Here is a 104,105-nt window from a genome sequence, read left to right as displayed (position 1 = left end):
TTAGAAAACAGCTGTGACGATTCAAAAATCTCCTCGAAACAACTAGAATGCAAATTCTAATACAAAGAAATACAAAAATATTTCAAAAATCTGAAATGTAATTTCCTTCAGAAACAGCAGGTCAAAAAGCTCATCGTCTAAACCCGTTTTGTCCCTTTCTGGGTCACGAGGCTGCCAGAACCTGTTCTTGCCGCAAATTTAACTTTAACTTTGTGGAGAGCTACCGTAGTCATTTACAGATCCTAATCATGAACTCTCAATCATACATTTTAACAGCAGAATATTCTATGCAAATCACCAAGCTATTATATTATATTATATGTTATTATTATATTATACGAAAACTTGCACCAATTCAACAAACCTTCCAAGATAATTGCAATATCAGAAAACTGGCTAAAGCAGATAAGGGCTTAAACTTCCAGCTTAATAGCTATGAGTTTCCGTTTTTTGGACAGGAGAAATAAGCAAAGGGGGGGGTGGGGGCTCCTTACATACACAACAGTCTTAAACACAAAGTAGTGGACACAATAACTGCAGTTACATGGACAAAAGTAACCGGAATAAACACCTGATCAGAATAAAAATGTGTCTTGTTAAGACACCGTTCGGAATACTCTGCCCCGATCAAACTCATTCAGATCAAAATTTCCTTTTAAGATTGTTGATCCGATTGTTGTGCATATAAACAATTTATTCCTATTGTGGGTCACTACTACGCTGGTTCATGCGTCATGCATAGACAATGTGGCGCTCCAAGAAAGGCTTTGGAGCGTGAACAGGCGGACTCGTAGCTTCGTGTTTGCGGGTAGGGGGGTTTCTTTGTTATGGTGTGCACTCCGGAGGAGGTTTCAGACCGCAGTCCTTCCGGCTGCTCTGTATGAGCGAGCTGGAGGACTCTAGAGAACCGGGTCTCCCGGGAGAACTGTGTCTCCGAGCAGAGGAGCGGCTCTGGGACGGTGTGTGAGCTAACGGAGGCGGCTGTTGAATGGAAAAATTCGGATCTGCACAGTCCTGAGAAACTATTTAGGGGTGTAACGATACACGTAGTTGTACCGAACCATTTCGGTACGGCAGTTTCGGTTCAGGTCACTTCTGTACGGTTTCGGTACTTTTTTTTTTTTTTTTCCCCCCCATATGCATTGTAACGATCCGGCTGCTTTGTCATTCGTAGCGGGGAAATGAGAGCTGAGCTACTAATGAACTAGCTGTGTTGACTGTCCTTGTGCCATACTCCACACGCCCTCTGTAGGTTTCCAATAAACCTATCAGGGCGGGAGCGTGTGGCTGACGCATGTTCTCCACAAAAAAAAGCAAAACAAACAAAATGGTGGAAGTGTGCGAAAGAAATGGGGGGAAAAAAGGATGTCATCCACTTGCAGTCGTTTCCTTGCTTTATTAACATCCACAAAAATAAAAATAAAACAACAAACATAAAATCCACTTACTTTCTTATTCTTATATGAACTTGAACATTAACATGTACATGGTCAAAAGAGGACCGTCGCGCTCCTCACTCTGTCTCCTGCAACTACCGACACACCAAACTCCCCCGCCTCTCTCATGTCGAGTGCGCTACGTTCTTAAAGGTACAGGATCCTATTTCTCTGCACATAACAAAAATCTTCTAATATATCCACAACCGATATATTATTCAAATAATCTTAAATAAAACGCAGCAAAAAATATAACTGAGATCAAACATTTTCTACTTTCATAACTAAAACTAAGTTCAGGTTTAAACTCCACCAATTGAAATTAACATAAATCTTGTGACCTCACATATGGCACTTACATTCCGGCCCCTAATTGTTTTAACAGTGCAAACGATTTAAAACAATTATAATATTTCTTTGTTAAATCACAAAACAAGAATCATCATCACTGATCTTATAAATTGTTCAGACTTTAACAATCAATCTACAGCCAGCCCGTCTTCAGCAAGTGTGAGGAGAAAAGATCCGAGACTTGGGTCTTAACTAACATTCAGTCTTTATTACTGGCTCATTCAGACTCCAGAAGACAGAGCTTTGTAATGGGTCTGTCCAGGATGCTAGTCTTTGTCTTTATCCTCACTCTGCGAACAAAACCCTTGTTGTCAGGAATCACTTCAATGATTTTTCCCATAATCCAAGAGTTTCTTGGTGCAGAGTCATCTGCAAGAAGAACCACGTCTCCTTCTGCAAAGTTCCTGGAAGCTGTGGCCCACCGCTGACGCTCCTGAAGTTGAGGAAGATATTCCTTGATCCATCTCTTCCAAAATAGGTCAGCGATATACTGCACCTGCCTCCATCTACGCCGTGCATACAGGTCCTCTTTGTTGAAAAGTCCAGGTGGCATGTTTGGTTTCTTTTTCAAAAGCAACAAATGATTAGGAGTAAGCGCCTCCAAGTCATTCGGGTCGCTGGATGCTATTGTTATAGGTCTACTGTTTATAATAGACTCCGCCTCACACAAGACTGTGTGAAGGCCCTCTTCATCCATGATCTGTTCCTTGACAATGGAGTTCAGCACCTTCCTTACTGACCTGATAAGCCGCTCCCATATTCCACCATGATGTGAAGCAGCAGGAGGGTTGAAAATCCATTTAATGCCATGTTGATGGAACAGATGGTGAAACTCAGAAGTATTCCAATCAGCAATGGCCGCCTTCAGCTCACGGTTGGCGCCAGTGAAATTTCTCCCATTATCTGAGCGTATCTCTTTAACCTGTCCTCGTCGTGCTAAAAAGCGTCGTAAGGCATTTATGCAGGAATCTGTGTCCAGAGTTGAGGCAAGTTCAATATGCACTGCACGCACAGCCAGACACGTAAATAAAACTCTGTATCTCTTTACAAGGCATCTTCCACGTCGGACATCAAAAGGTCCGAAATAATCCACACCTATTCTGGTAAAGGTAAAGGTCGGATGGTCTGGTAAGACACGGTCTTGTGGTAAATCAGCCATTAGTTGCTTTCCTACTTTTCCATGTAATCTGCGACAGGTGACACACTTTCTGCAGATTGTTCTGATGGCTGTATTGGCACTTGTGATCCAATACTTCTGACGTAACTCTGAAAGCATGTGGTTGCACCCTCCATGCCCAGTCTCTGCCATGTCAAGTTCTTTCACCGAAATTGGTGCACCTTTGTACTTTCTTTTAAAGTTTTCCAATTGACTTTGGACCCACTGGTGACCACTGTCATGCCCAGCTTCCTCACAGGCCACATGCAGGTCTTTGCGTTTTTGGCAGAGACTTTGAAGCAAAGTTTTAAGCTTCAAGAACCATGCTACAGTTCGTTTCAACTTATACCATGATGAGAAGTAGCCGATCAGTTTTTTGAACGGAACTAAATTTTCTTCAGCACTCATCATGTTCACTGCAACTCTTTTGATCTCTGGATCATCTGCAGCTGTTTCTGCATCACTTGATGGCATCTTTGGCCAACACTCAACAGGCGTGCAAAGGAAATCTGGCCCTGACACCCAATTTTGATTTTTCATGAAATCCCTCACCCTTTGCCCTCTAGAGGCGGTGTCTGCTGGGTTCTTGTCAGTGCCGACGTGTCTCCATTGTCTAACATCCGATACTTGCAGAATGGCTGAAACTCTGTTTGCCACGAACGTCCGGTAACGTGTTGTCTCATTGTGTAGATACTTTAGGACAACTGTACTATCAGTCCAGAACACTGATTGTGTGAGGTCCAGTTGCAGCTCTCTTCTCAGAACGGCATCCATTTTTACCGCCACTGTGGCCGCTGTCAACTCCATCCTTGGAATGGTTGGTGCCCTCAGAGGTGCCACTCGGGACTTGCCCAGCATAAACGCACAGTGTGGCTTGTTAGTCATGCTCCGCATCAGGAGATAGCTGACTGATCCGTACGCATCCTCACTTGCATCTGCGAAGTGGTGTAATTGCGCAAATGCACACTTTCCAAAATCTTTAGGCTTCATGCATCTGGGGAGGTAGAAAGGTAGGAGGAAGGTAAAGCAGGAAGACTGGCTAACCAGCCCAACCATCTGTCCTTGATGTCATCCGGTAATTTATCATCCCACCCAATCTTCAATCTGCACAAATCTTGCAACATAAGCTTGGCTGGCAACACAACTGGTGCCAGTATGCCTAATGGGTCATAAACTGAGCCAATAACTGAGAGCAGACCCCTTCTTGTGAATGGGCGGCCTCTGATGGTGATTTTAAATTTAAATGTGTCAGACTCTACACTCCAATTGAGACCAAGGGCTCTCTCCATTGGAAGCTCATCTCGATCGAGATCCAAGGTTTTCATCTCCTTTGATAACTCAGATTTTGGAATGGAGTCCAGGACTCTGCGGCAGTTACTCACCCACTTGTTGAGACGGAAGCCTCCGTTGGTACAGATTCTTCTAAGATCTTGGCACATTGATATAGCCTCCTCTTCTGTGGGAACAGACTTGAGGCAATCATCCATTGTTTGATTGTTTGGCATGCTGAGCATCTTGTTCTTTTTTGGCAAACAGACAACATACTGGCCCTCTACCAGCTTAGCAGAGTCTGTTACTAGGTCCATAAACTGGTGATCTTCTCTGGACATTTCCACTTCCTCGTGTTTTCCTCCTTCTGGGAAATCCATCCGAAACTGTTGCAGCCACCAATGTTCCAAATTTGCTGCTGAAATCCTGTTTGCTACAGCTTTCATAGGTTTTCTATTGTCGTAGTAGCTGCAGCTTTCTGTCAAAGGCCCATTTATTGTCCAACCAAGTTTGGTTCTCACTGCGTATGGTCCATTACCAACGCTGCTCACAGCCTCCCATGGCTCCATGGCCTTTGGTGCATTTGCTCCAATAAGCAATCCAATGTTAGCTTCAATATGAGGCAGTTTTATGTCTTTAAGGTAGGGCCACCTTTCAAGGTCCTTCTGTAGTGGAATGTTTTCCTTTCCCACAGGTATTGTCTTATGAGTGAAAGCATGTGGGAGATCAATAAACTCATCACTTGACAAACTGCTGACCTGTAAATCGGACACGACGTAAGTAGCCACAGGTTTTTCTTCACTTATGGTTCTCAGTAGCATATCTGTCTTTCGTCCGTTAACCTTTAAGTCGTTCATTAGCGACTCCGTGCAAAATGTAGCCGAGCTTCCTGGATCCAGAAAGGCATAGGTCTGCACCATTGTGTTTCCTGTCTTTGATTTGACTCGAACTGGAATTATTGCAAGCGTACAATCATCCTCTCCGGCCCCAGTGAGATCCGGCTGGTCAGACTGAGCACGCACAAATGCGCTCAATACTGTTTGACCATCATTGTTATCTGTCCTCCTTTCTGCACCAGAAACTGAGTCCTTTTTCTTAATGTGCAGGAGTGTGGGGTGTTTAAAAGAACATACCTCACAGCTCATTTTATTTTTGCAGAATTTACTCAGGTGACCATGCTTGAGGCAGCTGAAACAAAGTCCTTCATTCTTCAAATAGTCCAGTTTTTCTTTGTGTGATTTGCCTTTTAACATGTCACAGGTCGCTACTTCATGCTCACCATTGCAAAAGAGACACGGCGAGGTTGCTGAAGTGGTTGCAGCTGAGTGTTTAACAGTTTCTGCATCTTGTCTTCGTTTATCCAACTGAACAGCACTTGTGATGAATGACTTCCTAGCTATGCCTTTTCTTGGCCCTTTTTGATCACATTGTTTAAATGAAGACGTTTTAGTTGCAATGCTGTCCCTTATTTCACCAAAGACTGGATGAAGAGCAACTTTGGCCTGCTTACTGATAAACTCAGACAAGTCCTTAAATTTTACTCGTCTTTCACATTCTTCTTGTATGCTCCACACAACATTTCTCCATTTTTCCCACAGCTTGAATGGAAGCTTTGCTACAATGGCTTTTAAATTTGCAACATTGTCCAACTTTTCCATGTAGCTCACTTCTGTCATGGTGTTACAGCAGGCTGTCAGGAAGAGTGAAAATGCATTTAAAGCCTCTGCATCCTCTGGCTTGATGGGTGACCAGTCCAATACTTTGTTCATGTAGGCTGCAGCAATTTTGTAGTCATTTCCAAAATGCTCCTTCAATAGCTGTTTAGCCCTTTGGTATCCTCCTTCTGGTTTCATATGAAGGTAGCTTTTAATCAACTCCTTGGGCCGTCCTTCAGTGAACTGTTCCAAGTAGTAGAGACGATCCTTGAAGCTTTCTGCGCGGGATTCAACACCATGCTCAAATGCTCTTATAAATGAGTTGTAGTCTAGTGGATCACCGCTGAAAGTTGGGATGTCTAATGGAGTTAATGAAATCATTCTTTGCTGCTTGACCATTAGCTCTGTAATGTTGTTCTGTCGCGCCATAATGCTGCAGAGCGTTTCAACTGCATGATCGTCAGTGACATGATCTTCACTTGGCTGGTAAAAAGGGACAAACCTTGGTTGTGGTGGTCTGATCTCACATTGTCTTTTTCTCATGTCATTGACTGTGCTTTGCCTCTCATGTAATGGCAAAAATTCAGACTCGTTAGTGGTTCCTCCTTGATCACTTACATGCGACAAGTGTTCATTTTCATAACTTTTCAAAACCTTGAGTTTAGCATCAGCGGCAGCGATGGCAGTTTGTATATCTAAAGCTTCTCTTTTAGCTTTCAATTCAGCTTCTTGACGTTCAATGTCTTGCTTTTGCTTAAGAGCCGCAGCTTTAGCTTGTAATGCAGCTCTTTCCACTTCAGCCTTGAGGCGTGCAGAAGATGCAGTGGAAACTTTGCTCCCAACAGTTGATGCACGTTGCCTGCTCCTATAGCTTTCAGCGACTGATGCCAGTGATATGCTGTCTGTTGGGTGCACGTCTGCATCACATTCTTTAGCTTGATCCTCTGCTGTCTGCACCCATTCCTCCACTCGCTGCATAAACTCACGAACATGCTGTAGTTTAGGCTCAAACCATGAACTTTGATCCTTTTCCAGCTCTTCTTTGCTCAGAAGACGTGTTAAAGCATCATTCATCTTACGAAATTCTCCTAGGGAGTCCTGCAAGTTTATACGCAACTTCTGCTTCACTATGCTCATATTTGCATCTTCTTCCATTAACTGTTCAATCTTGTTGGCTTGGCATGTTAAATGTCCCAATTTAGCTCTACGAGATTGAGTTAACCGGTAAATTTTTTCTTCAACAGCCTTTTCGGTCATCTTCGGTTCTCTCTTTCCACAAGGTGGCTCATTAAAATCTTTTTCCATATTTCCCATAAGCTCAAAGTTTTACCTTTTAGCTTCTACTTTATATGATCCACAGAAGCCAGTTGTCCACACTGACTTTTCTTGAAAAGTTCTTTCGCCTCTAGTAATCTTCAGAAAAAGTTCACAGTTTCAAATGTTCTTTTCCAGTAGAAAAATCATGGAAGCAGGTCTTTTTTTGACTTAAATGTAGGTTTCCAATAAACCTATCAGGGCGGGAGCGTGTGGCTGACGCATGTTCTCCACAAAAGAAAAGCATAACAAACAAAATGGTGGAAGTGTGCGAAAGAAATGGGGGGAAAAAAGGATGTCATCCACTTGCAGTCGTTTCCTTGCTTTATTAACATCCACAAAAATAAAAATAAAACAACAAACATAAAATCCACTTACTTTCTTATTCTTATATGAACTTGAACATTAACATGTACATGGTCAAAAAACCCTCAAACAGTCTCAGAGAGAGAGTAGACAGAGAAATAGATGCTCCACCTCCTTTCCAGCATTAAAACTCATTTATTATGAACACACAAACATGAACCTCACTTCTCCCTTTATAGCTCTCTCAGTGATGGTGAAGGATTCAACACACAAGATTTCACACTTCCCATAAGTCTTTGCGGCTATATCAAACTTTGTTTATAAAATGGCGCTTTTCATTCATTTGCGCAGCTCGAAGCGCTTTGACATTAAAACAGAAAACACACAATATTACAGTAAAAACCCAACCCACCCTTCCCCCTCCCCTCCGTTAAAACATGTGACCCATCGCCCCCACGTACAAAGAATAATGACTATGTAACTGTAAATAAATAAATACACAAACAAACAAATAAGGCTTGGCTCTGCTGTGAGATAACAATATTTGGGAATCTCTTCATACCAGGAGCCAGCCTAGTCATTGGAGCATCGCCAAAGTGCCCCCCCAGACTGGGACAACAACGGGGTCCACTTCACAACCATGAAGCTGCAAAGTTAAACTCCAGCCGCCCCAGAAAGGGCAACAACTGCAGCAACAACCACCAACCAAGCCGGCAAGCCCTGGAGGTAAAGATCCCCACAAGAAACACTGGGGCTAAAATTATGATAAGATCCTAAAATTAAAAACACAAGATGAATATAAAAACATAAAATTGAGAATATAATGCATAAAATGAAATAAATTACATAAATTAGCCTATACTAAAACTAATAGGATAAATTAGCAGTTAAAATCAACTAAAAGCGAAATTAAAAAGGTGGGTCTTGAGCCTCTTCTTAAAAACCTCTACAGTATAGGGGGGGCTAACCCCCAGGTTGCCACTGCATTAACTTTGTGTCGAGGCAGAAGTAATGTTTGCCGTGAGTTTGCTCCGAGATGCTATTAGGTGACGGACAGTTAGCATGTCAACATATGGCTAATGCAGACGTGAGGCCAGAGATGAGGACCCCCCCATCTCCTTATGCTCTCCTGTGTGTGTGTGTGTGTGGGGGGGGGGGGGGGGGCACTGTGGCTTTGTTGTCAGCATCCATGAAGGAAAAAGACAGTTGGATAAGTGGAATGCTGGAGGAAGTGGAATGACTATGAGGTCCTTAATATAGGACGGGGCCAGTCCATGTAAGGCCTTATAGTGTGACGGTGTAGAACCGTCAGCTGCCGCTGCAGGCGCACACGCATGCACACACGCTCGCACACATACACACGTGCGCATAGACGCGCACGCTCGGACCCGGTAACACGTCATTTACATCAGCTTACCCTTTTCATTCCGTCCCTATCCCTCTGCAGGTAGCCCTGGGTGCACACTAGGTTGCCGACTCACCATCCCCATGCATACATTAACACGAGGCACACACGACGCCAACATTAACGTTGGTTTGTTTACCCGGAAGTAACCCGGTAACCCGGAAGTGGTCATGGACACCCTGGGTCATGTGACGCATCGGTCACTGTTTGTATTTATTTTTATTGATGATTATTGTTATTTTTCTGTACACGACACAGAATGTTTAGTTGAATGAAACTGTTTATTTCTGTATGTTTATTTATGTTGTTGAACAATGCAAACACTTCTCCCTGTTTTCTCTTTGGACTGATGGAGAGCAACGCCCAGGAGGAGGGGCTTACCACTTAAAAGAGAACCAGATACAGCTGTCAGTGTGGGAGTCTGAGTGGAGAAGTTGGAGAGTCTGAGAGGAGAATTTGGAGTGTTGGATTGGAGAAGTCTATGTTGGTTAACCTTTGTGGAGCAATTGGTGTGCTCTGTTCTTGCATTAAAGTCAAGAATACTTTCACCTTGGCGCCTCTGCCCAATCATTCCCTGGTGGGACCCACGACAGTTGGTGTCAGAAGTGGGATAAGCAGATGGCTGGCCGCAAAAAGGTGAGACACAGAGGTCTGCGTTCCCAGAAGGAGGAGATGGAACCAACATCGGATGCAGTCCCTCTGTTGTCCAATTCATCCTCTGAGGAGGAGGTGGTGGATCCTGGTGCCTCCGGTGGCTCTCCAGGCCTGACCAAAGGCCCAGAAAGTGACTTGGCGGCCATGATGAGGGACTTCCTCCATGGACAGCAGCAGCGGGAAGACAGATTCATCGCTGCCCTCCAAGGTTTGGAAGCCTCTTTTTCCAGGGCTGAGGACCATTCTGGTCGAAGGCTGAACACCAGCCCCCAAGCCGCTGGACCAAGCTCAGCTGCAGAGGACTCCAGCTGGTCAGATCAACCACAGAGCAGAGTCAGTTTACAGCCACCTGATTGGAGACCTTACATGGAGCCAAAGGTCCCTCCATATCAGACAGGTGAGGACATTGAAAATTACCTGCTACGTTTTGAACGGATTGCCAGGACGTGGAGATGGCCAGAGACTGAGTGGGCATGTCGCCTGGTGCCACTGCTGTCCGGAAAGGCGTTGGAGGCCTACACAGCAATGGACGAGCAGCAAGCCCACATCTACAAGGACCTGAAAGACGCACTCCTGGTAAAATTTGACATCTCGCCAGAGACTTACCGTCAGCAGTTCCGGTCTACTGTGGTGCCATCTGGGGAGAATCCGACTGAGACATACCACCGCCTGAAGGGCCTCTACCGTCGCTGGATCCGCCCAGAGCAACACAGCAAGGAGCAGATCGGGGAGATCGTCATCCTGGAGCAGCTGCTGCGTGTGCTTCCAGCTGACGTGAGGACGTGGGTGAAGGAGCACGACCCGGAGGATGGCCTCACCGCTGCCCGGCTTGCGCTGCAGTATCTCAACGCTCGACGAGGAGCGTCTGCACGGCCGTCTGGTGGGGATCAGCGTCTTCCCATTCAAACCGCTCCACTGAGACCTGCACGGAGAGACTTCCATCAGGCAACGCAAGGTACCAACCCAGCACCTAACCAGCGAGCGGCGGGTAAGGACCTTGTGTGTTTCTATTGCCAGCAGATTGGTCACAAAGCCTCCGTATGTCCAATCCGCAAGACTAAATTCACAGGTGCTTGCTACGCACCCAGGCCAGAGACTGTCACAGGAGCAGGGCCTGTGCACATGGACAAAGACACTTTCCAGCCACTTAAACAGGTGACTGTGAACGGACAGCAGGTTACTGCTATGTTGGACACGGGCAGTTTTTTTTCTCTGGTCAAACAGAGTTTAATCCCTTTTGGTGGACTTGATTATAGCAGGCAAACAAGTGTTGTGTGTGTTCATGGCGACCAACATTTGTACCCAAAAGCGGATGTAACAGTGACCATAAATGAACAATCCTATCTTTTGACTGTCGGGGTGGTAGAGAACCTACCTGTTGATTTAATTTTGGGGTGTGATTTACCTATGTTGGGGGACTTATTAAATGAGGCTACTGAAACAGCTAAAGCTAATGATGAGCTAGCTGTTACTGTCTCAGCACCTGTGCTAACTAGAGCTCAGGCTAAAGCGGGAATGCAAAGTCTTCCACGTTTGGATGACGATTTCTTTGATGGAGGCAAAGAAATGCCCAGGAAATCCCGTCGTCAAAGACGGTTTGAGAAAAAACTTAAGTTGCTGGATCCTGAGATCACAACAACAGCAGAAACATTTGACATACCAGCTGACATTTCGGCTTTGCAGAAAGAAGACCAAACTTTAAAACCATTGTTTGCCAAGGTGACAACAGAGAGTGACAAATGTTTGGGGAATGTGCGGTTTATTGTTGCTGATGTTCTGTATGCAGCTGAAGGTGAACACCTACGGTTAGTTCTTCCAACCACCTGCAGGCCACTCGTCATGCACTTAGCGCACACACTCCCATGGGCGGGTCACCTGGGTCGTCACAAAACCTATCTGCGGGTCAGTTCACGTTTTTTCTGGCCATCAATGTACACTGACATTCAGACGTACTGTGCAACATGTCCTACCTGCCAGAAAACTGCAATAACACACAAGTCTGACAGAGCATTACTACACCCACTTCCTATAATTTCTACTCCATTCAGGAGAATAGCCATGGACATTGTTGGACCTTTACCTAAGAGCAGTAGCGGTCACGAATACATCCTGGTGGTCTGTGATTATGCTACACGGTTCCCAGAAGCTTTTCCCCTGCGCACCATTACAGCTCCTGCAGTCATGAGAGCGTTAATTCAGTTTTTCTCCAGAGTAGGAATACCGGATGAAATTCTGACAGACCAAGGAACCAACTTCACCTCTCGGTTGATGAAACTGTTCCAACAGCAGCTTGGCATCACTGCCATCAAGGCGACACCGTACCACCCACAGACCAATGGCTTGGTGGAACGTTTCAACCAGACCCTGAAGAGGATGCTGCAGAAGTTCGTGAGTGACACAGGGAAGGACTGGGATCGTTGGCTACCATTCCTGTTGTTTGCTTATAGGGAAGTCCCACAAGCTTCAACAGGCTTCTCACCATTCGAACTCCTCTATGGCTGGGATGTCCAAGGCCCACTGGATCTCCTCAAGAAGAGCTGGGAGGCCAAATCCACAAAGACCTCAGAAAGGGGTGTGATCCAGTTTGTCCTGGAGATGAGAGAACGGTTGGCAAAGTACAGGGAAGAGGCAGAAGTCAACCAACGAGAGGCCCAAAGGAGTCGGAAGACGTGGTACGACCAGCAGGCCCGTCACCGTGAACTCCTACCAGGTCAGAAGGTTCTGCTACTTCTTCCCTCTTGTACCAGCAAACTACTGGCAAAGTGGCAAGGGCCATACACCATTCTCCGCAGGATGGGACCTGTCACCTATGAGGTGCACCATCCTGACAAAAAGAAAGAAAAGCAGACATACCACGTGAATCTACTTAAAGAGTGGAAGGAAGGTGCTAACCATCCAACAGAGAAGTCTTTGCTAGTCAGAGCTGTGAAGACCGAGGAAGACTTGGACTCTGATCTGGGAGCACTGACTCACTCAACCCCTCCGTCTCTGTCACATTTACCTCCGGAACAGACTACACAGATAATGGACTTATTTCGTGAAACGCCATCTCTTTTTTCTGCACAGCCAGGAAGAACTACACTCATTAGCCATTCCATACGGCTCAAAGATGGACGACCAATCCGGCAACGGCCTTATCGGGTACCACAGAAGTTGGTGGGAAGGCTGAACGATGAGGTGAGGAAGATGCTGGAGCTAGGTGTCATCGAGCCGTCCAACTCAGAGTGGAGCAGTCCGGTGGTGATCGTTCCCAAAAAAGACGACTCACTGCGGATATGCATCGACTTCAGGAAACTGAACGCCGTTTCGGAGTTCGACGCATATCCAATGCCGAGGATTGACGACCTGCTGGAGAAGATCGGGGCTGCTAATTTCATCACCACTCTTGACCTATGCAAGGGTTACTGGCAAGTACCTCTCAGCAACACCTGTCGACCATACACGGCGTTCAAAACACCTGCTGGACTGTTTCAGTTTACAGTTATGCCTTTTGGTCTGCATGGAGCACCAGCCACGTTCCAACGGCTGATGGACAGGGTGCTGCAGGGATGTAACCACTGTAGTGCAGCCTATTTGGATGACGTGGTGATCTACAGTCACACCTGGGAGCAACACCTAGATCACCTGCGTCTGGTCCTGAGGAAACTACAAAATGCAGGCCTGACCTTAAACGTGAGCAAGTGTGAGTGGGCCCGTTACCTGGGGTACCTGCTGGGAGGTGGTGAGGTGCGTCCGCAGGTGGATAAAGTTGAAGTTATCCGCAATTGCCCTCGACCACGCACCAAGAAAGAGGTACGCTCCTTCCTGGGGTTAGCTGGATGGTACCGGCGGTTTGTCCATCAGTTCGCCACCATGGCAGCTCCTCTCACTGCCCTTACAGAGAAGAGGCAGAAAAACCCCGTGACCTGGACAGATGAGTGTGAACAGGCTTTCCAAGCATTGAAAAATAAATTGTGTTCCTGTCCTGTTCTCAAGAGTCCTAACTTTGATCAAAGGTTCCTCGTCCAAGTGGATGCCTCAGCAGTCGGACTTGGTGCTGTCCTGGCTCAGGGAGACCCAGGTGAAGAGCGACCAGTCCTGTACCTCAGTCGGAAACTGCAGCCGAGAGAGACAAGGTACTCCACTGTGGAGAAGGAAGGACTTGCCATTAAGTGGGCGTTGGATAGCTTGAGGTACTACTTACTTGGCAGAGAATTCGACCTTGAGACAGACCACAGGGCCCTGACATGGATAAATACCATGAAGGACCACCACAACCGGCTTACGCGCTGGTATCTGGCGCTTCAGCCGTACAAATTTAACGTACGTCACCGTCCCGGAAAACAAAACATAGTGGCAGATTTCCTGTCCAGATTGCCGCACATCGCCAATCTCCCAGAGGAGGGGGATGATGTGACGGTGTAGAACCGTCAGCTGCCGCTGCAGGCGCACACGCATGCACACACGCTCGCACACATACACACGTGCGCATAGACGCTCACGCTCGGACCCGGTAACACGTCATTTACATCAGCTTACCCTTTTCATTCCGTCCCTATCCCTCTGCAGGTAGCCCTGGGTGCACACTAGGTTGCCGACTCACCATCCCCATGCATACATTAACACGAGGCACACACGACGCCAACATTAACGTTGGTTTGTTTACCCGGAAGTAACCCGGTAACCCGGAAGTGGTCATGGACACCCTGGGTCATGTGACGCATCGGTCACTGTTTGTATTTATTTTTATTGATGATTATTGTTATTTTTCTGTACACGACACAGAATGTTTAGTTGAATGAAACTGTTTATTTCTGTATGTTTATTTATGTTGTTGAACAATGCAAACACTTCTCCCTGTTTTCTCTTTAGACTGATGGAGAGCAACGCCCAGGAGGAGGGGCTTACCACTTAAAAGAGAACCAGATACAGCTGTCAGTGTGGGAGTCTGAGTGGAGAAGTTGGAGAGTCTGAGAGGAGAATTTGGAGTGTTGGATTGGAGAAGTCTATGTTGGTTAACCTTTGTGGAGCAATTGGTGTGCTCTGTTCTTGCATTAAAGTCAAGAATACTTTCACCTTGGCGCCTCTGCCCAATCATTCCCTGGTGGGACCCACGACATAGGTTAACAGGAGGATCTTGAACTGGATTCTAGAATCAACTGGGATCCAGTGAAGTGAAACCAACACAGGAGTGATGTGATCTCTTCTGCTAGTTCCTACTAACAATCTAGCTGCTGCGTTCTGAACAAGCTGGAGACTTCTTAAGGAACTCTTAGGACACGCTGCTAACAAGGAGTTACAGTAATCCAGCCTCGACGTAACAAATGCATGGATGAGTTTTTCAGCATCACTCTTAGAAAGTATATTTCTGATCTTAGCAATATTCCGCAGGTGAAAAAAGGCAGTTCTACACGCCTGAGATATGTGAGCCTTAAATGATAAATCCTGGTCAAATAAAACCCCAAGGTTTCTAACTGTGAAATTGGAGGCTATACTTATGCCATCCAGGGAGACTATCTGAGCAGACAGAGCATCTCTCAGGTTTTTAGCACCAAGTATAATGACCTCAGTTTTTTCTGGGTTCAAGAGGAGGTAATTAATTGTCATCCAGGTCTTGATGTCACTGATGCAGGCGTTCAGTTTCTCTATCTGGTCATTCTGGTCAGGTTTCATGGATAAATACAACTGCTTATCGTCGGCATAACAATGAAAATTAATGCTGTGTTTCCTGATTATGTTTCCTAGGGGTAGCATAAAAAGTGTAAACAGGATCGGTCCCAAGACTGAGCCCTGTGGGACTCCATAGTTGACTCGAGTGCACTGAGAGGAATGGCCATCTACATTAACGAACTGATACCTATCGGACAGATAGGATTTAAACCACTGGAGAGCAGATCCTCTGATCCCTATGTCCTGCTCTAATCTATGGAGTAAAATACCGTGGTCGATAGTGTCAAAGGCTGCACTGAGGTCCAACAGGACCAGAATAGAAAGTAGTCCCTTTTCTGAGGCCAATAACAAGTCATTAGAGACTCTAACTAGTGCAGTTTCCGTACTGTGGTGAGGTCTAAACCCCGACTGAAAGTCTTCAAAGTGGCTGTTGTCCTGTAGGTGGCAGTAAAGCTGCTTAACTACAACTCTTTCTAGGATTTTAGAAATAAAGGGGAGGTTTGATATCGGTCTATAGTTGGCCAAGATGCTGGGCTTTTTCAGTAGAGGTTTAACAACTGCATATTTAAAAGACTGTGGCACGTAACCCGTTTCCAGAGAGGTATTTATCATTGTTAATATGGGATAATTAATTAGGGGAAAAGTTTCTTTAAAAAGTCTAGTGGGAATTGGGTCTAACAGACACGTTGAGGATTTGGAGGACGTAATAATTGATGCTATTTCCGCTTGATCCACAGCAGTGAAGCAGTCTAATGTTACAGAGGTTTCTATGGATGCCTCCACTTCTACCGCTTCAGCCTGTTCTGGGCTGATAGTAGGAATAACTTGATTTAACTTATGTCTAATATTTGAGATTTTACCATCAAAAAATGTAAGAAAATCATCAGAGCTGAGAGAAACAGGAACATGTGGTTCTACTGAGCTCTGACTGCGAGTTAATCTAGCAATAGTGCTAAAAAGAAATCTTGGGTTGTTTCCATTCTCTGATATTAAGGTTGAATAGTACTGGCTTCTAGCTCTACGCAGAGCTTTTTTATAATTTAATAGGCTATGTTTCCAGATATCCAGAGACTGCTCTGAACCGGAGCGGCGCCATTCTCTTTCCAACTTACGGGTTTCTTGTTTAAGAGAACGAGTTTCAGCGTTAAACCACGGTGCTACTCGGTTTTGTCTGACGAACTTAGGTTTCAAGGGGGCAACAACATGGAGTGTACTCCTGAGGGCTTGTAAGGCATCATCAACAAACTGGTCATTTATATTAGGACTGATACTATGGGAGCTGGACTCAGAGTATTTTCTCAGAATATCACTAAGTACTGGCTGAACTGTGTGTTTAAACTCAGACACAGAACGGTCAGTTAAGGTTCTTCTAAGTTGTTTCTTATTCACTGGGGCAGAAGGATGTTCCAGTGTAAGCTGGAAGGTAATCAGAAAGTGATCAGAAATGATGGGGTTAAGAGGAAGGACACTCAGCTGGCTGATCTCTATACCATGGGTTAGAACAAGATCCAGGGTGTGCTTATGACAGTGAGTGGGTTCATTCACACTTTGGGTGAAACCAACATCATCTAATAAAGCTGCAAAAGCCTTTCCTAGACAGTCACTGGGGTCATCAACATGAATATTAAAATCCCCTAATATTATAATTTGATCAGAATCTAAGACAATAGTCGATAGGAAGTCGGAAAACTCAGTTAAAAATTCTGAATATGGGCCGGGGGGGCGATAAATAATTATGAGTAAAACAGGTTTTTGAGTCTTCCTGTTTGGGTGATTTATAGATAGATAAAAACTTTATTAATCTCCCAAGGGAGAAATTCAGGTGTCCGGCAGCAAAACACACACAAACACACACAATAAATAACAATAAAATTGCAGTTTATATCAGGCAGATTTGTTAAACATCAGTACCAAACTGAAATGTACTGAACCGAGCCCTATGAAACCCTGAACCAAACCAAATTGAGATTTTAGCGTATCATTACACCCCCAGAAACTATATAAAAAATCACGTGAATTCATAGTTCCAATCGTATCCAGACAATATAAAGGCTGATGTTATTGAGGAGGCATGACTGCATGGCCTCTGACTCAAGCTGAGAAAACGGGAACATCCGCAGCTCTATGGTGAGTCCCTCACGAAAAGTCAGGTGAAAGCGGGACAGGAGTCTTCTTCCAGGTCGGATGACGTTGTTTTGGCTGCAATTGAAAGGCTGACTTTGGAAGTCTGCTGCGTGAAAACACTTTACTGGTGGCTTACATTTCCTGGCTGGTTGAGATGAACGATGCTGAGATAAAGATTTGCAAGACAAAGATTCATGGTTTGAAAGAAAAAGATGAGGAGAACATCAGAGAACACGTGGTTGGAATCTTGTCCAAAATCGCACCACAGTGGGCAGACGTGATGGACACGACGGTGGACACGGTTCATCGACTGGGGAGGAGGGAGGAAGGAAGACATCCCCAGGTGATCCTGCAGTTCATCACGAGACGCCATAGAGATGCTTTCTGGAAGATCACCAAGAACTGCAGACCTGCAAAGACCTGAGGATCCACTTCAAGGAGGACTTCAGTAAAGCAGACCAAGATGCTCGAGCGGCCGTCTGATGGAGATTGAGCGGTCCGAGCAGAAGGGAAGAACGTCTACTACAGGGACCATGTGGGATACATCAACGGGACTAGAGTCACTGTAGAGTGAAATATTTACATGGAGGTAAGTTACTTATGTCAATGAGAGTTCATAGGGTTTTATTGAAATAGGTTTTTTATTCTAGTTATTCTAAAGTTTGCTGGTATATTAACATTTGATTTAAGACACTTTGTTTACACATTATAGCAAATCTAAGTAGAGTATTTACCTTTACTTACAAAAAAGATATTTTTTCTAAGATGTGAGAAGTCTTCATTACTATGCTTCTATAATTCATCTCATTACAATTTATATTGTTTTCCAGATAAACATTTCAGTAAAATTTACCATTTAATGTTAGAATTCTCAGTTTTATATTAAGAAAATAGTTAGGAGCCCTGGTTAATCTTTCATTTAAAACACCAACTTCTTTCATCTGAAATTCTCTTTTTTGTTTTATGTCTTCCGGTTCTGTTGAACTTTTGTTTCACTAAAGACTAGAGGTATTAGAGACTGTTAAATGAAAATCACTTTTTTTTGTTTAGCAAAAGCCAAAAAGTTCAATGTTGTTGTTTTGGACTAATTAGTTTTCTTCTTCCGCCTGTTACCCCAAGTTGGGGCATAGGACACATACAACAGGTCTATAGGTAAGGGGGCGGATGCAATGTGGTTTGGATGGAAGTCAAAGTCCAAACCCTGGTCATGGAACTTGGCTTTTGGGACATGGAACGTCACTATAGAATCACTGGATCATTTGTTTTTAATGTATGTATGTTAATAGTTTTTGGAAAGGTTTTTTTATTGGTGCTGCTCAAAGTTCCTTAGTCTCATTAAATTACAGAAACACATTTGTTTCAAGATAATTTAGTTTCTGTTCCATCAGCTACCTTTTATTGGGCTAATTTCACTTCTAACATTGATTGGAAAAAAGTCTGGTCTTTACCACAAAAATACTTCTTAACAAATAAATTCAAAGAAATCTCTTTTAAACTACTACACAGATTTTATCCAGCAAAGCATTATTTAACTAAATTTAGGGCTGACATAAACACCAGTTGTACTTTTTGCCAGAAACAACCTGAAACCTGATCTCATTTATTCTGGTTTTGTGAATTTACATACAGATTTTGGAAAAACATTCACAAATTTATCACCGATTCTATTTTTGCTGACATACAACTTTATTATAAAAACGTACTTTTTGGTTTTCATAGCTTTGATGTCAGAGATCGTGATGCTTTCTTTTGTGTAAACATGGTATTATTTATGGCTAAATTTCATATAGACAAAAGAAAATTTTACAATAAAAAACCTGATTTCTTTGTGTTCAAACTGGAACTGCAGCAATATTTAAACTTAATTTCTGCTTCAAAAAATATAAAAGCTCAAAAAACAATTAGCATCTGTAATTCTTTTGGACTGCTGACATAGATTTACTCTCGCATTTTCTCTTTTCTCTTTTTATTTTTTTTGTTCCATTTTATTTTTTTTCCCTTTTGTGTTTATTATTAATAATTAGTATTTTTTAAAGAATGTAACACATTTGTTCTGTATTCAGAATTCTATTGTACATTAAATGTGCATAAATGTTGCATTTTCTTGTTTTGTATGTTGCAATTGTTCAATAAAAATATATATATATATAAAAATACATCAAAAAAAAAATATATATATATATATATTGCCATCCTAATTTTATTTTTATTTTTTTTCATCTTTATTATCTTTCTATTGTATACATGTGGATATGTATGCAATATTTTCAAATTCTAATTTAAAAAAATGTTTTAAAAAAAACTAAAAAACAACGGAGTTCTTTTTTTTTTTTTTTTTTTTTTTTTTTTTAACTTGTCCTGTCCAACAGCTAGGCAGACAGATGAGAGCTGAGGGCCTCTTGGGTTGGACATATTTTACTTTAACAAGAGGGGTTATTAATCTTCAGACAAACCAAAGGTATGTCTGAATAAACCCCTTTTGTAATTGAGGCCAAACTTTATTAATTTCAAACATGTCTGAAAATCTTTGGTGTTGGACCGGACGGAAAAGGAAAGAGGGGAAGAAGAGAGAGGGACGTTAGAGAGAGGGGGGGTAGGGGGTGATAATAGGAGGGGAAGGGGGATAAGACCATGAAGCAGCATAAAGCAACAAGTTTACTGGTTGTTAATCATTATGGTAAGGTTCAAATGTAAAATAAAAAACAAACAAAAAAAAAAAGGGCGGAGCCTGTCCACACACACACTCAAATGTTATAAACACACCTGTTAGTTGCAAAAATGTCCACCTGTCGACATGTACACAAAACAGATAGTGTTCACACGCATACTTATGCCTTAAAACCAACTAGTGTGAAATATTTCAGTCATTCAGTCTGTTGAGCTAACACCTGTGCTCAGGTGAGTGTTTATGTTCTTCTAAAATGGATGGTGGAACGTGAAAAGAAGGAGGGAGAGTGCCCAGCCATCCCCACCCCAAGACCCCCACCGCACCAGCAGCGGCAGCCGGATTCCCCCCAACGCCACACGGGAACCGGCAGGGAACAACCGCCGCCCGGGCGACCAAGCCCGCCACCCAGGCCAGGGCCAGCAGGGCCGCCGCAAGGCCCCCAGAGCCAGAGAGCAGGGAGGCACGGAGGGAAAGAGGGCGCCGCCCCAGCCCAACCAGGAGAGCAGCCCCCCCGCCGCGCCGGGAGAACCCAACGCAGGGCCCCACCGGAGAAGGACGCCCACAGCCCCAGACGAGCACCCCACCACCACCCAGGAGTTCCGGGCATCCCCCCGCCCCAACCCCAGGTACGGGCCAGGACCCCCCAAGGGAGACCCACTCCGCACTCCAGGCAGCCACCCGCCCGGCCCACGGTTGGTCCAGGGAGGAGCGAGGCAGGGGCCCGCCGCCCCCGCCCAGAAGGGGGGAACCCCGGGGAAAAAAGAGGGCCCACAAGGGGTGTTGTAAATATGGCCCGACCAGGCTCGGCCACAGTTGGAAATTTGGCGGGGCCCAGCACTCAGGAGCAAGGACCAGAACCCACCCCCCAGGGACACGAACACCCCCGGCTCAGATGTAATGTGAACCCCCCCCACCGCGCGGAGAGAGCACCGCCGGGCCCAGGAAGCCAGCACCCCGGGGACACAGCCGCCGTTGCAAAGGGGCCCGTACCCCCCACCAGGGAAGAGGCAGGGGACAGATGGTCCTAGGTCCCACCTTCCTTGCAAAATGTGTGTGCGTGTATGTGTGTTTGAGAGAGTGTGTGTGTGCATGTGTGTGTGTTTATGTTGGGATGTATATATTGAGGGGGGAGGGGTGTGTGTACTAAGGGGGGTGCGGTTAAAATTGGAGGGTAGGGCACTAAGGGGACGTCTCTTGATTACTCACAGTGACGTCCCCTCACCCTCCCCACCAAGGGGCCCTAAATGTCTAAGGTGCGGTTAAAATTGGCGGGTAGGGTGCTAGGAGGACATCCGCTGCTTGCTGGCAGTGATGTCCAAGCACCCCCCCTACCAAGGGCCCTACATGTCTAAGGTGCAAATAAAACCGAAAGAGGGGGGGCCCACTCAATACGGCAACCACAGGAGGGGGGTCACTGCCTAGTAAACCCCCCCCAAGGCTCATCGCAGGCTAAGCCCCCACCCCCTGACCCTATTATGAGGTTATATGAGGAAGGGGGTAAGTTGGGGACAGATGATAGACTGTCCCCCGGTGGTCAAACAGCCGTCCCCCGCCCCCCCCCCCCCCCCCCCCCCCCAGCAAGGGGGCCAGGCCCACCCAGCCCCGGGGCCCCACCCCCGGAGGCGCAGACACCCCAGGCCCAGCACCACCACCCCAACACAGAGAGAGGGGAGCCAGAAAGCGCCGGCCCCCCCCGGAGCAAGCCCAGGCCCCCACCCCCAAACGCCGGCCCTAGAAGAGCTCTGGTCAGGCCTCGACGGGACCGAGGCAGCCAACCGGCCGGGGAAACCGCCGATGGCCTCAGCGGAGACCCCGACCCGTCAACCCCCCCTGCCCCGTACCAATAGTGCCCCCCCCCCTCCCCCAGAATGCCCCCCCACAGGACAGGGCCGACAAGACCCCCACCCCACCCCCAGACCCCGCAGCCGAAGCGGATGACACCCAGAGCGATCGGGGGCCCCAAGAGGGTTGTCCCGTCCCGCCCCAGAGCCAGGGAAGGGCCGATCCCAGCCCCAGGTGTAGACGGGAAGCCCATCCAGCGCCGCTGGGCCCCCCCCCCCGAGCCGCGCCCCCCGCCAACCCCCCCCCAGCACAGGCAAAGGGACCACCCCCCCAAGCCAAGCCAGACCACCACCCCACCCCCCCACCACGCACCCCCACACCCAAGCCCAGAGGACCACGCAGCGCCCCAGGCCGCCCCACCCAGGCGCCGGACCCGACCCCCCGACCAACGGAGCCCCCACCACCCCCGGCCAGGCACCGGAGGCCCCGACCCCCACCCCGGCACACGGCAGAAGGGCAAGGAGCAGCGACGACCATGCCCCCCCACCCCCTAAGTCACGGAGTTAGCTATGGGAGACCAGAGAGACCGAATTCTTTCAAAGTTACTTGAACTTTGGGCTGACATTTTTTCCAAGCTGATATGATCAAGCAGCAGATTTCTGTGTTGACTTATATTTATATTTTTTTTGCTTTTCCAATTTATTAAAATAGTTTTTTTAGCAATGCAAAGAGTTATGAAAATGATAGAGCCTAATCCTCCTTCTACATCGATGGCACTCATGTCACCAAGCACACAAAGTGACGGTGAAGCTGTGATTGAAACCTTAAGCCAGACTGATAGATCGGCACATACCTGCTGCCAGAGAGCCTGGACAGGCGTGCAGAACCATAGTGCGTGCATGTAATTGTCGGGTAGATTACTGTCACAGTGCTGACAAATGTCTGAGTTACTGAGACCCATCTTGAACATCCTCTGTCCAGTGTAGTAAATTCTGTGAAGAGTTTTGAAATGGATTAGCTGCAGATTTGGATTTTTTGTCATTTTAAAGATGTTTAGACAAAGTTCTGACCAAAAACTTTCATCTGTGCTGATGCTCAAATCCGCATCCCAATTTGTTGTCGGAAGTGAAATATTGTTATCTAAATTACATAAAAGTTTGTATATTTTGGAGAGAGTTTTATTCATTGAGAAATTGATCAGAGTGGTAACTACATCTGGTAGCTTTAAATCGTTGTCTCTGTATTTAAACTTTTTAGTAATAATTGATTTAAGTTGCTGATATTCCAAGAAGTTATATATTCCATGTTTGTCTTGAAGTTCCTGGGGAGTTATGAATCTTCTATCAATAATTATGTGCTCTAGTTGTTTTATGCCCCCTGCTTGCCAAGCTGGGAAGTGGATAATTTTTTTGTTTATGAGGATGTCTGGGTTGTTCCAGATGGGTGTCATTTTGCACGGTTGAATTGATGATTTTGATATTTTGAGAAATTCCCACCAGGCTGTTAAAGTGGCATTTATATTAATACTTTTGAAACAATCCTGTTTTTTCAACTATTTGACTAATAAATGGAAGATCTGACAGGTTGATCTTTCCACATAACGCCTGTTCCAAGTCTAACCATGAGTTGGTTTCTGGATTATTTTTTAACCATTTTAAGATGTATTGTAATCTATTTGCAAGAAAGTAATTGTGGAAGTTAGGTAATTCTAATCCTCCACAGCTTTTTGCAGATTTTAAAGTTTTTAGACTAATTCTTGCAGGTTTATTGTTCCATAGAAAGCTTGATATGGATGAGTCTAATGTTTTGAACCATTTTAATGGCGGTTGTGTGGGAATCATTGAGAAGAGATAATTAACTTTGGGTAAGATTTTCATTTTTACCGTGGCTACCTTGCCCATAAGGGACAGAGGCAGGTTGGTCCAGCGTGTTAGATCGTCCTGTATGTTTTTCAGTAATGGGGTATAGTTTAGCAGCACCAGTTCTGATATTTTGGGGGAAAAATAAATACCTAGATATTTTATATTGCCTGATTTAACTGGTATTGTGAGTCCTTGCTCCGCATTACTGTTCAGTGGTAATAAAACAGATTTATTCCAATTAATGGAATAGTCTGATATAGAAGAGAATTCATTAATGATTGTTGCCGTTTCATTTACAGAATGTATATTACTTAAAAACAGTAATATGTCATCTGCATAGAGGCTAATTTTATGATGGCTGTGTTTGGTTTTAATTCCTTTAATACTCTCATTCTGTCTTATTGCTGCAGCTAGAGGCTCGATAAATATTGCAAAAAGAGAGGGGGAGAGTGGGCAACCCTGTCTAGTTCCTCTTCCAAGAAAAAACCTGTTGGAAGTCTGTTTATTAGTTCTAACTGATGCATTGGGGTTGTGATATAATATTTTGATCCAATTGATGAATGATTCTCCAAACCCAAACTTATGGAGGGCAGCAATGAGGAACTTCCAATTTACTCTATCAAAGGCTTTTTCAGCATCCAATGATAGTATGGTCATTTCCTGGTTTTTGATGGTGGCATAGTCTATTATGTTAACGAGTCTGCGGACATTGTCATCCGAGTGTCTGCCTTTGATGAATCCAGTTTGATCAAAGTCAATTATGTGAGGAGTGACTTTTTCTATTCTCTGTGCTAGTGCTTTGCAGATAATTTTTACATCTGCATTAATTAAAGAAATGGGGCGATAGCTTGAAGGACTCGTGGGGTCTTTGTCTGGTTTTAGAAGAAGGATAATGTTGGCAGAGTTCATGTTAGGTGGTAGAGATTGGCTTTCATTGATAAATTTTACCGTTTTATAAAACGTTGGTGCCAGTTGTTCCCAGAATTCCTTATAAAACTCTGCAGGAAAGCCGTCAGGCCCTGGTGCTTTACCATTAGGCATAAGTAACAGAGCTTCATGAAGCTCAGACAACGAGAGCGGAGAGTCTAAATTTGTGATTTGATCTTCGTTTAACTTGGGCAGGTTTATATTGTTGAGAAATGAGTTGATGCTTTGTTCTGATGGATTGATCTGTGGAGTGTATAAGTTTTGATAAAAGTCTTTAAACGCATTATTAATTTTTACCGGGTCATGGGTGACATTCCCTGTTTGGTCCATAATCGAAGTGATTGTTGATTTTTCTTTATTAATTTTAAGCTGATTAGCTAGAAGTTTGCCAGATTTATTTGAGTTTTCATATCTTTCCAGTCGAAGCCTTTGTATCTGGAATTGTGTTTATTGATGATGTCATTTAACTGCAGCTTTAAATTTTTCAGGTCCCCCAGTATGTGTTCCTGTGCAGAAGCAGCATAAGCAGTCTCCAGGGTTTTTATTTTATTTTCTAATTCTAATAAATCTTCTTTCTCTTTGCGTTTTTTATGCGTTGAATAAGAGATGATTTTCCCTCTCATGACTGCTTTTGCTGCTTCCCAAAGAATACTTGGTGATATTTCAGAAGTATCGTTGAATTCTAAAAAACAACGGAGTTCTGTTACCAGAATCCATCGCGATCATCACCTGTCACAAAACCACGCCCCCTCATTAAGCAAAAATAAACACAAATAAATTACAAACTTAAAGGAAGACTGAGCTAAGATGGCGGTCCGTGCGGTCAACTTTTTGTGAGCTAAGACGGTCCGGTCCCAAAATATCCCTTTTGACCTCATTTTCAAACTGCTGAACTAGTTTTGCTTTTTTCTGTATTACTCTCAAGTCTTACCACTGTAAAGAGACAAGAACGAAGTGGGAAAAACAACAACAGCAATATTAAGAGCACCTAGAATGCCACGGGAAAAGCCTGCATCGGAGAAGCCAACTGCCACATCCAAAAAGCCAGAGATGACGACACATGACCACGAATACGCCATGGAAGTATCCTCGCTGTCTGCTAAAAGGAAAACCCCGGTTACACCCACCAAACCCTCCATTCCACCTAACAAGGTGGTCGTCTCTAACAAAAGTGATGCCGAGTTGTCAGCATTAACTGCCGCCATCGAAAAACTGACGGCGAGATTTGACGACTTTGACGGCAGACTTCGGGAAAACTCTGTGATTCTGGCTAATCTGACGAAGATCACTGAGGTAAACGCTGCTGATATAAAGGACTGAAATCCAAAGTGGAAAATCTGGAAAAAGAAGTTTCTGTGCTGAAAAAAGAAAATGATGACTTAAAGAGAGGGTGGTGGAGATGGAGCGATATTAACGGCGCTGGAACCTGAAACTACAAGGTTTGAAAGAAAAAAGCGAGGAAAACACAAGAAGTCCTGGAGATCCGGTCAAAGATGGCGCCACAGCACAGCTCGCTGTTGGAAATGGTTGTGGACACAGAACATCGGCTGGAGGAGAGAAACCGGGAGGCACCGGCAAAACCTCATCCAGTTCTCCATGAGGCACTACCGCCACATCTTCTGGACGGTTTCTAAGGATGCAAAGGTTTGTCAAGAGATGGGAATCTTCTTCAAGCAGGATTTCTGCAAATCCGACCGAGAATCAAGAGCTGCTGTCTGGCCCAAAATGGAGAAAGGAGAGCTGCGGGACAGAACGTCTGCTATCGGGGCCACATCGGGAACGCTAATGGAGTCCGTTTGTCTCCAGACTAGCTGGTTTTATTTATTCTTCTTTATACGTTTGGAGTTAATTATCATAAATGCTTTGTTGTTTAAAGCATAAACCTCATTTGCTCCGTTTTTTCCACACCTTAAGTTCACAGAGGAAAGTGAAACTCTGTTGTTGTTAACTTGAAAGTTATAAGTTTTAAAGTATTTTTTTCTAAAAGTTTGAGGTCTAGTTCTGTGTTACAATGTTGTTTGGGATCTGAATTCCAACCGCTCACTTTCACCTTCAGTAACTAGCTAAGTAAATAACTTTTTGTTCATTTTTGTGTTATTGTTTTTTTTTGTGTTTCATGTCTAATTTTAACTTTGTTTCCTTAAATGTTTACGAGACGATGTCAAAAGAAAATCTATGTTCCTATTCTGTAAAAATGTAAAGCCATCTGCATTCTACTGCAGGAAACTCATTCTGTTAAAGCAGACCAACAGTTCCGGTCTAAATAGAATCCTGTTCTGTCACGATACAAACAAATCTTCTGTTGCTTTGCTCTTTAAAACTGTCCATCAAAGTGGTTCCCCGTATCTCTGATGATGACGGCCACTGGCTCATCTGTGTTCTTAAAACTGATGATGGTTTTCTGATCCTTTGCAATGTCTATGGTTATAATATTCCTAGTCAAAACAAATGATTATGAACAAAAATCACAAAACATATCAAACGTCTCAATCATAAGTACTGTACAAATACTGTAGTAATTGGTGGTGATTATAACATGGTTCTAGATGAATGACTGGATAGAGGACCCTCAAAGTTCAATACCCATCATATTAATCCAACTTTACGGGACTTTTGTCTTGATCTTAATGTTTCTGACCCCTGGAGGATCAAAAATCCTCTCAGACAAACATTCTCTTGGTTCAAGCCTAATGGATCTTCAAAATCTCGTATTGACTTCTGGCTAGTCTCAAATAACCTTCTACAAAACAAAATAAACGTTAACATCTCAGCAGCTCCCCTGACTGATCACTGTTTGATTGAACTTAATGTCAGCTCTCAAATCCAAAAATCCTTTGGAAGAGGCTACTGGAAATTTAATTCTTCACTTCTCACTAATGAAACTTTCTGTAATGCTGTTATGGAATTATTAGAAACAATAAATAGGGATTCAACCCTAAAATCTTACACTGATAAGTGGGAATTCTTTAAATTCAAAGTACGTCAAACTGCCATTAAACATAGCAAATTAATTGCAAAACATTATAAGCAAAAAGAAACTGAAATTTTGACTGAGTTAAATCAAATTTGTTCCAAGCCTGTTTTCAGTGAGGATGATAAACAGCGCAGAAGTATTTTACAGTGTTCTCTTGACGATATTTATATTAAAAAAGCAAAAGGAGCTTTCATCAGATCCTGAGCAAAATGGGTGGAGCTTGGTGAAAAGAGTACTTCCTATTTCTGTAATGTAGAAAAGAAGAGGCAAGAGAAGAATGCTATAAAGAAACTTCATATTAATAATCAATTATGCTCTGATCCTCAAATGATCTCTAAAGAAATAAGCTCATTTTATAGTCATTTGTACTCGTCATCTTATTCTGAATCCCACAATAATACTTTTTTCCAGACAATTAAAGGTTTGATTCCTAAGATTGATGACAATTTTAGAAACTCTTGTGATTCAGAAATAACTTTGCAGGAATTAGAGAAGCTGTAAGCTGTCTGTCCAAGGATAAAGCTCCAGGATGTGACGGACTGACCAGTAACTTTTATAAATTCTTCTGGGAGCAAATCAAAGATTTAATTTTTGAAATGTTTAACGAAATAGTTCAAAATGGATCTCTAACATACAATGAAACAGGGTGTAATCACCCTTATTCCCAAGCCGGGTAAAGACCCAACATGTCTAGATCATTTATAACTCTTTTGAATACTGACTGTAAACTTCTAACGCATATATTTGCAAACAGACTCAAGTCAGACATAATCTCTGAAACGCAGTCTGGTTTTATTAAAGGTCGCTCACTTCATAATAACTTAGGCCTTGTTCTGGATATGATTGACTATGAACATCTCATAGAGACAGACGGTTTTATTCTATTCTTAGATTTTTACAAGGCCTTTGATATGATTGAGCATAATTTCATGTTTCAAACTCTGCAATTCTTTGGTTTTGGTAACAAATGTATTAACCCTTGTTCTATCCTAGGCACTTTAACATTGGGAGTTGGGTCATCTAGACCCACTAGACAGTGCTCTGAACCTTTTTTCTTCAATTATTTGTGATCCTCACTGGTGTCCATGGATTACATGAAATCTTTCCACCTTTATCCACCTTTGTCATGGTAGGGAGAACACGTCAATGGAAGGGTGGGGTCATCTAAGATAGCACAAGGGTTAATACAGTTAAAACCTTTCACTATGAAACCAGTAGTTGTGTTTGTTTACCTCAGGGGACGTCTCACAGATTTAACATCAACAAAGGTAGAAAACAAGGTCGTCCCATTTCACCTCTTCTATTCACTGCAGCAGCAGAAATGCTGTCTTTGCTCATCACAAATACTGACTTTGGTAAGCTGTCAGTTGAAAATGCTGAATTTTCAATAAGCCAACTAGCCGACCATACAACAATTTTCCTGAATAATCTTCATGACATCCCAAGATTCCTAAAACTATTGACATCTTTTCAAAAGCTTCAGGCCTCAAATTGAACCTAAACAAATGTGAGATCTGACCCATTAAACCATGTACATTATTGAATGCTTATAATATTCCTATTAAATCCACAGTTAAATACCTCGGAATGCATATAACTAAAAACAAAACAGATTTGGAAAAACTGAATGTTTGGGACAAACTAGAGAAATGTTCGACTCTGCTGAATAACTGGGCACAGAGAGATCTTTCTATTTTTGGTAGAATTCTCCTCACCAAAATTGAAAGCATATCCAGATTCATATATCCCACCTATTCTATAGGTGTCCCTAAACAAGCCATCAAATCTATTAATCAAGTCAATTTTAACTTCATATGGAAAAGGAAAACACACTATGTTAAACAAGGTACGCTGACTAAAAAATATGAAGATGGAGGTCTACAAGCCATAGACTTTAACAGCCTTAATGGCACCTTAAAAATAAACTGGTTAAAATCATTTATTAGGAATCAAAATAGTATTTGGTTCATTGTTCCTAATAAAATATTTTCCAATTTTTACTCAGTTGTGATTTTGACAATAAGAAACTTCCCATTCAACTCTCGTCTTTTCATCAGCAAGTTTTCATGTATTGGAAACTCATTTCTAAACATCATTCCAGTCCAGACAACACTCCCATATGGAACTGCAGATACATCACTATCAGAAACAAATCCATCTTTGTTCCAACATGGTTTGAAAATGGAATTTGGTCTTTAATGCATCTTCTTAATGACAATGCCACTCTCATGTCTGTTGACGATTTCACAGCTAAATATGGTTCACTAACGAATAGAAAAGATTTTGAAAAAATTATTAAGGCCATTCCTCAGAATGTTGTTGATCAGTTTCTGATCTGTTTCATGATGACATCTACAGACATCCTACTGTCCCCAAGCTTCTGATTAATGGACACAATATAGCAACGTCCAAACTCCCAAACCATCAAATCAGAGAATATTTGAATGAAACGTCATTTCCCTACATCTCAAATCCAAATTATATAACCCAATATTTTAATAATTCAAAAAAGAAACAAATACAAACTCAATACTTAAAACTCCCCATTCCTCCTAAAGCCAAGGAAGTCCACTTTAAAACTTTTTCAGGTATTTACCCGTCCAAGGAATTATTAAGAAAACGGTTTGGAATTCCTGAAAATTGTTGTTCTTTTTGTCATGTGGAGATTGAAACAACTGAGCATCTTTTCTTTGAATGTTTTTATTCTGATGTCTTTTGGAATAGTTTACATTATTGGCTTTTCCCCAAGATTCCACTTTTAGCAGACTTTTCTATTAAGGACATTATTTTTGGGTTTATTTTAGAAAACAAAAGCACAGAACTTATTCTGAATGTTGTAATTATTATGGGTAAATTCTATATACATAAATGTCGTTTCCTTAAAATCAAACCTTTTTTTTCTACGTTTCACAAAGAACTCTGCTCTTTTTTTTCATCTGTAAATTTCATGGAAAACAAACTTGCTATGAAACTTCAAAGTATTGTATGTAAATTGCAGCTTTTTGATAGCCCCCTAAACTAAGAATCATTACAGTGTCTATGTAAGCCCCCCCCTTTTTTTTTTTTTTTTTAATTTACTTTTAATTTATTTTTTATTTTATTTTAATGTCTTGTGTTTATTTTATTTTATTTTTCTGTATCATTAAAAAAAATATTGTTTTATTCTGCATTTGTTGTTTGTACATGTCCAGTGCTCACGCTAAACAGCGCCCCCTCTGGCCAAGGGCGGTACTGCTGCGTTTTCCTACTTCCTGGTTCCCGCCCCGCCTCCCTTCCCCCGCCAGAGTCGCCGCTTGGTTTGGTGTCGCTGCAGCTCAGCGTTCGCCTTTGTCTGTGCCGCCTCGTGACCGTCGTTCGGGAGGCGGAAGCGCGTGTTTGCAGCCATGCAGGGCGGGTGGCGCGCGTGTGGGCCGCGGCTGTGGCTCCGTCACGTGGACAAACGGGTGAAGGTGAAGACCAGACGACAGGAGCACCGCGGATGGCTGCTGAGCGTGGACCCCGTGTCCGCCAGGTGACACGCGCACTGTCCGAACTGGACCTCACGGGTCCTTTCTGACCTTTGTTTCCTCTTTCTGACGGCCGCGTGCACAAATGCGCCGACCGAACAGATTTATGGGAAAGTAGAACCAGAGCTGGATGCTTTTCTTCACACTGTCCGTTAGAGCCTTAGGTTCTACCCACGCAGAACCCATTATGTATTAAGTATTATGATGCTCATTCCTCAGGAAAGGAACCCCAAAGCGGTGAACAGCCTACTCCTCTGGTGTGATAGATCTACACCTTGGGTCTTGTCTGGTGTGATAGATCTACACCTTGGGTCTTGTCTGGTGTGATAGATCTACACCTTGGGTCTTGTCTGAGACATTCACTGAGCACACTGTCAGTTGGGGCCTTGAGCTTGATGTAATGGACTAAATGTGAGAACAAGGTTCTATTAGAACATATGTGTGTGTGTGTGTGTGTGTGTGTGTGTGTGTGTGTGTGTGTGTGTGTGTGTGTGTGTGTGTGGTAACTGGAGCACTCGGGGCAGTAACCCCCAAGCTGGAGGAGTGGCTACGATACCTGGAAAGACCTCAGACCTCATACAAAAGGATGTTCTCACAGCATTTTCTCTTTCTCGACTTTCTCTTCTTGAGTTCTTTTTCCTTTTTTTGTCTTCCTGCACTTTTAGAAATCTGGAAACAAATTTCTTTGCCTTTTCTTTTTTACAGCAGCTCCATTACTGCCTTTTTTGAATTTCCTAGTCTCTGCTGCCGACCAGCTGTTGATGGAAGAGTCCATTGCTGCAGAGGGACGGGGGACGATGACCAGTCTGTCATTTCAGGGATGTGGGCTTCTAAATAATGACGGCCATGGAAATTATTAAAGAAATATTTGAGGTCTTCTGCCCCCCCAGTAGTAGACACTCAGAAACCAGGAGAGGCGGAGCCTATATCCTCGTTGTCCCTGCGTTTGGCTGTAGTACTTCACCAATTGGTTTTCTAATTTAGGATCCGGGCCCAGCCCGCCCTCTGCTGTGGGGCCCGATTATTGATCTGATGGAACACCATCCATTACAGCTGGACTTCAATATGGAAGTCAGAGCTGCAGATGTTGGGTTTTGGGCGGCGGCCAGAGTTTCTGCAGGTTCCCTCTGAGGAACACAGCGGGTCTTAAAGACTGTGGGTTTGCAGAAACCGTCATTCGGTCACATCCAGAATCTGATCTTGTCCTTCCAGCCTGGTCCTGGTGAACCTGGTGGAGAGCAGAGCGTCGGTGTGCGTGGTCATGGGCCACGCCGTGGAGGAGGTGGAGCTTCTGCAGGATGGCGGCGGGGAGACGGGGGAGCACATCTGGTCCTTCCTTAACCCCACCCCCCCCTGCAGCCTGGACGCCAAGCAGACGAGGAGGAAGAGGGTGGCGGTGTGCAGCTGGCTGAGAAAGAACCGCATTCCCGTGGAGGAAGTGGAGGAGGAGGTGAGGGTGGCGGGGGTTCTGACCATCAAGGCGCCGTACCGATCAGAGGACTGCAGCAGCTCCAACCAGGTCATTCTGGACCGCGTCCAAAGGCTGCTCCGGGCCCACCAGGAGCATGCGGAGGCTCAGGACTCAGACTGAGCCGCTGTCAAAAGCCCCGCCCCATTGAGTATTGCTAAGTGATCATTTCAGAATAAAAGCCTTCTGCTACAGTGGATTAAAACATTTGATGCTTTTTATTATTTCACATTTATTTGTTCCTAAAACACCAGTTCCTCAAGCGTCTCCTGCTCCAAGCAGACCCCCCCCCCCCACCACCACTTCAAGCATCTCCTGCTCCAAGCAGACCCCCCCCCCACCACCACTTCAAGCATCTCCTGCTCCAAGCAGACCCCCCCCCCCCCCTTCAGTTCCGGCTGTCCTCCACCCGGGCTGAGGAGGCGTAAACATGTCACCCCCCCCTTCTTGTATTTGCTGGGGGAGAAATTGGATTGACCCCAACTTAAGAGAAAACAATTGGCTGAAGTCTACAGTTTTGTGATTTGGGGGGGTGTCAGTCACCATGGAAACGGAGCGTACCGAGCTGCTCAGGGCAGATGAACAGAGAGGAGGGGGGGCTCGCTGTTGCAGCTTTTTATTCCCTTGTTTGTCAAAGGCAAACATCAAGTTCGTTCATCAACACCACAAAAACAAAGAGGTCCACTAGAACCATCACAGCACCTCTGCGGTTCTGGTCCGTCTCCACAGAAGTCCAATGGTCACATGGGCCCGGCTCACAAACGGAAATGAAAGCGACCAATCGGGCGATGCTTCTCTGAGGTTCTGAAAGGGCCTTCAGAATAAGGGCACATGAATTAAAATCCACATTGTCCAATTCAAGCTCCTCCCCTTAACAAAAACACTCATAATGCAGGGGGGGTGTCCAGCAGGGGGGTGTGGCCCTGAGACTCCCTCTTGTAAGTCTTTGGAGGCAGTTTGGGAACAGTGTGACGGGGTGGAACTGGGGGGCCATCTACAGACGGAGGGAGGGGAGGGGAGGAAAGTACTTTCCTTGAGATGGGGGTGATAGGTGTGGGGGGTGTAGAGGTGGAAATTGTTGAAGGGGGGGGAGTGGCTGGGAAGAAAGCCTGAGAAACCAAGTCAGAACGGGACCGACCCTGGGGAGGAGGGAGGAGGTGCAGAGGGGAGCTGAGTGGCTCCCGAGGTGGCAGCAAGGGGGGGCTGTCAGGAGGAGACGACGAGGAGTAACGGGGGGGGAGGAGCTTGTAGGTGGGTTGGCGTGGAGGAACAGCAGGGGGGCTCTCCAACTTTGAAACCCCCTGAGGGACAGAAAGGGGCGGAGCATTGACCACAACTCTTAAGGATGACATGGCTGATTGTCATGGGGGGGCCTACCTTGGAAGGGGATGACTCCGAAGGCGCCGACTCGGGTCGTCTGCGAGGAGGAACTGGGGGGGGCACCGGAGCATCCTCAGACCCCCGACTGAAACTGACTATGGAGGACACGGAAGAGGACCCTGAGACGAGCCGGAACACAGAACTGCTGTTAGAACGGGGGGGGCTCTGGGGGGGGTGATGCCACATGCACCTCACAATACTGGAAGCAATGCATTCTGGGAGCCAGCTGGTTGAACACCAAGTTTAACCTGCAGAAAATCTTGTTGGTCTGAAGTCCCAGAACTTTTCTGGAAGGTTCTGACCCGTAGAACCTTTCGTGTCCAGGTCTCATTCCAGTTTCCTTCAGTCACAACATCTATTTTAACCCCTAAGGATTAGTGGACCCTACTGTGGTTCTGGTTCTAATGAAGATCCGTTCAAAGCTGTGAAGAGCTGCTAACATTAAGTGTTTATCTTTTACAACCCCAAAACAACCCAGAATGCATTGCAGGGGGGATAAAATGTCAGCAGTGGAAATATGAATGAACGTCTTCAACCACAGCTGGAGAGGCAAGCTGACAGATCAGCTGTTTGTGGTCCGACACACTGACAGGACGATGGTTTCCATGGAGATGGACAGGTACTACAGATGACGCACACCTGAGACATGCACCTGTCTGCTAACATGAGGTGTGCATCAGCGAGCCTCCTAAAAGCTTGCCCAGCTGCTGAGCACACCTGAGGCGCTCTGACAGGTGGAAGGATGACAGTCAAGTGGGTCATACTAACGTGGGCCACGAGGCAGAGAGATGACAGCGAAGATGCTGTCGCAGGCTGAGAAGTGAAAAGGAAAGACAGGTGAGGAGGAGGAGTCAGACTCAAGGCTCATGTCTGTGCCAGTCAAACTGCAGGTGTTACAGGTAAACTCTGATGTCCTCAAGCGCCCAGTGGGCGGGAGCTAACATTAGCAAAGGCTTTAGAGACTTTGTGGGAGGAGTTAGCACGTCAAATTGCTAATTCTATCAAATAAACTCACCAGTGACCTAACCATAAACCCCCCCACCAATGTTAGAATTTTGATTTAAAATGTGGTCATGTGACCTGACCATGTAAGCAGGGATTATGGGTGGAGTTGGGCGCTGTGACGTGGGAAGGTCAGCCTCGCTGATTGAGTGGTTAGTTTATTTTTGGCGAGAAGTCTCAATAGGATGTTGGTGGGCGTGTCTTACTGGAATGGAAGGGGCTGCTGGGCCCTTGCGGCGAGTCAAAGACGCTGCCCACATCTGTGGAGCTGGAAGCAGCTGATGCTGGAGGCGGAGTCAAGGGGGTCCGGGGGGAGTTTGGCGCAGAGACTGCCCCACCCTCCGCTTCACTATCAGGTATGCGGCTATAGCTAATCTTCCTGGGCTCATTCTGCAAAGGTGTTGGGTGTCTCATGGTGCCGGGCCTTGTTGAGGTTGGGCGGATCCCTGGACTCTTCAGAGGACAGGTGTATCTCTTGGCCTAGACCAGGATTGAGATAGGTTCAGATTCAGCCGAATCCTTCTCCAGATCACGTTACCATGGTTACACTTACAAATCGGGGCAGGGATCGAGTGTTTCGAGGTTCAATCTCTAAAGACTTATTGAACAGATAATCAGCAAAGTCCTTCTCTGACAGGTCCCCCATCGGGTTCAGGTTCTCCAAGAATTTCTGCACCACAAACAAAACAGACAATCAGCTTAGAAAAGGTGGTTTCCACAGGTAGGAAGTAACACATGCACACACTGACCCTGATTTCGCTCTCCACCCTCAGGCAGTATGGCTGGTTCTGGTACTGTTGGATCTCTCCTGTGATCTCGGCCACCTTCCGCCTCTTGCTGAAATTGATCAGGTCTTTTCCATGTCTGCGCAGGAAGTCGGGGTTTCCTTCTTCTGTTTTCAGGATGTTTGTTAGGTAGATACCTGTGACACAGACATGTCCCAGCGTAAGCTGCCGTCTGGCTTCAAGAGGTCCACAGACCAGTCAGGCTGTACCAAAGAAGGGGACGCAGGGAGGGTTAATTGAGCGCAGTTTCATCAGGTACTTCTTGTAGTGGTCCTCACTCAGCTCGTGGGCTTCCTCCAGGATCCTCCTCTGACGACTGGGAATTTGCTGTAAACAAAAGCACCATCAGTTCAGAATTTTTTCTACAACACTTGAGCTTCAGCACCGTGGTGTCTCCTGGGGAGAGGAAGTTCTCCCAACTGAGCTGGATGAAAGTACAAGACCAGCCCACCAAAATGAGGAAGGTCCAATGCGCAAGGAGAACAAAAGAACCTTTGGAGCATTCAGTAAGATAGCCTAGTAGGAAAAAAACAGCTACAGGGTTCATGTGAACCAGTAGACTAACTGTTTTTGTCATTTGCCTTTAGGTGACAAATAAAATGTAACCCATCAACCTGTCATCACCTATCAAGACTTTAGGAGAGGTGACAGAAGAGTTTCTGAGGGTTTAGGAAGATCTTTGAGAGTGAGAGGATCAGGAATGGAGGAGAAGAAGGAAGATGTTCAGAGTTAAGGAAACTACAGAGGAACACATGGGATGGATCAGAAATGAATCCATCAGAGGAACACATCATGGATGTTCTGGAGATCAATGCAGGGAAGCAGATGGAGAAACAGTGATGATGGTGGTGAAAGGATGCTGAGGTTGGAGCTACCAGGAAAGCAGAGGTTCGTGGATGAAAGACATGAGGAGAAGGTTCCATGGAAGAAGATGATTCGCTGTGGTAAAACCTAAAAGGAGCAACTGAAAGATGACAAATATATATTTTTAAATCATGTATTTGATGACTACAAATCATTTTGCAGAATTTTTCCTTTTAAAAGAGAGTTTGTCTTCCTTAATCTACACCTGCTTGGTTCTGGTTGCAGGAGTCCACCCGGCTTGCAAAGCGCTAAGTCAGGTGACAGGTGTGTGGTTGTTCAACTGTGACCACAGGTTGGTTCTAAGAGACCGTTTGGAAAGAGCAAAATGTGTAAATGTGTAAATGAGTAATGTTTGGACTGTTGGAGAACCTGCAGAAAGGTGTGAGACGCCCAGAGAGAACAACACCACCCTATTGTGAGCCGATGGTCTAAACACCACCCTAACTATCATAATAGACATCCGTGTTGACAGCGTGACACAGCTTGACCTGCATTTATCTGGTGTTTTAAGTTGTACATGAAAACGAGGGTTGTATTGTACCCCTAACCCATCACAGAGGCTCAGGGACCTTGCCTAAAGGCACTAAAAACTCCTCAACTTTCAACTGCAATAAAAAGCAATGGCTTCTGCTTTATCTAAACTTGTTACTCTTACCAACCAGAACCAAAGACCGGTCCTGATGCAGAGGAGCCTTTTCTACGCTTGCCTACCTCAAAGGTGTGGTCCAGTCTGTACACAGGGGAGGAGTTCATGGCACTGACGACTTCCAGAACACCATTGAAGTTGTTGAGCTCCTGAAAAACCTGCAGGATCTCGATGATCCGAGAGACGACAGCGACCCGCTCCTCCAGATTCTCTGCCTCCACGATACATCTGTGGAGAGCAACGGCCTCAGCGCAACAAAGCAAACAGGTCACAGCTCGTGGCGGCCGCTTGGACATCTTACTTTTCCAGCCACAGGGTGAGGTTTGTGGTGTGACGGATCATCCTCAGCAGGTTGGGAGAGTGAATCTCTTTGTCCTCCTTGGTCCACACACTGCCGACCAGCTCTGAAGGCTGCACAGCCCTGCGCGGGGGATCAGAGTTGTGTCGGACGCCGCCCGATCAGCTGTGGATGTGTGTGGGCCTGGCCTTACCTGTAGAAGTCAGACTCCAACAGTGTAAGTTGGCGAGCGATCTCGATGGGATGCAGAGTCATGAGGTCAAAGTGCTCTGAGTTTCCCGGCTTACAGATGTGCCATTCAATAGGAGGAGGAGAGTTCTGGAAGGTGATGCTATGGCTCGGCAGGCTAACCTGAACCTGCTTCTTCCTCTGAATGATCTTTGTGATGGATTCCACCCACTTTCTCATTGCTTTACCTGTAACACATGACGCGGTTAACCTACCTGAGCCTCCGAGACTTTAGACTCAACTGAGACCTTCAGCCCATCTGCTGTGAGCCACAAACATCAGCCGGACCTCTGCGGTCTGGACTGGACCTCAACCTGACAGCTCAAGCAGGTGATTGAAGCAGGTGCTCACCTCTAACAGAAGCTATAAAGTCCTCCAACTGACCCAGCAGATGAATGTCTCTCTCAAAGTCGTAGAAGTGATGCTCCACCCAGTGTCGACAAACATTCAGCACTCTGCAGGGGGAGGAGTCACACATCAAACACAAGTCTGTAGGATTTCTTTAAAATGTTCTGAAGCAGCAGAAGAAGAGGAGATGTGTGCAGAAGACCCATCCTCCAGGTTCAGCTGGAGGTCGGCTGGTTGGATGAGGGCAGAAGACGGATGTCAAGGTGGCTTTTGCTCCATGGCAGCGACCCAATGAGGCCGCTTTTGACAGACATTTAAAAAGTCCTTCCAAGTCCCGCTCGGGAACCTTTTGACTAAATATGAACTGTTGACCCGGTCTACCTGCTTATTACTGCAGGCTCTGAATAGAAAGTTTCTATTAAATCACTAAACTCCGCCCCCTGCTCGTTGTTGAAGGTCCTGGCCAGCTCCTCCCACAGCAGCAAACACCTAGCTGGTGGGTCATCTGTCCTTCATTGCAGACCACAGTTCACCTTCCTACTTAGACTGCTGGTTTCCATGACCGGTTGTCTGAACAACGTCTGGATCCAGTGAGTCTGGTACGTCTATCCCGTATCCCACAGACGGGTCCTTCGATTCTGTCTCAGTGTACCTGAGTTGGACCGGCTGAACAAACTCTTTCCGGAAGCGTTTGAGTTCGGCGCTGAGCAGCTGATCCCCTCCTTCTGTCGGATCTGCCTCAGCCGGCCTTGGCTCTGGGATCTCAAACCTGAAACAGACCAGAACCTCAGCCAGGTTTCTTGTACAGGTTCTGTTGAGGTTTTAGCTGTGAACAGACTCATTTCAGTTTTCACTCTGAATAATGCAAAAACAAGAGTACAGGTGTGCTGCCCAGTTCCAATGACTTGACAGGTGAGCTCACCTTTCAATGAGCAGGTCTAGAAGCTCTTGAGGCTTACAGAACGATCTGTAAGTGGTCAGAAAGGTCCGTACAAAGTTTGGATCTGAAAAAACAGGAAACCTGTGAGCTGAGCCCTAATAAAGGGTTGGGGTTAGATTCCCCAGGTTTCACCTGCCTGACTTCACAACTCTACCTGAACACTTATATCACCTCACGCCATATCTGCCTGACTCCGGTCTGACCTGTCAGACCTCGTCTCACCTGTGTGATCTGCATGACTTCACAGCTCACCTGCGTACATGTGGAAAGTCAGCCTTTCGATCAATTTCAGGACCGTTCCCGCCTTGATGATGGGAATTCCAGACCTTGACTGGACATTTTCCTCAAACACCACGTTTTCCTCGGAGTCTGGCTCAGCAAAGCGGTACTCCTCGGCTCCCGGCAGCCTCATTTGCTCCTGCTTCTCCTCCTGCATCATGGCCGTGTCCAGCATGCGCTCCAGGGTGCTGCGGTACTGCAGCGAGACCAGCGCTGCCATCCAGCTGTTCTTTTCTTCTGCGGACTTGGCTGCAAACACCACGCTGTTCCCGTCTTTCAGGATAATCTCGAAGGCATGCCTGTACTCTCCCTCCTTGTCGTCCTTGTCGTTGATTTGGATTTTCCGCATGAAGAACTTTTCTTTGAGACGGTACTCTGCGGCCGAGCTGGTGCCAGGCAGCCGCGGTGGGCCGTGGTTGGACTTGCAGCAGACCATGAGGCCATCGAACAAAAAAATGTGGCGCTCGTGTTTTGCGCCCACCCGCGTCAGCGTGCCCTCCATAATGAACTCGTTGCAGCTCTGTCCGATGTCCTTCCCCTCCCAGCCATCGATGTTCTTCTGAATCTCGTTCATCTTCTTGATGGCCAGGTGCTTCCCCTTCATCTGGTGGCTGTAGAGGCGACACGCCGACTCACTGCAAGCAGCAAAGAAGAGGTAGGAGTCAGTCGCACCTGCAGACCTTTGATAGCTCAGAGCTTGAATCTCATCCTTGAACAGCTCCTGTTTGTCCCTGTGTGGCCATCATTTCATTTTAAAGCAGATCTTTGAGCAGCGTAGCAGATAACTGACAGCTCTGAATGTTTTTTTAACGTGTTCAGCAAACAGATCAGAGCTGAAGGCCTCTAGTGATGGACAGATGGTGCTAAAACAATAGGGGGTCAGGAATCTTCTGACACCGGGTGTATATTTTCTGCATCCACTTTGTACAACATAAAAACAGAGATTCTGATCCAAAATCTACTCAGAGCAGTTAAGCTTTCAGATGTTTTCGTAGACATTTGACACTTTTCTGTTCTTTAGAATAACTGACTTTTTATCCAACCTGTTATTTGTGTGCAGACGTTTTTACAGGTGGGACATAAGGCCAATGATCGGTAGGTCGTTGTGTGGTAAATGCAAATGTCCAATCTAGTACTTGTGTTATGACTGTCAGATGACTTATCTAGTACTCCTCTAGTACTTATCTAGTACTTCTCAGAAAAGTCTTCTAACAGTCATTTCAACCACAGAACATGTTCACTACTACATCATCAGTGTACTGTGGGAAAGTATATTTCTTTTCACTTGTAGTTGTATTTTTCTTATTTAGTCTTTAACAACTTAACCATTTGTAAATATCAGGCCATTGGTAAATGTCGGAGCTGTAATAACGTGAGTGACAGAGTAACGTAATACCCTTATACCCCAGAGGGTGGCATCAGGAGGCAGAAATCAAGCAGTATCAGTGATTAGATCAGAATCAGTGCTGCACAGGGCAGAAGGAAAAGAGCCAACACAAAAGCCAGCTGTTCCTGTGACGTCATTTCCGGATGAGCGTTATCTAGTGCTGATCGTGTTTGACTGTTGCTTTCTTGTTTGGCATTAGCCTGACTACTATTGCTTACTTTAATTGTTATTTGGTTTAATATTAAAATCTAGTACCGTTTAGCAGCGAATACACTAATGTTAACCGCTTGCTGTCCACTTTTTCTCAGTTTGCTAATGAAACTGCTTCTCTTTAGCTAAACACCGCTAGCCTGCCTCCTTTAGTGTAGATTGTGGTACATGTGTTGAGTGTATTCTTGTGTTAGACTTGGAGGCCAAGCTGGATCAGTTAGGAGTGCGGCTCCGCACAGTGGAAGCTTAGCCGGCTAGCCAGGGCTAGAGTTAAGAACGGGCCTAAAAAATCCAGCCCGACCCGACACAGGCCCACGGGCATTAAAGCAAACCCCGGCCGAACCCGACCAATTAACTTGATTTGCAGGCCCGAGCCCGAAGCAAACCGAAATTTCAATTTATCCCATAGTATTTTTGGCAGGAAAAAAAAACCCAGATTTCCTAAAGGTAAAAAAATCGACATAAACAAAGTGGTCACTGCAGCCGCGTGCGTAGTCAAGCTCGCTGTTGTGGCATAGAGTTCCGCCGGAAGCGCTGCGCATAGGATCCTCCCTACATGATAAATGCATTTGCACAACGAAATAACGCTGGAAGACAGAATAAGAGGCCAGACAAAGAGAGTGAAAGAGACATCTTGATGCGCACTCGCTTCATTACGCGGAGAAATAAACAAAATAAACAAAATAGATACGGGCTTGCGGAGGGAAGATTACATTCACGACACGTTAGGCCTGCACAATATACCCCAAATGTATCGTTATCGCAATATCCAGCTCTGCAATATGCATATCGCAAAAAGTAGCGAAAATCGCAATAAATCGTACACCTTAAATGTGTTAATACAACCTTATGGCAGCTTGAAGCATTTAACAAATGAAATAAATCCCTTTATGCATTTGACCAATCAGATGGAGCCCTTCACGTTGTTGACCAATCAGATGGAGGCCTATTATGTTAGATGTTTGTCTCCTATGTCGACAAAGGTCATTTAGAGTATAATTTTTAAACTGTTACAATGAAATGGTAATGATGTTTTTGGTTATTTTGTTATTTGTTTATATACCGCAAATTATACCATTATCGCAATATTAATCTCTAATATCGCATATCGCGAGTTTTCCTCATATCGTGCAGTTCTACGACACGTGCGCAGAGCTGCGGGTGGCCAGCTCCCCCTTTTTCTGCCAGTTGCTGGACCACAGTGTATGTCAATCAACGGTGGGCTGGTGACTGGGGGGCGGGGTCTACCTGTGTGTGTGTGTGTGTGTGTGTGTGTGTGTGTGTGCGTGTTCGGTGAACGTTCTCCCTCTGAGTAAGAAGAAGCTGGCTGTGCCTTTCGGTTCGTGCAGTGACCGTTCTGACATACAGGATTAATAAAGAGCTGTTTGACAACCGCCCGCCTAAGGAGCTTCTTTGCAGCCATTACAATATATTTATTAAAAAGTCAGCGTGAGAGAAGCCCGGCCCGAACCGACCCAAACGTAATGATTGTCATTTAGTGCCCGACCCGACCTTTATGACTCGGGCTTAAGATCTTACATCTAGCCAGGGCTAACTTAGTTAGCACCCCAGCGCTTTCCCAGCAGCCGGGAGACACACAGGGGTTTGCACCGGTTGGGAGGAAACATAGTGCTAAACGCTAAAACTTACAACACCCGAGACTCCACATTAGTAATAGGTTCTCCCCCCTCAGTGACACACCCGCTGAACCCCCAACTCTGGTTTTCGGCTCTTCTGAAGTTAGAAACGTGGAGCTCCCAGCGGCTACAGTCAGGTGTTATCCGGGGGCCAGAGTTGGTGACATCGAGGGGAACCGTAGGATGTTAGCTCAGAGTAAGTCCAGGTTCCGTCGAGTCGTGATTCACGCAGGCGGTAATGATGCCCGACGGAGACAATCAGAGGTGGTTAAGTTAAACGTAGCTTCGGTGTGTAAACTGGCTAAGACGATGTCCGACACTGTAATTTTCTCTGGTCCCCTGCCGAACTTAGTCAGTGATGAAATGTACAGCCGCTTTTCATCATTTAACCGCTGGCTTTCTAGATGGTGCCCAGAAAACGGCGTTGGTTTTGTGGATAACTGGAGCGCGTTTTGGGGGAAGCCCGGTCTCATGCGGAGAGACGGCGTCCATCCCACCCGGGACGGTGCCGCTCTTCTTTCTAGAAACATTTCTGCTAGCCTTAGTCTGTTAACCTGACAATCCAGAGACGAGACCCGGGCGCAGAGCAGCAGGGGAAAACGCTCCTCTGAGCCTCCCTTAGGGTTAGTGCCGGTGCAAAACCCATGCAGGGAAAGTCAAGCAGGTCCTAGCTTTAGCTTATGTGCTGAAAGACAAAAGAAAGGAGCGCATCATAGAAACCTCAAAGTGACAGACAGCAGTTCTCACAAGCAGAATTAAGATGTAATTAATTGCGGTTTATTAAACATTCCATCCATTTCCTCCAAGTCCCTCTTAGTCAACGAGTTAATCATTGATAACAACCTCAGTCTTTTAGCCTTAACAGAAACTTGGCTCCATCAGGATGACTATGTTAGATTGAATGAAGCAACCCCCCCCACTTATGCTAACTATCAGAAATCCAGGATTTCAGGTAAAGGAGGGGGTTTGGCAGTAATATCACAGTCTAGCTTACTTCTCAGCCCTAAAGTTAAAAATGCTTATAATTCATTTGAAAGCATCATATTGTCTTTAAGTCACCCAAACAGGAAAACTCCAAAACCTGTTTTACTCATAATTATTTATCGCCCCCCCGTCCCATATTCAGAATTTTTAACTGAGTTTTCCGACTTCCTATCGACTATTGTCTTAGATTCTGATCAAACTATAATATTAGGGGATTTTAATATTCATGTTGATGACCCCAGTGACTGTCTAGGAAAGGCTTTTGCAGCTTTATTAGATGATGTTGGTTTCACCCAAAGTGTGAATGAACCCACTCACTGTCATAAGCACACCCTGGATCTTGTTCTAACCCATGGTATAGAGATCAGCCAGCTGAGTGTCCTTCCTCTTAACCCAGAGGTGGGCACTGAGGGCCGCAGTCCTGCATGTTTTCCAGCATACCCTGCTCTGGCATGTTCTGATTGGCTGGACACACCTGAACCAGGTAGTCAGCCATGAGTAGGGGAAGAGTATCTGGAAATCATGCAGACACACCGGCCCTCGAGGCCTGGAATTGCCCACCCCTGTCTTAACCCCATCATTTCCGATCACTTTATGATTACCTTCCAGTTTACACTGGAACATCCTTCTGTCCCAGTGAATAAGAAACAGCTTAGAAGAACCTTAACTGACCGTTCTGTGTCTGAGTTTAAACACACAGTTCAGCCAGTACTTAGTGATATTCTGAGAAAATACTCTGAGTCCAGCTCCCATAGTATCAGTCCTAGTATAAATGACCACTTTGTTAATGATGCCTTACAAGCCCTCAGGAGTGCACTCCATGTTGTTGCCCCCTTGAAACCTAAGTTCGTCAGACAAAACCGAGTAGCACCGTGGTTTAACGCTGAAACTCGTTCTCTTAAACAAGAAACCCGTAAGTTGGAAAGAGAATGGCGCCGCTCCGGTTCAGAGCAGTCTCTGAATACCTGGAAACATAGCCTATTAAATTATTAAAAAAGCTCTGCGTAGAGCTAGAAGCCAGTACTATTCAACCTTAATATCAGAGAATGGAAACAACCCAAGATTTCTTTTTAGCACTATTGCTAGATTAACTCGCAGTCAGAGCTCAGTAGAACCACATGTTCCTGTTTCTCTCAGCTCTGATGATTTTCTTACATTTTTTGATAGTAAAATCTCAAATATTAGACATAAGTTAAATCAAGTTATTCCTACTATCAGCCCAGAACAGGCTGAAGCGGTAGAAATGGAGGCATCCATAGAAACCTTTGTAACATTAGACTGCTTCACTGCTGTGGATCAAGTGGAAATAACATCAATTATTACGTCCTCCAAATCCTCAACGTGTCTGTTAGACCCAATTCCCACTAGACTTTTTAAAGAAACTTTTCCCCTAATTAATGATCCCATATTAACAATGATAAATACCTCTCTGGAAACGGGTTACGTGCCACAGTCTTTTAAATATGCAGTTGTTAAACCTCTTCTGAAAAAGCCCAGTTTGGATCCTAGCATCTTGGCCAACTATAGACCGATATCAAACCTGCCCTTTATTTCTAAAATCCTAGAAAGAGTTGTAGTTAAGCAGCTTTACTGCCACCTACAGGACAACAGCCACTTTGAACACTTTCAGTCGGGGTTTAGACCTCACCACAGTACGGAAACTGCACTAGTTAGAGTCTCTAATGACTTGTTATTGGCCTCAGAAAAGGGACTACTTTCTATTCTGGTCCTGTTGGACCTCAGTGCAGCCTTTGACACTATCAACCACAGTATTTTACTTCATAGATTAGAGCAGGACATAGGGATCAGAGGATCTGCTCTCCAGTGGTTTGAATCCTATCTGTCCGATAGGTATCAGTTCGTTAATGTAAATGGCCATTCCTCTCAGTGCACTCAAGTCAACTATGGAGTCCCACAGGGCTCAGTCTTGGGACCGATCCTGTTTACGCTTTATATGCTACCCCTAGGAAACATAATCAGGAAACACAGCATTAATTTTCATTGTTATGCCGACGATACGCAGTTGTATTTATCCATGAAACCTGACCAGAATGACCAGATAGAGAAACTGAACGCCTGCATCAGTGAGATCAAGACCTGGATGACAATTAATTACCTCCTCTTGAACCCAGAAAAAACTGAGGTCATTATACTAGATCCTAAAAACCTCAGAGATACTCTGTCTGCTCAGATAGTCTCCCTGGATGGTGTAAGTATAGCCCCCAATTCCACAGTTAGAAACCTTGGGGTTTTATTTGACCAGGATTTATCATTTAAGGCTCACATATCTCAGGCGTGTAGAACTGCCTTTTTTCACCTGCGGAATATTGCTAAGATCAGAAATCTACTTTCTAAGAGTGATGCTGAAAAACTCATCCATGCATTTGTTACGTCTAGACTGGATTACTGTAACTCCTTGTTAGCAGCGTGTCCTAAGAGTTCCTTAAGAAGTCTCCAGCTTGTTCAGAACGCAGCAGCTAGATTGTTAGCAGGAACTAGCAGAAGAGATCACATCACTCCTGTGTTGGTTTCACTTCACTGGATCCCAGTTGATTCCAGAATCAAGTTCAAGATCCTCCTGTTAACCTATAAGGCCTTACATGGAATGGCCCCGTCCTATATTAAGGACCTCATAGTCCCTTACCATCCAATCAGAACACTTCACTCACTAAATGCAGGACTGCTTGTGGTTCCTAGAATTAGTAAAAGTACGGTTGGAGGTAGAGCGTTTAGCCACCAAGCCCCTGTCTTATGGAATAAACTCCCAGCTCATGGAAGAGAGGCCGACTCAGTTTCTACATTCAAAGTTAGACTGAAAACATTCCTCTTTGGACAGGCTTATTGTCAGACTAGTTAGTATTCAGAGATTATTTAACTTAATGTTAATGTGTTGAAATTAAACCTAATAACATAACTATTTGTTGTTAGTAGCTGCTAGAAGTTGAAGCTGGGGTAACTATGGTGCTCTGGGGTTCTGTCCTCTTTTCTCTTCTACTTCTACCCTTCCTCTCCTCTATTCTTGATCATTATTCATCATTTAGTTCTCCATGCCTCTGTTTGGTGCAGTGATTCATGTATTGTCCCTCTTTCCCTCTCCCCTCCTGGGGAGTGGGAGTGCTTCCAGACTCCAGTTGGCTCATCCGTGCTCCTGTACCTGACCGAGTACCTCGTCTCTGCTCCTGCTCCTACACCTGGCTGTGGTTCCTGTCTCCGGTTCGACTCGCGCCTTTGACTGTCCCGATAACCACGGCTGGATGAAGCTCGTCTGCTGGACTTTATACATGTAGTTGTAGATTTAGATAAGTTAATTCTTCTCTAAGAGTTCTGGTAAATCGCCTGTCTGTCCTGGGGGAGGATCCCTCCTTCATGTGGACACCCCTGAGGTTTCTTCATTTTTTCTGGAATCCATTTTTTTTAGGAGTTTTTCCTCACATAGAAGGGGGGGTCTAAGGTCAGGGATGCCAGTATAGCTTAGTCAGTTTGTAAGTTCAATTTAGTATTTTCCTATTGAATTCTATGTATTCATGATCCTTTTGATTTTATGTTTACCTTTTTCAATTACCGATACGAAGCCCATCGAGACGACTGTTGTGATGAATTGATTTCAAAGGAGGCCCCGGGCAAAACCCTAACCCCCAGGAACGTCCCAGTAATAGATGGGGATCTCAATGCAAAACAACTAGAACTGTTTTCATTTTAATTGCCTCAGTGGAGATGAGACCAAACCAAAGCAGCTGTGCTTGGAGTTTGGGGAGAATCTTTTGAACAGAAATCCCATTTCTATGACAAGGAGCTGAGAATTCCATTCAAACCAATGGCTCACTCCCTTTAAACAAATGTTGGAGAGCATTGAACCTCAGTCTTAAAAGAATCCAAACCCCCTTGGCTACAATTTCTGCTGTTTCTGGGTTCAAGAATCTTCTCAAAGTCACAAGTTAACCCATAAGAACCCATGGTGACATCAGTGTGAGAGAAAAACATCAGAAAAGTGTCCTGTGGTCCCCCATCATTTACAATTTAAGGAAAAATGGCTCTGGTTCTTTCGGTTTACAGTCCCACTCCCATTATCTTCTGATCTGTTTTCAAAGTAGTCACTGTGGTCTTTGGATCCTAATGATGCAGTTTTTAGCCAAAATCTAGAAACCTGTGTGGTTTTGTAGGACGTAGTTCCTGCAGAGCGGCAAGAGTTCATTAGAAATTCTCTTAGGTTGTGGGCGGGACCGTTGGCATGGATCAACCCCACACCCCATCCCCTCACCTCTCTCTCTCTCCCACTAGCTCACAGCCACTCACACCCTCAATCTTACATTAGCAGTGCAACAAAAATTGCAGCAATATCAGAGCTGGAGACACGCCGAGCTGCAGGTGTTGGCTGGTTGCTTCAAAATTCTTTCAAAAACATCAAAGGCCAGCCCTCATCCACAGCGCTCCAGGCCTTATGAGTGGTGATGAAAAAAGCTCTCAGACAGACTAGAAAAACTCAATTGAGGTCAAGGCAGCAAAAACAGTCATCCTCTCAGGACACAAGGTCATTTTTCCATCACGTCCACTTCTAGAATGGGTTGGTGCAGAAACTCAGCTCACTGGGAGTTAATACCCCCCCCCCCCCCTGCAACAGGATGTTGTCCCCCCTCCTGGTCTTTCTTGGTGGAATTCAATCTGTTCATTTACATTTGCACATGTGAATAAACAAACCTTAGAAAAAGGAAATGACGTAAAGACCAGGTCAGGTGCTTCCTGTTCATATTTGTCTTATTCTCCGGATTACAAAGGAGTTAGCACCAGAGAGTCATGTGACCTGGCTCTACCCCCACATCAACAATGGCTGCTGGGAGTTATTGTAGATTTTGGAGGGATGAATGATAGAATAATACCTTGGAGGTAAAAAGCACCATTTACTGCAGAGAGGTACACACCAACACACCACTCACTCCAATGATCTGGTGGAAGACAGTTATACTTAGACCAAATAGGTTTTTTCTGGTTCTGTATCGTAAGCTTTATTCAGACCAGACACATTTGGTTCTTAATGTGAACCAGAAATCGTTTCCCTGATAACCAGGAACAAAATTACAGTCTGAAAACAGCCAAGCGGACCCTGGTCCGGGGCCAGAACCGCTCTCTGACCCATCTTTGGAGATGGTCTTGGTTTGTTTCCAATTGGACTGATCTTCGGTTCGCTCTGAGATTCCTCAGTCTGTATACAATCCGTCCATGGAGCGGAACAACTGGACCAAACGACCACCGTCACTGACTTAAACAGAGCAGGAATGAAGGAGCCGCAAATGTAAAGCAACGATTGTCGTGTTATCAAACAGAAAGAACTGTTTATTTGTTAGAACGTTTATTTAACCCAGCTAAAAACGCTTCTTACACGCTTTTCTGTTACGCGGCACGCGCCCAGTAGGCGCTGTGACATCATCCTAACAGCTTCCTTGTAGTTCTTTAACAGAATTCTAATAACACCACAACCATGAGACACAGCAACTCATTAAAACAATTTTAACATGATCCATATCACTTCTCTCTGTTTTCCTGACAATCTATATGTCTTCATCCACGGCTAACCTTCATAGCCGTCGTCTCTTCAGTAACCGCCCTGCAGCCCGACTAAAGTAAAAAAGGACTGGACCTGACATTGATACAGACGTTCAGAATCGGTCCACGACATTTAAAGTTTTAATGAATCAGTGAAAAGAACAAGGACTGCAAAGCACGGGACTTTCATTATTCTTTCTCTCATTGAAAGAGAAAGCCAATGGCTGAAGAGATCTTTAGTCACATGATTTCTACATTTACAAGCTTTGGTTCGAAACAAAAAAGTCAGCATGACAGCAGTCTGAATACAGACCGAACACAAGGTTCAGGTCTGGATCCGGACCAAATGATTTCTCTAGACTGAATAGATCCTAAGTGACATGCTGTTGGCGATCCTTCATAGGCTCAGACTGCTGGGGGGTGGGGGGTGAGGAGGTCTTTTGTGTTTTCTCTGAGCTGTGTCATCCCCAACTATTCACTAACGTGTATTTATTTGACAGATTTCGCCAGTAATTGAAGAACTTTTCTGCGTTTTGATTTTAATAGTGTCAAAATTTGGGATTTGAACAATCACTGAACTGGATGTTTGTGTAGCACCTTAGAAGACCCTGGCAGGAACAGCACTTTATAAAAAAAAATTCTAATTGTTTCTAGACGTTTTTCCCGTCTTTCGCTCTATGTCCAATCTTTTTTACCACAATTTACCCTTCGCTACACAAACAGGAGATCATCTGACCAACCAAAAGCTGGCTGGGCTTTCAGACAGAAGGTGAGCTGCAGAGGGTCCTGTACTCAGACTAGATCTGATCTTTGACCAATGAGTGGCATCATATAAAACATGAAAGATGGCCACAGAACCATCAAATCCACTTGGCCATGGTCTACAGCAGCAAACACTCATGGTAACAGATTAACATAATACTTACAGCAACCTTTAAACCAGTTTCCCTAATAGACTGTGAACCCGAGCCCACGTCCTGTTGATCCTGGAAAACCACAGCCGCCCGTTTATGTACATCCTTTCTTTACGACTCGGTCCGTTGTTGGGTTAAGATCAGTCAGTTCAGATCCAAACGGTCATGTGAGTGACGCAGAAAGACCTTCGAATGGTCAGGTGCCCGGCACTCATTAAGAACATAGCTGTGTGGTTCTGGCTGGGTCTCTTGGATTTTTTTCTTTTTTGGTTCCTTTGGTTTCCACCAGTTCTTCTGGTTCTTCTACTTTTCTTTGGTTTTCCTATTTCTTCTGCATAAATGTAATCCACATCCAGAAGCAGAACTTTCTCCACCAGCCACCCTAATCCTGCTGTGTTCTCAGTTACAACAGCAAAATAAGGGGCGGGGTTACAGCAGCATTTATCACCACCCCACCCCCCAAACCAACGCACACACAAGATCTGAGACACCTACGTCCTCATGTCCTCCTCATCTTCCTCTTCTCAGCCTTCAGCAGCTCTCCTCTCTGAGGTCCTCTACGAGAGAACAATGAGCACCACCAAACTCCGCCCAAACGCAAACACTCCCCCGGTTATTTTGGTCCGAGGGGAAACAGAGGATGGGAGGAGCCCTACTCAGGCTGTGTGTGTCTATGTGTGCGTGTGTGTGAGTCTGTCTGTCAGTGTGTATGTGTGTGTATTATGTGTCTGTGTCTATGTGTGTCTATCTGGCTGGGGAGAAAGAGAATCGATCCGCCAACCCTACGGTTGTTGGACGACCTGCTCTACCGCCTGAGCTAAACTGCTGTCTATGTGTGTGTGTCTATAAGTTTGTCTGTGGGTGTGTCTATGTGTGTGTCTATGTGTGAGTGTGTCCATGTGTTTATATGTGTGTGTCTATGTGTATGTATCTATGTGTGTGTGTGTCTGTGTCAGAATTTTGACTTCCAGTTGGAGTGAACGCTAGCGCGTTTTGGCTGCTGCTGCTCCCTGGACTCTATTTATGCCACTTTAAGGCTCTACATGGGCATGTGGACTATGTCTTTTGCTGTTAATGTGCATTTTCCTCACTTATCACCTTCTCGCAATTTTCTGCAGTTTGGATCAGTGTACGTTAACGTTTGAGCTCTGATCACCATTCACGCAGTGTGTGAGCTAGCTTACCTGCTGCTTACTCCCAAGGCTGCTACAATGTGGATCAACTGTGTTTGGATTCTAGTCGCCTGGATCATCCTGTCATTTCTCAAGCATCCACTGACAGCCCTGCTCCAGTACTCTGTTGCTGACTTTGCCAATCTTCGCTCTTCTCCACTTGATTCACCTCCACCACTAGCGCTGCTCCAGCACCCAGACATCCTATACCAGCCCTTTCAGAGATACATTCACCGCGGCTCGCGTCAGATCATCCATGATGAGAACTCCAACTCCAACTCCATCAAGTCATTTTGGTCCGCCAGTCGCCGTCCGCCGAGAATCTTTGGTCGTCGCGCTAATCACAACTTTCTGGCCCGTCTACCACGGCCACCTAACGATGCGGCTGCCAAACTCTCAGCCAACTTTTGACTTCTGAATATCCGCTCTCTCACGAGAAAGGGTCATCTCATCCAAGATCTCCTCCTCGACCACAAGTTGGATTTTATGTGCCTAACAGAGACATGGCAGCAGCCAAATTACTTCACTTCACTGAATGATGCCACCCCTGCGAGGTGCCCCCCCTCCGGCCGTGGAGGGGGGGCTCGCCATGATCTATCGCGAGAGTTGGAGGACAACGCCTGTGACTGTCCCTGCTGTGTATGTCAACTCTCTGGCCCTGTTCCAACTATTGTTGCTGCATTTTACAGACCCCCAAAATCAGTCAAAAATTTTATTACTGACTTTTCTGATCTTTTAACTCACCTTTCTACTCTTTCACCCAGAATAATAATTTTAGGGGATTTTAATATTCACATGGACAATGACACCAACTCCTCACCAAAGACTGTTTCCTGTCTGGACAGCTTCGGTCTCAATCAATATTTTAACTTTCCCACCCATATTTAAGGTCATGTATTGGACCTTGTTTGCTGCTCGGGTGTTACACCTGTGGACTGTAAACCAGACCCCCTCCCGTATTCTGATCATATGCTGTCATCTTTTCATGTCAACCTCTCTGTTTCTAAATGTCCGCAAAATTACGGACATTAACCTGGAAAATTTCTCCTCACTCATCCATAGCCTGCCCAGTCCTGAAAGTGCTTCCCGTCCTGAGGAACTGATCTCCCACTACAATTATAACCTCCATAATTTTCTAGACATTCTCGCCCCAGTCAAAACAAGGTCCATCTCATTCAACGTCTCTGCACCCTAGTTTACTCCTGACCTCAGACAAGTCGAAGCTAAAGGTCGTCAACTAGAACGACTCTACAAGAAAACTGGGCTCACTATTCACAAGGACATGTATTGTAACCATTTCATCCAAACCTATGTATCCCTTTCTAACTCTACCTATCTAAACTCCGTAACTTCTCCATTTCCTATGAGAACTGCTCCATCCTTCCCTCCCCACAAGTTAAGAGTCTGGGTGTCATCCTTGACAGCAGTCTCTCCTTTACTGCCCACATAAATAGCATCAGCCGTACAGCCTATTTCCACCTCCGAAACATCCGCCGTCTCCGCCCCTCTCTCAGTCCTCACTCCACGGCCATTCTAGTCCACAGTCTCATCACCTTCCGTCTGGACGACTGCAACTCCCTTTTATCTGGACTCCCTCACAAAACTATTCACAAACTACAACTGCTCCAAAACTCTGCTGCCCGGATCAGAACACAAACCCCCTCCACCATGCATATCGCACCCGTCCCACAGAAGCTTCACTGGCTACCAGTGCTTATCCGGATTAATTATAAAATCCTTATTTTGACCTTCAAAGCCCCCCATAATCTCGCCCCCCCCATATCTGTCTGACCTTATCCATGTTGCCATTCCCACCCGCTCCCTTAGGTCCGCCTCCTCACCCACCGCTCGGCTTGTCACCATGGGGGCAGAGCATTCAGCCTCTCTGCCCCCCAGCTCCGGAACTCACTTTCCTCAGGTCTGCGAAACATGAACTCATTCCCGCAGTTCGCTAAAAATCTAAAAACCCACCTCTTCAGACAAGCATAGCCCCCCTAATTCATTTATGATTCTATTGTTTTGTTTGTTTTTAACAAATGTGTCTTTCTTTTAATTGTATTCTATTGTTTTCTATGTGTAAGGCGACCTTGGGTGTCAAGAAATTTACATATACATCATCATCATCCTCTTTCAGAGTTTCCCATCAGGGGTTGCCACAGCGAATCATCCTGTTACATGTGTCTATGTGTGTATATGTGTGTCTGTGTTTCTATGTGTGTGTCTGTGTGTTTGTCTATGCATGTGTCTATTTGTGTCTATGTATATGTGTGTCTATGTGTGTGTGTCTATGCATGTGTGTGTGTGTGTCTGTGTGTATATTTGTGTATGTCTATGTGTGTCTATTTGTGTCTATGTATATGTGTGTCTATGTGTGTGTGTGTGTGTTTGTCTATGCATGTGTCTATTTGTGTCTATGTATATGTGTGTCTATGTGTGTGTGTGTGTGTCTATGCATGTGTGTCTGTGTGTATATTTGTGTATGTCTATGTGTGTCTATTTGTGTCTATGTATATGTGTGTCTATGTGTCTATGCATGTGTCTATGTGTGTGTGTGTGTATATGCGTGTGTATATGTGTGTGTCTTTGTGTGTATATGTGTGTGTCTGTGTGTATATTTGTGTGTGTCTATGTATGTGTGGGGAAAAAAACTGTTTTTAGAGTTGTGTTTCCACATGTTGAATTTCCCTCTGTGGCGGTTTTTCATGCTGCTCGCTTGTGGGCGGTCCCACCAGTGTGACCTTCGTCAGGAGTTCAGGTCACCTTGTAATGTCGGGGTCACATCACCTGTCTACTAGTGGACAGGTGATGTGGAAAAGGCCGTCATCACAGATGTCTGAATAAGAAACTACAATGTCTTTGTGTTACACCTTATAGGTGTCTGTATGACAACAACTATTCTCAAAAGAAAAATATTGGTAAAAGTCACAAGAGGATGATTTTCAAATGGTTCCCTTCAGCTGTGCAGGTAGGTGTTTGGGCGTACCTGAGTCTTCTCTTAGCCAGGTTCCTGGAGCAGATCCTCTCCATGCTGCTTTGCAGGTTAAGTAGAGCTGTGATGGCCTGTTTGAGGCACTCCTTATCCTCCTCATCCTCACTCTTCTCCTCCAGTTGCTATAGAAACACATAGGGGGAGGGGCCATGAGAATAACCTGTGCAGGTATTCTCCAGTCTTCACAACAAGCAGTTTTTGAAGTTCTGATTGACAGAATCAACCACAATAAAACAAAAACAAACAACTAGAACTTGAAGCTAAACAGTTCCAGGCCAACAAAAGAGGCACCTGTGTTTCAGATCAGAACCAAACCCCGGACCTCGGACCTGTTCAAAAATAATCTGCAGAACATGACTGGAGGCATTTCGAGGATTAAACTTGAGCTGGGACAAAAGAGATTACAGCCGTTCAGCAGAGAGCCGTGGCTAAGAACGGCCCTCAAACACCAGCAGCAGAACCCTGGAGCTCCTTTATTCTACTGCTCGTTTTCAGTCTGCAGTAGAACCGGGAAACCCGGAGAGGTTCTCCACAGCAGAATCACACATTTGATGGTAAAGAACTGCACAGACAAGTCATCTCACACACAGTCTGCACACACACACACACACACACACACACAAACACACAGTCATGGACAGTTGGAACTGCTTGTTTTAAAAAGAAGAAAAGCTAAAAGGGTTTCTATATCAGTAGTTAATAAAGCTGGTTTTTGGTTTTTACATACATTTACTTATGCCATGGTCCGGGTGAATCCTCGATTCTGATTGGCTGCTGGGTGTGCATTAAAACCTGATAACCGCACGGTGAAAAAAGAAGTTCCGGTCACCTAGCTTAAATGTTTTGTATCACTGCGCCGGAGTGATACAGGACTATGGTACAAGCGGGTTAATGGCCTTTGAAGTGTGCGTTATTACTTTTTAACGCCTTATGCGGAAGCAACCGTGGTTCAGGCTCAGAACTGGTGTAAAACTGGATCAGAATCGATGTGAAACAAAATTAGAACTGGTGTAAAACAGGAGCAGAACCGATGATAAACAGGAGCAGAACTGGTGTAAAACATAATAATAACCTATGTAAAACTGGATCAGAACCGATGTAAAAACAGGATTATAACTAGTGTAAAACAGGAGCAGAACCAATGTAAAAGGAGTGGAACGGATGTATACAGGATTAGAACTGGTGTAAAACTGAGTGGAACAGGTTCATAGCCATCTTACATGTTTTCCTGCTGTAAATATTGTTTCTCCTGCAGAGCGAGGGACATCTCATCAAAATCCCTTACAGTCTTTTACGCTGGTCTTACATACAACTGGTTTGGTTCTTTCTTTCTCATAAACTCATTGTGGTTTGAAGATCCACAGAACAGACTTCTAAGCGAGTCTCTACATGAGTGACGAGTGTCATGTAAGGAACCGGAGAGGATCCATGTCTCACCTTGAGGATATCGAATAGATGCAGACAATGATAGACTGGAGTGAGGAGCAGCCGGGGAAGAACGTACTGAACCGCCTCCTTAAAACCCTCACAGATGGACTGTAAAACAGACAAAAGCTTCATCAGGAGGTGGAACCCTGGGACTGACTGCCAGGCAACTAGGTTTATTCTTTCAAGTTTTAGATCAACTCGAATCAAAGTATTTCGTACATTGTCATTGAGGTCGGGGGCGGGATTACCTGCAGGTGGAAGGAGGCCCCGGGCTTGGACACCTGACTTAAGAAGTGTTCTTGGAAGCCAGAACGCAGAACATCTTGGGAGTAGGTTTCGTACGGGTCAAAGGCCAGCTCCTGTCAACAACAGTCATGTAATTAACTTCTCTGTCCAGACATTCAACCAATCAACAAACAGGAATCCAAACCTCAGCCAGATCCTCAAAACAGCTCCCCACCAAAGGATGAGGGCTCCCTTCATCTGTCATCTCCACGGCGTCTTCAATCAGGCCCAGCAGCTTCATTGTCACCTCATGGATGTCCAAGATCCGACTAAATATACTATCCACCTCCTGCAGAACCAAACCCACTGCTGTGACTCCACGGTCCTGATGGGCCGGTGCCTTCAGAATATACCTACATGCTGGGAGAAGAGCATGGGGCAGGAGCTCAGAGGTTCCCTGAAGACTTTAATTATCAGGTTAAGCTGTCTCAGGTACTGTCGACCATCCGCCATGAAGCTCCGCACCAGCTCCAGGTAACTCTGATCCTCATTGGCTGAGGGCTCCTCGTCAATCAGAGGGAAGCCAGTGGGGTCTTCGTCATCCTGGTGGAACATGTCCATCAACACCTGTGTGCACACACACACACACACACACATACCCATACATACCAACACACACAACACACATACACACACAACACACATACCCATACATACCAACATACAAACGCACACAACACACACACACACACACATACCAACATACACACGCACACAACACACATACACACACCAACACACACACACAACACACATACCCATACATACCAACATACAAACGCACACAACACACAAACACACACCAACACACACATACCAACATACACACGCACACAACACACATACACACACAACACACATACACACACAACACACATACCCATACATACCAACATACAAACGCACACAACACACAAACACACACACACACACACACATACCAACATACACACGCACACAACACACATACACACACCAACACACACACACAACACACATACCCATACATATCAATATACAAACGCACAAAACACACCAACACACACACACACACACATACCAACATACACACGCACACAACACACATACACACACCAACACACACACACAACACACATACCCATACATACCAACATACAAACGCACACAACACACAAACACACACCAACACACCCATACCAACATACACACGCACACAACACACATACACACACAACACACATACACACACAACACACATACCCATACATACCAACATACAAACGCACACAACACACAAACACACACACACACACATACCAACATACACACGCACACAACACACATACACACACCAACACACACACACAACACACATACCCATACATACCAACATACAAACGCACACAACACACAAACACACACACACATACCAACATACACACGCACACAACACACATACACACACCAACACACACACACAACACACATACCCATACATATCAATATACAAACGCACAAAACACACCAACACACACACACACATACCAACATACACACGCACACAACACACATACACACACCAACACACACACACAACACACATACCCATACATACCAACATACAAACGCACACAACACACAAACACACACCAACACACACATACCAACATACACACGCACACAACACACATACACACACAACACACATACACACACAACACACATACCCATACATACCAACATACAAACGCACACAACACACAAACACACACACACACACACACACATACCAATATACACACGCACACAACACACATACACACACCAACACACACACACAACACACATACCCATACATACCAACATACAAACGCACACAACACACAAACACACACACACACACACACATACCAACATACACACGCACACAACACACATACACACACCAACACACACACACAACACACATACCCATACATACCAACATACAAACGCACACAACACACAAACACACACCAACACACACATACCAACATACACACGCACACAACACACATACACACACAACACACATACACACACAACACACATACCCATACATACCAACATACAAACGCACACAACACACAAACACACACACCAACACACACATACCAACATACACACGCACACAACACACATACATACACACATCAACACATCCATCCATACCAACATACACACGCACAAAACACACATGCACACACCAACACACACACACAACATACATACCAACATACACACGCACACAACACACATACACACATCAACACATCCATCCATACCAACATACACATGCACAAAACACACATGCACACACCAACACACACACACAACATACATACCAACATACACACGCACACAACACACATCAACACATCCATCCATACCAACATACACACGCACAAAACACACATGCACACACCAACACACACACACAACATACATACCCATACATACCAACATACACACGCACAAAACACACAAACACACACACGCATACCAACATACACGCACACAGACACACATAAAACACACATACAATCACACACATACCAACACACACAAACACACATTTTCAGGAGTCTCAAAGTATTCTCAGCGTTCGTCAGGTGTTTCTAGAACGGCGTGGGGGGTTAGAATGTACCTTGTCCGCACACATGGCCACAGTGATGTCCTGCTTGGTGATGTCATAGTGGCGGATATTTCTTACATAGTTTCCTGCAAGTTTTAGGATGTCAGCAGAGATGTACTCCAACACAGCTACCATGTACACGGACACCTGGTGCTCAATCTTATAGCCCAGAACCTCCTGAACACAATGCATGATGGGAGACAGAGAGATGCAAAAGTCCTGAGATCTTTTCAGTGCTCCAAACCGCGGCCCGCTTCCCCAAACTTTCTACTCTGTGGAAGCCAACAGCAAAGCTTCTTCCTGAAGACGATTCTGTCTGAGAGTCAGAGTTACTGATAAACATGGACAAGAGCGGAGGATGGAGAAAACACTGACAGGACGGTTACCTTCAGCAGGGGATGGATCTTATCAACCGGCAGAGACAGAGGGTTCCTTCTCTTCCTTTTCTCGATGGCCGCCTGAGCATCTGCAATCGCCCACTTGTCGATAGGATAAGGAAAACTCTTCTGGACCCTCTCCTAAGACAACCGACAGAAGGTGTGAGGACCAAGTGACCTGACCTGCAGGCTTGACCTCACTTAGGTGACTAAAGGTAAGAGGGTTTGTTTCCAGGTTTCAGCATCCCTAAGCCTGTAGGTCTGAATCATTGGTGGAGATTTCAAGGGCTTGTTGGTGGAACATGCATGTGGCCACGGCAAACGTGTGCACGTGTGGATGGGTGCAGGTGTGCACGTGTGTTTGTGTGCACATGTATTTCTGTGCATGTGTGTATCTGTGTATGTGTGCATGCGTGTATCTGTGCATGTGTGCACGTGTGCGTCACCTCCACGTCCTGCACTGTGCGAGGCTGGGCCTGACACAACATGCTGAGCAGCAGCAGGATCAGCTCTTCGATGTACTGCAGCGCCTCCTGCTGGGACTTCAGGTTGGGGTGTACCTGGTTCAGTACCTGCAGCGTGCAGCCACACACACAACGTTTGATCAATAATTAAACAAAACGAAATGACAGAGCAGGTTTGATCAGAACAAGCAGAAACACAGGCCTCATGGATATGTGCTGCCCCCCAGTGGAGGAGGACAGAAAGACACCTTTCTCTCTGAGTTTCTGTTGGTTTTAGCTTCTTCTGTGTTTCTTTTTTTTAATTTATGTTCACCAACAGGCCGAAACCCACTTATGGGCGACGGTCAGACTCTACACCGGGTTCAGGTCTGCATGCTGGTCCCACAGGAACCAGGTAAAGACCAGACCTGCTGCTCCTTTCATGCAGCTAAGAAGACCTTCTCTGGAAATGTTCCCGTCCAGAACCACAGCTGATGATCACAAACAGTTATTTTAGTCCAGTTTTAAAGTCGTTTAATCATAATTTAACCTTTTGGGTTTTAAATCCCATTAAATTAATACATGCAGGAGTCCAAACATCTGTCCTGACCCAATAGAACATCATCTGAACCCAGGAGACCTCAGTCCATCCAACCTCCCACATTTCCACCTGATGCACCGCTGGCAGTAGAACCAGAACCAACACAGAAACCATGAGCGTTACAAACCAGGTCCACATGGTGGTAGACCGTGTTGTGGGTCAGAAACCTGTCATCATTCTTTGAGTTCCTGTTGTAGTTTCTGCCTACCAGCTGGACTCTGCCATCATTAAATGGATCTCTCAGGACGCGGGCCTGATGACAGCGGTCAGAGGTTCTGATGGTGAGCAGAACTTATGAAACATGGATCCAGAGGGTCAGAGGTCAGCCACCTGGAGCGCTTCTACCCGGTCCAACCCACAACTTTGGAGGTCCAACAAAGAACTCTGGGACAGTGAGGAACAGATTTGCAGAGTGTTGATCTTCTAAATCACAAGAGAACCACATCAGTCCAGGTCGGATCGGGACTGAAGTGGTCCAGGTCGGATCGGGACTGAAGTGGTCCAGGTCGGATCGGGACTGAAGTGGTCCAGGTCGGATCGGGACTGAAGTGGTCCAGGTCGGATCGGGACTGAAGTGGTCCAGGTCCGATCGGGACTGAAGTGGTTCAGGTCGGATCGGGACTGAAGTGGTCCAGGTGAGCTGGAAGAGTCCAGAACCTGTAGCCTCCGGGGAGCAGGCAGACCCCGCTGCCCCCATCTGACGTCAGCCGTCCTGTCACGGAACGGCCCGGCTTACCTGCAGGGCCACACCTGGCTGCAGCAGCCGCCTACGTGCGTGCGTGCGTGCGTGCGCACCTACCTTCTCCAGGGAGGGCACCAGCAGGCCTCTCCACCGCGGAGCGTTGTCCTCGCTGCAGAAATCGAACTGCAGCTGGCCCGTCTGCATGCTCACACGCACGCGGCTCCGTTTGGCGTGAATTCTGTGCGCGGCTTTGCGGGTCCAGCTGCGCGGCTGAAGCCGGGGGCCTCACGACGTCCGGGATCCGCCGGGACCGCCGCCACCATCCTCGGCTAACCGTTAGCTCCGCGGCTAGGAGCTAGCTGGACCGGGCGGAGGGCATGGCTTGCTGCGCGCTCCCGGGCTGCGCGCTCCCAGCACAGGCTCGCCGGCGGCGGGAGGGAGGGGGTCTCTGCGTCGGTTACTGGGCGCGGAGGGGGGGGTCAGCGGAGCAAACGGCGCGCCGCGGCTGTCATGTCACCGTTGCGGCTGGGGGGGGGGGCTCCAGTGCGGCGCCTGCGGGTGGGGGCCGCGTGACACCCGGTCTGTCTCAACCAGGATCCGAACCGGAAGGTCGGACGGTCACCTGCTGACGGCTGCAGCGCTCCGGAGGACCGAACCGAACATGGCGAGATAGTGAGCATGCGCAGTGGGTAGTTGCTGACGTTCAGGGGCGGGGCTGCTGTAGAGCGGAGAATCAAACTGATCTGATGGGAATCGGACCACCGGAACATAGGAGCACGTGCAGGTCAGAACTCAAATAATAAACTCTGTCCTGATGTACGTTTTTGAAGGTTAGAAACAGAACCGGAACCAGGACTGACCTTGATCTGGGTCGGGGGGGTCGTAACAACCCCCCTCCGCCCCCATTAGCTTCAAAGTTCCAGAGTGGAGTCTGATTTGAAGATTCAACACTCAGAACCAGAACCAACTGAGGGACTCCGTACCAATGAGAAGAAACCACTCTGAGATCAGGTGGGCTTCAAGTATTTTATTTACAAATGGGGGGGGGTCAAGTGGTGTGTGGGTGGGGGTCAGGTTAAGTGGTATGGGGGGCCCTGTTCGGACCTTCTTACCTGCACTAAGGAGGTGTCTTGATCACCTTTACAAAAATCTGGTGCTGTTGAGTGAAAAAGGTTTGGACACATCTAAGTTCTGCTGACTTTTCAATGGACCGGACATGGGGATCACGACCCCCCCCCCCCCCCCCATGTGTCTCCCACCTGTCTGTGGCCTGATGGGGGGGCTGAAATGGATCTGGGCTCATCTGGAGCCAAAAACTGCGCCTCCATGCAGTCAGAGAGGAGGCTCCATCATCGGACCTGAACCCGCCCCTCAAGATTCAAACTCACCAGATCTTCACCTGTGATCACACCTGTGTAAAAACCGCAGGGGGGGGGGGTCAGCCAAAATACATAATTTCACAATGAGAAACGGTCACTGGCTAACAGACACTGTAAGACCCGTCCAAGCCGGGTCGGACGGCGGTTCCTCTGACACTACAAACACTGTTCCTATCGAAGACACCCAGAAGGGGGCGCCATGCTCCACAGAAGCTTTGCAGCAGAGGTATGAGTCCTCTTGAGGTTCTCCCTCAGCAAGAGTCCAGAAGCCAGTGTAAATAAAACCTCTGCAGCCCAGTCTGGACCACGTCTCGGAGTCCGGTGTCCTGCTGATCACCAACAGCTCACACAGAAGATTCCCGTGCAGTTTTGGACCTCAGAGCTCGGGCCCGGTTCAGGAAGGGGAAGGTGGTAGCAAGGCAGCCGGCAGCCACGGTCAGACCCAGACTTGTCCAGGCGAAGTAGATGGACCAACCGTACCCATGATCCACATCTCCAGGCAGACCGTAGATGAAGGGGGGGTTTCTGGAGAGGTCATAGGTCACGCTGGCCGCATAGGTACATAAGGAGATGGTGCAGAAAATGCCTGAAGACAGACGAGAGAGAAGATCAGAGCAAGGACAAAAAACCAGACGAAAGTCTGGACACTTAAAAAGTTACTCCGGAGAAACGTACTTTTTCAAAAGGCCTTGTCCTGCTTTTCTGAAGCTGTTCAGAGTAAACTAGATCCATATCATCATATATTACCTTTGGCACAATAAAGAACTATATTTTATGAAATGTTAGTTATTTTCCAATCCAGAAGAAAGACAACTCAATCTCTGAGGCTCCGCCTTTCACTCCTTGTGGGTGCCGCCCATTTCGTGACATCATCTTAGAGTCGGCCTCAATCTAGCCACAGGGGTTGCAAGCCAGTTGCCTCTGTGCCGGTCCCAAGCCCGGATAAATAGAGAGGGTTGCGTCAGGAAGGGCATCCGGCGTAAAAATTGCCAAAATAACCATGCGAATCATCCACAACACTTTAGACATACCGGATCGGTCGAGGCCCGGGTTAACAACGACCGCCACCGATGCTGTTAACCTACAGGGTGTCGGTGGAAATTTGACTACTGTTGGTCGAAGAAAGAGGGGAGGCAGAAGGGTCCGTGGCCAGAGAGAGAAGGGAAAAGGAAGGAACATAGGTTTGAGAATAGGGACTCTTAACGTTGGCACAATGACAGGGAAAGGCAGAGAGCTGGCAGACATGATGGAGAGAAGGAAGGTAGATGTACTGTGTGTGCAGGAGACAAGGTGGAAGGGCAGCAAGGCACGTAGTATTGGAGGAGGATACAAACTGTTCTATCATGGTGTTGATAGGAAGAGAAACGGGGTAGGAGTGATTCTGAAGGGGGAGTTTGTAAACAGTGTTCTAGAGGTGAAAAGAGTCTCAGACAGGATGATGAGCTTAAAGTTAGAAATCGAAGGGGTGATGGTGAATGTAGTCAGTGGGTATGCGCCACAGGTTGGCTGTGAGTTAGAAGTGAAGGAGAGATTCTGGAGTGAGTTGGATGAGGTCATAGAGAGTATCCCCAGAGGAGAGAGAGTTGTTATTGGAGCAGACTTTAATGGGCATGTTGGTGAGGGCAACAGAGGTGATGAGGAGGTGATGGGCAGGTTTGGTGTGAAGGAAAGGAATCTGGAGGGACAGATGGTGGTGGACTTTGCGAAGAGGATGGAAATGGCTGTAGTCAACACTTACTTCCAGAAGAGAGAGGAACATAGAGTGACATACAGAAGTGGAGGTAGGAGTACTCAGGTGGACTACATCCTATGTAGACGAGGTCATTTGAGAGAGGTTATTGACTGCAAAGTGGTGGTAGGAGAGAGTGTAGCCAGACAGCACCGCATGGTGGTGTGTAAGATGACCCTGGAGGTCAGGAAGAAGAAGAGAGGGAAAACAGAAAAGAAGACCAAGTGGTGGAAGCTACAGAATGAAGAAACTTGTGAGGAATTTAGGCAGAAGTTGAGACAGGGTCTGGGTGGTCAGGATGAGCTTCCAGATGACTGGGAAACTACAGCAGAGATTATCAGGGAAACAGGTAGGAAGGTGCTAGGTGTGTCATCTGGAAAGAGGAAAGACGGTAAAGAGACTTGGTGGTGGAATGAGGAAGTACAGGAATGCGTCCAGAGGAAGAGGTTGGCTAAAAAGAAGTGGGATGTAGAAAGGACTGAGGAAGGTAGACAGGAGTACAAGGAAGCGCAGCGTAGAGTGAAGAGAGAGGTGGCAAAGGCCAAACAGAAAGCTTACGATGAGCTATATGACAGGTTAGACACAAAGGAAGGAGAGAAGGACTTGTACAGGCTAGCCAGACAGAGAGACAGAGATGGGAAGGACGTGCAACAGATAAGGGTGATTAAGGACAGAGATGGAAAGGTGCTAACAACCCAGGAGAGTGTACAGAAAAGATGGAAGGAGTATTTTGAGGAGCTGATGAACGTGGAAAATGACAGGGAAAGAAGGGAGGAAGATGTGGCTGTTGTGGAGCAGGAAGTAGCAGAGATTGGAAAGGATGAGGTTAGGAAGGCTCTGAAAAGGATGAAGAGCGGAAAGGCCGTTGGTCCTGATGACGTTCCTGTGGAGGTATGGAAGTGCTTAGGAGAGGCAGCAGTGGAATTTCTAACAAGGTTGTTCAATAGGATTCTAGAGAGTGAGAAGATGCCTGAGGAATGGAGGAGAAGCGTTCTGGTTCCGATCTTTAAGAACAAGGGTGACACGCAGAACTGCAGCAACTATAGAGGAATAAAGTTGATGAGCCACACAATGAAGCTGTGGGAAAGAGTAGTGGAAGCCAGGCTTAGGAAGAAGGTGGAGATCTGTGAGCAGCAGTATGGTTTCATGCCCCGTAAGAGCACCACTGATGCCATTTTTGCTTTGAGAATGTTGATGGAAAAGTACAGAGAAGGTCAGAAGGAGCTGCATTGTGTGTTCGTAGATTTAGAGAAGGCGTATGACAGGGTGCCGAGGGAGGAGCTGTGGTACTGTATGAGGTCGTCTGGAGTGGCAGAGAAGTATGTCAGAGTAGTTCAGGACATGTATGAGAGAAGTATGACGGTGGTGAGATGTGCTGTAGGTCAGACAGAGGAGTTCAAGGTGGAGGTGGGACTACACCAAGGATCAGCTTTGAGTCCTTTTTTGTTTGCTATGCTGATGGACAGGCTGACAGATGAGGTAAGACAGGAATCTCCCTGGACAATGATGTTTGCGGATGACATTGTAATTTGCAGTGAGAGTAGAGAGCAGGTGGAGGAACAGCTAGAGAGGTGGAGGTTTGCTCTGGAAAGAAGAGGCATGAAGGTCAGTCGTAGTAAGACAGAATACATGTGTCTGAACGAGAGGGATCAAGGTAGAAGCGTTAGGTTACAGGGGGCTGAGGTGAAGAAGGTGCAGGAGTTTAAGTACTTGGGGTCAACAGTTCAGTGTGATGGGGAGTGTGGAAAAGAGGTGAAGAGGCGAGTGCAGGCAGGTTGGAGCGGTTGGAGGAAAGTGTCAGGAGTGTTGTGTGACAGAAGAGTGCCAGCAAGACTCAAAGGAAAGGTGTACAAGACAGTGGTGAGACCAGCTCTGCTCTATGGGTTAGAGACGGTAGCAGTGAGACAGAGACAAGAGGCTGAGATGGAGGTAGCGGAGATGAAGATGTTGAGGTTCTCCTTAGGAGTGACCAGGTTAGACAGGATAAGGAACGAGTACATCAGAGGGACGGCTCATGTTGCCTGTGTTAGCGACAAAGTCAGAGAAGCCAGACTGAGATGGTTTGGACATGTTCAGAGGAGGGATAGTGGATATATTGGTAGAAGGATGTTGGAGATGGAGCTGCCTGGCAGGAGGGCAAGAGGACGGCCAAAGAGGAGATACATGGATGTCTTAACAGAGGACATGAAGTTGGCTAATGTTAGGGTAGAAGATGTCCATGATAGAGTGAGGTGGAAAAGGATGATTCGCTGTGGCGACCCCTGATGGGAAAAGCCGAAAGAGAAAGAAGAAGATCTTAGAGTCGGCCTCAGCAGCGTGTCTGAGTTTCTCCCACCAAAACAAACATCTGAACTTTCACAAAGATGGATGTGGAAATGACAGCTTTTAGCAGGTCACTGCTCCATGGAGAAAGTGGGTGTGTCTGTTAGCCTGGGGGCGGGGCTGGCAGCCCAGACTCTTCCTGGAAGGGGCTGTTCCCCACATTGTGACATCACGATGAGAGAACCCACTCATTTTCATGGATTGGGAGGGGCGCATAAATGGATCAAAATAGCGCTTTGGGGTTGTTTTTGTGAGGAACGAACATTATAAAACACTTAAAAGCTCAAAAAGTTAATTTTGCATGATATAGGCTGGGTGGCTCGGTTGGTAAGGTGACAAGCTACCATGCAGGAATCCAGGGTTCGATTCCCGGAGGGGAATAAGCAATGGTACTGGGGGGCAATTACCATATCAATGGCGAGCAGTTAACATCACCCAGTGGGGGTCCTTAGGCAAGGCCCTTAACACTACCGCCTCCCGAGCGCGGTTCAGCTGCAGCTCACCGCTCCCCCAGGGGATGGGTCAAATGCGGAGAAGAATTTCCCCATTGAGGGATAAATACAGTATAAATTTATTTATTTATAGACCCCCCTCACCGTTTGAGACCTGGCATCCACATACAAAGACATCCCATTGTGGGTTTTATTTTCACTATACTTAATTCTGATTACCGGGGCTCTTTGGCTACGAAAATTAAAAACAAAAAATCATATAAAACAAGAACTCAGATCTCAAGAGGTTAGTAACCTGTCCTGGTGCGTCCACCTGCAGCCACACGCTAAACATCGACACCATATCCTCTAGAACCAGCTGTAAAATATGATGATAACAGCCTTTTGACAGACCCAACTCCAGATGGCAGCAGGAACACCTGCAGCAGGTGTTGCAGATTCTACTGCAGACGGAAAGTCATTCATCTCTAGGTTTTTGCACATGTTCCACATAAAGGTGGTCCAGATGAGGTTCTGGTGGGTTACCTGCCATCAGGAACAGCAGCCCAGAGATGTGCTGAGTCAGACTTTCCTCCCAGAAGAAACCCACTGATACCACGATGCTCCCGAACAGCAGAACAGCAGCCGCCATGCCCAAAAAACCAGCAGTGATGCGACGCATGTCTTAAAAATAAAAGCATAGATAAGAAAACGACACGTTTAGAATGGCAAATCTTTAAAACATCACATGTTCAATTCGTCAGAAACGACATGGAGGACAGAAAATGAACACTCGCCAGTGGGGAATGTTTTATCCTCAGTAAAATCCCAAACACTCTGTAGGTTGTGGGTTGAAAGGGAGAAACATGTATTAAACAAACTAAACTTTTAATAATTACATTATTTTAAAATAAATGTGAATAAAAGAAAAAGTAAATTATTCCAGAATAAATCAATTTAAACCATAAATAACTGGTAATATGAACAAGCATAGACTAAATATGAACATATTCTATCTATTCTTTTCAGAAAAAGTTTATCAAACCATTCCATTTTCTTTCCTCTTGTGTCATTTTATGACAGCTGGATGTATGGCATCAATTTTCAGCAACAAGTGTCGCACTTTGCCGTCAGTCTCGTATTTTGCCGTCAGTGTCGCACTTTGCCGTCAGTGTCACATTTTGCCGTCAGTCTCGCACTTTGCCGTCAGTGTTGCACTTTGCCGTCAGTGTCGCATTTTGCCGTCAGTGTCGCACTTTGCCGTCAGTGTCGCACTTTGCCGTCAGTGTTGCACTTTGCCGTCAGTGTCGCACTTAGCCGTCAGTGTCGCACTTTGCCGTCAGTGTCGCACTTTGCCGTCAGTGTCGCATTTTGCCGTCAGTGTCGCATTTTGCCGTCAGTGTCGTATTTTGCCGTCAGTGTTGTATTTTGCCGTCAGTGTCGTATTTTGCCGTCAGTGTCGTATTTTGCCGTCAGTGTTGTATTTTGCCGTCAGTGTCGTATTTTGCCGTCAGTGTCGTATTTTGCCGTCAGTGTCGTATTTTGCCGTCAGTGTTGTATTTTGCCGTCAGTGTCGCATTTTGCCATCAGTGTCGCATTTTGCCGTCAGTGTCGTATTTTGCCGTCAGTGTCGCACTTTGCCGTCAGTGTCGTATTTTGCCGTCAGTGTCGCATTTTGCCGTCAGTGTCGTATTTTGCCGTCAGTGTCGCACTTTGCCGTCAGTGTTGTATTTTGCCGTCAGTGTCGTATTTTGCCGTCAGTGTCGCACTTTGCCGTCAGTGTTGTATTTTGCCGTCAGTGTCGCATTTTGCCGTCAGTGTCGTATTTTGCCGTCAGTGTTGTATTTTGCCGTCAGTGTCGCATTTTGCCATCAGTGTCGCATTTTGCCGTCAGTGTCGTATTTTGCCGTCAGTGTCGCACTTTGCCGTCAGTGTCGTATTTTGCCGTCAGTGTCGCATTTTGCCGTCAGTGTCGTATTTTGCCGTCAGTGTCGCACTTTGCCGTCAGTGTTGTATTTTGCCGTCAGTGTCGTATTTTGCCGTCAGTGTCGCACTTTGCCGTCAGTGTTGTATTTTGCCGTCAGTGTCGCATTTTGCCGTCAGTGTCGCATTTTGCCGTTAGTGTCGTATTTTGCCGTCAGTGTTGTATTTTGCCGTCAGTGTCGTATTTTGCCGTCAGTGTTGTATTTTGCCGTCAGTGTTGTATTTTGCCGTCAGTGTCGCATTTTGCCGTCAGTGTCGCATTTTGCCGTTAGTGTCGTATTTTGCCGTCAGTGTTGTATTTTGCCGTCAGTGTCGTATTTTGCCGTCAGTGTTGTATTTTGCCGTCAGTGTTGTATTTTGCCGTCAGTGTCGCACTTTGCCGTCAGTGTCGCACTTTGCCAGTGTGCCACAACACTGCAGCTCCATCTGACAGGTGTAGCTTCCACTTTGGCAGCAAATGGGGTCCAAATCAACAGAACATTCTTTTTTTCTGACAAAGTCAGTTTTCCAGCAAAGTATGTATTTGATATTTCGTCTCCTAACAGCGTCTCAGATGAAATTCTTTAGTTACAGCTACATTAGCTCCACAAATGAGATTGCTGGCATCGTCAGCAAACATTTGTTCTGCCTCCAATGTTCAACAGCTGTTTTGTCTTCGGCACAGTGAGGGCCAGAAGAACTTGCAGCATCATAAGCCAGACTTCACTGACGCAGGAAGTGTTCGGCAAGGCAGCTGCATTATGGGATAGGAAGTCTAGTTCATATGTTACCAGTGCTACTTATCGCCGGGCCATTAATAACAATAACATACAATGATCTTGCAGGCCGCATATATTTACACGCTGAGCCGGATGTGGCCCACGGGCCATGCGGTCTAAGTGAATGAAATGATTTTTGTTTTTTTGTTTCAAATAAATGTATTAGAAAATGTTTTCACACACAATAAATGAATAGAATTTTTAATAAATGATTTCTTAAAGCAAAATGCAACAGAAAAAAGTTACAACTTTAATGAAAAGAAATCCATGGGTTTAAAGAATTAATTTAGTTGTTTTAATCAAAGATCTCACTGATGTTTAAGAAGAGCCGGCTCCAATGTGCGTCTGTGCTTTCAGATTAGGATGTTTGGCTTTAGATGGTTTTATTTTTGCACAGACTTGTTCATCAGTAAACAGTTTCTGGCATCTTCTGACTAAACAACTGTTTGCAGACCCGTCTGCTCTCCACATGTTCTGGGTCTTTTTTCTGTAATTAGGTTCTGCTAATGCAGACACGTGGCTAGCACCACCTGAGTCACAGGTGAGTCATTAACCGAAGAGGAAACACCTGATTCATCACCTCTAAGGCAGACTGAAGTGAGTTTTGTTTTGTCTGTTTTACAGTTTGTGTTTTTATAGTTTCTTAAACTGTAAAAATGTTTTTTGTATTTTTGTTGCTTCGTTTTCTTCCACAGCTTCATCCTGTTTGCCAGTAATGAGTGGGATGAACAGCGAAACAGACATAGCGTTACCATAGCAACCATCTCCTGCTCAACCCCCGCCATCTCTCAGTACTGTTAAATAAAACTGTTTCCACGGAAACCAGGGCAGTGAGCCTGCTGAAGTGTGGTCTATTAAAGAAGCAGATCAACAGGACTTCTGCAGGAGGAGGAAGGATGACATCACAGCTCTGGGGTCACCTTCATGTCTGTGTGTTCATATCTGTGCACGTGTGTGTCTGCATGGATGTGTGTGTGTGTGTGTGTGCATGTTTGTGTAAACACAGATGTGTGTGGGACCACTCACGCAGCAAACGCCATTCGTCTTGTTGAATCGTCTTGGTCAAGTTCAAAGGGATGTTCCTCAACCTGATTGGCTGAGGGAAGTGATACTTTACAGCGGTGCAGCGTTCAGCGATTCCTGCGGAAACAGAGATGACGTTCATAAACACCTGAGACAACGCCGTCACTACGTCTACTGTAACCAAGGAATGTGGGAACACCTGTAAAAGAACAGCACCTGGATTAACAGCAGCTCTACTGTACTGACCTGAAATAACCAGGTTAACCTGGACTAATGATTTAATCTGAACTAATGAGGTTAATATGAACTAATGACGTTAACCTGGACTAATAAGGTTAACCTGGACTAATGAGGTTAACTTGGACTAATGACGTTAACCTGGACTAATAAGGTTAACCTGGACTAATGAGGTTAACTTGGACTAATAAGGTTAACCTGGACTAATGAGGTTAACTTGGACTAATGACGTTAACCTGGACTAATAAGGTTAACTTGAATTTATTAGGTAAGCCTGGAGCACCCAGGTTAACATGGACTAATGAGGTTAACCTGGACTAATAAGGTTAACTTGAATTTATTAGGTAAGCCTGGAGCACCCAGGTTAACATGGACTAATGAGGTTAACCTGGACTAATAAGGTTAACCTGGACTGATGGTAACCTGGACTAATGAGGTTAACCTTAACTAATAAGGTTAACCTACAGCAACAAGGTTAAGCTGGAGCAACTAGGTTAACCTGGACTAATGGTAACCTGGAATAATGAGGTTGCCCTGAAACTAATTAGGTTAACCTGGACTAATAAAGTTAAGATCAACTAATTAGGTTAGCCTGGAGCACCCAGGTTAACCTGGACTAATGATTTAATCTGTTTAAATATGTCCGGGCCAGTCAGAATGTCAAAACAAGTCAGGTCAAATAGTCAGAACGGGTCAGAACAGGGCTAATATGTCAGAACGGGTCAGAACAGGTCTAATATGTCAGAACGGGTCAGAACAGCTCTAATATGTCAGAACAGGGGTAATATGTCAGAACGGGTCAGAACAGTTCTAATATGTCAGAACGGGTCAGAACAGGGCTAATATGTCAGAACGGGTCAGAACAGGGGTAATATGTCAGAACGGGTCAGAACAGGTCTAATATGTCAGAACAGGTCAGAACAGTTCTAATATGTCAGAACGGGTCAGAACAGGTCTAATATGTCAGAACGGGTCAGAACAGGGCTAATATGTCAGAACGGGTCAGAACAGGTCTTATATGTCAGAACGGGTCAGAACAGGGCTAATATGTCAGAACGGGTCAGAACAGGTCTAATATGTCAGAACGGGTCAGAACAGTTCTAATATGTCAGAACGGGTCAAAACAGGTCTAATATGTCAGAACAGGTCTAATATGTCAGAACGGGTCAGAACAGTTCTAATATGTCAGAACGGGTCAGAACAGGTCTAATATGTCAGAACGGGTCAGAACAGGTCTAATATGTCAGAACGGGTCAGAACAGGTCTAATATGTCAGAACAGGTCAGAACAGGGGTAATATGTCAGAACGGGTCAGAACAGTTCTAATATGTCAGAACGGGTCAGAACAGGTCTAATATGTCAGAACGGGTCAGAACAGTTCTAATATGTCAGAACAGGTCTAATATGTCAGAACGGGTCAGAACAGTTCTAATATGTCAGAACGGGTCAAAACAGGTCTAATATGTCAGAACGGGTCAGAACAGGTCTAATATGTCAGAACGGGTCAGAACAGTTCTAATATGTCAGAACGGGTCAGAACAGGTCTAATATGTCAGAACGGGTCAGAACAGGTCTAATATGTCAGAACGGGTCAGAACAGGGGTAATATGTCAGAACGGGTCAGAACAGTTCTAATATGTCAGAACGGGTCAGAACAGGTCTAATATGTCAGAACGGGTCAGAACAGTTCTAATATGTCAGAACAGGTCTAATATGTCAGAACGGGTCAGAACAGGTCTAATATGTCAGAACGGGTCAGAACAGGGGTAATATGTCAGAACGGGTCAGAACAGGGGTAATATGTCAGAACGGGTCAGAACAGTTCTAATATGTCAGAACGGGTCAGAACAGGTCTAATATGTCAGAACGGGTCAGAACAGTTCTAATATGTCAGAACAGGTCTAATATGTCAGAACGGGTCAGAACAGTTCTAATATGTCAGAACGGGTCAAAACAGGGCTAATATGTCAGAACGGGTCAGGACAGGTCTAATATGTCAGAACGGGTCAGAACAGTTCTAATATGTCAGAACGGTTCAGAACAGTTCTAATATGTCAGAACGGGTCAGAACAGGTATAATATGTCAGAACGGGTCAGAACAGGTCTAATATGTCAGAACGGGTCAGAACAGGTCTAATATGTCAGAACGGATCAGAACAGCTCTAATATGTCAGAACAGGGCTAATATGTCAGAAGAGGTCCGAACAGGTCTAAATTGACAGAACGGGTCAGAACAGTTCTAATATGTCAGAACGGGTCAGAACAGGTCTAATATGTCAGAACGGGTCAGAACAGTTCTAATATGTCAGAACGGGTCAGAACAGGTCTAATATGTCAGAACGGGTCAGAACAGGTTTAATATGTCAGAACGGGTCAGAACAGGTCTAATATGTCAGAACGGGTCAGAACAGTTCTAATATGTCAGAACGGGTCAGAACAGGGCTAATATGTCAGAACGGGTCAGAACAGTTCTAATATGTCAGAACGGGTCAAAACAGGTCTAATATGTCAGAACAGGTCTAATATGTCAGAAAGGGTCAGAACAGTTCTAATATGTCAGAACGGGTCAGAACAGCTCTAATATGTCAAAACAGGTCTAATATGTCAGAAAGGGTCAGAACAGCTCTAATATGTCAGAACGGGTCAGAACAGTTCTAATATGTCAGAACGCGTCAGAACAGGTCTAATATGTCAGAACAGGGCTAATATGTCAGAACGGGTCAGAGCAGGGGTAATATTTCAGAACGGGTCAGAACAGGTCTAATATGTCAGAACGGGTCAGAACAGTTCTAATATGTCAGAACGGGTCAGAACAGGTCTAATATGTCAGAACGGTTCAGAACAGTTCTAATATGTCAGAACGGGTCAAAACAGGGCTTATATGTCAGAACGGGTCAAAACAGGGCTAATATGTTAGAACGGGTCAGAACAGTTCTAATATGTCAGAACGGGTCAGAACAGTTCTAATATGTCAGAACGGGTCAAAACAGGTCTAATATGTTAGAACGGGTCAGAACAGTTCTACTATGTCAGAACGGGTCAAAACAGGTTTAATATGTCAGAACGGTTCAGAACAGTTCTAATATGTCAGAACGGGTCAGAACAGGGCTTATATGTCAGAACGGGTCAAAACAGGGCTAATATGTTAGAACGGGTCAGAACAGTTCTAATATGTCAGAACGGGTCAAAACAGGTTTAATATGTCAGAACGGGTCAGAACAGGGGTAATATGTCAGAACGGGTCCGAACAGGTCTAATATGACAGAACGGGTCAGAACAGTTCTAATATGTCAGAACGGGTCAGAACAGTTCTAATATGTCAGAACGGGTCAAAACAGGTCTAATATGTTAGAACGGGTCAGAACAGTTCTACTATGTCAGAACGGGTCAAAACAGGTTTAATATGTCAGAACGGGTCAGAACAGGGGTAATATGTCAGAACGGGTCAGAACAGTTCTAATATGTCAGAACGGGTCAGAACAGGTCTAATATGTCAGAACGGGTCAGAACAGGTCTAATATGTCAGAACAGGTCTAATATGTCAGAACGGATCAGAACAGCTCTAATATGTCAGAACAGGGCTAATATGTCAGAACGGGTCAGAGCAGGGGTAATACGTCAGAACGGGTCAGAACAGTTCTAATATGTCAGAACGGGTCAGAACAGGTCTAATATGTCAGAACGGGTCAGAACAGTTCTAATATGTCAGAACGGGTCAGAACAGCTCTAATATGTCAGAACGGGTCAGAACAGTTCTAATATGTCAGAACGGGTCAGAACAGGGCTAATATGTCAGAACGGGTCAGGACAGGTCTAATATGTCAGAACGGGTCAGAACAGTTCTAATATGTCAGCACGGGTCAGAACAGGTCTAATATGTCAGAACGGGTCAGAACAGGTCTAATATGTCAGAACGGGTCAGAACAGTTCTAATATGTCAGAACGGGTCAAAACAGGTCTAATATGTCAGAACGGGTCAGAACAGTTCTAATATGTCAGAACGGGTCAAAACAGGTCTAATATGTTAGAACGGGTCAGAACAGTTCTAATATGTCAGAACGGGTCAAAACAGGTCTAATATGTCAGAACGGGTCAGAACAGGGGTAATATGTCAGAACGGGTCCGAACAGGTCTAATATGTCAGAACGGGTCAGAACAGGGCTAATATGTCAGAACGGGTCAGAACAGTTCTAATATGTCAGAACAGGTCTAATATGTCAGAACGGGTCAGAACAGTTCTAATATGTCAGAACGGGTCAGAACAGGGCTAATATCTCCAAGCAGTAGCACTCAGTGATTTTATCAGTTTGGGGCTGCTTAATGATTCCAAATCTGCAGTCCGCCGTCTCTGGTTCAGACCCATAAGGATCCTGGACCCCATTACCCACAATTCTCAGTGCTCCAGGTTCAGGTGTCTTGCATCTATGACGTCAGACATTCACTCACTGTGCCATTAGAGCGCGCTCTCCTCTGTGAACAGCAGACGTTTCTGGTGATACTGAACGCGCGTGCGTGCAGGAGTGTTTGCTTGTATGTAAAGTATCACATGCACGCGCTGACCCCGTGCGATGAGCTTGTCGATGTCCTGATCCTCAAAGTAGCACTTCTGCCACAGCCCCGCGTGCGTGGAGAACAGCGGCCTCCCGCACTCAGTCTCGAGGATGCCCATCCCGAGGATCGCGCGCCAGTTCTCCAGCAGCTCCTCCTCGCGGCTACCCACGTGCACGGGCTTCATGAGCGCCACGTCTCGGTGGCGCGCGCCTCCGTCCAGCAGCGGGAGATGGTAGATCGGCATGTCCCGGTTCTTCTGGTCCGTGGAGTCCGCCCCGTGCCGGTCGCAGTTCTCCTTGTGCGCGCGTGTGTCGGTGTGGTACCAGTGGTCCGTGCAGATGGCGGTAACCAGCAGCAAGAGCGCGAGCGCGCTGAGCGTGAGGCTGGCCGCGGAAACTTTCACGGTGACCGGTCGCGCGCTCTGCATGACTGCGAGGACCGAACCGGTTCCGGTACACGGAGGTTCTGCTGCCATCCTCCGGCGCGTGAGCTGCGGCGCCTTTGTCAGTGAGAGCGCGTTGTCATGCCGACTGACTGTGCTGCGTCAACGTGCACGCGGGTGGCACCGGAGGCGTGGGGTCTAGCCTTCAAAATAAAAGCCCAGTCACAGATGACAGTTATTTTGCTGCAGTGACGTCACGGCGGAGGATGACGGCAGTGTTTCTGGTTTTCCAGACACATGAAGTCGGTCCGTTTAAATCGGATCAGGTCAAAGGCCTGAACACTAATCCTGGATTGGGTCTGGAGAGCGGTACCAGAACCCCAGCCTCTTCCTGATGCTGCAGGTTGTTGGAGAAGATTCACGCGGTTCCCATTGGCCCAGTAGACGGGTTCTCCAGAAAGAGCGGCTGGACCACAGTCTCATGTCATTCTAGCAAACACCATCATGTGTTGACCTGCAGTCACCACCTTCCAGGGGAGGAGGGAAGAACAAAGAATTTAAAGCTGAACTTCAGAACCAAAACCAGTTAACTTCCATGGGAGTGAAAGCTTTGATAAGAGTTTGTTATGATCTGTGGTGCAAACAAAAAAATCCCTCGTTTAAAAGCAATGAAATGAAAAAAACTGGGATGACTGTGCAGACGAGCAAAGAATTATTATAAGATTTGTCAGCAGCCAGTGGTGTTGGACCCAAGAACCAGGAGATCCGGTATGTGGCAGAAACTTAGAAATGACATAATAAACTCACAAACTACAGGAGCAACAGAAGGACGACGAAGCAGATGAAGAACTGAAAAGCAGATGCTCAAATACACCGACACATCACTTCATGAAGTAAGCGGCTGACGGGACGTCAGGGTTAGCAGAAGAAGGTTATTTACGGGAGGAAATGCTTCCTCTTCCCATTGTTTGGTGAAGAAGCAGATCTTCACAGCTTGGATCAGTTTGGACAAGCTGGTCCTGTGTCATACTTCTTGGAGATACTTGTTGACAGTGTCTGGTTACCATGGAAACGGCAGAACTGCCCCAGACGGACATGTGCTTTGAGATGGTTGGAAATCTTTAGGTCAGTAAGGCAGTAGAAGCTATCACTCTTATTTTGAAATGCCAAAGGAAGTCCTGTCACACATCATAACAGGTGACTCTGGGCTTGGGGGTGTGGCCTCTGAGCTGCTGCTGATGATGTCAGGTGAGCAGAAGTGCTGACTGCAGTTGAAAGTGGAAAGCAGAGATGTTCTGCTGGTTCTTGGCTCCCAGGGACTTTAAACTAGAACATCAGACGTTCTTCGTTTCCACATTTGCACAGACAAAACAACATGAACAAGTTCTGAATTCAGAGGCAGAACTTCTGGTGAAGAGGTCCAGCAACAGGAAGCAGATCTAGCTGGATCTCCTTCATAAAGGTTCTTGTCTACTCTCAGCTGCAGATCAAAGAAATGTTCAAAAATGGGATTCTTCCAGGATCTCCATGACGATAGGAAGGAAAACCCTAACACAACATTGTGTTGTTTGAGTAACCTTCACACACTTCCAAAAATCAGGTCTTTGAATTGAAAAGTTTCTGCTTGAACGTCTGCTGTTCTTCAGCTCTAAACCTCACGCAGACGTTCAGCCGCTGGACCTTCAGGTGACGTTGATGCGAGACGGTTCCAAAACAGAACTGAGAAGAACCCTGCTGTTCCCCAGAGCTATTTATGTTCCCACACACGAGAACATGCTTTGTGAGCAGCTACGATGTTTGCTCTTCTCATCAGAACAAACATCTCACACCTTCAAAAAAGCAGCTCCTGTGTGCACACGTGTCTGGAGCCTGGGGTGATGAGGTGACCTTCATCTCTTCCTCTCAGCTGACGTGGTCATTCTTTATCTGCACATCAGAAAGGGCCTTGTAGTGTTTCCTTGGTGACCTGAGGGCTCATGGGAAATCTCAGGTGACTGCATTTCAATGTGATGCAGAAGAGAGGGAAAACTTGTCCATTAGCCTGATCAATAATTCAGCAGCGTCCTTGCTGCGCTCTGCTGCTTCCTGTAACAAAACGCCCCGCCCCCACCCCCCATACCAGAGTCTCTCAGCCCAGCCGTTATCCATAAGAGGAAGTCGCATGCATGTGAGCCGCCATGACCTTCAGGACGTTCACTGACCCACACCATCAAATCTACTTTATCCACACAATCAGCGGTGGAATGAGGCAGTTTGTTGACCTGGGGAAATATTCTGATGTGAAGACGTTCCTGTCTGAGTTTCTACTGATCGTCTAAGATGTTGATGTGGAGAAAAGAAAAGCTGGCAGTGGGGGTTTCACTGTCATTCTGATTTTTTTTTAAGTTTTACTTCATAACTGAGGTTTTCTTAAAGACAAAAAAAACAAAAAGATCACGCTGAGCTTCATTATGATTAAACCAGCATCACTACATAATGACGTGAAAGGCTGTGGGGTGAGCAAAAGGCAACAGATGGAAGATCATGATGGAAACGTTCATTCAGCTGACAAAAGTCACAGTTTCAACATTTGAATCCCTGATGCAAATAAATGATCATTTCATGAAAACTCTTTATTCAAGAAAATGTGTTGATTTTTTTGTTAACAAACAAAAACAGAGACAAAAATTCAGTGAAAATGGCATCCAATCAGAGCAACTGTTGATAATGAAAGGTCCAATCAGAACACAGAGCCGTGCACAGACCGATTATGTGTAACATCACCAACTTACTGGTCCGCCTTCATGGAGACATCAGTTGTTTTTGTTTACATTGACTACCCCCCCTTCACAGACCGACACGTTCGCAAGCTGTAGAAGACGAGACGGACGAAAAGCAGTTCAAAAAGAAGTTGTGTTAAGAAGGTAGAAAGCGCTATATAAGTATACGCCATTTACCATTTACCAAATAAAATTGAACTGAATAAAGTCGATCTAATCTAATCTAAACAGGACTACGGTGGCCCTTAAGTGCAAATCATTTAACAAATCCCTCGATACAAAAACAATTTGAAGATCACAACAACACACTGAGGTGTTCCCCCTACCATGACAAAGGTGGATAAAGGTGGAAAGATTTCATGTAATCCATGGACACCAGTGAAGATCACAAATCATTGAAGAACAAAGGTTCAGAGCACTGTCTAGTGGGTCTAGATGACCCACCTCCCAATGTTAAAGTGCCTAGGATAGAACAAGGGTTACGAGGAAACATCACATGGGTTTGTCAGAGCAAGTAAAGAACTCGAATGGGCTGACGTCTACATGAAAGACCGTCTGACCAAAAGGAACCTGGACATTTCCAAAAGAGCCAGACTTTTGAAGAAGCAGAAGAAAATTCAAAACACTCGGATAAGAATCTGTAAAATATTCAACAAACGGATCACCAGAGCTGGCCATGCTTATGGTGGTGAGCAACACGGAAGTCTTTGGAAAGTTCGTGGTCACAGAACTCTGAGCAAAAAATATCGACTCATAAAGAAGTTTGAGAGATGTAAAAGAAAATCCTAAAGGCATAAATCAACTGTCACCAGGATTGGAGAGTTCTGAACTGTGAACAACTTGACTTTAATTTATTCAGCCACTCTGATATCAGCTTTCAGAAGCACAAGGACCCTGATCAACATGGACTGCATGTCTTACAGCACAGACAACTTCAAAACCTGTTAATCTAGAAGGAAGGCTGTCAGTTTACAGTAGAAGTAACACCAACTTTGGAGCCACCATGGATCATAAAATATGGACCTTCCATTTGACATCAGAACCACATCTGTGACTTGCTTTAACTGTGATAAGGTTACTGTTTTTGACAAAAAAGTTAATTCTGGAAAAATGTACTTATTTCTTCTGATAACCAACCAGCACTCCGTTTTGATACTTGACATGGGATATAATGATTCGTGGAATATGGTATTGTCTTCTATAACCAATAATCACTTCATCTTGGTTATTTAATCTTTTAAAAACTTGTTAATTTGATTAATTATATTGACTGGTAATGTATAGATAAATAAATAGAAGCTAAGAACCAGATTATGGTAAATATGTTAAGACAAATAAAGTGAATTAAAACACAACATGGGTAGGATTTATAAGTTCACTTCCTCCAACCTCTAACCCTAGTTATCCTAATGAAGTTTGATAGAACAAGAGAAACATATATAAACAGGCTGTTTGTAATTTAGCCTGCGAAAGTGTACGCTCAGTGGAGGGTCAAAACAGCCAAGCAGACCCACCAAGGCTAGAAACTGAACAATACTGGAAAAGTATGTGGGAGAAAGAGATGGCACATAACAGCAATGCCCAGTGGCTGGTCTCTCTGAGAAAAGAACATAGCAACCTCCCTGAACAGAATCCAGTAACCATCACAGTAGCAGACATCCAAGAAAGAGTCTCAGGTATGAAGAACTGGACAGCACCGGGCCCTGACATGATACATGCCTACTGGCTAAAGAAACTCACCGCACTCCACGAGCGCCTGGCAGCACAAATGAACCAGCTGCTAAGAGATGGAACTCACCCCGAATAGCTAACGGAAGGGCGAACGATCCTGATCCAAAAGGATCCCTCAAAGGGTGCAATCCCATCCAACTACCGGCCAATAACCTGTCTGTCCACAACATGGAAGCTCATGTCAGGCATCATTGCAACCAAGATAAATAGGCACATGGATCAATACATGAGCAACACACAGAAGGGCATTGATAGAGACTCCAGAGGAGCCAAACACCAACTCCTGGTTGATAGAACAGTCGCTCAAGACTGCAAGACGACACACCAACCTGTGCACAGCCTGGATTGATTACAAGAAGGCCTATGACTCAATGCCACACACATGGTTCACTGAATGCTTGGAGCTGTACAACGTCAACAGGACTCTAAGAGCCTTCATAAGAAACTCGATGAAGCTGTGGAAAGTTTAACAGATTGTGGTCAGAACGACCACAATCTGTTAAACTTGGACCCCACCTTTCATCCACCATCACCATCAGCACAGGATCACCACAAGGATGTGTACTGAGCCCTCTCCTCTTCACGCTCTACACATCGGACTGCACGCCAACCCACCCCTGCAACACCATCATCAAGTTTGCTGATGACACCGCTGTGGTCGGGCTCATCTCAGGGGAAGATGAGACTCTCTACAGGGATGAAGTCAGCAGACTGGAAAAGTGGTGTTCAGGAAACAACCTCCACCTGAACACCACCAAAACGAAAGAAATAATCCTGGACTTCAGAAAGGGGAAAATGGACCCGCCCCCACTTTATATAAATGGGGTCAGCGTGGACAGGGTTCACTCCATCCGCTACTTAGGTGTGCTGATCACAGAGGACCTCTCCTGGACTGCAAACACCACTGCGGCAGTAGGGAAGGCCCAGCAGCGTCTCCACTTTCTGAGAATACTCAGGAGGAACAACCTGGACAAGAAGCTGCCAGTGACCTTCTACAGAGCCACCATCGAGAGCATCCTCACGTACTGCATCACAGCCTGGTATGCAGGATGCTCGGCCGCAGACAGGAAGGCGCTGCAGAGGGTGATCAACACGGCCCAGAAAATCACCGGCTCCCCCCTGCCCAGCCTAGAGGACATTGCTAGCTCTCGCTACACGAGCAGAACCAGGCAAATCATCAAGGACTCCCACCATCCAAACCACCACCTGTTCCAACTGCTACCGTCAGGCCGACGGTACAGATCCCACAAGGCTCGCACAAATAGACTAAAGAACAGTTTTTTTCCCAGAGCAGTCAACCTCCTTAATAAATGTGAATCCCACAAAAACTGTAACTCGTGCAATATCTGAAGCCTATGTGCAATATTAACAATTCCCAGTGCAATATAATGCAATTTAGAATAGTTATGTAGCTTTGTACATATGTATATTTTCAGTTAAACTCAATTTTATTGTTCTTTAGAAGATTATCTATTTTATTGTTTAAGCAGCTGGAGAGCACCAGAAATTTCGTTGTCACAAGTTTCTTGTGTTACAATGACAATAAAGGCTTTCTGATTTCTGATTCTGAAAACCACCCTTGAAGCCTATGGGAAGCCACTTGCACAAGTGTCCATCAAATGTGGGATATACCAAGGTGATGCTCTGTCCCCACTGCTGTTCTGCATAGGTCTGAACCCCCTCAGACAAATAATCAAGACTGGCTATGGAGACCGACTCAGAAATGGGGCCAACATCAGTCACCTCCTCTACATGGATGACATCAAGCTATATGCTAAGAGCGAGCGTGACATTGACTCCCTGATCCACACCACCAGGATCTACAGTACTGACACTGGGATGTCATTCGGGCTCCAGAAATGCAGCCGGATGGTGACAAAGAGAGGCAAGGTAGTCCACACAGGAGGGGTCTCACTCCCAGAAGGAACAATAGCAGACATTGAGGACAGTTACAAGGACCTTGGAATTCCGGCGGCCGTGGTGCAGCGGTAGGGCGGTCGACCCATGATCGTAATATTGCAGGTTCGATTCCCGCCTTGCACGCCCATGAGCCGAAGTGTCCTTGGGCAAGACACTGAACCCCACCTTGCCTCTGGTGGTAGGCAGGCGCCTGTGTTTGGCAGCGGAGCCGCCACCAGTGTGTGAATGTGTGTGTGACTGTGTGTGTGACTGGGTGAATGGGTCTGTGACTGTAAAGCGCTTTGTCCTTGTAGGAAGAAAGGCGCTATATAAGTATACGCCATTTACCATTTTACCTTGGAATTCCACAGGCAAATGGCAACCTGGAGCAGGCAACAAGGAAAGCTCCAACAGCTAAATACCTCCAACGAGTAAGGCAAGTCCTGAGAATCCAACTCAATGGAAAGAATAAGACCGTGCTGGAGGACAGATCCTCATGGGAGGACAAACCCCTGCATGGGTTGTACCACCGGACCATAACTGAAGTGGCTGATATCAAGAAGTCCTACCAATGGCTAGAAAGGGCTGGCCTACAGGACAGCACTGAAGCGCTCATCCTGGCAGCTCAGGAACAAGCCCTGAGCACCAGAGCCATAGAGGCTCAGATCTACCACACCAGACAAAACCCAAGGTGTAGATCTACCACACTGGACAAGACCCACGTAGTAGATCCACCACACCAGACAAGACCCGAGGTGTAGATCTACCACACCAGACAAGACCCAAGGTGTAGGCTGTTCAAAGAGGCCCCTGAAACAATCCAGCACATAACTGCAGGGTGTAAGATGCTGGCAGGGAAAGCATACATGGAGCACCACAATCAAGTGGCTGGAATAATATACAGGAACATGTGTGCAGAATATGGACTGGAAACCCCAAGGTCAAAATGGGAAACACCTCCGAAGGTGGTAGAGAATGAGAGGGCAAAGATCCTGATCCAGATCCAGACTGACAGGATGGTGATGGAGAACCAACCAGACATTGTAGTGGTGGATAAAGAACAGAGGAAAGCCGTTGTGGTGGATGTGGCAGTGCCAAGCGATGGGAACATCAGGAAGAAGGAACATGAGAAACTGGAGAAATACCAGGGACTCAGAGAAGAACTGGAGAAAGCCTGGAAAGTGAAGGTGACAGTGGTGCCTGTGGTAATTGGAGCACTGGGGGCAGTAACCCCCAAGCTGGAGGAGGGGCTACAACAGATACCTGGAAAGACCTCAGACCTCTCAGTCCAGAAAAGAAAAGAACAGGAACAGCTAAGATACTGCAGGACCCTCAAGCTCCCAGGCCTCTGGTAGAGGACCCCAGCTTGGAGGAGAAACCACCCGCGGAGGGTGAGAGGGGCGTTCACAGTGTCCGTTCTCATGAGGCTTGCAGGTCCAGCAACACAATCAAAAGTAGTCTGAGTTTTCACAGTCCAAAATCTGTTGTAGCAGAATTAGTTTGAAAAGAGAAAGCGAGTTGCGGCAACAGTAATGCCAGCGTAGACTCATGCTGGAAGTTCATCATCTACCAAAATGTTTGATTGGCTGTTCTGCATGTCAATCAAGTGACATAGTTCACAGCGAGAATGATGATTAGCTGACAGATTTAAAAAAAAAAAGTTAGTATTTTGGTTTATTTATCTGCGATGGCCAACAATATACTCTTAAATCATGATGGATGTAATGAGAAGCCAAAAACATTTGACCGGATTCATGCAACTCCGGACGTTCTCTGTTTACACTGCTGCCTATAGGCAGAAGGTACAGAGGACTCAAATAAAGGACAAATCAACAAAAAAACTGTTTTTATCCAGGAGCATCACAGTTTTAAATGCTGCTAGATTTTAAATGTGCCTTGTTACGCCCCCTTGTGTATCTAGGGGTGCTAGGGGGGGCATAACATAAAAAAGTAAAGGTTTGGCTACCAAAGTTAAATTAACACACACCAAAACGAATGTCTCCATAAAAATATGACAAATTTATTTACAAATAAACAAACAATCCAACAATAACTAAAAGTGAAACTAAAAGGCTTCAGGGTGAACCAAGGCCAAAACAACAAACAAAACCCCAACTAACTGCAACATGTAATCTTACCTGCAAAGAAAGAAAAGGGAAATCAAAGACAGAACGCTAACCTCCCTAACCTAACAAAACCAGGAGAAAACATGTACTAAACAAAATGGCGGTTCACCCCTACAGCTTCACTTAAACAAAATCATAAACCAAAGGACTAAACCGAGTGGGCACAGACAAAACTACAAACTACAAAGAGCAACACAAACTAAAAAAAGTGGAGAAGACATAAACAAAATGGAGAAGAGGGCCAAGCTGCAGTGGAGGCTTTTGCTGCAAGGCACCCTTCTCACCGACTGGATGTCCAAATGGTGCTTTTAAAGCTGCCTCCACCAGCTTGTCCAAATTGAGGCCACACCTTCATGCACCACACCTGCAAATAATCAGACATACAAACAAAGATCCACAAAACACAGAAGTCCCGCTCTGATAAAGAAATAATACACAAAACACAGAACAAACAGAACAAACCAAAACCAAATACGGCCACAGCCGTAACATGCCTCTTTAATCCAATTTTTTAACCTTGTTTGTAGAATATTAGTAACGTGAATTGGCTGGACGTATAAATGTGTTAAATCGGCCCAGAGCCCAACTGAGGTCATGGATGCAAATGTTCCGGTACCAAAACAAATCTTTCTCCACGTTCCTCAGACGTCCTTCCCAACATGTTACCAGGACGCACGGAGGCTTAATGAGATGTTTTTATTCGGTTTAAGGCTGACTGCATGAAAGGTTTGTTCATTGATTAAAGAGAATGTTTGTGGAGGAAAGTCCGGTTTCTGTTTGCTGCAGGAGGCTTCGCCTCCTTCCTGGTGAAGTCCAATTATTTCCTGATAGGAGGTCATGTTTTAAAGAGACGATCCTGGAAACGTCTGCATTCAAGAAAAACTTTTATACCTAAACTCAGGCATCATAGCATGATCACACAATAAAGCTGAAACATGTCATTTACTTCATCATTTAGACTGGGTTTGTGCAGGAGAGGGGGGGTCAAGGGGGACGGACAGAAAATAATTCAGAATCAGTCATTAAAGTAAAAAACTGTCAAGAAGACGTGAGCAGAAGCAGGTTTAGAGGGGCGTCGCTGTTCATGGTCTGCAAACCTGGTTTGTGATGATGATGATGATGTCGATGAAGGGCAGGTCAGTGTCTGTCAGCAGACGTTGATGAGCAGGCGGCTCATGCTAATGAGGCGTTACATAAACTGTCTTGGTATTCTGATCAGCTGCAGGATTTAATGAGGCTCCGCGGCGTTTGATGGTCGGAGGATCGCAGCTGGATCAGCAGAAACGCTGCTGCCTTCAGGGACATCAAGGGCATCAGGAGGCGGAGTCTGAGGCGTTCAAGACCGCAGGGGGGCTGTGTAAGTGTGTGTGAGTGTGTGTGAGTGCGTGTGTGGGGGTGAGTGTGTGTGTGTGTGTACGTGTGTGTTTTAGTGTGTTTGGGTGTGTCAGTGTGTGTGTGTGTTTGCGAGTGTGTGTGTTAGTGTCAGTGTATGAGTGTGTTTTAGTGTGTGTGAGTGCGTGTGTGTTTACTGAATGTGTGTTATGGTGTGTGTGAGTGTGTAGCGGTTAGGTAATCAGGTGGTGTTGCGACTTCTGCAAACAAAACACAAAAACACGTTTGATGACTTCTTTTGGAAAACAAACAGAAAGGAAAACAGATTTTGTTCTGTGAGGAAGTGTAGTCTGTTTTGGGGGCGTGGCTTCTGTATGTGGGTGGGGCCTGCTCTAACTGTGTTGCTTGTTCGGGCAGCTTTTTGATTATCAGCGTCTTCGACGTCCACCTGAAGCTGCTCACGCTACCATGACGACCGCACTCTGCCATCATCTTTCAGCTTAGAGTTGGTCGCTCCCTCATTGCAGAACCATGATGGCTCAGACCGGAGCGTCCAGGCCTGTGGCAGACCCCCCGGGGAAGGCGGGGCTCCAACCCTCTAGGGGGAATCCGCGTTCAGCATCACAGGTTCTGATCGAGGATCTGTTGGTGTCCGTAGTTACCAGGCTGGGAGCCCTCTTATGGTCTGGATCCAGCAGAAGGTTTGCATCCAACCAGAGAAACAACCAACAAAAAGACTGGATGTGAAGAGTCCCAGACAGACCCACAACGTGGACCAGGACTGAGGGTCCAGACCCACAAACACACTGATGGTTTGGGAAGACCACACATGTGCCACTTTCAAGGAGAAAAGATTCTTTCAGCTGGTCCAAAAAGGTTCTGTCAGGTCCGCTGTGGTTGGAGAGAGCCCGCCTCAGAGCCAGAGGTCCTGCAGGCGGTTCTGTGTGAAGCGGAGCGGCGCTGCGGGTCAGTGTTGCGTAACACTGCAGCTTCAGAGCAGCTGAGGTCTGCAGACTTTCATCGACTGTGACACTCAGCAGCTGATGCATAATGCAGGACGCGTGTTTGTGTGTTGTTGCTTTGTGTGTGTGTGTCTGTGTATTTGTGTATGTGTGTTTGTCTGTGTGTCTGTGTATCTGTGCTTGTGTATGTGTGTGTTTGTGTATCTGTGTGTGTGTACGGTAGCCGTGAAGTGCAAATCGCATCACAAAAACTTTGTAACCCTTGTTCTATCCTAGGCACTTTAACATTGGGAGTTGGGTCATCTAGACCCACTAGACAGAGCTCTGAACCTTTTTTCTTCAATGATTTGTGATCTTCACTGGTGTCCATGGATTACATGAAATCTTTCCACCTTTATCCACCTTTGTCATGGTAGGGGGAACACCTCAGTGTGTTGTTGTGATCTTCAAATTGTTTTTGTATCGAGGGATTTGTTAAATGATTTGCACTTAAGGGCCACCGTAGTCCTGTTTAGATTAGATTAGATCGACTTTATTCAGTTCAATTTTATTTGGTAAATGGTAAATGGCGTATACTTATATAGCGCTTTCTACCTTCTTATGAAGGCCCAAAGCGCTTTACAGTCACAGACCCATTCACCCATGCACACACACATTCACACTCTGGCGGCGGCTCCGCTGCCAAACACTGGCGCCAACCTCCCACCAGAGGCAAGGTGGGGTTCAGTGTCTTGCCCAAGGACACTTCGACTCATGGGCGTGCAAGGCGGGAATCAAACCTGCAATCTTACGATCATGGGTCGACCGCTCTACCGCTGCACCACGGACGCCCCTATATGTATAGCCAAAAATCACAACAACAGTCGTCTCGATGGGCTTCGTATTGGTAATTGAAAAACTTAAACATGAACTCAAAAGGATCACGAATACAAAGAGTTCAATAGAAAAATACTAAAATGAACTAACAAACTGACTAAGCTATACTGGCATCCCTGCCCTTAGACCCCCCTTCTCTGTGAGGAAAAACTCCTAAAAAAAGGATTCCGGAAAAAACGAAGAAACCTCAGGGGTGTCCACATGAAGGAGGGATCCTCCCCCAGGACGGACAGGCGATTTACCAGAACTCAAAGAGAAGAATTATCTTATCTAAATCTACAACTACACATTTAAAGTCCAGCAGACGAGCTTCATCCAGCCGTGGTTGGGGGGACAGTCAAAGGCGCGAGTCGAGCCGGAGACAGGAACCACAGCCAGGTGTAGGAGCAGGAGCAGAGACGAGGTACTCGGTCAGGAACTGGAGCACGGATGAAACAACTGGAGTCTGGAAGAACTCGAAAGAAGGAAAGAGGGACAGTCCATGAATCACTGCACCAAACAGAGGCATGGAGAACTAAATGATGAATAATGATCAAGAATAGAGGAGAGGAAGGGTAGAAGTAAAAAAAAGGAAAGAGGACAGAACCCCAGAGCACCATAGTTACCCCAGCTTCAACTTCTAGCAGCCTTTTAAAAGAAATAGTTATTATTAAGTTTAATTTAAACAAATTAACATTAAGTTAAATAATCTCTAAATACTAACTAGTCTGACAATAATCCTGTCCAAAGAGGAATGTTTTCAGTCTAACTTTGAATGTAGAAACTGAGTCGGCCTCTCTTCCATGAGCTGGGAGTTTATTCCATAAGACAGGGGCTTGGTGGCTAAACGCTCTACCTCCAACCGTACTTTTACTAATTCTAGGAACCACAAGCAGTCCTGCATTTAGTGAGTGAAGTGTTCTGATTGGATGGTAAGGGACTATGAGGTCCTTAATATAGGACGGGGCCATTCCATGTAAGGCCTTATAGGTTAACAGGAGGATCTTGAACTGGATTCTAGAATCAACTGGGATCCAGTGAAGTGAAACCAACACAGGAGTGATGTGATCTCTTCTGCTAGTTCCTGCTAACAATCTAGCTCAGGGGTCGGGAACCTATGGCTCGCGAGCCATATATGGCTCTTTTGATGGTCACATGTGGCTCGCAGACAAATCTTTACTTATACTTTTTTTTTCATTAGACCAGTCCTTCTCGGGCGCGATGCAATGCCAGAGGCGCGCAGTAGTAGTGGTGCTTAGAGAGAGAAATCTGCGCCAGCGCTATCAGTTACTATTATCTATTATTTCACAGAGTTTGTACCAGCTGGAAACCTGTGAATTGACGTGCCCAAAACTGCGCCCTCCCGTCTCTGAGAAAGAGCGCGCAGTAGCGGGGATGTGTGAGGGAGAAAGCAGAGGGTGGGGGGGGTGAGGGGTTGTGGGGACAGGCAGCAGGTGAATCGCGCAGGGATAAAAACGTAAAACCCGCTGCCCGTCACTCACTGCAGCGTGTGAGAGTGTGTGTTTGGCTCCCCGTCTGCATGTGATCAGTCTGTCTCACATCTACAGAACATTCAGACTACGATCACGTTTAAAGTCTCAACGCCTGCATGAAGCAGAAACTCACCACGTATCAACCAGACTAGACCATCAGCAAAACTACCACGAGAAATACTCATCATTTATTAGCAACAGCATAACAATGTTATTAAAAAGAATCCACAGACTTATTGTACTTTAAAAATGTTGAAATTAAATAAAATGCACACATTCATTTGTATATTTAGTTTTTAACATATTGTCGCGGACTGACTTGGACTGGGTGGCTGTTGGGCCGCGTTAAAAGTTCTGGAGTTCATTGAACGCGTCAAGCAGAGATCTGATTGGCTCTCAGTTCTGTCGCTCAGGCTGTTGTTAGGTAGTTTGGACCAATGGGGTTCAGCCATGGGCCGAATAAGGGAAATGGGAGGGCTGGAGCGGGAGGGGGGAAAATAAAGTTGGGAGAAGCGCTCTCTCTCTTCTCGGCGGGAGAGATTCAGGAGTTGCTGAATTAATTTTACGGCGTTTGTTGTGGTCTACAGTAACCAGAATAAAGAACCTTAAAAGAGGTTAAGTCTCCGTGCCTCAGTGTGGGGAAGGGACACCACATTATTGTATGGCTCTTTGGAAATTACAATTAAAAATATGTGGCATTTATGGCTCTCTCGGCCAAAAAGGTTCCCGACCCCTGATCTAGCTGCTGCGTTCTGAACAAGCTGGAGACTTATTATTAATCCCATGGGAAAATTATTTTTGCTCTGGAAGTTGATGAATACAAACAAGAAGGAATTTTTGTGTTGACTCGATAGTTTGATATTATTTCTTGATTTTTATAAAGCATTTGACACATTGGAGCCTTTCTATTTAATTTAAACCCTGAAATTTTTAGGATTTGGTGATAAATTTTGTAATATTATCAAAATCTTCTGTAATGATATTGATAGTTCAGTTTCCTTAAATCCAGGAATTACTGCCCGTTTTGTAATTAAAAGAGGTATCTGACACGGTTGCCCCGTCTCCCCCAAACTGTTTATATTAGCTACTCAGTTATTAACCATTCTCATTAAACATAGTCGTGATATTCAAGGTATTTATGTTTTTGAAAAGCAACACAAAATGAGTCTGTTTGCAGACGATACTGCTTTACTTCTAAAAAACGATGCAGAGGTTGTTAAAGTTCTAAGCAGGATTCAGTTATTTTCCAAAGCATCAGGATTAAAACGAAATATTTCAAAATGTGAAATTCTCCCCGTTCACTCGTGTCAGCAGCAAACTATTGAAGACATTAGGGTTGCTGATGAAGTGAAATATCTGGGTGTATAATTGTCTAAAATCACAATAAGGAGGGAAGATGTCAACATTGAAACTGGTAACTTGACATGAAGAAAAGTTGAAGTCGCTGGTTGACAAGAGATTGAACTATTTTAGGGAGAAATCTGTTAACCAAGCAGAAGACGTCTCTAAGATGATTTATCCATGTTATTCTTTATACATTTCCCCTCCAGTCATTAAGAAAGTTAACTCTATTATTTTTCAGTTCATTTGGAAAAACAAAACACGTTAAATCAAACGTTCCCAACTGGTCAAAAGTGATGACAAAGGTGGCATCACTGCTTAAATTGTATAAAAGCTCTTTGGTTGATAATAACTCCAAATGGTTTCATATTCTAAGATCATCGTTCAACATTTAGGCGGAACAGACGTCCTTCTGAAATGTGATTCCAATCATTTCGTCCAACTTTCACAGACAAATTCTTCAGTGTTGGAAAATGATATTCAGTCATAATTTGACCTCATGGATCAACATGATAGAAGCTGAGAACAGATTAATTATATTCAAACAGGATTAGTTTGACAGGAACTTTAAGATTGAACAGACAGTGAAGGTAATTTATTGACTTTTCTTCTTTTATAGATAAATACCATCTGACCTGCAGCCTACAAGAATTGGAGAGGCTATTTTCGTACAGAATTCCTGCAGCTCTGGTTCATAAAGAAAATATTAACTTCTGAGAGAGCAATGATGACGTCATCACCAACATTACAGAGAAATGGACGGAACTTCTTAGATAAACACATTTTTGAACAACTGGATGAAAGAAAGAACGGATTATGTCCACAATCGACCTTCTTTTAGATCATTTTCTTATTCCAGGCCCGGTTTATGACAGGATACGGGCGTTCAGTGGCAGCGGTTCCTCTCAGCCCGCTAACTGGACCGGGTCATGATTCTGTTTCCATCGTTCTTTTATTTTGAAAAACAGACAACGTACCACATACCGGAAGCAGAGAAGAGGCAGAGCGATTATTATTGCGTCTGCATCTGCGACCCGGACCAGAACCAGAACCAGGTAGGAACGCTGCCTCTAGCCGAACCGGACGTTCTCACGGTCCGGTCCGGACCCGTTTTATCTGAGCGAAGATAGCAGAACCCACACGGTTCTGCTCCGGACGGACTTTGGAGCGAACCCGCGCAGTTCCGGCAGCAACTCACGGGTCGGTCGGTAGAAACTGAGCGCTGGAGACCCAGTTCGGTCCAGAAGAACCAACAGACTTTGTAACCGATCCGAACCGAAGCACCGACGCAGTTCCGGTTGATGGACGAACAGAAAGGAAGATTAAAATGACCCATAAAACTCTCATGTTTCCAGAATAAAACCCCTCCGCGGTTTTTAAAAATAAAAGCCCGAAACCGGCGCTAAATTTCTAGTGCTCTGGTAGACTTTTACTTTGACAGAGTGGTGTCTACAGAACTTCTTCCGGTAGTCTGTTGAGTTTTAAACTTTAATCTGCAATAAACCGTCTTTAGCCTTTTGGGATGTTTGTCAGGAAAATAGATCCAACGATTTCATCATAAAAGCCACGCCCCCACGCGGTGACGTCATCAGCCCATACACAAACATCACATTTATTTAACTAACAGTGCGGGCCGCCGTGGTGCAGCGGTAGGGCGGTTGACCAATCGGTAAGATTGCAGGTTCGATTCCCACCTTGCACGCCCATGTGTCGAAGTGTCCTTGGGCAAGAAGCTGAACCCCACCTTGAATCTGGTGGGAGGTTGGCGCCAGTGTTCGGCAGCGGAGCCGCCATCAGTGTGTGAATGTGTGTGTGACTGTGTGTGTGCATGATGGGTGAATGGGACTGTGACTGTAAAGCGTTTTGGGCCTTCGAAAGAGGGTAGGAAGCGCTAAATAAGCCATATACGCCATTTACCATTTACAGTCTTTCCAGGTGAGATGAAACAGGAAGTGAGCCGTCTGCTGAGTGTTCACCTTTCCTTCTTTGCAGGTACGTAGGTACTCCTTTGCTGTGACATCACCTGCAGCCATGGCTTTGATCTCACTGGAAGACCTTGAGGCATTAGACGAAGAGGAGCTGAATGATGACATCACAAACCATCCAGAACCAATGGATGAGGAGGACAGTGAACGATTGCTCGCACAGTGGCGGGCTGTCGCCAGCACTCACCACGTGGCTGTTCCACCAGGTGAGGCGGTGGGTGGGAGGGGGTGTGACACAGTGGTTCCTTCAGGTGTCAGGGGTGGGGCTTATGCAGGTAATGCAGAGCAGTGGAAGCAAGTTTCAGGTTCTGGTGCTCCTGTGTCTGGTTACCTTGGTTACATCATCATGTTCCTGTCTGCAGAGATGAGTGGACCTATCCAGGAAATGACCAGGAACAATCAGCAGAGGGAGGAGCTCTCCTATGATGTCATCTCCAGGCGTGAGAAGGTCGGGCCAGGACCAAACACCTCATTTATGACTCGTGGAGATTTCTGCAGAAACGATTTTAGGATTCCCAAAATATGCTCCGCATGCTTTTATGCAGATATCCCTGTCTGCTCCGCATGCTTTTATGCAGACATGCTTGTCTGCTCCACATGCTTTCATGCAGACATCCCTGTCTGCTCCGCATGCCTTTATGCAGACATCCCTGTCTTCTCCGCATGCTTTTATGCAGACATGCCTGTCTGCTCCACATGCTTTCATGCAGACATCCCTGTCTGCGCCACATGCTTTTATGCAGATATCCCTGTCTGCGCCACAGGCTTTCATGCAGACATCCCTGTCTGCTCCGCATGCCTTTATGCAGACATCCCTGTCTGCTCCGCATGCTTTTATGCAGACATGCCTGTCTGCTCCACATGCTTTCATGCAGACATCCCTGTCTGCGCCACATGCTTTTATGCAGATATCCCTGTCTGCGCCACATGCTTTCATGCAGACATGCTTGTCTGCTCCACATGCTTTCATGCAGACATCCCTGTCTGCTCCGCATGCCTTTATGCAGACATCCCTGTCTGCTCCGCATGCTTTTATGCAGACAAGCCTGTCTGCTCCACATGCTTTCATGCAGACATCCCTGTCTGCTCTGCATGCCTTTATGCAGACATGCCTGTCTGCTCCGCATGCCTTTATGCAGACATGCCTGTCTGCTCCACATGCTTTCATGCATATATCCCTGTCTGCGCCGCATGCTTTCATGCAGATATCCCTGTCTGCTCCACATGCTTTCATGCAGATATCCCTGTCTGCTCCACATGCTTTTATGCAGACATCCCTGTCTGCTCCGCATGCTTTTATGCAGACATGCCTGTCTGCTCCACATGCTTTCATGCAGATATCCCTGTCTGCTCCACATGCTTTTATGCAGACATCCCTGTCTGCTCCGCATGCTTTTATGCAGACATGCCTGTCTGCTCCGCATGCTTTTATGCAGACATGCCTGTCTGCGCCGCATGCTTTCATGCAGACATCCCTGTCTGCGCCGCCTGCTTTCATGCAGACATCCCTGTCTGTGCTGCATGCCTTTATGCAGACATGCCTGTCTGCTCCGCATGCTTTTATGCAGACATGCCTGTCTGCTCCGCATGCTTTTATGGAGACATCCCTGTCTGCTCCGCATGCTTTTATGCAGACATGCCTGTCTGCTCCGCATGCTTTTATGCAGACATGCCTGTCTGCTCCGCATGCTTTTATGCAGACATCCCTGTCTGCTCCGCATGCTTTTACGCAGACATGCCTGTCTGCTCCGCATGCTTTTATGCAGACATCCCTGTCTGCTCCGCATGCTTTTATGCAGACATGCCTGTCTGCTCCGCATGCTTTTATGCAGACATGCCTGTCTGCGCCGCCTGCTTTCATGCAGACATGCCTGTCTGCGCCGCCTGCTTTCATGCAGACATCCCTGTCTGCGCCACATGCTTTCATGCAGACATCCCTGTCTGCGCCGCCTGCTCTAATGCAGACATCCCTGTCTGCGCCGCCTGCTTTCATACAGAAATGTCTGTCTGCGCCGCCTGCTCTCATGCAGACATCCCTGTCGGCGCCGCCTGCTTTCATACAGAAATGTCTGTCTGCGCCGCCTGCTCTCATGCAGACATCCCTGTCGGCGCCGCCTGCTTTCATACAGAAATGTCTGTCTGCGCCGCCTGCTCTCATGCAGACATCCCTGTCCGCGCCACCTGCTTTCATACAGAAATGTCTGTCTGCGCCGCCTGCTCTCATGCAGACATCCCTGTCTGCGCCGCCTGCTCTCATGCAGACATCCCTGTCTGCGCCGCCTGCTTTCATACAGAAATGTCTGTCTGCGCCACCTGCTCTCATGCAGACATCCCTGTCTGCGCCGCCTGCTTTCATACAGAAATATCTGTCTGCGCCGCCTGCTCTCATGCAGACATCCCTGTCTGCGCAGCCTGCTTTTGTGCAGACATCCCTGTCTGCGCCGCCTGCTCTCATGCAGACATCCCTGTCTGCGCCGCCTGCTTTCATACAGAAATGTCTGTCTGCGCCGCCTGCTCTCATGCAGACATCCCTGTCTGCGCCGCCTGCTTTCATACAGAAATGTCTGTCTGCGCCGCCTGCTGTCATGCAGACATCCCTGTCTGCGCAGCCTGCTTTCATGCAGACATCCCTGTGTCCCATGTGTTCTTCTCTGGGTCCAGATGGGAGAGGTACAGTTTGAGGAGCGGGTCTACCCAGCCGGGTTCTGGGCCTGCGTGACTCGGAAAGAGGATCTGTACGAACAGAGCATCTCCATGGGCTTCATGAAACTGATGCGCTTCATCTGTAAGGAGAATTCTGCAGGTGAGGCTCCGCCCACTGCGCAGTGTCACTGCTTCACCTGCTTTTTTTTGTCCTGTCCAAACATGAGAGAGCTGGAGGTTTATCATCACTACTGTCAGGTGTTGACGTTGGTCAAAGGGGCGGGGCCTGACACACCTGTCATGGAATCTGGAGGTAAAACTAAACAGGGGGGACGCTCCATCACCCCCTGACACCCCCCCCAGACCATAGTCAGAGGAACCACAACCGTAGCACCAAAGAGCAGGGAGAGCGTGACCCAGGCCTGATGACGCCCCCCGCCGTGCCTGAGATCCGCTCCCACATACCCAAGAGTCCCCCCCAGGAGTCATGAGCACCTCCTGACCCCAGACATGATGATGAATATGAGTATTTGAGGGTGTAGCTGAAATTGTTGGGTGGGGCAGTGTGAGGCCCCCCCCTCCACCCTAAGGGTTCCCTGACGGCGTTGCTGTTTCTCAGGCCAGTACCTCGGCATGACGGTGCCCGTGGTCAACGCCATCCGCATGCTGGAGGATGGAAGCAGCTTCCACAAAGAGGTGGAGACAGCCATGTTCCTGCCCAGCAGCCTGCAGAGCAGCCCCCCCCAGGCCTCTGACCCCGACATCGCCATCGTCCACAGGGGGCATATCCGGGTGATTGCCAGGTGAGACGTGTCTGCAACAGAACTGAAAACAGGAAGACATCCACACGCTGAAGGAGCGTCTCTGAAAACTATCACTCAGAATGGAACCAGCAACCATTTCCCCCACAAAGACCCTTGTGTAGGCAAACTGTGGGGGAAACGGCTGCCTGGTGGTCTGTTTGGGACGCTTTGTCCTTCAGGCACAGCTGAAAGCTGAAAGACGTTCTGGTCTCAGACTCTATGAGGGGACGGACATCTTTGCTAAGTTCCTGCTGATCTGCAGCTCCGTCGTCCAGTGACGTTCAGAGACCGACGTCTTCTGTCCTTCAGCTGTGTGGGTCAGAGCACATGTCTGTCTTCCTGATTTGTACGATGTTTGGAACTCAAACCCTACCCTGCTCTCTGATTGGCCAACAGACAATTCCTTGGGACGACTACAGAAGTGACGGTGGGCCGTCAGATCCGCCTCCTGTGGGAGAACCTGAGTCTTGATGACCAGTTCCACCGGGACCACTACATGGTCGCCGTTTACGAAAACCCTGGAGTGCCTCGGCGTCGCAATGAGATCTGGTTCATTCGAAGACACCTGTAGGCCCCTCCCACTGCTGCTGGAATCGCCATGTCCTCATTGAACACTCCTAGTAAGCGGGTTCTGCTCCTCTAGCTCAGAATCCAGGAAGTCACATCTGACATCACTTCCTCTTACTGTAGTACTAGTACTATGCAGGATGTGACTAAGTACATTGTGGCAGAAGGTAGTCCTACTTTGGTCCCGCCTCTCATCTCTGCACATGCTCAGTTTGGTCCTGATTTTTCCAGCTTATGGTCTTACCTCCGCACTGATGATTCCTTCACGCTTCAGCCACGTTGGGCCAAGAGAACCGGACCGCAGGACAAGATGGCGCCCAGACATTAGCCAGATCCAGAGGGTCACATCCCGTCCTCATCCGTATGCGGAAATAGGTCCCGTTGTAAACAAACCGCTGCCCCAGACATTTATGCAGCAGCTCGGTAACATACGAGACGATCTTCCAAACGAGCTTTTTTTAATGTTATGAATATTATGAATTGCCTGTTCGCTCATCGTTATATTTAATCTGTGTGGTCAGTGCTTTTTTGTGGAAAAATTAAGATGGACGAAAGCTTAGGACAGACTAACACGGGCTAACATCATTAGCCTGATTGATGGACACAAAATCCAGGACCGTGCGAGAAACGCAGCAATCTGCAGCTTTCTAAGGACTGAGCGACATTTATTTCTGCTCTGAAAGTTCACACAGACCGCCCCAAAGCCACTCTGTGGGCTAGCGGCCCGAGCTCTGTTCGAACACGGTTCCTCCTGAGTCCTGCAGCCGCTAACCCAGAGCAGCGGGACGGCTCGCAGTCTGGATTCTCCCACACATAACAAAACAACAAAACGCACACGTAAGCACCCCCCCCCCCCCCCCCCCCCCCCCCCGACACAAAATTATTAATCCAGCTGCTCTTTTCACTCGGGTGCCAGTGGACCGAGTGAGCGTCGGGGGGCACGAAGCGAGAGGGAGGGAAAAGAGGAAAAGAGAGGGGAGAGCCAGCGGGGCGAGAGCGGAGCGGCGCTTTTCACAGGGCGTCCGCAGAGCCAAACACCATCTATGCGTGACGTAACCCAGAGCAGCAGTGACACACGATCGGAATGACCGTTCACATGCTCCACGATCGGATAAACGATCGGTATAACCCACCTATCTCGATCGGAAAGAAATTCTGATCCGAATGAGTCTGATCGGGGCAGAGTATTCCGAACGGCGCGTTTACATGACGCATTTTCTTTCCGATCAGGCGTTCTGATTACTTTTGGTCATGTAAACGCGGCTAATGTTGGGGGCGCCATCTTGTCTGTAACACCCCCCCCCCCCCCCCCAGCTGGTTGCCCTGACAATGGATTCTTTTTAGTTTGAACTCGTCTGTGTCGTCTGACCCAGTTTAACCGTTTTTTTTTTTTTTTTAATAAATCCAGGGATTCTGTTTTTACCCATTTGTGCAAAAAATGTAGAAATAAAAATAGAATAAATAAAAATCTGTGCATCTGTCGATTAATTACCCCAAAACAATGAAAATGAGGCATCATCGACATGAGAAATGTTTAACCAAAACAACTTTATTTACAAAACTGTCACCGCACAGGTAAGGTTACTGGTAGCTACAGAAAAAGGTAAAAATGGAGAAAAGGGGTGGGGCCACCGAGTCATCCATCAGATCAAATCAGCCACTGCAGAGACAAGAACAAATCGTAAATCAATCACGTGACTTCAACAGATGAAAGCAGTTGGCAGGAATTTTCCTCCCCCGGTGAAGGAGACCAGAGTACAACGAACTACGACCCCCCAAGAATTCACGATAACCGTCTGGAGACGATTTTACACCACAGACACCGGTGGAGAAACGGAACAACCGAAATTTAAACGGTGAGCTTTACAGTCTGAAGGTCAACCAAGATAGAAAAACCCCGCCCCTAAACTCTTGAAGGGCGGAGTCAGTCTGAGTGCAGTGTATCATGGGAAACAAAAGACTTACCGTTCATGGGCATCTCGTCAATCTGGGTGGAGTAGTACTGCTCGATGTCTCGCAGGATCCTGATGTCATCGTTCTTCACAAAGTTGATGGCCACACCTTTTCTGCCATACCGGCCAGAGCGACCAATCCTGGAGGACGATTCAACAAACATACAAAACTGTTTGGATCCCTGGTGTAGAATGGGAACCCTGTCCCAGGTGTGGCGTGTGTACCTGTGGATGTAGAGCTCTCTGTTGTTGGGCAGGTCGTAGTTGATGATCAGCGACACCTGTGGGACGTCCAAACCTCGAGCCCAGACATCGGTGGAGATCAGGACGCGACTAAAACACGGACAGAAAGCGGTTTCAGTGGGCGGGTACTAGTGCGATGGTTTTAACCAGGCATTCACTGATCAACTTGAAGAACCCCAAAGACTGTTTATTATTCTAGTTCTAGTTTAGGGTGGGGGTTAGTAACTTGGGGAGGGTGGGGGTAGCTTGAGCCCCCTTCTGGACTTACCTGGCTCCAGATCGGAACTCCTTCATGATGGACTCTCGTTCCTTCTGCGGCATGTCTCCGTGCATCGACGACACCGTGAAGTTGGCCTCTCTCATCTTCTCTGTCAGCCAGTCCACCTGCAACAACGCGCTTGAATCCGTTACCCACAAAGCATTGCTGCTTCCGCAGGACCAGTGTTTTCACTCACCGATGGAAGTCTGGTAGTTTACAAACCCTGATCATTGTGTTTGTTTTTCCAACATAAAGACAAGACTCTGTTCAGAACGACTGGAGGACATTTACAGGGACTGAGCTCATGTGGACGATAACCAAACCCTGAGCCCGGTCCCCTTTATGGACATTTGCTTCATGAGACAAACGCTCGCCCAGACGCTTGGATGTTGACCTCTGCTGGTCTTTCCTGGACTCGGGTTTCAGTGTAAAGCCGATGTGTGTGCACCAACCTTTCTCTTGGTGTTGCAGAAGATGACCGCCTGTGTGATGGTCAGAGTGTCGTACAGGTCACACAGAGTGTCGAACTTCCACTCCTCCCTCTCCACGGCTACAAAGAACTGCTTGATGCCCTCCAAGGTCAGCTCATCACTGAGGCAGAGACAAATGCCGGTCACTCACTGCTGCTGGAAGCCCACCGCTTCAGAGCTCATCGGCGGACTCACCGTTTGACCAGAATGCGGATGGGGTCGGTCATGAACTTGTTGGTCATCTCCAGGATCTCGTGTGGCAGCGTGGCGCTGATCAGGACCACTTGCGTGGCTGGAGGCAGGTAGCGGTACACATCATAGATCTGCTCCTTAAATCCTGCCAAAGACAAAGCAGCGGCTGTGACTACCCAGATGGTCACATGACTGACGCCATCGTGTCCTTACGCCACAAACAGGAAGTGATTTAGGTGACCAATAACCAAACTCTGTCCAATCATGAGCCTATTATTGAAGATTAGACCAGGAAGAAGCAGAAATGATGGAAACAAGGAAGCAGAAGGAAAAAACACATTGGTTTGTTTCTGCTGTCAGAGACTGAAAATGAAGTCTCAGAGATGTCAGGTGCTCCAAACCGGAGAAAGGCTGCTCCTGATTTTTGGTCCCTGAGACCCAGAAGCATCTCCGTCTCTGAGGCCGGCCCCAAACCTCTCAGAGAGCTCGTAGTTTAGGACGGTCTGCCAGAACTTCAGCCATGACGGCGGCTTTGACTGACCAGGGTCATTCAGGAAGTGCAGTCACGCCGGAACTCAACTACAGCATTCCCATCGCGGGAGTTGCCTTCTAAAATAACCGGCCACAGGTGAAATCCACAAGCTAGCTGTCAACATTTCCAGACTTTTCTCTTAAAGTTCAAGCCTTCGTAGAAAAATCCGTCCAGGATTCTAGAATGAAAAAGATCTGATGGCGACGAAGAGCAAAAACACCAACAGCCAAGCAAAGATGTGTGGTGGTGAGATGAAGACCTCCCCATGCGCTACAGAGACCACCACCCCCACCCCCCAAAAGCTCTGCTCCCCCACGAATCTGGAATGTTAAAGCAGAAATCTGAAACCATTCTCTGCAGTGACACTAGCAACACTACAGACATGAATTTAAAGTTCTGACCCTGCTAGCGGTTCTGCTGAAGATTCTGCTGAAGGTTCTTCCTAACCTTCACTTAGAACATCTCCATGTCACCGTTAAAATTCACTGAAGTGTTGCTTTAAACGTCCTAAACAGGAAGTGGTGACATCGCGGCCCGATGGCGTCAAATGGACTTTTCAAATCTGACACATTAAGCCGAAAACACGACCACTGAAAGGAAAGGTGACCTTCAAGTGTGTCTGGAACAGGTGGTTCCAACCTGGAAGGACCAACCCTTCCTGCTCCTTCAACACATTTCAGACGTAACCAAAGGTGCCAGAGTTATTCTGATGACCAGCAGGTGAGCTTTCAGCTCAGACAGAGCTGCTTTGCAGGTACAGAAGACGCTGAACAGCAGAGGACCTCACCTTTGTTCAGCATCTCATCAGCTTCATCCAACACCAGCATCTTGATAGCTCTGGTCCTGAGACTGCGGCGCCGAATCATGTCTGTAAAGAGACGCCGTCAGCATTCCCGTTTGTGCCACTTTTGCCATAAAACCCATTGAACCCACCAAAAACCCGTCCAGGGGTGCCAGCTACCACGTGCTGGCCGTAGTCCAGCTTGCGAATGTCCTCGCCCACGTTGGTTCCTCCGATGCAGGCGTGACACTGAACGTTCATGTAGTCTCCCAGAGCCAGCAGCACCTGCACACAGGACACCGTGACTGGCACCGCCGCCTCTACCTTACAAGCCTTTGGCTGAACATGGCGGTGGAGGCGGGGCTACCTTCTGAATCTGTCCGGCCAGCTCTCTGGTTGGAGCAAGAATTAGAGCCTGGGTCTCCCTGACCTGCAGAAGGAACAGCATCACCACCGAGCTGCAAACGGGTTCTGGCCCGTCTGTCACGGGACACAAGAACAGCAAGAACTCACCTGGATGTCCAGACACTGCAGGACGGAAATACAGAAAGTGGCCGTCTTTCCTGTTCCAGACTGGGACCTGAATGCAGCACAGATCACACGTTACAGCATGGAGGACCAGAGCACCTGCATGTTTTCCAGCCCAGACTTACTGAGCGATGACATCTCTGCCTTTGATGATCTGCTTGATGGCTCTCTGCTGAATGGCTGAAGGCTTCTCGAAACCTGTAACAGAACCAGAACCTGGTCAGGTGCTGTCCATCTTCATTTCCACATAGAGAAACCTCATCTGAGAAGTTCCCATGCTGCTCAAACTGAGGGGGACCAAAGTGGGAAGTTCTGGTGATGCTGACCAGAAAGAAAAGTTTTAGTCCCACAGAAAGGATTTCTATGGAGAAACTGGGTTTTAGGGGTAAAGAAGGATCCTCTCAAGCACAATAGTCCAGGAAAATGTAGAGAATTCATCTTTATCAGTGCAACACTTCAATATTACTGTAGATACAAATCTGATCGATTCTGTCTATTGGGATTTCTCCCGTCCTTTTGGGTCCAGATAATATGTTCATAAAATGTTCTGCCGTCTGGAGAAGACAGAACACATGAACAGAAACAAAATTAAAATACACATTAAGACAGAAGTGTTGACATATATTTATTAATAGTTCTGGGGGAAATTAGTAAAATATTCGCTACATATACGAAGCCATATAGGATGGGAACCGTCTAACTCCTGGATCATGACTGTTACGAGCAACAATACCAACAAAGATCGTGTCCAGGCATTACTGAACGAAACCCGCAAATTTTAGTATCTGGTTTTCGTTTAGTAAATAATCAACACGAATTTAAACTAATTTCATGTCAGCGCGGCCGCACGCGGCCTTAGCATGCTAGCATGAAGGCTAAAAAGATGAAGTTTTTCTTCCCGCCAACGACAAAATGATCAGGTCACACCAATCTACCCGCTTTAATGTAAGTTATTACGGGATGTAGTCTGATACCAACTACGTTTTCATTCCTTTTTTAAGGTGAACTGAACCACACAGCGGATTTAGGCTTAGCATCTGGAGGCGGAGGCCTCTCGAATCCACCGGCCTACCGTAGGCGTAGATTCCCCGGAGCAGGTCCTCACGGAGCCCCATGGTGTCGAAGGTAGGGGTGACATCCACCTCTTCACTGGTTTCAAACTCCACCTTGGTCATGTCCTCCTCCTTCAGGAGTCTTCTCCTGCCCGGTGTCCCAGCAGCGGCCATGACGGTCGTGTCTGTCTTCAAAACGAATCGGTAGTCTCCGCAAAAGGGGGGTAACCGCTTTGCTAGCTACTAACAGCGCTCCACGTGTCGCTCTGCTTACGTCATCAGCAGGCGACCAGGTTTATCAGGCGGAAGAGCAATTGTTTTTCGTTTGGAAAAAACATTTGAGGTTTACAATATTGTGGCAGCTGTATAAAGTGTCAAACCACAATTAAAACAGATGTAACCAACTTCCTGGATCTTTTATTTTGGGAGAGGTGTGTCCCTCCCGGGTTACCCTAATTGACCAGCTGGCCAAGATGTTGTTGTCCCATGGGGGGGGAATGGGATGACCATTTGAAATCTGTTGCTTTTGCTTACAACATCTCCAAGCACACCAGCACACGGTTTACTCCCTTTTATCTTATGCACGGGCGCGAAGCCCGGACCCCGGCAGAGGTTCTCATTCCTAGTGGGGTTGGTGGCATTGGCAGTGCAGCCACGCTGCCTTTATACGCGTCGTCTCTTGTGGAGCGGCTGGAGATTGCTTTCAGTGCAGCGAGGGTTAATGCAGCAGAGGCGCAGGAGAAACAGAAACTGTACCATGATGAGAACTCTCACCACAAGGGCTTTACAGAGGGTGCTCTGGTCTGGCTTAATAACCCAACAGAGGGCCGCACAAAACTAGCACCGCACTGGAAAGGTCCCTATCGTGTGGATCGGGTTCTGGCTTCAGGTGCAGAGGCCGCTTTGACATATCGCATTGTCAACCCCCTGGATATGTCTGAGCGGGCCCAGGTTGTTCATCATGACAGGTTAAAACGTTACACTCTTCCCCTGCCTGCTGGTTCCCCAAACGACAGTATGTCCACCCCGCCATCATCCTCTCCTTCGGCGGGTACTTCATTGGACCCCCCAGATAATGGTGATCCACCCCAACAGGGTCAGAGGGACGCGTTTGGGACAGCCCCTGCACACTCCCGCAGTGGCAGAATGGTGCGTGCTCCAACACGTTATCAGGACTTTATTAGGATGTAACAATACAGAGTTATGTCACAGTGAAATTTTTGTTGGTGTTGTGAGGAGACTGTCATATGTTGTTGTGTTTTCCTTCCTTGAAAGATTCTGTTGAATAATATGCTGTTGGTTGGCAGGCAATGTTGTATTATTATTCAGATTTTTTTTTTTCCTCTCCCTCCTGTGGTGGGAAATTTGCCGGTGGGTTCTGTAAACTCATGTTGTTCCTGTTTGGTTGACTTTTGTTGACGCCATATTGGGTCTCGAATGTTTATTTCTTAATTCATTTATTTTATTTATTTTTTTGCACTCCCCGGCCTGTTGCATTTCCTGTAGAAATTGTAGAAATGAGGACATTTCTTTTGAAAGGGTGGACGTATGTAACCAACTTCCTGGATCTTTTATTTTGGGAGAGGTGTGTCCCTCCCGGGTTACCCTAGAGACCAGGGGGCGTGGCAAGTTAAATTTGGGAGAGTAGAAGAAGAAGAATAAAGAATTGGTGAGCGGATCCACTAAATGGCGGACCTGTTGTCCCGTGTCGTTTATGACCACAGAGTGAATGATTATTGAACCTCCCCCATCGCTCGGTTACACAGATATAGAAAAAAGTTAACAACGTTAATAAAGTTAAGTAAAAACAAATACAAAAAACAATAAAGAAATAAAATACAAACTTAAATAAGACGGATTAAAATAAAATAAAGGGGATATCCACGGGCATTGCAATGATCATGAATTTAGGGATTATCAAAAAGCTGTAAATTATGAAATCATGATACTTAGGAGTTCCATAGCAAGTTTATTTTCCATGATGATGTTTACAGAAGAAAAAGATCAGAGTTCTTCATGAAATGTAAAAAAGTATGGATTGATGTTAAGGAATCGATATTTGTGTATAGAATCTACCCAAAATAATTACAACATTTAAAATGATTGGTTTTTTAAATAAACCCCAAAATGATATCCTTAATAGAAAAGTCTGCTAAACATGTAATTTTAGGGAAGAGCCAATAATGTATATTGTCCCAAAAGCCATGAGAGTAAAAACATTCAAAG

At 46.1% G+C, this 104,105-nt stretch overlaps 5 protein-coding genes and 1 long non-coding RNA gene across 13 annotated transcripts; 2 read left to right on the top strand and 4 right to left on the bottom strand.

The window, feature by feature from the left end:
* Positions 1-30,796: 30,796 nt before the first annotated feature.
* Positions 30,797-32,711, top strand: gemin6 (gem (nuclear organelle) associated protein 6). The gene is made up of 2 exons (XM_023953492.2): positions 30,797-31,043; positions 32,251-32,711. The coding sequence occupies exons 1-2, from the start codon at positions 30,916-30,918 to the stop codon at positions 32,627-32,629; spliced, it is 507 nt and encodes a 168-aa protein (XP_023809260.1). The 5' UTR covers positions 30,797-30,915; the 3' UTR covers positions 32,630-32,711.
* LOC144992579 (uncharacterized) lies at positions 30,859-31,660 on the bottom strand. The gene is made up of 2 exons (XR_013656648.1): positions 31,377-31,660; positions 30,859-31,344 (listed from the first exon to the last, which is right to left on the bottom strand). It is a non-coding gene; the product is annotated as an uncharacterized LOC144992579 (long non-coding RNA).
* A 395-nt stretch (positions 32,712-33,106) lies between the features above and the next one.
* sos1 (son of sevenless homolog 1 (Drosophila)) lies at positions 33,107-61,270 on the bottom strand. Of its 7 annotated transcripts, none has more exons than XM_023953478.2 (23): positions 60,697-61,270; positions 59,300-59,425; positions 58,863-58,994; positions 58,489-58,653; positions 56,178-56,387; positions 55,966-56,109; positions 55,784-55,894; positions 55,545-55,643; positions 54,102-54,229; positions 39,250-39,911; positions 38,980-39,061; positions 38,710-38,826; positions 38,061-38,164; positions 37,675-37,897; positions 37,485-37,604; positions 37,249-37,411; positions 35,883-36,000; positions 35,638-35,810; positions 35,442-35,558; positions 35,095-35,368; positions 34,655-34,699; positions 33,884-34,005; positions 33,107-33,807 (listed from the first exon to the last, which is right to left on the bottom strand). In XM_023953478.2, exons 1-23 carry the CDS (start codon positions 60,781-60,783, stop codon positions 33,391-33,393), a joined length of 3,939 nt encoding a protein of 1,312 aa, XP_023809246.1. In that variant the 5' UTR covers positions 60,784-61,270; the 3' UTR covers positions 33,107-33,390. The 7 variants fall into 7 exon arrangements, with proteins under 7 accessions (XP_023809246.1, XP_078805468.1, XP_023809248.1 ...); XM_078949342.1 differs by having other exon boundaries at positions 33,884-33,981; XM_023953480.2 differs by having other exon boundaries at positions 56,178-56,363; positions 60,697-61,257.
* A 321-nt stretch (positions 61,271-61,591) lies between these two features.
* tmem178a (transmembrane protein 178a) lies at positions 61,592-75,561 on the bottom strand. The gene is made up of 4 exons (XM_023953490.2): positions 75,002-75,561; positions 70,208-70,321; positions 66,987-67,124; positions 61,592-62,544 (listed from the first exon to the last, which is right to left on the bottom strand). Exons 1-4 carry the CDS (start codon positions 75,465-75,467, stop codon positions 62,303-62,305), a joined length of 960 nt encoding a protein of 319 aa, XP_023809258.1. The 5' UTR covers positions 75,468-75,561; the 3' UTR covers positions 61,592-62,302.
* Positions 75,562-85,122: 9,561 nt separating this feature from the next.
* soul4 (heme-binding protein soul4) lies at positions 85,123-97,338 on the top strand. Of its 2 annotated transcripts, none has more exons than XM_078949411.1 (6): positions 85,123-85,246; positions 91,865-92,063; positions 92,220-92,305; positions 94,519-94,660; positions 95,120-95,303; positions 95,700-97,338. In XM_078949411.1, exons 2-6 carry the CDS (start codon positions 91,904-91,906, stop codon positions 95,872-95,874), a joined length of 747 nt encoding a protein of 248 aa, XP_078805537.1. In that variant the 5' UTR covers positions 85,123-85,246; positions 91,865-91,903; the 3' UTR covers positions 95,875-97,338. The 2 variants fall into 2 exon arrangements, with proteins under 2 accessions (XP_078805537.1, XP_004084767.2); XM_004084719.5 differs by lacking the exon at positions 85,123-85,246 and adding an exon at positions 90,726-90,927.
* Positions 97,339-97,399: 61 nt separating this feature from the next.
* Positions 97,400-102,365, bottom strand: eif4a3 (eukaryotic translation initiation factor 4A3). Its single transcript, XM_004084717.5, has 12 exons — positions 101,900-102,365; positions 100,953-101,025; positions 100,813-100,879; positions 100,667-100,729; positions 100,452-100,584; positions 100,306-100,386; positions 98,990-99,131; positions 98,777-98,915; positions 98,334-98,449; positions 98,048-98,155; positions 97,836-97,963; positions 97,400-97,530 (listed from the first exon to the last, which is right to left on the bottom strand). The coding sequence occupies exons 1-12, from the start codon at positions 102,051-102,053 to the stop codon at positions 97,514-97,516; spliced, it is 1,221 nt and encodes a 406-aa protein (XP_004084765.1). The 5' UTR covers positions 102,054-102,365; the 3' UTR covers positions 97,400-97,513.
* Between the last annotated feature and the right edge of the window lie 1,740 nt (positions 102,366-104,105).

Source organism: Oryzias latipes, chromosome 1, assembly GCF_053564925.1.
Source record: "Oryzias latipes strain Hd-rR chromosome 1, Olatipes_Hd-rR_3.1".
In the NCBI taxonomy this organism is placed as follows: domain Eukaryota; kingdom Metazoa; phylum Chordata; class Actinopteri; order Beloniformes; family Adrianichthyidae; genus Oryzias; species Oryzias latipes.
This window is presented reverse-complemented; position numbering and strand designations above follow the sequence as displayed.

What these genes read in the sequence shown, in the direction of transcription:
- gemin6 (XM_023953492.2), top strand. Translation starts at nt 30,916, where the DNA reads ATGCAGGGCGGGTGGCGCGCGTGTGGGCCGCGGCTGTGGCTCCGTCAC. An exon ending in GTGGACCCCGTGTCCGCCAG is followed by an intron (nt 31,044 to 32,250) that starts GTGACACGCGCA and finishes TTGTCCTTCCAG; the next exon opens with CCTGGTCCTGGTGAACCTGG.
- sos1 (XM_023953478.2), bottom strand. Translation starts at nt 60,783, where the DNA reads ATGCAGACGGGCCAGCTGCAGTTCGATTTCTGCAGCGAGGACAACGCT. An exon ending in CCATGCTCTTCTCCCAGCAT is followed by an intron (nt 56,110 to 56,177) that starts GTAGGTATATTC and finishes TTGGTTCTGCAG; the next exon opens with GAGGTGGATAGTATATTTAG. An exon ending in GACTTTCCACATGTACGCAG is followed by an intron (nt 39,062 to 39,249) that starts GTGAGCTGTGAA and finishes CTGTTTTTTCAG; the next exon opens with ATCCAAACTTTGTACGGACC.
- tmem178a (XM_023953490.2), bottom strand. Translation starts at nt 75,467, where the DNA reads ATGGCAGCAGAACCTCCGTGTACCGGAACCGGTTCGGTCCTCGCAGTC. An exon ending in CGACAAGCTCATCGCACGGG is followed by an intron (nt 70,322 to 75,001) that starts GTCAGCGCGTGC and finishes CTGTTTCCGCAG; the next exon opens with GAATCGCTGAACGCTGCACC. An exon ending in GCTGCTGTTCCTGATGGCAG is followed by an intron (nt 62,545 to 66,986) that starts GTAACCCACCAG and finishes GTCTGTCTTCAG; the next exon opens with GCATTTTCTGCACCATCTCC.
- soul4 (XM_004084719.5), top strand. Translation starts at nt 90,802, where the DNA reads ATGATTCTGTTTCCATCGTTCTTTTATTTTGAAAAACAGACAACGTAC. An exon ending in TCATCTCCAGGCGTGAGAAG is followed by an intron (nt 92,306 to 94,518) that starts GTCGGGCCAGGA and finishes CTCTGGGTCCAG; the next exon opens with ATGGGAGAGGTACAGTTTGA. An exon ending in CATATCCGGGTGATTGCCAG is followed by an intron (nt 95,304 to 95,699) that starts GTGAGACGTGTC and finishes ATTGGCCAACAG; the next exon opens with ACAATTCCTTGGGACGACTA.
- eif4a3 (XM_004084717.5), bottom strand. Translation starts at nt 102,053, where the DNA reads ATGGCCGCTGCTGGGACACCGGGCAGGAGAAGACTCCTGAAGGAGGAG. An exon ending in CCGGGGAATCTACGCCTACG is followed by an intron (nt 101,026 to 101,899) that starts GTAGGCCGGTGG and finishes GTTCTGTTACAG; the next exon opens with GTTTCGAGAAGCCTTCAGCC. An exon ending in TGATGAGATGCTGAACAAAG is followed by an intron (nt 99,132 to 100,305) that starts GTGAGGTCCTCT and finishes TGTCTTTGGCAG; the next exon opens with GATTTAAGGAGCAGATCTAT.